The sequence below is a fragment of the Chelon labrosus genome (assembly GCF_963514085.1).
Source record: "Chelon labrosus genome assembly, chromosome: 3".
In the NCBI taxonomy this organism is placed as follows: Eukaryota; Metazoa; Chordata; class Actinopteri; order Mugiliformes; family Mugilidae; genus Chelon; species Chelon labrosus.
Window position 1 is genome coordinate 19,097,412 of NC_140339.1, and position 107,747 is coordinate 19,205,158.

At 41.6% G+C, this 107,747-nt stretch overlaps 4 protein-coding genes across 9 annotated transcripts in view; 3 read left to right on the forward strand and 1 right to left on the reverse strand.

Moving 5' to 3' along the window:
* Window positions 1-17,662, forward strand: part of LOC311485525 (ras-specific guanine nucleotide-releasing factor 1-like) — a 25,427-nt gene extending 7,765 nt beyond the window's left edge. Inside the window, exons 3-27 of one of the 3 annotated variants that reach the window (XM_084541000.1) lie at window positions 4-151; window positions 898-990; window positions 2,772-3,025; window positions 3,144-3,223; window positions 3,702-3,895; window positions 4,806-4,915; window positions 5,172-5,290; window positions 5,613-5,791; window positions 5,987-6,050; window positions 6,829-6,971; window positions 7,227-7,309; window positions 7,889-8,137; window positions 10,361-10,734; window positions 11,140-11,261; window positions 12,986-13,154; window positions 13,714-13,820; window positions 13,938-14,050; window positions 14,537-14,597; window positions 14,683-14,789; window positions 14,929-15,013; window positions 15,105-15,302; window positions 15,922-16,001; window positions 16,122-16,239; window positions 16,385-16,453; window positions 17,043-17,662. In XM_084541000.1, the coding sequence (XP_084397126.1) occupies window positions 4-151; window positions 898-990; window positions 2,772-3,025; window positions 3,144-3,223; window positions 3,702-3,895; window positions 4,806-4,915; window positions 5,172-5,290; window positions 5,613-5,791; window positions 5,987-6,050; window positions 6,829-6,971; window positions 7,227-7,309; window positions 7,889-8,137; window positions 10,361-10,734; window positions 11,140-11,261; window positions 12,986-13,154; window positions 13,714-13,820; window positions 13,938-14,050; window positions 14,537-14,597; window positions 14,683-14,789; window positions 14,929-15,013; window positions 15,105-15,302; window positions 15,922-16,001; window positions 16,122-16,239; window positions 16,385-16,453; window positions 17,043-17,135 (3,412 nt within the window). In that variant the 3' untranslated portion in view covers window positions 17,136-17,662. Of the gene's footprint in view, window positions 1-3; window positions 152-897; window positions 991-2,771; window positions 3,026-3,143; window positions 3,224-3,701; window positions 3,896-4,805; window positions 4,916-5,171; window positions 5,291-5,612; window positions 5,792-5,986; window positions 6,051-6,828; window positions 6,972-7,226; window positions 7,310-7,888; window positions 8,138-10,360; window positions 10,735-11,139; window positions 11,262-12,983; window positions 13,155-13,713; window positions 13,821-13,937; window positions 14,051-14,536; window positions 14,598-14,682; window positions 14,790-14,928; window positions 15,014-15,104; window positions 15,303-15,921; window positions 16,002-16,121; window positions 16,240-16,384; window positions 16,454-17,042 lie in introns of all 3 variants that reach the window. The other 2 variants (XM_084540999.1, XM_084541001.1) reach the window with 2 other exon arrangements.
* Window positions 17,663-19,614: 1,952 nt separating this feature from the next.
* LOC311486135 (WD repeat-containing protein 76-like) lies at window positions 19,615-32,596 on the forward strand (the record flags this gene model as incomplete). Its single annotated transcript, XM_084541897.1, has 26 exons — window positions 19,615-19,623; window positions 19,733-19,859; window positions 19,961-20,031; window positions 20,119-20,223; window positions 20,971-21,057; window positions 23,511-23,566; window positions 23,690-23,771; window positions 23,866-23,934; window positions 24,121-24,227; window positions 25,211-25,339; window positions 25,428-25,497; window positions 26,797-26,835; window positions 27,113-27,223; window positions 27,311-27,400; window positions 27,491-27,583; window positions 27,814-27,872; window positions 28,286-28,403; window positions 28,522-28,623; window positions 28,965-29,005; window positions 29,098-29,251; window positions 29,543-29,701; window positions 29,838-29,953; window positions 30,078-30,176; window positions 30,255-30,407; window positions 30,504-30,557; window positions 30,654-32,596. The coding sequence occupies 26 exons, from the start codon at window positions 19,615-19,617 to the stop codon at window positions 30,907-30,909; spliced, it is 2,556 nt and encodes an 851-aa protein (XP_084398023.1). The 3' UTR covers window positions 30,910-32,596.
* Window positions 32,597-35,063: 2,467 nt separating this feature from the next.
* Window positions 35,064-97,413, reverse strand: LOC311485555 (FERM domain-containing protein 5-like; the record flags this gene model as incomplete). 4 transcript variants are annotated; one of them, XM_084541045.1, is made up of 14 exons in its annotated part: window positions 35,064-35,650; window positions 39,332-39,438; window positions 39,564-39,632; window positions 39,757-39,831; window positions 39,927-40,018; window positions 40,425-40,488; window positions 41,342-41,430; window positions 41,591-41,678; window positions 42,621-42,744; window positions 44,324-44,421; window positions 47,939-48,017; window positions 48,193-48,235; window positions 49,495-49,599; window positions 97,312-97,413. In XM_084541045.1, 14 exons carry the CDS (start codon window positions 97,411-97,413, stop codon window positions 35,064-35,066), a joined length of 1,722 nt encoding a protein of 573 aa, XP_084397171.1. The 4 variants fall into 4 exon arrangements, with proteins under 4 accessions (XP_084397171.1, XP_084397170.1, XP_084397172.1 ...); XM_084541044.1 differs by having other exon boundaries at window positions 41,588-41,678; XM_084541046.1 differs by lacking the exon at window positions 49,495-49,599.
* Window positions 97,414-99,423: 2,010 nt separating this feature from the next.
* On the forward strand, window positions 99,424-103,968 carry cry5 (cryptochrome circadian regulator 5). The gene is made up of 11 exons (XM_084541173.1): window positions 99,424-99,621; window positions 100,250-100,474; window positions 100,584-100,778; window positions 100,872-100,990; window positions 101,099-101,253; window positions 101,485-101,625; window positions 101,793-101,960; window positions 102,101-102,241; window positions 102,707-102,858; window positions 102,943-103,163; window positions 103,248-103,968. Exons 1-11 carry the CDS (start codon window positions 99,548-99,550, stop codon window positions 103,307-103,309), a joined length of 1,653 nt encoding a protein of 550 aa, XP_084397299.1. The 5' UTR covers window positions 99,424-99,547; the 3' UTR covers window positions 103,310-103,968.
* Window positions 103,969-107,747: the final 3,779 nt, after the last annotated feature.

Consider the following 107,747-nt stretch of genomic DNA (forward strand, 5'->3'; position numbering starts at 1 on the left):
TAGTTACAGGAACCTGGCTACAGAGCATGAGAGCCTCATGCAGAAGTATCTTCATCTACTCCAAATAGTGGAGACGGAGAAAACGGTTGCCAAGCAACTTCGACAACAGATAGAGGATGGGGAAATCGAGATAGAGCGACTAAAATCAGAGGTAACTTGCCTTGTAATTTCATGCTAGTAATACCTGTGTCAATCTGAATGCTGGTTTTGTCTTACTGTATGGTACACGGTGGAGACAAAGCAATGAAAGTAAAAGAAGACAGACAGAGATGATAATAACAGTGAGTGGTCACAGGACAAAGGTCACGACCCAGACCCACAATGCTGTGAGTGCATGGTGAGCTTCGCAGCTCACAGTGCCCCTGGGGTGTACTTGTTAGAGGCTCTGCAATACTGTTGAGTATTTTGTACCCTAATTATTCAGTCTAAACCAGATCAAATGCGTCTCCCTTTAATGTGCTAATGGCTACCTTCAATTGAATTGAATGTTTTCAATATGCATGAATCAGCTTTTGTTGTGCATGATACCGCAGTCTGCACCAGAAAATGGTAATCTACTGTCTCACTTTTCATGGGTAAAGTGTGCACTGGTAATGGACTTTGGGCTGTTTTGTTTAATTTCAGTTCTTTATTAAAAGTTTTGTTATTCACATGCTGCATATAAAGGGAGTAAATGTAACAGGTATTTTGAATCTTTGAAGCGGCTAAGGGACGGTAACAAATCTGAACAAAAAGCAATTTAAAAACGTTGAATAAGACATTAATAATCCTAATAAAACATGCAGTGCAGGTGGAGAACATGAAGTGACCCAGATCGTGAGTAGGCTTGTAGCTGTACACAGCATAACACGTTTTAGCCCGACCGAATCAGTCCTATACCGTTGTGCTGAATTTCAGATTGCTGGACTGCTGAAGGACAATGAGAAGATCCAGTCAAATCCAGAGGTGCCACCCAGCGAAGATGACACGGAGATCAAGAAGATCAAAAAGGTGAAATCCTACTGCCTGGGTGATGTGTACTGTTTAAATCAAGTAAAGACATAAGAGCTGGGAGAGTTTAGTGATTAGGCAAAAATCTTTTACAGCACGAATATTAGTGGTTTATTTTGCTTGAACCTGCATTTGCAGCAAGGAACTCCTTGTTCATTACAACCATCCTAAATAAATCTATGGAAGTTTTGAAACGATGAAAAAGAATGCAAAAATTTGAAATTGTAAAAGCTAGGATAAAACGATCGATAATTCCTTCAGCTCCGCTCAGCGAATTAGTGTCTTTCAGCTCGGTATTTTGGTCATTCATCCCTCAGCTTTACTCTCAACACTGGGCAACACTGGTTTACAGTCACAATAGCTAGGTGGTTAACAAAGTGGAAACTTGGAAAGTGGAAAAGATATTTCTTTAAAAAGTTGACTGAGTGAGAGCCTTCAGAAAAATATGGCCTACTCTCAAATACTGTAAGAGGAAACATAACTCCAATGTGACTCCAAATAACTGGACGTCTTAAACCGAGATGTTAGCTAGCCTGTGCCACTTTGTCAGCACAGTGTTTCCCCAACTTTTCCCAAATGACAAAGAAAAAGAAAACAACAAAAACAACAAATGTTGACAGCTAACTTAAGCTCCATTTATTGTGGAGTTGGTCAGAACATCCAGAAGGCATGGAGCAACATTACCCTTCTACCAGTCCAGTATTTATTTTGTATTTAGCTACCAGTTTTGGACTTTTTTCTTTTTGGACTACCATCTAAAGTTAGCCATCTGACACTTCAGCTGTCTGTCTAGCCTGTCAATAACTTGACTTGTATAAGTTGTTGGAGGCCGTGGCTCATGTAGAATGGGATGTCCACTGATTGCGGGGTTGGCGATTCACTTCAGTTTTCCCACCAGGACTATGTACGTTACACCTTGTCACACTTTTTTGACAAATGCATCATTATCTTCAGCTTGCACACATGTTGTACCAAACTTAATGTTGTTCCAGTCTAATGGTATATCCATATAAAGTATCTTCCACTAACTGTGACATAGTGTTGATCCGTGGTGAGGAGGTAGGTCTCAAATGCAGACATAAGGGCAGGCAGGAGCATAAAAACAAAAGCACTTTTATAAAACTTTAATCAAAATGGAAAACTGCTGAGTGTGAGGCAGGATATCCAAAAACACAAATCTAAAAAAAGATGAAATCCAAGAACGAGGAACTGAACCAAAATACTGTGAAACAAAGGTAACTCCACAGGCAACTTGACAAAGGCAGGGTTATATATATAACACACACACACACACACACACACACACACACACACATGCACACACACCCACACACACACGGGCTGATGTAATAACAAGACACAGGTGAAACCGATGAGGGGAGGAGCATGAAGACAAAAGACACAAGGGAAGACAGGTGAGTGTTATCACGGGGCGGAAAAAGACAAAGCCAGGAAGTAAAACTTAAATGCAACAGATTGCAAAATAAAGCAGGAAACCTAACTGGATAACAAAAAGATCACAACACATAGGGTGTGAGTATAACTACTTGCCATGACACAGATGGCATATGTAACTATTTGGAATCCAATTTTCCAGACCCCAAATGTTTAAATGTCACATGATAACATCAGCATATTAACATATTCCACTACAGTATAATAACAGGCGTCAGGCATCTCAAATATACAGTATAATACTGTATAATACTCCTTTTTGCATCAGGAAGTCACTTGCTAAACACATCAGCTCAACCTTTCTGTGCCAAACATTCCCATCACAGGTCCAGAGTTTCCTGCGAGGTTGGATTTGCCGCAGGAAGTGGAAAACCATCATTCAGGACTACATACGTTCACCTCACGCTGAAAGCATGAGGAAGAGGAACCAGGTGGTGTTCAGCATGTTGGAGGCCGAGGCCGAATACGTCCAGCAGCTCCACATCCTGGTCAACAACTTCCTGCGGCCGCTCCGCATGGCCGCCAGCTCCAAGAAGCCCCCGATCACCCACGACGATGTCAGCAGCATCTTCCTTAACAGGTGTCTGGTGCTCAGACTTGTTGTGACACAGTAGTTGGGACAGTGGTATCTGCCATGGTTGTGTACAGGAGAAGGAGAAACAGTAGCTCATGACCGCTGTTTCTCTTTGTGTTATTAGTGAGACCATCATGTTCCTCCACCAGATCTTCTACCAGGGCCTGAAGGCCAGGATAGCCAGCTGGCCGACACTGGTGCTGGGTAAGAGACGCTCAGACTGTCAGTCGCCCACACAATTCAGGATAAATATTCTTTTCAGTTGGATTTGTTAAAGTATCAGTTCAGCCAAATCACACACTAATAACGGTATTTCAAGTAAATCATGGGAATATCTTTGATAGCTCTGCCACTGAGATTTTTGGCACCAACTCAGTACATTGGAGGTTGGATTGTGGCTCTCACAACATATTTTCTTTTTTAAAAAAAGCATTTCATCCTTCAGAGACTCCTTTCTCCTTGTCCTTTTTACCCACATACTGTAATTCAAACTGTAGTTGAAACACAGATCTAGTGATTTAACACAAATTGGTACAAAATCAATTCACACTTTTTAAACTGCAGAGAGTTTTGACTTTCAGTGGTTGTTGGTGTCTTTACAGATTATTTTTGTTAATTCTGTTTGGTCAGTACATAGAGAATATCCTAATATGCACTAAGACTGCTGCCTCTCTTGTTCCAGCTGACCTGTTTGACATCTTACTGCCCATGCTGAATATCTACCAAGAGTTTGTGAGGAACCACCAGTACAGCCTGCAGATCCTGGCCCACTGCAAACAGAACAGAGACTTCGACAAGCTGCTGAAACAGTACGAGGCCAAGCCCGACTGTGAGGAGAGGACGCTGGAGACCTTCCTCACTTACCCCATGTTTCAGGTAAGATTCCACGTTCATTAAAATGCACTTTAGCAACACAAAATATATTATTATGAAATAATACTGGTGCTAGTGGTTAGCACTGTCGCCCTCAAAGTAAGAAACATGTTGGGTTCAAACCTGCCGGCCAGCTGAGGCTGTGTGGAGTTAGTTTGTTCTCCCCCAATCCAAAGACATGCACGTTAGGTTAATTGATGAATCTAAATTGTCCATATGTGTGCACTAGAGTGTGAATGGTTGTCTCTTTGTGTCTGTCCTGTGATAGACTGGCAGCCTTTCTAGGGTGTACCCTGCCTCAGACCCAATCACAGCTGGGATAAGCTCCAGCTGCCCCCTTGAGGATAAGTGGGTATATAGTAGATAATTGATGGAATAATGCATCAGCTATTCCGAAGCACTGAATTACAAACCGGACATTCATGTTGACGTCCAAAAGCATCTGAGACAACAAGTGAAGCATTTTACATTTTCCCATTTTTGAGAAAGCAAGAGTAATGCTTTCTTAATCTTGCACAGTACCAAAAATGAATGAATCTAAATGTAAATAGTTAAGAATAATCATTAATATATGATTATATCTGCTCTTTTTCTCATGACGAGATGACATTTTTCTCCAATTAGTGGCAACAGCAGTACTACTGAAGTAAAAAGCCACATCACAAACAGGACAACGATGCTGAGACTTGCTGACACGGATAAAATCAATGCACTTTCACAGATTTTCTCTTTCAAATGGAAGTGAATTCTATTTAAAGAGTGAATGAGAGTCATAATTAAAGTAACATGTGATAAACTTCAAAAATAATCTTTCGGACTCTTTATTTTAACTGCATTTTAACAAAAAATTCATTTCAGTTACTGATAAAAGCAAATCTCTCTCTCTCTCTCGCTCTCTGTCTCTCTTTCTTAGATCCCTCGTTACATCCTGACGTTGCATGAGCTGCTGGCTCACACTCCTCACGAGCATGTGGAGAGAAACAGTTTGGACTACGCCAAGTCAAAACTGGAGGAACTTTCCAGGTAGATTGTGTTGACCTACAGTACCTTTATGTGGCTCCACCACACAAGTAATCTCAGAACACTTAGATACACAAAACAGTATCGCCTGTATTCAATGCATGAGTATTTATGTTGCACAGATTTTGTGGTCAGTTCACATGAAGCCACGATGAACCAAAGTCACAAACAGTTAGTGAAGTTCATTAAGGCAATACAAAAGGACACACAACGTGAACTGAGTAGAACCTGAATTCATGGCTGTTTGTTGTCCTTTCAGAATCATGCACGACGAGGTGAGTGAGACCGAGAACATCAGGAAGAACCTCGCCATTGAGCGGATGATCGTTGAGGGTTGTGAAGTGCTGCTTGACACCAGCCAGACGTTTGTTAGACAAGGCAAGTACTAGACATTGAAAAAAATGGCCCTTCAGTCATTGGTTTATTTGCTAACGTAAAAGTAAATGACAGTTGAGGGTAAATACTGTAGGAAAGTAACTCTGACATCTAAAACATATGAATCTATTAAAGTCAGTGTTGCATTTATGTAATGAAATCAAATGAAGGCAAACCACAGAAGTTTGGATGTTCACACATAAATTCTTGTGTCACTTAATTACACTTTTCAAATGCTGTTGAATGTCAGACCAGTTGTCATATTAAGGAATGAAAAGAGGTCTCATTACATGCCTTTCTCATGTGTGTGTGTGTGATGCCACAGGTTCTCTGATCCAGGTGCCAATGAGCGAGAAAGGGAAGATCACGAGAGGCCGACTGGGCTCTCTGTCTCTGAAGAAGGAGGGCGAGAGACAGTGTTTCCTCTTCTCCAAACACCTCATCATCTGTACCAGAGGCTCTGGAGGAAAACTTCACATCACTAAGGTACAGTACAGCGGGACTGTAATTCAGACGGATCCATAGCAGAAAAACGCTAACGTCAGGTCTTCTCATAGTATTATTGCTTGTTAATTTTGAATTATTGTTCATTTACTTTGTACTTATTAACAATTGTCACGATTGTTACGCACAGACATCAGTTTGGCTGATGAACAAAAGCTCTGTCACGTATTTGCTGTATTTTCAACCTTGTCACAGAATGGAGTGGTGTCCCTCATAGACTGCACTCTGATGGAGGAGCCAGAGGGGACAGATGATGAGTGTAAGTTAATATATTCACATGTTTTCATAAATTGTACATGAGAATGTTGCAGTGTGTGTACTGTAGGCAGTGATAGTAATATCTAGATAGCAGAGAGCCCCTAGTGATGGGTTCTGGAGTATTGATGATGCACTGTACGGCCTTCATAAGTATAAGGGGGTTCAACAATGTGCAGAATATGCCAAAGGGTGGTCATCTGGGGGCCCCTTTCTCATTTCTTTTTTTCACGGAGCCCCAAACAATAGCTTGGCTGTATGTGGTAGTCAAAACAAGAAGCAACAGCACGTCATGCCCTTAAAGAAGACAAACCTGCAGCAACCTGCTTGCTGATAGCTCTTACAGCCGGTGAATTATCAGAACTGAACAAAGTGTGTTTCCCACTTTACCGGCATAATTTAGCAGATATAGATGAGAAAACTGTGTCTGAATTTAAACACCAATACCCCTGTGTAATTTATGAAGAAACAGTAGTATTTTGTGCAGAGCTTTTCCTTACTGTTTTCCAGACTCGCAGTTGCATCATTTCCAACTTTTCCTCTTCCACCCCCACATTCACTGTTGTGTCAATGTGTCAAAACATGAGTGATTATCTGAATTTATGTTTACACGGCCATCGGGAAACTGGATTCACCTCCATTTAATTTGACCAAAACGATCGCAATCGTCTTAGTTGGTTCACTGATACATATGCATGTGATTTAATCAAGTACTGGACAATAAACAATTTTAGCATTTTTCAGTCTTTTCAAATAAAGCTTGTTGACTTTGGGTCTTGCAGCCAAAGGAGAGCGCAGTGGCCAGGACACGGAGCACCTGGACTTCAAAGTGATGGTTGAGCCTAAAGATGTCCAGCCTTACACCGTCATCCTGGTTGCTTCGTCCCGACAGGAGAAGTCAGCATGGACAAGCGATATAAGCCAGGTAGTTCTCTCGACCAGTATTCAGTCACTGAACTGAAAACAGAAAGGTGTAGATCTGAGAGTCCAAGTTATGACAACACTCATGGAAAAAGAGCATACGTCTTTTATACGCACATGCTATCAATGCAGTGATTAAGAGGATCTGAAATTAAAAGCCTGGTGGTCATTGTAGCCACTGATTTACGGTAGAAACGTGTGGATTTCAATCACCTTTTCTCTGAAAGTCCTTTTCTTTGTCTGCCTCTCTGCCTTACAGTGCATTGACAACATCCGCTGCAATGGTCTGATGATGAACGCCTTCGAGGAGAACAGCAAAGTCACCGTTCCACAGATGATTAAGTGAGACTCTCCGACTCGGACACCACACAGAAAAGCACACACATTATACATGCACACACAGAGACTGGCATTGGCATTACACAAGTGTATGACAAATACATGAAAGATTCATGAGTGAAGGTTACACAAACTCACACACATATACTGTAGATATATTCGACAGCCTCCAATCTCAGCCATCACAACTACATGCCATACCACGTTATTTAACCCTTCCATTAATGGAAACCTAATGCTAATGTTAGCCCTGAAACAGAGTCTTACCTCTCTTTGTGAAAATCAGGGATCAATAGCGTAACATCTTTGACACAGTACTTACTTACAGTCCATTCCATGTGTCCAGAATGATTCTGTGGCCTCTCTCTAGTCTAGACTAGAAAGGCCAGTGGTGAAGTGTCTTCAGTGAAGCTTGACAAGTCCAGTTACCTTTGTTTTAGCTTTGTTATTTGGATAAAACATGTTAATCTTCAAATTTCTCTGAAACTGCTTCTTAACAATGTAAAGTTTCTGACCACTGACCCTCACATGAGCAGTTAAGTAAACTAACTAAAGGTGGGCTGCAATCTCACTCCGACGCAGGTCAGACACCAGCCTGTACTGCGACGACGTCGACATTCGCTTCAGCAAGATGATGAACTCCTGCAAGGTGCTGCAGATCCGCTATGCCAGCGTGGAGCGCTTGTTGGAGAGGCTGACCGACCTGCGCTTCCTCTCCATTGACTTCCTGAACACCTTCCTGCACTCTTACCGTGTCTTCACCAGCGCTGACGTGGTGCTGGACAAGCTCATCACCATCTACAAGAAGCCCATCAGCGCGATCCCTGCACGGTGAGTGAGGGAGTTCATTTCAAGAGGGTATGAACTTGTTCACACTACCCATGTTTCGGTAGCAGGCTAGCATTAAAAAAAAATCTATGACCGGTCTTGCATTAACTGGATGTGTGCGAATGTAGGAACATTGGCAACCTTGAAAAATATCTTTAAACATAACTTGGATAAGAGTTTTGTATCTGTTTGTTGAATATGGAGTTATGACCAGGAGACTGTTAGCTTAACTAGGGTTAGAGTTACAAGGATGACAAGGGAAATCTGAAGGAAACTAAATGTATTCACCAAAAAACACCTCTGATGCCTTCTCTCTTAAAAGCAAGTTAAATCTTGTTTGTTTGATCCATAGAAAATAAGAAGCCTTTGCTGGCTGCCTCACAAGATGATAACAAGGCTTCAGATAGAGCCAGGCAAACTGTTTCCTGTTACAGGTCTTTAATGCTAAGCTAAGCTAATTTGCCCCCGCCTGAATTTCAAGGCCTATAGGACTGAATAAAACCTGAGCTGTGAAAGTGAATATGTAATTTATTTAATATGTTAAAGAGATGTGTCTTAAAATTCATCAGCCACTCACTCCAAACTCACGTTTCAAGCTAATATAGCAGGCAAGGTTAAGTTCAAACTTGTTCTGTGTCATTTTGTACTATTTTGACTTTTGTGTAGAAGCGCCTAAAGAAATCCTTTTCATGTGTCATGTCCTGCACATCCCCTGTTAGATTTTCTGTAAGTGGACAGCAGCTTAGACAGCAGCGCCACGATGGTTTGTTCCATTAAACTCCTACAAGTACCTCACTGCCAGGTCCAATGCAGCAGCTTGTGACAACTGAAAAGGGAACAAAGTTTGAGATTTCCACATATTTTCTCCAGAGGATGCAGCAACAGTGCTGTAATGGTGCAGTGAAGAGGTGGGACTTCCCCGGTGTCTGAATTAGTCTTTGCTCTCACGTGGACTGTCTGTAAGCAGCCCATCATGCTATCATATCCTGTCCAGGTGAGAAGGGACCGGAGTGGAGGCAGGGAGAGGTCACACCGACACATCTTCTGTCCGCCATCACAGTTAATTGGGTCCTGTGTCCGCCCACCTCCTCCGAACCCCTCCTCTTCTTTCTCCTTCTTCTCTTTACCCTTTTCCATTCTCTCGCTTTTATTTTTCTTTCCACAAGTCTGACCATCCCTCTCTCCGCTGCGCTGTCACCATGGCAACCCTTTACTCTGCTGCAGGACCCCACCCTCTCCTTCTCTCTCCTCGTCTTCTCCCTCCCTTTCTCTCTCACCCTTTCTCCCATCATCTGCAGCGGCTCTACGGTATTAAATATTGATGGTGGTGTTTTGCACCCAGACCCCGCTCTCCTCTCGTCTTCTCTGCTTCTCCTTTTTGTCATACTCCTCTGTCGTCTCCTGCTTAATTATCTCCTCGAGTCTTTCCTCTTTCCTGCTATACTTGTGTCCCCTCTTGCCTCTCCACTTTGCTTTTTGTCATTTTTCCTTCTCATTTTATTTTCGCCTCCTCCCCCCCTTCTCTCCTTTCCTCTATCACACCAGCCTCCCTCGTTCCAATCTTTGCTCCTGTCATCTACATTCTTCACTGTTTTAGGCGAGGAGACACAACATGGCTGCAGCTAACACCATACAGGGCTCGAGGCTTCCCAATCGCCCACTCCCAGCCAGCAGCCTTTGCTGTGGTGGAATCCATATCCACTATGTTGCTCCTCTCTCGCCCCCTCCCTCTCTGTATCACTGTTTTCGCCCCTGCTTTTTTTTTTTTTTTTTGCATTGCACCTCTGTCTCCTTCTCCCACTTTCCCTCTCTGTCTCTATGTGGCTCCCCGTTTCTCTGTGTTTCTCTCTACCCATGTCTCTGTGGGCCTCCCCTGGGCTGGTTGCTGTTGGCAGCACCCGTGCCTCCCACACTGTCACTTGACATGCTATTTATAGGCCTTCAGAGGGGGTGGCTCTCAGTGCAAGGAGGATGCTGTCTTAAACAATGTAGCTTAAATAAAAGAGGCAGGAGCTCCCGAAGAGCCCTGTGGTTAATGTGTTCCCTCTCTGCCTCTGTGTACAGACAGCAAGTGCCCATTATCACCATTTCTCCCCTTTCCACTCTCTCCTATTCAGGTCACAAGTATTTTTATTTTTTTTTACCTAAAATTCAAAAAGAGCTGCTTTGCTCTTTTACAGTTCATCCTCATTTCCCTCCTCTCTTTTACTCTCTTCTTTCCTGCAGCTCTTTGGAGCTATTCTTTGCCAGCAGCCAGAACAACAAACTCCTCTACGGCGAGCCACCCACGTCGCCACGTGCCAGCCGCAAGTTCTCCTCCCCTCCTCCTCTCTCCATCACCAAGACGTCTTCTCCCAACCGGCGTCGCAAACTTTCGCTCAACATTCCCATCATCACAGGGGGCAAAGCCCTGGACCTGGCCGCACTCAGCTGCTCCCCCAATGGCTATGCAAGCATGCACTCCACCATGTCGCCCTTCAGTAAGACCACCCTCGACATCAACAAGCTCTATGTGTCTAGCACCATGGCCAGCAAAATCCCCGATGAGGGGGAGCCCAAGGCCGAAGGCAAGGCCGAAGAGGCTGCCACCAACAAGCAAGGTGGGAGTCACTGTCTGAGAGAGTTTGTGATTTTGCACAGTTTCAATTAACCTTTCATAACTGTGGCAGTAGTTTTACAAGTTTTATTGATATGCACATATGTTGTATTTATGTTAAGCTTTTTAAAGTGTTACTGATATATATTTTTGGTTAGTAAGTGGTGTAAAGGGAAAACTAATTAACTCTTTAAACAGAATCCCTTGGGACTGAACAGTAAAAGAGCAGTCATAGAGTCTCAAGTGGATATAGAGATGACATGAAAATAAAAAAAGGTTATGTTATTATCATATTATTGCATTCACACCTTTTCTTCCCCGACCATTTCATTACCACAACGCCCATCTCATTATATCTTCTTCTTTGTAGCCTTTTCTCTTGACTGTCAAACATACGCTCTCTGTCCAGATCTGTCTGTAAGAGAGGAATGTGATGAAGAGCCAAGTCAGAGCGATGAGACGGAAGCAGAAATGTCTCCTCCCAAGTCGCCATCAACACCCAAGAACGTCAAGTCAAAAAACTCCGGTACAGTATGATTCTGTCTCCCCGCTAATGTGCTGAGATCCTGTTTAAGCTGTTCGGTGTCTGTGTCAGAATGTCTTGTGATCTACTTTTAAATCCCAGCTCACCAGTTAAAAGACAAATGAGTTGGCAAGAATGTGAGAGCTGGCAAATTACAGTAGCTTAGTGGTTCGTGCTGCTGACTTACGGTACTTTGCCAAGGGGAATGTCTTGGCAAAAAATATGACAATAATAAAATAAGACCAATACATCCTATCAATAACAAAAAAAATAATCAGCAGGCCCACTGCTCATATGGTACATCCTCTATGACCGTTTGAACAAACGATTCCAATTGGCAGATTACTTATCTTTGCATGTCAGAAAACCTACTAAAATTAAACGAGCAGTTAAACTGAAGTGAAAACACAAAAGCAGTTGTCCTGTAACACCAGCTAGCATTCAGATTACGTTTCCTGACTGGTTCAGGTGTCATAAGACGCTACAGAGAATTATTTCCCTTGACCTACTGGTGCAGCATTTTGGGAAATCTTTTCTTTGGTGCGCAGATCTTTACCACTCCTGTGTTCTCATGCGGAGGAAAATAAAACTACAGCCAGCAGCAGTCTAGCTTAGCTGAGAATAGAGAGTGGAAACTTGTTTGTTTAGTCTGGATAAAAACTGAGGGGAAAAATATCAGCGCGGTACATAAGGGCTTATGTGCCAAGTAGTTGTCAGACACATACACCTCTTAGACTGTGTTACTTTTCGACACAACCAGTCAAGCTGTTTCCTCCTGTTGTCAGTCTTTATTCTGTTACAAGCTAACAGTCTGTGGCTATTCATAGTTATTTCACAGATATGAGAGGGACAAAAAACAATTTAAACATTTAACTTTGTCCATTTCTTGACACAGACCCCTTATGCCTCTGTTAAGAAAAGCTATCGCTGGAGCTTGATCCTGCAGATCCACACCGTCTTTTCTCTGGTCTAAAAATGATCACCACTGCAGATGAAGTGTTAAAAGGTTTTGATGAGAAGAGCAACTCGTAGAGTTAAATAAATATAGCCACAGCAGACTTAAAGCAAACTTTCTTTTTTCTTTTTTTGAAACGACAAACGACGTAGCTAAAGCCAAATAAGGTCTTGATGAAAACCACCCACAGCCTCGTGGCCCTCCCCGCACCGCACAGAGAGGGAGCATCCACCCCGTAGGTAGTCAGGCACAATTCATCCCCAGTGTGTTCTCTTCCCACGGTGCTGGATACAAGGGAAGCCAGTGCCTTGTGTGAGTAGGTGGAAGGAAACCTTGTACCTTAGCAACGATGTGCGTGTTCTTCCATACCGCCCCCGGCTGAACGGAGGAAGGCAGGGAGGAAGGGAGGGAGGCAGAGAGGCGGACACGGTGGAGTGTACACCGTCACTGCCACGAGCTGCAGGACACACTGTACTGCTGGGTCTGCTTCAGCTCTCTGTTGCCCTCCACTGGCCAACAACTTTGATTATACACATGTGGTAGGCTACTGTATACCCACAGCACGCTTCACAGAAGGAGTCAAATCACCTATAAACACCTAACCAGTTTTCCCGTAACCCTGATAGAGAGAGACAAACTAAAAATGCCACAATACTGATGTCTGTTAAACGTATGAAATGTTCTGAACTTAGAGGTAGTGTCCTTAGATAGTTTAACAGTTTCCTGCAATGATTATGTAATTATGACTTTCAATCTCTGTATTCCGTGCCTGTAGAGTTTTCCTTGTTTTCCTTCAACAACGGCATGGTGGTGTCATCTTGCCGGGAGCTGGACAATAACCGCAGTGCCCTCTCTGCCGCCTCGGCCTTCGCCATTGCCACCGCTGGTGCAAATGAAGGAACACCGACTAAGGAGAAGTACCGCCGCATGTCCCTCGCCAGCACAGGTCAGTCACATGAGGGGACAGAAAAGCTGTTTACCACTGAACCAGCTTACTTAATGTGATCTTGTTTACAGAAACAGTATCTAAAATCTCATGGCTGCAACAAATCTCAGTGATCAAAGAAGAGATGACTTTGCAATAAGTTCAGTTCTGGTTGGATTACATTGCCACATTTCTCAGAAAATGTGAGAAATGTGTGAGAGATCCTCTGACATTAGTGGTCCAGATAATAAGCAGGTTTGTGTCGTATGACCACTAGAGGGCTCCAGACCACATTCTTAATGCCATTTGCTTCATTGTCTTGATTATGTGCCGTTAAAGAAAGAATAGTGTACAACAAGAGTAAAAGTAGGCGAAATGAGGAGCTGCACATGTAATTCTGATCAGGCCCCCCAAAACGTTCAAATTAAAAGTACATTTATACTTCTTGAGCAATATTTTGACCTGTGCTGAGTCTAAACATATAACATATAGGATTTTTCCACAAGTTGAAATAATAAAATGCACTGTAAAGGAACGATTTAAAACAGTGGTTCTAACTTACTGTTAAACCTGATTCCAGGTTTTCCTACAGACCAGAGGAATGGGGACAAAGAGTTCGTTATCAGAAGAGCCGCCACGAACAGGGTCCTGAATGTGCTGCGTCACTGGGTCTCCAAGCACTCGCAGGTACAGTTCACCTTCCTCCTTTCGTCTTTTGCTTGTTTCTATCTCTCCCGTGTCTTTGCAGGGGAAAAAGCAACACCTCTGTAATGACTCTGTTGTTGTTCCTGTGTGGGTCTTCAGGACTTTGAGCTGAACACAGAGCTGAAGATGCGGGTAATTGGCTTCCTGGAGGAGGTGATGCATGACCCAGAGCTCCTGACACAGGAAAGGAAGGCAGCTGCCAACATTATCAGGTTGGTTTCCCGTTATCATTGCTTGATCACACATCCAGTCATATATGACACATTTGTTTGTGGAAAAAAAAAATAAAAGTTTTAGTAAGAAAATCTCCTCTGACAGAAATATCACTGAGGTAGTAAAAAAACCCAAAAGGAACTGGTCTAAATCTAACTCTTGGTTCACCTACACAAAATGTACCTGCACTCGGCCAGTAATGCTACAGAGAGCAGAACATTTTAACCTTTCTGCAGAGCTGCAGTCTCTGAAGTGCCCTCTGTTTCTCTGGGGAACACAAACCAAACTTTTAAATGGGTACACTATGGCAAAACTGTAAGGAAAAGCAAAGTATTGTGTGTGATTTAACAAATCTGTCACCGCAAACTAACCTAAGACTTAGAGAAACTGATAAACATGCAGTGGATGAGGTTGAGCCTTTTCTGTGTATCAAAGCCATTTTGAATAAAACTGAAAAATAATGGCGCTTACGTCTTCGCCTTCAGGACTCTAACTCAGGAGGACCCCGGAGACAACCAGGTCACCATTGAAGAGATCATGCAGATGGTGAGGGAGTGATTACAGAATAAAAACACGCGTTTCTTTTGCTTCAGTTGCATCAATGCTTATTGCCTCGTGTCTGTGTGTTCAGGCCACGGAAGACTGTAAGACCGAGCCGTTTGAGAGCCATTCTGCTTTGGAGATAGCCGAGCAGCTCACACTGCTGGACCACCTGGTCTTCAAGGTCATCCCATACGAGTGAGTACGCGCACATACTGTATGTGTACGCACAAACTGTGCAGGTTGAGTGGGAGGGTAGGGTGAAGGGCGGTACACACGCAGCGAATGTTGACATGTTTGTTGATCACTTGGAAACGTTTTTTTTTTGTGTGTACAGGGAGTTCTTTGGTCAAGGCTGGATGAAGAACGACAAGAACGAGAGAACCCCGTATATAATGAAAACAACCAAACACTTCAACGATGTATGTGTTTACTCTGGTATTCTAAATGATAGATAGATAGATAGATAGATAGATAGATCTTATGTATTTGTCTGTTTTTTTCTTTTGTCAGATCAGCAACAGGATTGCCACAGAGATCCTGCAGTGGGACGATGTCAACATGCGCGTGGCGGTGATTGAGAAATGGGTGGCAGTGGCTGACATCTGCCGCTGCCTCCACAACTACAACGCCGTGCTGGAGATCACGTCCTCTCTCAACCGCAGCTCAGTTTTCCGCCTCAAGAAGACCTGGCTCAAAGTCTCCAAGCAGGTATCAAATTAGACTAACTTTATTGGTCCTTGACTATATGTTGCTGCAAATTTCCCCACTGTGGGATAAATCAGAGGATTATCTTAACCTGTTTTATGTTATCTTATGTTAGCTTAGCTTAGCTTAGCTTAGCTTATACGTACACATTTTTCCTCTGTATTTAACCCATCCAGTCGGCCATACAAGGCCAACTGGGGTGTAGTTTAGTATTCACTAGGTCTCACAGTGTCAGTCTTTTCAGACGTTTTCTTTCAGATGTTGTTAGACATGAGAGATATTTTTTAGACATTTTTTTATTTTTTCTTTGGGACAAAGCCAGACTAGGTTACATCAGTACCTCTACTTGCTTTTGCTTTCGTACTTACTGGTACAGATATGAGAATGGTAATGATCTTCTCATCTCAACACTAGACAAGAAATATTACTTGAGATTTTTTTTTCTTCATTTCTTGTATTCGAAATGACTGAGGACATTTTGCGAGGGAACAAAAGGGAGACCATGACATGCTCTTAGAGTGGCAGAGAATGGTCATTTTGAATAAGACTGTCCGTCCTCTATTCAGAAGGTTGTGGTGTCCAGTTTCTGGCTGTAACAGTTTTGACCTGATCTGATTTCTAGACGAAGACTGTGATAGACAAGTTACAGAAGCTGGTGTCATCGGAGGGCCGGTTCAAAAACCTGAGAGAGGCTCTGAAGAAGTAAGTAATCATGTTTGCTGCTGTAGAATATTCCCTTTTGTGTTTAATGTCCTTTATGTTAGTTTCTGTGCGTGTACCCATATATTTGCTGTCTGTCTCTGACCTGCCTGCTGTCCTCAGCTGTGACCCTCCGTGTGTCCCCTACCTGGGAATGTACCTGACTGACCTGGCCTTCATCGAGGAGGGAACTCCCAACTACACAGAAGACAACCTGGTCAACTTCTCCAAGATGAGAATGGTAAAGAACATCAGCATGTACATGCAGTACCATAAACTGTGTACTTTCTGCTTTATCTCTTTTAAATGTAGGCATGCGGTGGAAATAAATTAGAAAAGTATCTGCCTTTTTTTTTTTTTAATTATTCTCTGCTATTTTCCTCCAGATATCCCACATCATCAGAGAGATACGGCAATTTCAGCAAACAGCTTACAAGATTGATTATCAACCAAAGGTGAGGTTACTTATTGTATTATCTGTATTGCCTTTTTAAAAAAAAAACTTATTTCATAATTTCCAGGAGCCTGTAGTTTTGATGTCTGGATTTTATTAGCATTGCTATGAAACATATCAGTAGGTCTGCTCTGTATTTGTCTGGTTAGCTTACTTAGCTTATATAGTTCTGTATTAGTGAAAACAGATGAAAGAGGTCAATAACCTCTTGAATGAATTGCGCTTCTGGGTATTATGTGTAGCTCTGATTGTTGGTCAGAGTTTGACAATGGACAATATACCGTACAGTCAATATTTCTATTTTTTCTGCATTAACAGTTATGGATTACAAGTTATGTGTCCTTTAATTGGACTGTTGTATTTTTATGTGCAGTCAATCAAAAAAAAAATCAAAAATCCTTTGTAAATCCTGCATTCAAAACTTACATAACACGCAAACTTCATCTATGTAAAAGAACTGAAACTTTAAATAAAGGATAGTTTATTATAACTCACTGATTTGTGCCACCATGGGCTAAATGTTCCACGTTTACATTAATAGAAGAAGAAATCTTGAGGAATCTTCATGTCTGTGCTCTTTATTGCTTCAGGCGGGAAGGTACCTGCTCGACAGCAGCACGGTGCTGGATGAGGAGAGCCTGTACGAAGCGTCTCTGAGAATCGAGCCCAAAACGTCGTCATGAAGAGGATCTCCCTCACTCTGCCCTCACAAGGAGTGTACAGCAACAGTATATCAAAATGTACATTTACTATTATTTGTATTAGACACAGTAGGCTGTGCCCTTCTAGTATATGCTCCCCAATGGACTTGTTGTGTATAATCGTTATTAGAGACTGAGTAGAAGCCCAGAGAGGTTTTATTTCTATAGTTATAGAGTATTATAGAGTATTTATATGTTATTTATCGTCTTAAAAAGTTATTTTAAACCACAGAATAAACAGACAGGAGAGTATAAAGACTTGACAGCCCGGCGGGAACGTGCAGTAAAAGAAAAGGCTCTCGTTCATGAGACAGAAACTTTTATGCTCAGATGTCAAAGTGAAGAGCGGACGACACGTAGCTGCAGTAATCTTTAAACAACTTCCAATATTCATAAAACCCTCATGTTAAAAATGGTTAAAAATATTTGCAGATCCACTGAAGTTTTAATTGTTAAGATTTCCGTCATGATTTATATTTGAATTCAGCCTCCATACTCAACACAATACTAACACCACTAACAATAAAATTAACTATATTAATGTATATACTGCAACAATATATAAGTATCGACTATTAACGGCACCAAAATCTTGAGGATTAAAACTTTTAAAAGGAGTAGAGGAGGTGAAAATTGGGACTGCTGCAGCGGCTTACGTTGAATCGTGTGCTCTGATGTTTTATGTAGCCACTGAATGACTTTGGCACAGGTTTCTGACTGAGCGGGGACCCAGTGTGTTTGCTTTAGAGAGATGGCCTTTAATGCTTTGCTTACTATCACCTTATTCCCCTGGAGGGCAACATGATGTATATACAGCATAAGCACCGGGCAATGTATGTAGCAGATGTAACCAATATTGAGCCACTTCAGGACGTTAAATTCCCAGCTTCTGCACTCAGACAGTGAGAGCATAGTTTTTATGGTTAATCCTCTTTGGCCAGTGCATTATGGTTTTGCCTTAATCATGAAATGGATTATATACCACAAAAGTATGTAAACTATTTTGTTCTACGATTTGCCAATGAAGCAGAAATCTTTGCTGTGTACAATATTGTGTACAGGCAGTCTGATGCATTTCCTAACGTGCAATGTGTTTAAAACATATCCCTTGAAATGTGTTATCCTTATGATCGTTCAACTCTGTAATAACTTTTTCTGTGTATGATACTTTAAAACAAACGTTGAAAACAACTTATAAGTGTAACACATTCTGTATCCTGTCTATTCCGACGTGTTAGCAGGAACTATACAGTAGTAATATTGTGCTTCTTCTTCTTCTTCTTCTTATTCTTGGAATATTTATATGTATTTTTTACAGGCTTTGTATAGAAAAACACCTAAAGCTTAAGTGGCAGGCATGTACCACTTTCACGTGTTCAAATCCAATCTATATCTAGGGCAGTATGTGTACTGTATTTAAACCCCACCCTTGCACATGAATCTTTACCCTCTAACAGGCACATCAGATGTTTGCAGTGAGCAATACCCAGTGGTATGAGAATTATCTTTCAGTCTATTTCAACAGCTTGAGTAGTATTTCCAGTTTTGTATAAAAGTGTATTCTTTCCTGATTACCTCTTGTTAATAAATCTATTCTTTCTCAGGGGGAGAAGTGTTTTTGAGGCTGCTGTGTTTGTTTTACTCTGTTAACTGAACTACTGGACCATAGAAAAAAAAAGGCAGGCACAGCTTTGCTTGGGGAAAAACCAAAGGAGGTGCCCCGAGGGGACTGGGGTGCTAAGTAGTCATTATGAAAAGAAGACGAATCATGTGACTTCATCAGAGCAGAGTCGGCAGGGTGAAGTATGGCGCTCAGAGCTGTGTACTTCATCACCGCTGCTTTTAGTTTTGTCCATTTGACACCTTTTCTTGAGGGTAAGTGATCATCTATCCAGCTTTCACATTAGTCTTTTGTTCATTTTAAAATGTTTCCAGCAGAAGAAGCTGTTAGAATTTTAACACAATAAATTTGTCAGTAAGCTGGGATAGAGTCCAGCCCCCCCACGACCCCTCCAGAGGACAAACGATTAAAGGAACTGAATGAATGAATGAATGAAAATTTTCATTAATAATCAGTCATTAAGCAAGTTTTCAGAAATCTATACTATATCCACTATTAATTGTAGGCTAAGTATCATTTCTCTATGTAGACGGGAAGAAAAAAGTATTTTACATATTGTTGGGAAGTCTGATCAAAGAATGCATTATATTTTATAAGCTTTCCAAATGCTTTATCTGTAAAATCATAGTCTGAAACTGTGGCTCTTAGATAAGTGCAGTTGAGTGAACATCAGAATTCCTCTTGGATGTAGCGTTAGAAACTACTCAAGTCAAGCAAGTGTTTCAAATGTGTACTCAGGAAGAGAATCACAAATGGCTTCACAGCGTAACTTGAAGGTTGTGTTATTTACTAATGACTCCGTTCTATGTTCTATCAGAGGAATATCATTTCAAAAAGTGGATGTCACAGGTAAGTACAGAGTACTATAATAAAATCATCCAAATGATACTCTCCATATTCTTGTATGCTTACATCAACAAGAGGTATTGAAACCTCTTCTCTTTTCATGCTCTGTTAGATTTCTAATTTTAATGTGCAGCATGACAAAGCTTATGACGCTGAGGAATATCACTACCGGCTCCATGTGTTCACTCAGAATAAGAGGATGATTGATCATCATAATGCTGGGAACCACTCCTTTACAAGTACAGTACACTCCTGCACAGACTACCCCCTCCCCCCGCACAAGTTATCATGTTATAAGGTCATGAATTCTTCTCACACAGTTGTTCATCTTCAAATCTAGTGGGCCTCAACCAGTTCTCAGACATGACATTTGAGGAGTTCAGGAAGTTCTACCTTTTCGCACAACCTCAGGTATAAAACTTTTAATAAAACAGCTTTTTACTTACTTTTTTTTTTCGCCCTTCCCATTAACCAACTACTGATTCTTGTGTTATGTAGAACTGCTCGGCCACTGAAACAAGTCATGTGAGCAGTACTGGTCCTTACCCCAAGTCTGTAGACTGGAGGATGAAGGGAAACTTTGTGACCCCTGTGAAAAACCAGGTACCCTCAAACTAAACAGTCAAATCAGCACAAATTTCCATATTTTTCTTTGTTACTGGAAGAATATTAAAAACATTACTTCATCAGTTGAAGCTCATATTTTGCAGTGCTTATATTTCTTGTTGGTAAGCCAAGAGCTTACCTTACTAATCTACATACTGTTAATGAATTTGCTGCTGATGCTTAACAGCTAGTTATATCATTTTAAACATGTTGATAGAACATTGTCACTTCTTTTTAATATTACAACACGCTGTAAAAAAAAAAAAAAAGAAAAAAAGAAAAGTGAATATTAGTAAAAAAGAAAATGTAGCAGAAGCCACAACGTATTTTTTACTGTGGCTACTTCAGTTCATGCAACAAAATCAATGAAACCCATAGACTGTATATAAAAGTGCAATAAAACTGATGGTGCCAGTAAAGGCTCCAAATCAGAACCACCCCTCCCTCCACCCCAGCTCCTCCCGCCGGTCCAAATATGGTCACTTCTGCCTCCAAAAAAGAAAGAAGATGACAAGGGCCAAATGCCAAGCTAAATGATTCAAAATAGCAGCCACAGTGGCCCTGTCCATCTTTTATATCAAACCTGAAATTACCCTAATGTCACATAATTTTCTTTAAAAAAAAAGAAGTCTCACCGGAAAAAAACAGAACAAAGCTGTTTCCATAAGCAATAGACCTTCATGTGTAAAATTAGCGTGACACTTTTAATTATTATTAATTATTATGTGGCTTTTATGTCTTTAGGGTTACTGTGGCAGCTGCTGGACTTTCTCCACCACCGGCTGTCTGGAGTCAGTGAATGCTATCGCTACCGGGAAGCTAATACCCCTGGTGAGATATTACAGTAATACATGTGAGCAGCGGCGGAAGAACTATTTAGAGTCTTTACTTAAGAAAAAGTACCAATATAACAATGTAAAAACACAAGTGAAAGTCCTGTATGAAGAATCATGTTTAAGCAAAGGTACATACGTATGTAAATATTATTTGGAGAATGAGGTTAAAGTATTAAGTGCTGGCTGATTTATTAATATTTATGACATCTCAGATTAGATGAAGCATCAGTGTGTAAGCAACGGGTTACAGTTATAGCTGCTGCAGGTGGAGAAAGTCTAAACTTCTTTATACACTGTTGTATACCCAGGGGCAGCAGATAATAACAGAGAATACTAAACAAAGTTTTCCTTTTCTGGACTTATCCCCTCATGTTTAATTGTTGTAGTTTTGATTTTTGGAGATTTTGGATTGTTTGAACATTTGTTGAAATGAAATTAAGTTTAGGTGGAAAACTATCACTAGTTGGTGGCGTTGAAATCACAGACATGTGAAATGTGACCCAGACTATACATTCTGCGTTCTGTAAGATGTCAGAAGACAAAAAGGTTGGAAACCACTGATTTGACCCAGACCCATTTTTCTTTAAGGGAAAATTATGCTGGATATAAAACAGACAGGTGGATCACGGAACATATTCCCGATGCTATTTTGGAAAAACACCACCTAGTGTCCAAGATCTGTAAAGTGACATGAATAACTGAACAATAAAACAATAAAACAGCCTCATTAGACGTCTTTTCAATAATATGCTATTGCTAGAAAACTGAGCAACACATATATGCAGTAAACTTAAGACATAGCAAGCCTCTGGGGGTTTCCGGGCCAGGTTTTGTGTCTTGAGACAATTTGTATTGTTATTGACGCTATATAAATAAAATTGAATTGAACTGAATTGTCTCAGAGGCTGGTGGTTGCATTGACTTTGCAGGAGTTGCAGTGGCCACGTTTGTCACGGTAGCTAGATCGGCGGTAGATCAGCCATGCATTGACAAGGCCTAGCATGATGGTTTGCCAGAAGAGGTAGAGATACCACCTCCATGACCTGGTACTTGTACCTTGCGACGCATGCATCATGGAGGGCTCCTCCACCCATGAATGTGTTGTACTCCTTCACAATGTGTGTCCTCCACAAATACCTTGTCTGATTTGCTCCAGTGTCAAGCTTTGTCTTGGGGCTCAGTTCCACAGTATGATGAGATCAGGGTGACAGATTTGTTGTCGTACCACTTGACAATGACAGTGGGTTCCTCTTTCTCCACCCTGGCATCAAAGGATCCTCTGCCTCTCTTGCCAAGACTTTTCTCATCTTCAAGCTCACAACCAGCCGAGTGACCGCTACGGAGAGTTCCTACAAAGCAGATCTGTCGCTGAAGAAGCTTGTGTGCCAGTTGTGCTGAAAAAAAAAATCTGTCAGCAAATACTTTGTAGTTCTGATTTGATGGGAACGTTTCACACAGTTTGACCACAACATCACCTTCCATGCCAAGTGAGTTTTTTTTTTCCCCAGTACCACCTTCAAGGACCATAAAATCACAGAGGATTCCAGAGGAAGAGCAGTGAGCCCAAAATTTCAAGAGTGGGGGTTGCCTTTCACTCTTATTGGGCTGTATGTCCCTGTGAAGGACACAATTTGCTCATCAATGGAGTTGTTCTCCTCTGGTGTGATTTGCAGGCATTATTTGCAAAACATATCAAGCCATGGGTGGATCTTCCAACACTTGTCCATGGATAAAATAGTTGTGACTCATCAGAGATCATGGGCCTTCTGAGGGTGTCCTGTGGTGTCTGGCATCAGAATGTTGTTAGTGGGGGCCTTTGGGTCCTATGGGATGAGGGGAGGGGCCTCTGTGGATCATCCTACGTGGGTCTTTGCTGTCAAAAATTAGCTATTTTTCTCCCATGTGCTCACCAGGCACACCACCATTTTGGAAGTGATGTCATGGGGACAACAATTCACATACTTTGCCAGTATGTTAAGTGGATGTCACTCTGGGATTTCATGGTTAAATTCAAGATTAAAACTCTATTAGGAACTTTCCAGAGTATTTAAAGGGCGTGCGACAACTGTGTCACTGTGGGTCCTTATGCACTGTGCTGGAATTTTAAAAAGCCCCCGTGAAAAATCTTAATCTTAAAAATAGCTAGCAACATGAGGAGCAATGTGGAGGAGTAGGAAGTACAATATTTCCCTCTGAAATTGAAATGTAGAGGATTGGACGAATAAATTAAAGTAGCATAAAATAGAAATACTCTCTCTCTATATATAAGTTCAGCTGTCAAGTACAATACTTGAGTAGATGTACTTAGTTCATGTGGTGCCTCTACTTTCTCACAAGGATATTGTGAGCTGGACTTGTAGTTTTGTAACTTTGATCTTGGTTTGTCTGGATCTGGATCACAACTAACACTATAAAAGCATCATCCAGTTTTTTAAATGCCTGTTTCAGTCTGAGCAGCAGCTGATAGACTGTTCCAAACACTTCCACAACTATGGATGCTTGGGGTAAGAGTCATATATTTGCTAAATGTTTTTTAGGCTATTGCTGTAACACCTTTAAAACCTTTAAGCTAGAATAGCTGCAATACTTGTGTATTGAACTTCAACCACTGTCCTGGTTTGTTTCAGTGGGCTGCCCAGCCAGGCCTTTGAGTACATCAAATACAACAAAGGCCTTATGACAGAGGAGGATTATCCCTACAAAGCCCATGTATGATCTTTCTAAAGGTTTCCTTATGTGTTTTTATATTGACGGCCATTTCAAAAGGAAAGCACAATAAATACGTTTTTCCTTCCTGTTTTAGGATGACACTTGCAATTTCAAGCCTAAACTTGCAGCGGCTTTTATCCAAGATGTTGTCAACATAACAAGGGTGAGTGTTACTTTGAACACAGTTGGTAATCTTATAAGCTAAAGAGCAGATACTTTGTGAATTTGTATTAGTACATTGTGGAAGGACTGTGAACTCAAGTGTATATGACTAACACCTCATTGTGACCTGATCGTAGACTTTGATTCTTCTCCTTTATTTATTAAACCTCTGTTTGTCCATCCACAGTATGATGAGAAGGCCATGGTGGACGCTGTGGCCCGCCTCAACCCCATCACCTTCAGCTTCGACGTCACAGCTGAGTTTATGCACTACAAAGAGGGAATTTTCTCCAGGTGAGATGAGAACTTTCATTACTCAACAGCTGCTTGCGTATTTACTAGACATATTCAAAACATTTTCAGTTTCTTGCACTGGGGAAGTGGAGCAAAATTTTACATGATGGTTATTTGTAAGATGTGACAGAATCTGCTTCTCTTTGTTACAACTTCAGATTGTCTTCTTGTTTTATTTTGTAATCTCTTGTCTTCTTGCCTTTTAGTTTCCGTGCCTTTGTGTTATTCCTGCTCTTGTGATTGTTTGATAGTTTTCACCAGCTCTTTTCATCACCCTTTTTCTTTTGTTGGACTGTATTTGGAATTTTGTTACTCACGCCCCTTGACTTTTTGTTTGCTTGTCTCTTTTAAACTTGACAAGATTATAGTCAGTTATTTCTGGTTTGCTTCCAAATTGGTGTCATACAAGTACTGCCTGCTGACTTGGAATAAGTACATCACAAATAGGAGCTATTTATAAAGGACTGATGGTTATAAGTGCATTTCCATCAGGCATAACATTATGACTGACAGGAGAAGTAAATAACACTGACCATCTTGTGACAGTTCAATGTTCAGCTGGGAAACTTTTGGACCTGGCATTCATGTGGATGTTACTTAGACATGTACCACCCACCTAGACCAGACCAGGCACCCCCACCCTATAGCAATGACACTCCTTGATGGCAGCAGCCATCCCCAGCAGGATGCAGCCTGACACAGGCACACACACAAAAACGGTTTAGGAACAACTAAAAAAACATGAAAAACCGCACAAGGTGTTGGCCTGCCCTCCAAATTCACTAGATCCTAGACTGATCAAGTATCTGTGAAATGCACTGGAACAAGCCTGCAGATATCATAGATCTTGGACTGTCATACAAAATATCCACAAAACAAACACACAATCCATTGTAGATGTGTAGGATCCTATACAATACTGGCACTATCTCACTCACCCTGCAAAAGACGTATGCTTTATTGATCTAATGTCGTCTGTTTAGCACCCAGTGTAAGAACACACCAGACAGGGTGAATCATGCAGTCCTGGCTGTGGGTTACGGCACCGATGAGAACGGCACACCATATTGGATTGTGAAGAACTCATGGGGCACAGGCTGGGGAAAGGACGGGTAAATATAAGTCTGTATCTGTGCTTCAGTGTGATGATGTGTTACTGCTTTCAGGCATCACTGACTTCTGCTCCCCCCCCCCCATCAGATATTTTTTGATCGAACGTGGAACAAACATGTGTGGACTGGCTGCATGCTCTTCATACCCTGTACCTTTAGTTTGAGGAAGTGACTTCACGACAAAGGGGTGAAGCTTGCAAGATTTTGTATCAATGGAGTGAACGTCCTGGGAAATGTTTCCTGATGTATCTGTACGGTCTTAACTAAGAGCTCCTGACACTTTTTATTTTTTTTTTCTGGAAGTTAATTTCTCAGTAACATAATTTTTCTTAAACTGAATTGTGGACATTTTGAACTGATTAAGGAATGCATGCTCGACAGAAAACAGCTTTCTGTGAACACTATTTAAGTACTTTGCTGCATTGCTTGTGGGCAAATTCATTTCCTGCAAAACACGTTGAAGCACACGTGCCAAAGACAGCAGGCAAAACCCGCTTGCTTTCATGCTGACTGAGTTTCCTGTATTTAAGTTTTATTAGAACAAAACACTGTTTCTCCCATATGATTAGTCTGTAGGAGAGTTTTTGTTAAACTGTTTGACGATGGAGGCTATTTCTGCAACTTGCTCTGATTCAACAAATTTAGTAGATGACCACACACAAAGGGTCCATTGAGGAGTCAGCTCACATATCAGTCAAATGTGTTTTATTATTTTGCTGTTTTTTGATAATAAATAATGTTCACTTGTGCAATCTTCAAACACTTTCTTTTATTAGCAAAAAGTTCTTCTTTATTTGTCTGTCCTCTTATTATTATTCTATTTGACTGGGGATGTAAACATTTTGGCACTGAGTCTTAACATTTTAACTATTTTAAACAATATTTTCATGCATAGAAAAAGACAGATTAATCAATACGAGCACATTGCATGACCCAAGTTATTTCACCGCTATTCCTTGATTCTGCCATATGGTGGCGACATGATCCCATCAGAGACATCTGAAACGAGACTTCCTTGACACTGACTGGCGCTCGGATAATCCAAATATGGGCATGTGGGTGGAGGTTGGAGCAGGCCGAAGACGTATGGCTGTTAAACACACCGCCAACAGCTAGCTATGGCCACCAAGCTAGGCTAAATGCTAATCTCTGTTGCTAGCAGCACTGCATCGCTCCCGTTTGGCAACTAGCGGTGTTTCTAGCATTACTAGGGGTACACGGAAGAGACAGGAAGTCAACCAAAATGTAAGGCATTCATTGGCTGCAGACAGCAGAGGACCGCCCCTTTAAATTTCTGACCAATGAGCTGCCAGCATTCTGTTTCACAACACAGAGGGGAGGGGCTAGTTACAAAACATTTCATGTGGCGGCAACCTCCTGCTTGAATAATGTTTACAGATAAAAGTGAAGGCTTGCTAGTGTCGTCTTGACTTTCCTCGAATAAATATCTGTACAAGTGCGCTGACATGTCGACAAAACGCGAAGCTGTTGAAAAGGTAAAGTTAATACTTTAATACGGTTTTGTTATGTTGTAATGTTATCTATTTTGAGTTATTTAGGTGCTGAGCTGCGTTAACATTAGCTAAGTTTCATAGCTGAGTTAACTTGAGACGATTTAACATTAAGCTAACATTAAGATAAGGTAGTCAGAAAGCACAGTTTAAAAAACAGTGTCGAGAGTTTCGCTTAAACTTTAACTTGCACGTCAGTTTTTGTTTTTGTTAATTTCTGTTTTTGACGACGCGTTAATTGTTAATAATTCTCACTTGGTAGGAAATGACTCCTGTATCTGTGGAGCCCACAACCAGACGGTCATCTAGAAAAGTCCTGGCAGTGAAACGCCTCCAGTACTCCCCTGACCCTGAAATGCAAAATAAGAAAAGAGTAAGAGACTTCAGTAACTCATACTAGTTAGTAATGGTGAAGAAGAAGTCGTTTCGTGTTGCTGATATACTCACATTTACTTGATAGAAAACAAAATCCCAGGACGAACTAAGCACCCAGAAAAATGTGGTAAAAGAAGAGGAGGACCTTGAAAACAGTGATGTGGAGCATGCAGCTGTAAGTCCTAAAACACAACTTATCATGGAGTCTGTGATAATAAAATTATAAGTTTGTGCAAAACCTAAGAGCTCTGTGTTTGTCTAACAGGATGGACATGGAGGACTTTCTGCCTATGAACTGGAGCGCCTGGAGAACATCCGACAGAACCAGGCATTTCTGTCATCTATCAACTTATACCAGGTAGGCTGACATGTGATGTGTGTTGACACTGGACGGACCTGCACGGTGAATCACACACCCAGCAAAGTTAAATCTTTTTTTTTTTTTTTATTGAATTGTGACATGTAGACAAACCAGAAGTACTGAAAGGGAAATGTGTGAGTGTGTGTGTGTGTGTGTGTGTGTGATGCTCTCATTTCACCATGACAATGTTGTGGATGGGTTTCAATTGTTGTTTTCTTTGTCAAAAGGCAACTGAGGACATTAAGCAGCTGACACGACCAAAGCCATCACAGAGGGGTCTCATGAGGTACGTTCAGCCTATAACCTCTTAGTGTCTCAGTGAATAAATTAATTTACGGGGCGATTTGATAAATGTCTGGTCAGCTGCACCAACTTGTGCAAGAGAAGCTAAACTCTAAGTAGTTTGGGTGAGCACTTCAGTTACATTTCTTCTTATATAAGAGCGCTGGCGCTTTTGGTTTGAACTAAATGGAAGTTTAGGAAAGAGTAGTAAGTAATGCTTAATCGATTAACTGATTAATTGACTGGGTTAAAGTAAACTGACATTTTGATATAAAGTAGTTTTTTAAAATTTTATGTCATAAATTTCCCACTAAGTTTTATTGAGTGGTGCATTACTGCTGATTGCTTTTTCTGTGCTGATTTCAGTGATAAAAAGTGTCTTGATGTCACGGTAGTGTTTCTTTTCTGTGGTCACAGGTCTCAGGCTGCTGTTAAAGAAATTCTGCCTCCTCGTAAATCCCTACGTCTCCAGAGTAAGGAGGCAGAGATCTTGACGTTACCCCCTGAACCCAGGGGCACGCTGATCACTACACAGGTACCAGTGTATAAATAACCTCATGATATATGTGTATTGCCCCTCTTTAGCGTTCCTTCATCTTGGTGTTCTTTCGTTTTTGTTTGTTACTTATTTTGGTTATGTGCTTGCTTTAAAGTATATATCAGTCAAGAAGCCCCCTGGACCTCTGCCCATGAATCCAGTCAACATGGAAGAGGGAAGCAAACTGCCTGAACAACTTGTTGAGCTCTGCTCCGAGGTACACGTCACCTTTCTAGACAAGTACAATGTGTCATGTTCTAACTACGCCTCAGATTTCACACCTTCTATCTTCTTTTGATCATCACATTTTAAGCTAAAAGCAGAAATAGATTTTTTTTATTCTTATTTGATCCATTAAATAGTAAAGGTCTGTAGTTGTGTTTAGCTGTTGATGGTTGTGCCACCAGCATAAAAACTTAAAGGACAGCTAGAAAAATAAATGGAAACATTTTGGAGATGCCGAGCCTTAAGATATGTGGACTTGGCATCTCTGTTGTATTTATTTTTGTGCAGTAATTATTGGGAATCAATTGGATTAAAACTGACCTTTTTCCCCAGCACTCAAAAGAAGAAAGGAAGATGGAGCGTGGCTTAAAAGAGTAAGAGTTTTTTTCTGGGCCCATTTTTTTGCTTCAACAACTGAGAATAATTATCCAGGTTAACAAAAATCTGCACTGATGTCTAAACACAGGTACTGCTCTGCACTTAAGAGCATAAAGATATCTGAGGACAGAGTGGCCAAAGTGGTAAAGGATCGCATCTTCTCTGCAACCTTCCACCCTTGCACCAGCAGCCTGTTGATGGCTGCAGGAGACAAGTATGGAAAAGTGGGACTCTGGAAGTTGGTGAGTTTTCTTTGCTTCAATTAGAAATTGGTGTTTGACCATAAGAGGGCAGGAAGTGTGCCCAAAACAAGTTAACTGCCTCTGAAAGTTTAGAGTTGGAGCTAGTTAACAACAGAGCTAGAACCTTTTCTCTCTTCGTGTAGAAGTAATCGTGCTACATGTTTGACTTCACCGTCCACTCATTATTCTGGTCTGTCTCTCATCGTTGCCAGTCACTGAATGCACATTAATACAGTTTTAAATATACTTGTGTAATTGTATTTATTTAATTGCATGTGTCTGTTATTTTAGGGTGGTGACTGGGGTGATGATGGTGTGCTGCTCTTTGCGCCCCACTCTCGTCCAGTGGGCTGCATGGCATTCTCCAGGGCCCACCCCTCCCAGCTGCTGAGCCTCAGCTATGATGGCTCTCTGCGCTGCATGGATGTAGAGAAGGCAACCTTTGACGATGTAAGACACCTTTTGCTCCATAAAAAATGACCATATCACCTTTCAAGCAGACTGGCTTCAGATTTCCTCCCGATCTAGTCGAGACCGTCGGTTTGCACCGTTGACCATATATAAACTGGCTTGTATATTCCTCCAGGTGTATGATATTGAAGATGGCCTGAAAACCTTTGACTTCTTGTCATCTGACTGTTCAACACTCGTGGTTGGGAACTGGTATGGAGAAGTTTCCATCGTTGATAGACGCACACCTGGGTAAGATGTGTTTTGTTTTTTTTTGTTTTTTTTCTGATGGTGTAGAAGAATTTACAGCATTACAGAAAATACCACAATTTATAGTTATTGACTGACACATTCTTATAAAAACAACATTATGCAGAAACTCCCATGAGTCCCTCCACTCAATGGACCCCAAGACTTTGCGTTGTGTTAGTGTCCACCCTTTGCAAAGGCAGTACTTTGCGGTGGCAGAAAGCAGGTATGGGCACCTTTATATATTCTATAAATGTATATTTCTGTCTATTTGATATTATTAAACCGATGTTTTAATCTTCAGGGTTGTGAGTATTTATGACAGCCGGTGCCTGAGGAAGACCAACAGCCCAGCGGTCTCCCAGCTGCATGGCCACAGTTTAAGCGTATCCAGTGCATATTTCTCCCCTTGCACTGGGAACAGAGTTCTCACCTCATGCATGGATAACCACATAAGGTAAAGCCAGAAACATGTCTTGAATATTGTCTTGTACTTACTATGTTTCTTTTTATTCAGTCCCAGCTCAATGCGTGTCTGTTTCTTGTTTTACAGGATATATGACACATCTGCAATGACCACCAAATCTCCCTTACTGACATCCATCAGGTAAATCCCCATAATTGAAATTAAACTTGTAATAAACTGACAAACCTTTGTAAACTGAACTTGATCATACGGTGTCTTTTCAATCTGCCGTTGCAGACATGACATGCAAACAGGCCGCTGGCTGTCCAAATTATCAGCAGTGTGGGACCCTAAACAAGAAGACTGCTTTGTGGTGGGAAGCATGATGAGGCCTCGGAGGGTGCAAGTGTTCCACGAAAGTGGGCAGCCCCAGCACACCTTCATGGACAGTGAGAACCTTAGCACAGTGCTGTCTGTCACTGCTTTCCACCCCACAAAGAATGCCTTGCTGGGCGGCAATGCGTCGGGACGTCTGCATGTCTTCTCCAGCTAAAATAAAGACCAAACCGTTTGTGAGCAGCAAGTAATGGTTTGGTGATCTACGGGGTTTCACACCCTGTTTAGAGGGATGTCTGACAATATAACCTCTTGCTTATTTCTCCTCTGTTTTTCCATAGAGCTTCTCTACAATATTTTCTCACTTTATCAAAGTAACTATGTATTGAAATAATATCAAGTTGTTTTCATAGACTTTTTACATTTCATATGCTTCATTCATTCGTACACTTAACAGGGTTAACAGGGTATTAACTGTCAAGTGTTGGGGTTTGTTAGGTGGTGTCTGAGCATTGATGTAGGCTGGGGTACCTTCTGGTCTTGTTAGATGCTACAATACATTTGCTCTCAGAACTGAAGCTTGTTTAAAAGAAAAGTCTGTACTTTGATGTTCTGTGTGTATTCACAATGTTTCTCCGTTAGATACTTTTTCATGACTCGATACACAGTTACTTTCTTCCCTGGTAGTAGTGGTGTCAAATTTAAGCACAAATAAGTATATTTAGACTGCTGTGTGCATCTGTATTAGCCATACACACGAGGACACTGCATGTTGATTCATTCCTTGCAAAGCAGCTCTGTCTTGGTATTGAATGAATGGCAATATTCTGTGAGTAGATTCACGATTGAACTGAGGTCTGGACCACAGGATGATCTGGTGTCTTGCAGGAAATTGACTTTCTTTGCAGATTGTAGCTGATCTTCTGTATTTTAACCCATATACCATATGCCCATTTTTGCTGCATTCATTTTACAAGCTGTTGGGCTTGCAAAGAAGCAAGTAAACAGCATGAAGCTGCCATCTATCATGGTGGTGTGTTTCCTCATGTGCAGTGCTTATACAGTGGCCGAAAAAGCTAAACTTTGATCCAGATATGACAGATTTGTAGCTGCGCTCTATGAGTCCTTACTTTTACTCTACGGGGTATTTTCTGTCTTGTAAATGAACTTGACTTTCCCTGTTGGGAATGTTTCAGTTACCACATGTTAGGTTTTGTTATGTTTGTCATCTGACTGTTTTTGAGTTACGATAACTGTTATTTGTTTTATACATGGCGCAGAGAAAGGACAAGAGTCTTTAGTCTGAGAAAAGTGCCCGTTGTAAAGTTGTTTATTTCCTGTATTTTTTTTTTTTTATTTGTTGCTACTGAAGCAAACAGAATAAATAGACATTTTAATACTAAACATTTTGTGTGAATGCAGTTATCTCAGCAGTGTCTGTATCAATTTGCACCTCATGATGGCAGTAATGTAACATAAAATAATAATGTTAGCATTAACTACACTCCAGCTGGGACTCATAAACCTCCATGTTACACTGTTAGTTGAGCTGTTTGCTCCTTCTGTGAATTCGAAATTGAACTTGTAGCCAGACTAGCTGCCACATGTCAAGAATAGATAATATTTATTCATAAATCGATGACACCAGTCTTCAGTGAGTGTTTGGAAATAAGCAGTCTTCTTTGGAGGTAATAAATGCAGGACACATGCTTACAGAGACATTTCCATGTGCTGGGCCACGGTACAGGAAGGAAGCTTACAGTAAGACCATGTCTGAGGCCTTGATCCTGTTTACATGATTCAATAAAACAAGAGTCAGTGGAACTGTCACCCCCCTTTGTCGCCAGTTCAAGTGATTTGAAACAGATTTCGGCAATTTAGGATAAGGTATACTTTGAAATGCATCACACAAATAAATGTTCAGGTAGTTGAAGATGCTACTTCTGGCTAAAAATGTATCTGTTCCACTTTGTCTGTCAGAGGTGTTCAGTTTCCATAAATTCAGTCAAGGAAGAGCAGTCAAAGGTCAGACAATCAAACCGGGTTCACATGAACACATTTTTCATCTTTCTATTTGCGGTCCACTGCAGTCAGGAACAGTGGCCACTATTCCATAAACACATGCATCAATAGGGTTTTTAACTCTCTGAGAGCATTTTAAAAACATTTTGTGTGTCTCAAGGACGGAGACAAACATAAGTTCTCGGTTAATGTTAATATTAAATACATAATCTAATATTTATTGCTCAGATTATGTAGTAATTCTTCCATACACATAAATATAACGGTGGCTAAAAAGCAAAATTTCTGCCTTGACCGACATCAGTAATTCATCATGTCTGAAAACCAATCCCAAAACATTATTGAAATATAATTTTATAAGTCAATATTCCACTACTCATCCAACTTTAAACTAAAGGGGGAAGAGACTTCTTCAAACTTCTGGTTTACAAAATAAAATCGGCATTTAAAGCTGTGTAACTACAGGGACTCAAAGTAATGCTTTATGTGTTGACTTGAATACTAAAACTTTCCAAACTACCAATAGGTACTCGCACAACCTAAATCCCTCAGCCAATAACAATCCTAAACCATCCCTATTGTTGCATAAACACTATCTTTTTTTTTTTAGGTAGACTGTTGTGTACCTGCTGACGAGCCACTGGTGCACAGCCGATACATAATAATAATAGTACATCCTAAGCAACCATGCGCAGTCTTGATAAAAAGGACCAATACTTAACTGTCACACTTGAACTTCATGTCACAAATTGATTGTGTTGGTCTGGGCTGTAAAGACACACTGTGAGCTAACCTGTGAACTACCCTACGTTATAAGGCTGGAGGAGGAAAGCAGACTATTACAGTTTCCATCTGTTGACAGATACCTGCGGGAGTATGAGACAACAGAGGCTTCTTTGGTAGGCGTGACGATGAAGGTTGCAGCGGGACGTAAACATGACGAATCTCAAGCTCTGTTGCGGCTGAGTGCGGGGAAAACCACGTGTCCACTGTAAAAAAATAGATAACGCTTCAAGTACATCAAGAGTCACTGTGAGGAAATCTGTTAACGAGACGGAGGTTTGTGGAAACATGATTTAAATATACTCAGCCTTTACGGATACATTTTAACACAGCAGATCTAAACAAAGTTAACAACCGTCTCTCAACATGGGTTTTGAACTTAAACCAAACTTTCTTAACTATATACTGTGGGGAAAATAGCACTAATCCTTGCACTTCACAAAGGTAAAACAGATTTCCCTTAATGGAAAAGATCTCTGGGTTTTTAATACTAACAGTATTGCACATCAAGATGGACTCCTTCTACGGATTTACGGGAGTCAAAGAACTAACCAAACACTTGACTATCACTACAGCGCTAGGTCACACACTCCCATCACCTTTACAACTACTGTAAAAGTAACTACAGCAAAGTGACAACTGTTCCTCACACACAGATTGTAGTTATTATTTGGCTGCTATTTAATGAACAGTAAACCTAGAACCCTCATTACTTACTTACCTATAGCCTTACAAAAGCTTAACTTGTTGATAAAACTTCATTAGTCCTCTAGTGTCTGGACAAAAAATGGTAATGTGAGCACACTCAACAGACGTCTGACCACAAACGAAGCTCACTACAAGCATCATCGCTCGAGCCTTCTTACAGGGCCGAGTCACGCATGTACCTGTGTATCTGCCTAAGAACTATCTAAAGCAAACATCATCAGATTCAGGACTCGACTACATTCAATAGATGCTGCCTGTCGTTCCATTTAACACTTTCTCTATCAGATACTGGTCTACCTCAAAGTGGCGGCCATGATGATTTATTTATTCAATCGTCATGAATCTTGTTGTTAGTTTTCTCATGAGCTAGACCCCCATCTTGTCTTCTCTTAAAACTTCACTCAGACTTTCAGGTCACATAACACACACCCCGACACTTCGGTTCATTCTTCCTTTACAGTAATGTCACAACATGTAAATCAATACAAAAATAAAGGCAACTGTTATCTGTGGTTGAGCAACTGAGTGTCTGTCAGACTTGTTTCGGTGTTTAAATTAAACCCTGTTACAGTGACTCTGTGCATAAAACAAAATACCTCAAGATGACCTGAATTCATAAAGTAAAATGTGGTTTCCTTTTCTGGTAGTGAGGGTCAAACATGATAAACAAGGCTCTTCAGGGGACAGTTCGTGGCTTTTGACAGGAACTCTTTCCTGGGAGAAGCTGAGCTGATATTAAGAACAGGGCTGCCATCTTTTTTAGTTTTCTCTCCTCTCCCCCATGTCCTGACCTCTTTTGTCCAGTCTCCATTAGTGGAGGGTTGTTTTGAGTCATTCACTGTCTGTATCTTTCAGTCCTCACTTGCTGACAAGGAAGCCTCCCATCCATCGTAACTTACAGGCGAACCAGCGCCGCAGAGGGCAGAAGTATTCAAAGTGGAACTGCTGGAATTCAGGTGTCTTGCGGATGTCTCTCAGAAAAGCAATGTCCAGGTCTGACTCTGTCAGCATGATGAGGAGCAGCAGCAGGGCGAAGAGTAGTCCGATGGTAACAAGGAACAGACGCAGCACGCTCAGGATGAACTTGTTAAGCTCCTCAGCATCGCTAGGTGGTGATGGCCTACTCTTGACCATACGCATTGCTCTCCTGCCGGGCCTGGCAGGGGCCTGCCCCTCTTTCGATGTACCTGCCTCCGACTCCTTCTCCTCATCGATGCTGCAGGGAGCACCGTTGAGGTGGCGAGCCAAAGGCATCTCCATCCCATGTTCTGCCACTGGAGTGGGCAGCACGCTGTCGGAGGGGCTATAGGCCTCGTCAGAGATGACTGCTGATGTGCTAGCCTCGCTGCCATCCACCATCTGGCCCCTGGAAGACATGAAGGAGCCACCATGGGAGACGGAGCGCACAGGTGTGGAGTGGGCGCTGTCTCGAAGGGACTCCAAACCTGAAGACACAGCGAAGGACAGCAGTTCATGAGTGAGACGCAATATTAGAATGCTGCCTGACATTACTTGTTATAGCTTAGACGATGTTATAAGACCGATTACAAACCCAGTATCCAAGAATGTTGTTAGATTTTATCTCTGAAGGCAAACTACAAAATAAGTCTGGTACCGTATCACAATGTTAAAACCACTGACAGGGGAAGGAAATAACATTGACCATCTTGTGACAATTCAGTGTTCTGCTGGGAAACTTTTGAACCTGTCATTCATGTGGATGTTACTTAGACATGTACCACCCACTCAGACCAGACCAGACCAGACACCCCCACCCCATAGCAATGACACTCCTTGAAGGCAGCAGCCATCCCCAGCAGGATGCAACCTGACACAGGCACACACAAGAAAACAGCACAAGGTGTTGACTTGGCCTCCAAATTCACTAGATCCCAAACTGATCAAGTATCTGAGGGATGCTCTGGAACAAGCCTGATCCACAGAGGCCCCTCCCCTCAACCCATAGGATCCAAAGGCCCCCACTAACAACATTCTGTTTCCAGACACCACAGGACACCCTCAGAAGGCCCATGTCCATTCTCTAATGAGTCACAACTGTTTTGGAGGAACAAGGGAGACCTACACAATATACCGGTCATAATGTTATGCATGATCAGTGCATGTTTCTGTGAGGTGGCCCGATTTGGAATAAATTAACCTTCTTTCCACCCTCACACGTATACACCAGGTATAAACCACACCAAACTGACTATGCCACTACAGATGATTTCAAAAGTAATCCCACAACTAGTTTTTTATAAATCCATTAACTTCATACAACAAGCCATAAACAGCCTGTTAATGAAGTTTACTGTGTGCACAGCTGAACGTGCAACAACATAAGGTTTAAAAGACCCCCCTTTGAGGCTCTGGGTTCTGTGGAGCGTCTTGACACAATTTGTATTGTTATTGACATTATATGAATTAAATTGGAACTGAAGAAAATTTTGATGGCCTGCAAGCCACATTAGCAGTGACAGCAGTAAGAGGAGAATTAAGAATTAAGATATGCAAATTGTGTACACAAGTCACTGATGCAATCGTGAGTACCGTATATAGAACTTGTCCCATGAAGCAATCAAAAGTGGAGGTCTAAAGGGAAATCATGTTCATCATTAATTAGTCCTGTAGCAAAGATTCCCTCAGCCTCTTTTGAGGCCGGCTTGCTGGCCTGCCAGAACACAGGTACCATGTGCTCTGTTGAAAGCTGCGCTGACATTTCTGATTCTAATATAGCCCGGAGCGAAGGGTGATTTGTATTTAATGGCAAGCTTGTCACAGCCTATGCTCGGGAAATGGATCCTCAACTCTCAACATGTTAACTATGTCTAAATGAAATACAAGTGGTAACCTTTACCCTGAATGTAAACATGAAACTAAAGAACACTGTCCTCAAGGAACTTACTCAGCTCTCACGTCATCCTCATTACCTTCACAGCTGCTCTCTATAAGTTAGAGCATCACAATGTGAACTTTCTTAATCAATGCATTAGACTCCAGCATTGTATAAGGTAAACCTATGCACATTTGTATTCTGGCATCATAGAAACATACATATTTTATGTATTCAAACACTAATAAGACAAGGTCGTTTGATTAAAATGCCAGCTTTCCTTATCTCGTACAAAACAGTCTTAGTTTATACCTGCAGAGTTGGCTGGTGGGCCGCAGCCATAGAACTGGGGTGGGACAGCTAGCCTCGAAGGGGTCCTGGAGTTCTGTCCCGACCCAGAACCAGAACCGGGGGTGGAAGATCCCTCAGGTAGGGCGGGGAAGAGAGGAAGGACCCCCAGAGCTTTCCCCAACAGCCTGGGTCCCAGAGACAGCACACGCACCTTCACATCCCGGTAACAGTGGTTGATCATACGCAAGTGAACGTTCACCTTGGTCTTGATCCGGATCAGACACTTCACCATGATTCAGCCGTCTAACCTTGACCCTACGCACTTGTGCTGCTGTCCTTTAAAATTTGCCTTTCCTTAAAATGGCTCTTCGTTGTCTGTCGTCTGTCTTTCCGTGTCGAGCTAAGCAGCACCGCCTTCTCTGCAGTGAGCTCTCGTAAGCCCGGCGGGCAGGCTGACAGCGGCAGACAAATGGAAAGACAGTCAGAGAGTGAAAGACAAGGCCCAGGAATGTGGACCACTTGTGCCACAGTTCACCTCTCCCCCCCTGCTGCCGGCTGTGTCAGTCACAGCATGGCCCCTGACAGCAGGAGCTATTTCCAGGCTGAGATATTAATACCAATGGAAATACCAGAGCAGACAGAGCAACAGGACAAAACACAGGGGGTTTGTTTCCACTGTTGCAACATTGGGGTGCAATGTCAGAGCATGTTCTCTATGCGTGACAAGATAGAGGCTCGTGTGGCTTTTTCTTTGTTCTGAACAGACTGTTCTGCAGGTTTATTAGTTTGATCCAGACTGATCCACTAAGAGCAAACTTACTCTCAATGGCAGCATTGGCAAAAGGTTAATGGACGGTTGGAGGAACGAGTGGACAGTCAGTGCCCTTTATAAACTGACAGGATGACTTTCTCTTGTCAAAATAAAGCCCGAGGCCAGTCGCTGATGGGCACTCTGGCTTGTGTTTGTGTCTCTCTCAGAAAAAACGCCCATCCAGGAGAGAAAGAGAGCGAGATAATACGCTAAATATGAAGAGAGTGACGGGCACTCGCAAGTAGGGAAGCTGTTGACATGGAACTGCACTTACTGTGTGACAGTGTTAACAAGACCCATGAAGTTTTGTGTGCCGTGGGTGTGTGATTCACAGCAGGTGAGATCACGCGGAGCAAAGGCAGTGATTCCCGGCTTCAGGGCGGACTCGGAACGTGCTTCTACATTTGCCAGAAGGTAACTCACATTATTATTTTATCACTACATTACATTGTAATTATTTTAGTTCGACTCATTAAGATTGTGAAATGGCTCAACTAGTATAATAAACACACAAATAAACTGAAGAAAACGCTGCAATTACAATTGTATTTAAAGCAACAACTATAAACACTAGGTGCTGTGAGTGCATGGAAAGCAGTTGGAAAGCTAAACCGTTAGCTAAGGATAAAAGATAACACTTCAAGTGCATGTACTTTAAAAAATATATGTAAATATATAAAGTAAGAAATAATGTGAGCTAAAAATGCAGCCATGCTTATTAAACTACTACTACTACTACTAAATACTTAAATACTGATAATAGATGAAGGCCATAAAATGGTTGAAATAATTGGCTAAATTGATAAACATGGTGGATAAAACGTTATCATAGCCAAAAGAAATGGAGTAATTTAAAAAAAACAATAAGAGAAATGTAATTAATAAAGTATAGTTAGATAGAAGTTCATGCTTAGCTGAGCTGACACTTCGCTGAACGTACTGAATGAGTTAACTAATTAACAAGATGGACACATGGTTTAAATGTAAGGGCTGAAAGAGTTACACTGAGCGCAAACCTGTAACTTAACTATTTATTTTCATGAAATAATAATGTACCTCGGTTCATCTGGGTGGACAGTGGATAAACACATGTGTTGTCTTAAGGACAAACATCTACTTCACACTAAGGCTGGCGGCCTCTTCCTCCCTTTCTGAGTTCAGTTTTCTCCTCCTGTCCTCTGTGTACTCTACCTTCCATGATGGAGATGTGCACTGCTCTTCTTCGGGTCCTCGGCACGCTGGTCAGACGAGGGCCGTGGGTGATGGACGGACAACTCCTACTTGGCACCATGCCGGCCCTGCGGGAAAAAACAATAAATCAAAAAGTCACACGCATTTACATAAACTAACACACAAACACATTAAGGGCTAAAAGAATTCAGCTAATGCATCGCACAGTTTAATAAATAAAGTGTAATGTGACCTGTGGATCTCAGGGGGGTCTCTCTTGATCTTGGCACTTTGTTCCATTACTTCTTTTGCAACCTTTCCACTGAGAAAACAGAGAAAGAGAAAAATCTGTGATCAACACAAAACGAGGCCAACAAAACAAGCAGCGCAACACCAGCTACTGTTCGGCAAAAAGCCACAGAATGTGCGCTGTGTGGTTTAGATACCTGTATCTAAAGCGACTTCCCTTGAAGAAGAGATTACTACTGGACACAGTGCGGACTTGACTCGACTTCTCCAACCTGTGAGTGAATGGAGAGAAAAATCGTAAACACAGGCATGAACTCAAATCAAATGTCAGGTCAAAAAGTCAACTTTTATTTCTGCTGTGACTCACTTATAGAAAGCCTGATTCTCGACTCCACACTTCCACAGGTGCTTACAGGCTTCTGGTGTAGGTGCAAAGTAAGTCAGTATGATCTTCTTATCCTGCAACAAGTCCAGTATACACGTATATTTTTATTACATACAAAATACTGACACCGATGCACACCAGCATATGTATTATCTAAAGGCTTATATCTTCCTTCAAACTCATGAGAAGAAGGCGTGAGAACATGTCTTTCTAGCTCTCAATTGATCTCCAAACACCAATCACCTTCTCATATTTCCTCTATACCTGTAGAACATTAAACACATCTCAGACCGTTTTAACTTCACTCTAAAACCCACAAATAACACATGTCTTTGGCCAATCATTCCCCGTTTACTTCAGTAATAGTACACTGGCTCCCCAGTGGCTGTGTCCCCATGCATAAAACAAGGAGCGGGCTCGTTTAACTCCCAGAGCTCCACGGGCTACAAAAGGCAGCGTTTTAATAATGGATGCACATACCTCCTTCTGATTTGCATATATATGGAATGTCTTTGCTTCAAACTTGAGTTTGGTCACCTCCTCCCTGAGGTCGAGATGCCGATTCAGATAAACCAAACGAGGGAAGGGGGAAAACAAAGAGGAAATAAAGCCGAGGGATGGAAAGAGAAACAACAGAGAGACAGAAAGGTTTTACAATATTAATTGAGCCTCAGATAAATTAATTAGACCAACATTTCTGTGCCGAAAAGTCTAGACACATTGATTCCAGACAGAGAAAATGACGAGGATAAGCTGCAAGAGAGGAAATAGTTGATTTAACAACACAACTCAGACTCTGAGAAAACTTCTGAGCGTGCTTCTGAGCGTGCTGCTTCACAGCCGACTGGGTCAGCTATCTTGAAAAGGTCACTAATATCCTCTTGTATGGATCACTGTTTCTTTTAGACTAAATTTGTAAATGAGTGAGCTGTACTGCATGCAGATGTTTTAAACAATTGTTGTGTCCCGACACGGAGGAAAAATCTTTTCAAAACATCTTATACCGGTACACTGTACTGGTAATTTTACGACAAATGTACACAGCTTGAACAGCTGCATCAAAATTCAAAGCAGTGAACTTTTAATTATGTGGACTGTATTATAGGAATATTAGTCGTTATCTGGCACATGAAATGGCTTGCCTGTTGTTTTCAAGAAGACTGCGGCTAACCTTTTCTAAATCACTCGTTCTGCGTTATGAGGACATAAAAGGTTTTGAATAACGAGCAGTTTGCTGGCACCGTACCTTTGCATGGAGTATATCCATATTTCTGCTTATGTATTTGTTGTCATTTTACCTCTGACATGCACAGGGCAAAGTCTTGCTCACTAATGTGCGTTCTTCATTGAAATAATAAATCACAGTGCCACGTTTTAACTTGACCCTCCGTACTCACCATTTGAGGAGATGGACCCTCCTGTTCCCTTGCAGCACAGTGAATCCAAAAGGAGTGAAAGCCAGAAAAGCCGGGTTGCCAGACACATCCTGACAAATCCATATATATTTTTATTTTTTTTTTTGTAGAAGGAGAAGAAAAAGAAGCAGAATCTGTGTTTTAAAGACAACACTATATATTTTCTCATAAATTTCAAGCACTGATAAGGGGCGCTGGTTTACTTTACACTTAATCATTTGTGGTGACCACCTTGCATGGGTGAGGGTCCACTCCGTACGTCTCCAGCATCTGAGCTTTCTGAAGGAAATTGAGCTCTGATGTTTCAGGAGTCTGGCCGCTGAAAAAAAAAAAAATATATATACAGTTTGAAACTAAAGCATTGACATTACAATCATAAGGCTTGCAGACTAAAATGCTCAAAGGATTTGGTACGTCTGATGCTCATATAACCCACTGATCTTAATCAAGAGTTTGTCAAAAAATGATTTGGGAGTTACTGGGAGGGATCACGAATGAGTACATACTGAAAAGTTTAGAAACCTCAATCAAAACTGAGCAGATCATCTTGGTAAAGGTTAAAGTCAAATGTTCACTCCCGCTAAAGACTAAAACTGAAGCTGACTCATTTTTGTTTAATCCCAGGTCAAATGTTAAAGCAGTGACTAATGCTGTATCTGTACCAGAGGAAATAAGGACAACTTCTGTATGAGTCACATCAGCTCAAGTGGATAATGTATAGCAGCTCTTTGCTTCCCCTCATCGTATAAGACCCTGATTTATTCCACCGTCCCTTTGACACGCTTTCCTGTATCCTGGCATATTACAACACAAGAAAATGTTTACACAGAGGAGTAAATTATTTAACTGTAGGAAGTGAGCAATAGAGGGCAGTGTAGGATCAGATCTATAACCACCAGGCGTGTGTAAATGTATACATGTGTATGTATATAGAGTGCTATGCAAAAGCTTGAGGCACTTTAAATGCATCTTGAATGATGATGACAAGAGTTATAGCAAACTAGTCTTATCTTAAGTAGAACAAGCAGTCCTCCACAAAAGACAGAGGACACTGAGTACAACTTCACAGGTGTTATTGCTTCACTATCATAAACCAGAATGTCACTGTGGCTGCTGTGCAGAGAGCAGAGAGCTAAGAACACCCACAGCCGCTGTCTATAGATGAAGTGCATCATGAGTTCAGTGTGCTCCTGAGTTGCCTGCACTGTGGCAACTGGAGGAGTACGCAGGTACACAGGGACCTGGGCAGGTGTCACCTTACATCAGCTCAGTCTTGTGGATCTCAGCGATCCGCCGCTCCAATTTCTCTGAGTGCTTGGGGAAGAACTGGAACTTGGAGCTGTAGCCTTCTGGGTGCTTCCCGGGGTCATAGTCACCGATTTCAGCTGCCAAAAGCAAGAGGCAACAAAGGAAAGGTCAAGGATTAAACACGATAATAAATGACTGCACTCATATTGTTTTTTTGTTTTTTTTAAACAGACTGATGGCTGTATGGGTTCTGTAATTATGTACATTAGGTGTTAATAGTTCAACTGTGTGCACAGATGCTGAAAGATACAGCTACATTTTTGTATTGTGTAAAGATTAAATAAATAAATTCGTTAAAACAAGTGTTTGATGGTTGGCAAATGGTTGAGAGTGAGTCAGATTTTGACATAAAATATTTTTGCTATTAAAAACTACTTAAGCAAATTGTCATCGAACATTAAAACATTTGCTTACTGTTTCCAATTACTGTATCAAGGACATATTTCACTTGAATCCTGCTCAAAATAGAATTCAAGTGATAACATAGAGTTTATTGTAAGCTTCACTTCACTGACAATACCTGAGCATAAAAACTCGAAAAGATAAAGGCTCGCAGCACAAATACGCACAAAACACAAGGCCAAGACCAAAAAGTTTAGCTTTTTAATGCACTAGTTTGTATAACGTTAACTAATGTGCACACTGAATAGTCCAAAACAGTTTGGGAGGATCTCCATCCTCTAGAAATCCACATAATTTACATATTAAACCTTTATTATTATTATTATTTTTTATTATTGTTTGAGTCACAAGGATTGATGTGAGGTGACAGCTTTGGTGACGTACACGTGACGTCGATGTTCTCTGCTGTTGCCTCAGACGAGATTATATTTTGGTTACTTGACCGCTCTCTGTGCAGCATGATACTGCTCAAACAAACAGCCTTTGTTGATGAAAACTGCCTTTTGGACAAGAAAATGTCACTGTTCAAATGTACAGCAAATATTATTGATTCCCATGTTCTGACAATGGAAAGCCACCATCCCCAGGACTTTTTCACACAATCACCTTATGTTTTCCTCCCTCCTTTCTTATTCAAACACTTCCTCTCTCTCTCTCAGCATAAGTGATTTAATTCAACTATTTATCTCCCTTCTTTAACTTGTATAATGTGTACAATTTGCACACACAGCATATTGTATCGTTAGCAGTCCTGTGGGTGGACGCAGATAATCTGAAGTTGTAAAGAACTAAATTCAACAGATTAGTTATTAGTCAAAGCTTTCTAATACACTGACATTGTCTCATAGTACTGTAGGTACATAAAACAGAGAATGGAAAGCAGACAAATTGATAAAAGGATTACTGGCTGGGGCAGTGTGTGACACCTCTCTGCATGCTGATGAGCCACAGGAGACAAAAACTTTTTACTACAAACTGTTAGATTTTGTTTAGGGAGGCATATAGATTTTTAAAGGAATCCTATTTTTAAAAAAGTAATACATTTGTATTTTTTAAATCCGTTAAACACGCTCTGCTCACACGTTTTCACACACACACACAATAATGCACATAGTGGGGGACACACATTTGCGCTGTACGTTTGCATGTATGCACCAAAAATGTATGCATCTGTGTACATGTAATTTGGTAACAGACATTCAGGTAACAGTAAAGTAGCCTGGTCTGATGACAAAGGTATTTATTTCACAATACCTTGTAAAATGTAGGCAGCCAACAGAGCTGCGTCCGATGTCTTACACAGAAGGCGACCATGGTAGAGATCTCTCTTAACCTGCAGGAAGACGAGATATCTGTGGAGCAGAACACAGAGGAACCGAATTGGGTCACAGATTTATGTAGGACCTATCGACAGCACAGGCAGGGGATGTTTACAGTCTGACAGTAAGGTGTCCCCTGAGGCTGCATGTGCAGCCGGTGAAGAGATCTTGTGGATACTACAGTAAGTTAAGACCTGAGGCTGGCTACTGTAAACTGCTTCCTGTGAAAGACCTGATGATAGTTTAAGAGGCTGCTTTACGTCTCTGTGGTTGATACAAACAAGCTACCTCATAGCTTTACACACTGAAATTGAAATAAATGTAGCCACAGACAATTCCATTAATGTGGCAATGTCACATTTACAATTCATTCATTCATTCATTTTCTGTAACCGTGTGAACCGTGTCTGTAATCCTGTGAAGGGTCGCGGGGGGCTGGGGCCTATCCCAGCTGTCATTGGACGAGAGGCGGGGTACACCCTGGACAGGTCTCCAGTCTATCGCAGGGCTAACGTAGAAAGACAGACAACCATTCACACTCACATTCACACCTATGGCCAAATTAGAATCATCAATTAACCTAACAAGCATGTCTTTGGACGGTGGGAGGAAGCCAGAGTACCCGGAGAGAACCCACGCAGACACAGGGAGATGCAAACTCCACACATTTAGAAAAACAACTGAATAAGTGGGTTTTGGAACATTAGACGTGGGACATGAAGTCTAACTTGAGGCCGAACACGAGCTAGTGCATTATTATTCTGAGAATGATTTAAAATGCGACTGCGGGTGTGCTCTGAAGTCCACTGGGTACAACTCAATCTTCTGGTCTCGTCTGCAACATCCAAAGATCCTCATATGTCATTTCTCCACCCATACTGTGACCCTGCTTCTCTCTGAGCAACAAAGCAATAAATAGAATTGAAATATGAAGCAATGCTGTGAGAAATGTCAATGTAGAGTCGGACAGGAGAATTTTACATTACAGAACACTCGGTGTATTGTAGGTTAAAGCATATGAAAGTTAAACACTGGCTTCCTTTGTGTGTAACTGTCTACGTGCTTCATTTATTTCCTCACCTCATCTTTAATGTGCACAGATTTAAAATATATATTAATATATTATCAGATTACATTTAAAACTAAATAAAAACAGTGTTGCTGTAAAATAATTGATGGTGATGTATTTTTTTGCTCATCTACAGCATATATTTTTGTGTCTGTGAAAGCCTCCAGTCTGAACAGATGGATGGAGGATGGATGGTCCCGCTCTATCAAGAAGAGCTGGATGGCGAAAAGAGATTTTCATTGCATGGCAACCGGTCGAGGGATGTGATTTACAGGGATCTGTGCGCTCGGTAGGTCTCCGGCTCACTCCTCGCAGCAGTTTGTTCAGCTGTCAAGGATGCCACACACAGTACAGTAGGGCCGGGGAGCGCCATGACATTGCAGCTTATAAAAATAATGAAGGGGAAATATTCAAACCCCGGCGGCACGCAGGCTCGCTGTGTTGAGCTCTGGATGCTCTCGGAAAATGAAATGTGTCTGCACTTTCATTATGGCATGCCTTTGTAACATTTAAAGATAATACTTTACTTCAAATTACTTATTAAGTGATAATTTTTAGTAAATAATGAAGAATATGGTAATAAAAACTTAAGATGTAGTTCAAAAACTGGTTGCCAAAGAATAAAATAATAATAGTAATACTGTATAAGAACTTAGGAAGGTCCAACGATGGAGAAATATTTCCTGCTCCCTTTGGTTCAGTAAAATTAGTCTGTTCCTGCTGTAGACACTGATTTTATTTTATTTCTACCATTTAGGTTTGCTCAGTGTCAGCGGTTTTAGATTGTGGTCTCTCAACGTAAGAACTTTTTTAAATGTAAGAACTTTAAGCACTTTATTAATAACATTAATATCTATCTTGATCCTCTGCTTTACGTTTATAGGCTTTTCACTTAACATGGTAACAAAACTCACTCTCACCCTCTTTAAACTTAAACTTTAATCTATAATTACTGCTTCTCAGCCACTGACAGCCAGCCAGCTTTTTAAAATATGCAGCGAGGACTTAATTAAGTAAGGCCGAAATTAAGTAAGATGAAGAATTTAATGGCTTCTGTTTGGATTTTGAAGTTGTAACAATAGTTGACTGTGAATGATTTATAGTAAGAAACATTTAGCAAGACTTAGAGGATTAAAGATGCAACGACAATCACCTGAACCTTAATATTTGCAAAACCAATGAATTTTTCATGGGTTACATGAGGAACACGAAGCCCCTTGTTCCTTTGGGAGGAATTTTGTCTAAAATAGCATATGCTATATTTTGTTATCACAAAAAAAAATTTTTTGCGACCTTCGACCAGCCAAATCTCATCACTCCATTCTTGCGACCAAGGAAATTACTGTACAAAGAGACAATCCTCTGAAGAGAAGAGAGAATATTCCTGAAATACTGCATTTATGAGAATGGGATGGACAGATGGACAAGCCCAGAGGTTTGTGTCTTCTGTTTGTGACGCCGCAAATTTCCTTTTCCATTGTCATATCATGATCTCTTGCTAAAATGGCAATGAACCTGTGCACCCGTGGTTTTGCCTGTCCTGCTATGTCCACTCTGAGCAAATGGCATCACTTTTACAGATAATTTTTGATATCATCTTGTGGTATTTTGATAGTTACTGGTCAAACAAAGCAACCGGCAGCTGGTGAACCAACAGGTGAACAAACAGAACCGTAAGAAAAACAATATCACAATGATGGTTATGTGCTAGAGGGTTTGTAAAATCATATTTTGATATTACATGTTTGATTTTCAACCTTTGAGCTTGTTAATCTTACAAAATGCAGGTACCAGTTTCATGAAGGTTGCAATGCAGAATTTGCAACATGAGAGCATGTTAGCAATGTTTCACTATCCAAAACAAATACTATTCCTTTGACCCAAACATTGAAAGTTTTGCAGTTTAGTCATTGAAACGAGGTTCCAGATTGACACTTCTTCTCTTCTCTACGTCTACACAGCATGTCTGATTTTCTTCCACACCAGTGTGCACAGCTGATCTCACAACCGCTCGTGATTTGACAGCTTTTACAGTTTTCCACATTTTCTTTTAAGACAGGGTCGCAGTTGCTGGATGTAGCGGGAATTCACACCAATAACACGATTTGCTTGTAGTAAACACAGTTTCACTCAGCTGGAGGGGGTAATTAAGGCACAAGAAGAAGTGAATGAATGTCACCACCATCTGTTTCAGGACTTAATCAGTGACAGGAAGTTGCAACGTGCAGAGTGTGCCAGACTCTATCCCTCAGTAACTGCAGACTCTGTGTTTTATTGCTGTGTGTGATGCACATGATGCACTCTTGTGCTATGCCTTTTCTTGTTTCGCTGTGAGAATGCATCAGTTGAGCTGCAGATATAAGCTAACCCAGGTACAACACATAAAAAGGTAACATTTATAATTTATAATATCACAAATGGTCCCTTAAAACTAAAATAAACTGCAGAGGGTGAGCTCACTAAGCGGTCTTTAAATCTTACCTGGTGATTTCCTCTCTCAGGGCAGCAGGGTCAGGTGGGTAAAACTTGACACGCAGACACATGGTGAATGGAGGCTGGGCTGCGAATGGAAAAAACACACATTTGAAATCTTTCATATTTCATGAGTGAGTACGAAATAGATTTTTTTTGTTGTTGCATACTATCTTTTCTTTAAGGTTTATTATTCCGATCAAATTTGATCAAAGCAAAACAGTAGGCACAAACCGCTCAGGCGTGGTAAGCGAAACACTTACATTTCATTTGTTTGGCAATTGACTTTGTAAACTCCAACCAGTGCTGTGAGGGAGAGAAAGAGAAGTAAAGGCCTGCACTTTGAACACAGGAATCTTTAGCTGCTTTACTGACAGTCTGGGGTCTGATTGCTCAGCAGCTGAGCACGAGAACTTGTAATCTACAGCTGGAAGACACAGCAGAATCACTCCCATCTCCTCGCCTTCTGTTTATTTAGACTCCCTCCAACGTAGTCGCCATGCCGGGGAGGAGAGGAGACGACAGGAAGAAAGCTGCGTGGAGAATAATTAGAAGAGTGCTGTTTTCTGAAAGAGTGCTAAACACCAAGGGTTGATACCGGCTCTAATCAGTGAGACAATGGCACGCTGACATTAATGGGGCAGCGGAGCAACCCTAAAACACACACTTTCTTAACCTGTTATTGGTTAATTGTGTTTCTCTGTTAACATTTTCTTGAAATGTCTCCCTGGCGGCTGGTGTCTAGAGTGCAAAGTGAATGCAACATTTTCAAGCCTTTGCGATCCACAGTTCAATAGTGCATCATTAATAAATACTCAGTTCAAGCCCTGCTAATTCAAGCAAGGGCTGTATTAATTTATTTGACTGATATTCATATTAATCAAAGAAAGGGGTTGGCCTTTTGCCAGCTTGCATGATTAATCGGCATGCCTACCTACCCGTCCTGAATATTTATGTGGAAAAAAAAGAGACTCGTGAGAACACTGAGAGACGGTATTTATACCAACATTAGATAAATCACTGCCTGTGATCTATGGCTTACAGTGTCTGACTCTGTGACTGACACAATGAATAGATGCATATATATATATATATATATATGTATAGAAGTGGACACAGATGCTCTCTTATGCTTGCGTCAGTTCCTCATTATTTCTTTAGACATTAAAGGATCCACATTTGATTAGTGCTATAATTGGATGGAGTCTGTTAAACACAACGCTGACAACATAAAATAGATTTCCCAGGATAGGAGAGCTGCTCCGTTACCTTAGGTGCACAAGTTGTGGAGAAGCACATTTTGTAGATGATATGACCTAGTTTTTTTGTGATTGTTGTTGTTCACACGTAACTCCTTTAATAGATTTAACAGCATGTAACAGTTAAAAAATAAAATTTATAATGGTGAATGGTTGAGGCTGAATGACAAACAAGGGGTTGGGAATGAAAGAGAAACAACAGAGGGGAGGAAGACACTGTATGCCAAACCGTGACTCATGATGATGCAGGAGATACATTCAGATGAATATGAAAAAAAAAATCGTTATTAAAAATTAAATACTTACTCTCTGCTTGTCTGGGTCAACATATCTGATGCCAAAGTAGTCTTTCTCCAGGAGGTTGAGATGGTGGCAGATGAGGTCAAACAGGTACTGTCCTTTGGCATCCCGCTGAAAGACAGATAATATGAGAACATTTATTCAATGTATTTGCTATTGTGGGAGAGTATTGTAAGAAGGAGAGAAACAGAAAACAAGAAAAATAATAATTTCATAAGATTCCCCAGCCCCCATCTTCCCACCCAATATTTCCATCCTCACAGACACTGTTAATGACACAGCAGATCAATGGTGCATACTCTTCATACGAACACTCAAAATCTAACCTCTGCCCAGGTACAGAAAAATCAAATACTATAAAATTATATTCTGAAAATAAATTGACAATGTCACAGCAGAATGATTACTTGTGTCTCATCAGGAAATCTCTCTTTTTTTTTTTTTTTGCAGCCTCTGAGAAGTCAAAACGGCCACCAGAAAGTGTTTTAATATTTCACCACCCTCAAGGGAGATATATGAGGGCTATCAAATATTCATATCAAGGCAGCAGCCATCTGTGAAAGCTCTGAGAAATGTCTGGTGCAGAAAAAGGACCTGGAAAAGCTACGAGACAAGGTGAAAGCAAAGAAAAAAGGCTAGCTGTCATGCAAGACAGTATAAAAAGCTCTCCGTTGCAAATACTGTATATGAACATGTTTTGTGTCAGTAAAGAACCTGGGAATACAATGTTTACACGACAGAAAAGGAGGCTCTGAATTGGTTAAATATGGGGAAGCAAGTGAGGAGGAAAGACTTTAACTTTAACTAAGCGAGGACGTCCTTACTAAATCTGCCTCTGCCCCAAAGTCCTCATTACAACCTATTTTTAATGGGGTCTTTATTTAGATTTAACTGCAACAAAAAGGTAGATTCAACAAAGCCGCCACTGAATGTGTAACTAACTATGAACCGGTAATTGGGAGCTCTGCAGCAGAGCTAGCAAAATTCAGCTCTAAACTGAGACATTGAGATGTCCCCTTAAGGCTTTTAGTGAGGAGGAGGCACGCATACCGGTACACAACAGCTTGTTCAAATGAAAAGGCAGGAATGGTCACCTTGAGAGGATAACACTGGCATCACATCGGATCTGTAGTTAGATTCATGCATTAGATGTTTGCATTAGTTCAGTTTGTGCCAGACAACCCATTTTCACTCTTTGTGCCAAACTAGGGTGGAAATCAGGGTTATCTCTGATAACTGACTATACCCAATCTGGTCAGTCATGTAAAATGAATGTATTGACACATGCTAATCTTAAAGGATTTTATTTTTTGGCTTATTTATTACTGGCCTTCAGAATGATGTCTGTGCTAAGTAGGAAAAAAAAAATAAACTGGACTAAAACATGGACAACATCACAATGGGTTAGGAAGCCAAATGTAGGGCTACTGTGAAACTTACACATTTGTGTTGTTGAAACTGGAAACCTCCAGTGCATATACACCAGTCTGGCATAACATTATAATCTGTGACAGGTGAAGTAAATAACATTGACCATCTTGTGACAATACAATGTTCTGCTGGGAAATGTTTAAACTTGGCATTCATGCGGATGTTACTTGTAGCACCCACCTAGACCAGACCAGACAACCCCACCCCATAGCAATGACACTCCTTGATGGCAGCAGTCATCCCCAGCAGGATGCAGCCTGACACAGACACACACACAAAAACATGAAAAACTTATTTGGCCTCCAAATTCACTAGATCTCAAACTGATCAAGTATCTGTGGGATGATCCACAGAGGCCCCTCCCCTCAACCCATAGGACCCAAAGTTCCCCACTAACAACATTCTGTTGCCAGACACCACAGGACACCCTCAGAAAAGCCCATGTCCATTCTCTGATGAGTCACAACTGTTTTAGAGGCACAAGGGAGACCTACATAATATTATGCCTAATCGGTTTACACCACAAATTTACTCTAAGTGAACTCCTGTGTCCAAAGTATTTATTTATTTTTTAAAGATGCAGTGCTGCGTGTACGTTGCGTGATTTTTTTTCCCTCACATAGTTATAATTTCATCCATTCTTTCTTACAGTAAATGTTTTAAAACATCACAGAGATGCATGCATGATTGCATGAGTGCGTGTACATCCGGTGGGAATCTATCTGCACTGTGTAAACTGCGTACATAGGCTGTAGCTTCTCATTCTTCACTGCTAAAGGACACTATAAAATATCCGACTCTGCCCTTTGGAAGAGACATTATGTTCATATAAGTGACACAAAAGTGCATAGTCAGAGAAAGTCAAACGCAGAAATGTGAGAACAGGAGGGAAAAAGAGAAGAGGAAGGCAAAACTGTGAGAGAGATACCAAACAAAGGGGAAGGAGAGAGAGAGAGAGAGAGAGAGAGAGAGAGAGAGAGAGAGAGAGAGAGAGAGAGAACAAGCAAGGCCAGAATACAGCATGCCACATTGCTAAAAAGACAGGACAGGAGAACAACTGCACCAAAGTCAACATGTAAATCAGTGTTGAGGCCTATCAAGATGCATCGTTTAAGACAATATGAGAATCCAGAATGAAGCCTAGTCACACTTTTGTTTCACTTAATATCTGATCAGAAGTCCATGTGCTACTGTCAAAGTCAAACTGCCCTATTGGTAAAGAAGCACATGGTGATCTCTTTCATAATTAAATCAATCCAAAGTGCACTTCCATGACAATCAGCTATGTGTAGTTTCTGAGCCTCTAGCAACGGATGCTCCATCCCACATGTCAGGTTTTTCCGCTCAGCCTCTCAATCCACATCTTTCTGCTGTTTATCTCCAGTTTCCCTCCTTATTTTCCTTTTCACTATATTTTTATGAGGCACACTCACATATTCCCGGGATACACATGAAATTTGCAGTCAAGTTGAACCATTTTCAACATGTAGTGTCTCCTTGCCAATTCATGCTGCCCCAGTAAATTCACGTTTAATCACGTCTCTCCATGAACTCCGTATCATATGGTATTCACTCCTCTGAAATCTGCTTTTTTTTCCCCTTGATCCAGCCTAAACTACACATATCAGACTCACTTGTGTCAAGCTGTGCACTGACCAGACCTTTCCCAGAATGCACTAGGCTGACCCTCTATCTCCTCTGTCAGTGTGTCTGTATGTCACTGTCCCGACATATACCCTGACTCACCAGGACATGTCTGCTGACTAGCCCAGCAGCAAAAATAGAAACACACCCATCCATTTTGCGGTCTCTCTCTCTCTGACCCCCGGCCCTCTCTCTCTCTCTCTCTCCCTCCCTCCCTCTCTCTCTCTCTCTCACACACACACACATAAAAGGAGTCTCAATTCTTCTTGCTCTGTTAGGAACGCCGGTGGTACACCTGTAAAACCCCTTGATCCACAACATTTTCAGAGCCTGTACCTCCCACTCCATCCATCTGTTATACTCTGTAAAATAAAGCAATGTCCCTGCAAAAGCATTCCCAATTAATCATGCTGTTAATGCATGTTTCCTTGCCATGCCTGAACGTGTGTGTGTGTTTGTCTGCCTGTGTTTCTCTGTGCATGCGTGAATGAGAAGTTACTGGTGATCAATGTCCACGCTAGTAATTTAGAAACAACGGCAAAGGCGCGGGGTGGTTTGCTTCAGGAAATAAATGAAGAAGAATGGGATGCAGTTGTAAAGGAACTTCATAAAGACTGCTGAACTCCTCACTCACAAAACCTAGCTGATTTTTATAGTAACAGCTCAAAAAAAGAACACTTTCAACAGAGAAGTGAACGGCTACGACAACAGATTTTTATAAGGTATGACTTAATGAAGACCTTCTGCTCTTGAGTCTTTCTTGTGCTTCACAGTGGGCGTAGGTAATCCTATTGTTCAAGGTAATTTACCTGACTGTGCACTCTGATGCAGTTTGTAGCAGCGAGATCGAAGCACACTCCAACTTTGCTCTGTGCTCACTGTTTGACTGATTAAAAGCAATAGGATAAAGCAACAAAGGCAGCTGACCACACACTTGTAACGCAAATGTGGTGTTGTGTTGCATGCTAATGAGACACACTTGAACTTCAGCGAGCTGACCGGGGCTCCACTGGGAAACAACGGCAGGCTCAGAGGCAGAAACACTATTGATCTCAAGTTAAGTGTTCTTCAACGTCCTTATGAGATTTAAACTCAGAGCCAAGCTGCAACACACTGCTGGCTACGGTGAGGAAATACTATACGCTGCCAGTTGAAGCAATGTGTTATTGTTTTTGAGTAGATAAAGTGCAGATCTATGATGTGGTTTATGCTCATGTGACTTTAGTGATGGAATTGGTTCTCTCACCGTTTTCTTTCCCTATGGTTTTATTGCTTCGAGGAAAATAATTAGATCTATGCTATCTTTGGATTAAAACCCTTCTATTGCACAGACTTCATGGAATTGAGAAATAGAATAACCTGCTACTGAGATAAATGGCTCTCTGATCTCTCTGATCTTTGTTTTATATTCCACATAAGGACTTTACATTAACATTAAAATGTACTGCATTTATAATTAAGTCTTTCTGGTGCACCCATTTTGCAAAGTTTAAAGTAAAAAATGTCAGTGACTCCATAGTAAAAAGGCTGAAAACAGAATAGCTGACTTTTAATCAGACAGTAGGGCTACATCACATTTCAGAGAAAACAAGGCTTGGCCTATATATTGCCTACTGTACTCACCACATTGCGTTGTGTTAAATGGGAACTTTTAATGAGCCTGATGTCAGCTTATTTGGGCTAATTTGTAATCAGTCTTTTCTAAAAAAACAAAGCTGAATAGATGGATACATGGATATGTGCACAAATAATATGCAAAGCATGCTGTTGTTCTGCTTTGCTGCAAGTTGAGCAGACACACAACATTTAAATCAGCTGAAGTCACTAAACTACCGTCCTGTTTTCACGAGGTACTGATTCAGCAGCACATATAAATCATCTGTTCTATTATGGACCAGCTGATGTGTCTCAATATACTTTAGGTTAAATGTTGTGCTGTCTCACCTAGAGCGCAGCACCTCTTCCAGATAGGTGCTAATTCCATTAGTGCGTCAACGGCAAAATTGTTGAGATGTATTATGTGTTAGCATTATGCCAACACATAATGCATTAATGCATTAATACGCATTGTGCTGAACATGTCTGCAATACTTTCCAGACCAACTTTAAAGAACATCATTATACTCCAGTTATCACAGTGAACGGTAGTGACAACAATATAAAGTGGGGGCACAGTGTATCCTGGTACCTTTGACCATTATTACCTCGTCAGCTTCTATTAAATTCAAGGGGGAAATCAATAAACTTTGGTATTTGATTTATCTGGTCTTCCCTAATCACAACAAAATGGCTGGCCTGGAGGCAAGGTTATCTACTTGTTGTAGAGATGTATGTTTGTGCTAGTGTACATGAGATTGCTTGCATTCTTGAGTACAACTGAAGTTAGGAGATGAAACAATATTTATCTTATGAATATAGATGCTACTAGATTATAGTAGCATGGGAATCAAGGACAAGGCAGAGCAGAAGGACTGTGCTTTTGAGACCACAGAAGGATTTTCGGCTTCCCTCAAAGTGGTTCTGCATGACTTCAGTTTGAGTCAGAAACATGTGACAGTGCTTCATGCAGGCTGCCATGGCAGGTAGAGACTGAGGGTCCCACCTTTCTGTGAAAGATGTCTCGTGAGGATGCTCCATTTCTCAGCCTACCCAAAGAAGTCTTTGGCAAAGCTGACTGTAGCACACAGTCAAACATGAGATTCAAGAAGAACAATGTCTTCTGCAACAATGGATCTGCTTGCAAAGACACTACGTTAAGGGGAGTTTACTTATCCAGTCTGCACACCCTTTGTGTGCTCAAGGCTTATGAGCATATCCAATGGGGTGTGTAGTTGAAGAGTAGTTGCAGGTATACACACAGATCAGCCACAACATTAAAACCACTAACAGGAGAAGTAAATAATATTGACCATCTTGTGACAATACAATGTTCTACTGGGAAAAATTTGGACCTGGCATTCATGTAGATGCTACTTAGACATGTTCCAACTATCTAGACCAGACCAGGCACCCTCACCCTATAGCAATCACACCCCTTGATGGCAGCAGCCATCCCCAGCAGGATACAGACTGACACAGGCACACGCACAAAAATGGTTTAGGAACAACTCAAAAAACATGAAAAACAGCACAAGGTGTTGACATGGCCTTGCAAGCACTAGAACAAGCCTGATCCACAGAGGCCCCTCCCCTCAACCCATAGGACACAAAGGCTCCTACTAACAACGTGTTGCCAGACACCACAGGACACCCTCAGAATGCCCATGTCCATTCTCTAATGAGTCATAACTGTTTTAGAGGCACAAGGGAGACCTACACAATATTAGGAAAGTGGTCATAATGTTATGCCTGATTGGTGTACAATGCCAAGGCCACTGCAATGAGCCATTTAGTCTCTCAAGATTCTTTGGACGAAATTAGAGTGCCAAGTTTGGCAAACTCACCATCTCTACTTTATGTTTGATGATACAGAGTCGTTCAGCTGGCTTCAACATGCTGCAACATAAAACATGCATTTGGTAGATTGTCATATTGTATAACAACTTAAAAAAGTCATATTCTAAAAGTCAAGAGGCTGTGATCCACAGGAAGCCGTGGAATACTGTTGCACAACAGGGTTAAAGAACATCATTATAAACACTGAGTACAGGATGCAAAACTGACTTGGAAGATATATTTCCCAAGTGAAGGTGTTCAAGTATTTCCACGCCCTCTTCATGGTTGGGGGTTAGATAAAGGATAAGACTGCAGCTAATTTGTCAGTGTGCCTTGCTGTGAATATCCTGGGTGAAGCAGCAGCTTCACAATGGTCGTGGTTTTATAATCTCAGGGACATGTAAGGAACTCAGACGCCAGGAAGAAGCTTGGAGCAACACTTTCACATAGCAAGAACAAGTCATTTGGGCATGTGATCAAAATGGCTCTGGTTGCCTCACCTGTCAAATTAGGATGAGACCCTGGGACTGACCCAAAATGGCACAGAGATGATACATATTCTGGTTTTTGCATTGACTTGAGGACATAACTGAAGAAATATGGCTGAGGTACTTCACTAAACTATTGAAATGTCAAACCTTGGCAAGCTGCAGAAAATGGATTGTTGCATCAAAGGCTATAATGAATGTTCTTCTAAAGTTTGGTATTACTCTAAAAAAGCAGTAGTGCGATCTTTTGTCTCTTCACATGTAGACATGCACTGCATGTAATATGTTTCTTATATATGTTAATATATGTAGTGAGGGCTGTAATTGCACTGGGGTATGAGCGGCGGGCGGCCGTGATATTAGCCACAGTGACTCATGGGAAAATGAGATTAGAGCGGGCCTGTCAGTGAAAGAGGAATGTATTAAACAAGCAAAGGCCCGTAAGTGCTTTATTGAAGCACGCGCAGTGTTTCATCGCAGCTATAATAAAAGTGATAAACGGGGAGATGGAAATAACCCAGACTGGGGCCAAATGATCACTGTGGTCCTTAGCGGAGCACCAATAGCAGCAGCACGCCGCTCTCTCAGCCTGGTCAGGTCTTGCATTAGATTAATTATTGAGAGGGGTTCCATATCAGCTTGGGAAACACCACATCAATAAATGATGGTGTCATTTTAAGCTAGAGGATGGAAATTGCAACAACAGAGCAAATGGTCCTAAAAGGTTAGTGCGTCTGGTAACAGCGGCGTTCAGCAATGTTTTGTTTTTTCGTCTGTAATTCCACACAGCTCTAAGTTCCTGGGTAGCAGGTGATCGAGTGGAAGTGGAATGGTTCATAGTGATGTTAAACATAGCCTGGTTCTCCAGGGCTCAAACTCGCAGTATTCAACTGCTTCATCTTTATGTTGATTTTTACTGTAAAGCTGCTGCCTCCAAGGCTGCAAGTACTGACGCATGTAAATGGCTTATTATAATCTTATGATATGGTAATGGGAACTTTCCATACTCTGGAGAGCAGACGTGGACGTGAAAGACTGCAGTGGATGTTCTTGTCAGTCAGAAGCTGTATGGTATTAGAAGATTTACGCTCAACGTGAATTCCCCTTTCAATCTAAAGGAAGGAATATATTGGTATTTCAATACCATCGAGTCAGTCAGCTTTGTTTTGAACATATTTTGTCGTACTTCAAAGTAATAAATGGCAATCCAACAGTGATGTAGTAATACCACCATACAGTTTTGTTCAATGGTATACATTTTTTATAATCTTAGAGAAATGGCCTCTTGACCCCAGCGACCCAAAAAGAGGACCAGAGGTTTTTATTTTATTTTTCAGTACCATAATTAAGAAGGACATGGAGTTAATCTTTGAATGATCAACGCCACCTCACTGTAACTCTTCTAAATATATATGGCTGTATGAATAAAACCATACTCAGAGAGGTAAGTCTACTGAATGGTAATGACTCACACTACTGCTTGCGACTCACTCCTTTCCAAGTATTTCACCCAAACTGCATGAGACTGTGTCGTTGTTTATCTGTGCAGCCATTACTTTACATTTGGCTGTAAACTGGTGATTCATTTTTGCTGCGCCGCACAGTGACGGTTATTTAAAGAAACAAACAGTGTGTGTGAAATAATGTGTTTGAGCTCCCACAGTGTTACTGCTTAACGTTTTATGCTTTTACGTTTTACTATAATGTGACGTATTCTTACAAGACCTGCTTTTACATTTCAGTAAAGCATTTTCTATGTTTGTGATTCTAGTAATTTACAGCCTGAAATAAGATTTGACCATGCGCACCAGGCTTGTTGACAGTTTATCAATGGAATATTTTAACAGGAGCACAATAGCCTTGAGTATGAAGTTCAACAAGAAGTGTTAGCTTAGCTTAGCATAAAGACCTGGCTCTCTTTAAAGTTCAACAACAAAGCAGAAATGGTTACAAAACAATTGCATTTCCATATGAAAGCACGAAAGCTGCATTTTATGCAGCTTCATCTCTTAGTAAGTGTGGAGTCGTGCCATGAGGTGTCAGTGTAGATTTATGGAGAGTGGTGACAGATTTCCACTTTACATTCTGACTGTGTGCATGCCCATAAACATAAAATAATAAAATAAATAAAATATGTGTGGGCGGAGGTGGTTAGCACTGATGCCTCAGAGCGAGAATGTCACCGGTTCAAATCCATGGGCCGGCTGGGCCTATCTGTATGGAGTTTGCATGTTCTCCCTGTGTCTGCGTGGGTTCTCCCCAGGTACTCTGGCTTCCTCCCACTGTCCAAAGACATGCTCATTAGGTTGATTGGTGATTCTAAATTGGCCGTAGGTGTGCATATGAGTGTGAATGGTTGTCTGTCTCTCAGTGTTAGCCCTGCGATAGACTGGAGACCTGTCCTGGGTGTACCCCGCCTCTCGCCCGACGACAGCTGGGATAGGCTACAGCAGATCCCGCGACCCTTCACAGGACTAAGCGGTTACAGAAGATGAATGAATGAATGAATGAATGAATAAAATATGTGTTTATAACATTGACTGTATTATAAACATGGACCAACCTTCCATGATGTCACCTACAGGATTCCTACAGGTTTGGAGCTCAATGTTGGTGGCTCTGACTGTGGCCATCTTGGCAGTGCATAACTCAACCTAACTCTAGGAAAAGTCAAAAATGGTCAAAGAGGTACAGCACGAGTGAAGCCGAGGCAGGCAGATTATGTCATCTTGAGTACCTGACTCTAATTCAAAAATGGTTTAACAGTTACAGAGTGAATGGAGCTGAGACAGACATCTGACAGCTAGCAGTCTGCCTCGGAACCCACCTGTCACTCAAAGCAGCCACGTCCTTAAGTTGTGGTCAGTGGGTTTGATTATTTTACTTTTGGAGCCAGCCTCAATCGGACATTTTGTACTTCTGTGTTAGTTTTGTTTTTCGGTCCCAAGGTTGCCACTAAGTCCATAAGAGCTATTTCTGGAGTCCTGGTTCTGGAAATAAAAATTCAGATTGATTTCCCCCATACAAATACGCTTTATGAATCACAACCTGAAACTCTCCTGGTTAACAACTGTATACAAATACCTGGTTCTCTGATAAAACTCTGACCTGTAAGGTGCATTTTGGCAAAAAAAACAGTCAGTAATAAAGCTTAAAATTATCTCAGTGGTTGGAAGGAACGCAATCTTAAACACTTGCTTTTAAATTTGGTGTCAATCGTGGCTGAATTCAGCAACTATGTTGTTTTTGTCAACTTTGTTTCCACTACAATTGCTGATTCACACCTATTACTAGTCTCGTCTGCATTGTAGATTACAGCTGACTCTCATAGGTGTCTTTTAGAGTGCACTGTACCAAGATAAAGCAACATGATTTTTATTTAAGACACACCGTTAACTTTCCTGTAAGCTTAGAAATATGCTTGAGCAGAACACCACTGAGGAACTGAAATGTATGCATGCAGCTAAAATAAAACTCCATTCTTTTTGTTGATAACAACGGTGGTGAGGTACAACCAATAATAATAATGACCCAGGTGTCACATTATGCTGCGGATTGTATTTTTCCACACAATATCACAGAGACATTGTTGTTTTAACAAAGTAGATTCTCTGTGTACTGTGTGTTATCAATCTGTGAGACAACGAGATGCATTCATCAAGTAGAGCATGTGTTGACTGGATATTCACTGTAATACATTTCTTTTATGTTCACTCTTGTGTCCCTAGTACACCCCTTAGCTGCATAAAGAAAAGACAACAATCTTCTTAAAAAGATGTTCACTGTCAGCAGGCTGTCATCTTATTGCCCCTGAAGTGGCCCAGTGGGACTCAGTGATGTTGGGACAGCGTTCACAATCACTGCTCAGTCGTGTAAATCCTTTCTAGTTTAGATAGAGGCTCAGGCTCCTGCAGGCTCCATTACAGAGATACCTCAGTGAAGAAGTGGCCCTTAGAGCAGGAAACCCAGAAGATGTACAGGGGAAACCAAAATCACCACTGCTTAAAAACACTTAGAGAAGCAATAAAAGGCTACATGGAAAAGTAAAGTTAGGATTTAAAGAAAGCACTGATAAAGGACAGGGAAAAAAATAGAAAAAGAAGCCAGCCCACTGAGCACCTGTTCTCTCCGCCCCTCGTTTAAGCATTTAGTACATCATGAACAATGTCTACTACCCTCTACACCACACCCTAGTCAGGTAGAGAAGCTCGTTCAGTGACAGGCTACTATCTATCTATCTATCTATCTATCTATCTATCTATCTATCTATCTATCTATCTATGATCATACTGATCAGATCATGTGATGTTTAAAGCACACTAACAAAAAAACTAGGTCACCTGGATCGCTGCTGACAACTTCCCTCAAAGGTGCAGTTTGAAATTCTCTCCCAGTTAAAGTCTGACATTAACAGGCAATGTAAAACTGGATATATGACAGTTTCAATGTATTAGCACAGAAAAATGTATCCAGGCGTAAAAGTTTTTGTGTAAAAGTGGGATTGGATGGACAGGCATTGCATTTCTTTTGATAAATTCGCAAATATTTGTCATATTACAAAATAGGAAAAAGTGGTCGAATCAGCTGAGACACCTCTACGTGATGAAGATACCACAGAGAAGTGGATCGGGGGGAGGGGCTAAAGTGAAAAAAAATAATTATCAGATCATATATGTGAAGTTGTGCGGATACCAACATGGGTATGGTAAACGTTTTTTAAGGGGTACATAAAGGCAAAATCAAAAGTATTCAAAAGTGGACAAAATAGACTAAGATCCCTAAAGCTTACCCCCCCCCCCCCCCCCCCCCACACACACACACACACACAGCCCAAAGCACTGAGCACTACACTTACAATGATTCTTGCAGAAGATTTAGTTCTAAACAGGATCCCATATTTTTAAAACCAGATTATTTTTTTTCTCTCATCAGAGTGGAGGTTGTTTTGTGTAGAGTACATCCTTTCTTTGCTTATGTGATTGAGTATCCTGAGTATTGATCCTATGGTAGTCTGCTGGCAAACAAAAACCTCTGACTTACTTACCGTATGGTTGCAGGTCTGCCTTTCTTGGGCAGCAAAGTAAAAATTATAGCCATGTTTATTTCTGACCCACTTACATATAGTTTTTTTTTTTTTAAATACATGCTACCGTAATTTTGGAGCTAATTTGTCATATTTTGAGTTTCTGAGTCTGTATGCTACTGACGTTGTCTTTAATTTTTTAATAATCCATCCAAACCCTTTGACACAATGGTAAATGTGTCAACGTCTAAACACACATTCAAACCTGCATGGAATCTAGACTTTTTTCATGTACTCTATCCAAAGTTATCCTTGTTGAGTTTACTCTGTATACACATCTTATCATGTCATGGATTTCTGTTTAGTACTTGCGTTATCATTTCCTGTTTTATTTTGAACCATGTTGTCTCCAGTCTTTTCAGTTAGTCTTACTTTTTGTTTTTAATTTCACCCCTGTTATTAGCACCAACTGTGTCCTGTCACCCTATTACTCACCCCAGGTTTTGTTTCTTCATTTTTCCTGTTTCTACTTTCCTTTCCTTTCATTTTATTGTGTTTCATGGACTGTAGTGGGCTCCTTGTGAATGACTTTTTGCGTGCTCCTTGTGATTTGTTGATTGCCTAGACTTTTAAACAAGAAATAAGCATGTAAGTAAAGCTCTCTTTTTGTTTTGTCCTTCAGTTTTGGTGTTCCAATGAAGTCCTATGCCCTTAGTCCGTCGCATATCATAAGTATTTGCTATACAATCAGAGGAGTGCAAGAGTCTTTCACTGCTATATAAATGGACTGCAGGCGCGAATTATAAAACAGACTGTTATTGTGATAAATGAAATATCAGACCATTAAAGCATTTTAAAGTCAAGTGGGAGTGCGGCTGATAACTGTGGAGAAAGGAAAGAGCTGCTGCCATGCGTGACATTTAACAAGCTCTGCAGCAATGTATGCCCTATTAACATTTTTACTGTAGGTTAGTAGTCAAACCTTTAAAGAAAGCCACAGAGCAAAAGATGAAAATCTTAAGTATTTATAAAATGTGTGACATTTTGACTTAGAGGCAGACTTACATTTTGTAAGGCGGTCCAAAACACTAACTTTTTCTATATTTCTAAAACGAGATGGTGGATTACAGGGCATCTGTCCCGCACAAACACTGTACAGGTCATGATCTTGATATTGAAGATCACAAAGGGCAAATATAAAGCTGGATAAATTATGTGGATCACATTCCCAGTATTGGTTTCTGTGACGGATGCACCGTCAGCTGTATTTGAGAGAGTGCTATTTTCGCATCCTCTTTTGTTATTTAGTAGAACAAGAGATGAATTTAAAGCAAAGCTTTACAACTTTACAATCAAAATAACTGCTTCATCTCTCTCTTTCTTTTCCCCCCCACATCAAAAGCTTGTTCTCACATTATGTAACATGGGTTTTCTCTGCATAACTTTCTAAAGTACCAAATTATACACCACCAATTATAGGTTATCGGCTAGCCATATAAAAAAACCTGTGGCTTGGTATTCTTGGAATGGACATCACCTTGAAGCTCATTGCTGCCTGCCATAAAAACAGAGAAAATATTTGTTCTTGACCTGCTGAAGGTCACTAACTTCTGATTAGTACACACCAACTACTGGGTCCAGTCTACCTAATAGGTTGTTTTCCACTGTGCTGAACAGCGCCTCAATTCAGTAATAATCTGCTTCAATACTGTGAAAAGAAAAAAGTCAAATAATATAACAAAGTTAATACTTTACATCTACAGGTGGAAAAGAAGAAGGAAGACATTGCTAACTGCTAAGCTAGCGGACCTAATAATATCATGTTCAGTATTAAATTGGGAAGGAACTTTGCAAAACAGATGTTAGAGTACAGTAAGGATATGGTGTAAATCTAAGTAAGATGCTGTGCAAAGAAACAAGGAACACTTATGACAAGCTAAAATGGAAGTGACACAACATGCTAACTGAAATGTCACATCTTCATCACTATTAAAACCTGTTGCTTTAGACTATAAAATTCCTCTGCTCAAACTGAAAAGCCCAGCAGAATTCAATAGAAGCAGAAATTAACATGCGTGTTTATATATACGCGGCAGTATATATATATACACACACATCATACTTCTTTTCAGTTGTTTCTGTGCCAGTCTTAACCATGATGTCATTTTGAGCTCTAACAAGCACTGGAGATGAGTCTGGCCTCAAGATATTACCATCACGCAATTTGTCACACATGCAACTATTAGTGTCGCTCTGAACTGAGCCTTTTAAAAAATGAAGGGATGCTCTAAATTGGACTCACTAAAGTGTGCCAGCAATCTGGAACATTGTTCCTGATCACAAGAGAATTCCTGCAAATGGTAGTAATGTCTTTCACACTTTCATTTATTAGACTGAGGTCTTTTGTATGAGACTTTGGTCTTGGAGTTTAATAGTTATGCAAGCGTGTTCCTCTATACCTCCCGGAGAAATAAATGCTTGCATTTCTCTGAGAAAAGAACCCTATGAAATGGATAGGTCATTTTAAAAAGCAGCAGCAAAATTGAACCTATGACATTATAGCTCCAAATGTTGGACTGGAGGGAACAAAACAAGCTTCAAACATAATCTACATATAAATTGGCATTTATAGAAATAAAATCTTACTTTTCGAAGATTCAGTGTTGCAGTCAGATAAAAACTGCAGTGCTTTCAGCTAAAATGCTTACTTGATCATAGATGTAATGTTTCCTACATTCATGATCTCAGTTGGGGACATCCACATTAAACGCTGAAGATGAGCACGATTGGGAAATTCATGGCTAGACATTAAGTCATTTGCAAAAATATTACAGAGTAACAAACACTGTCATAAGGTTTTGAACATGTTAGTAACACAGTGCCAGACTAGTGACCTGATCTCAAAGAACATACACTGAGCAGAAAGGTCTGGCTGTTATTAAGGACAACAACAGCTTGTGTTTGGCTAGGTCAAGAGTAGACAGAGGAGAAGAAGGAAAGCAGGCAAAATAGATAATGTCTGTGAAGGTTCTCAGTCATCCACGTCATGGTATATCTCAAAACGTTAAGGAAAGGCAACAGGACTTGTAGAGTTTCTTGAAGATGTTTTACCACTCATTCAAGTAGCTTCTTGAGTTCTAAAGGACTGGTGGGGATTTGGGGTTTAAATAGAAACATCAGAAACTCGCTTAATTTGTGTTTGTGTCTGTGTCTGACCAGAAATACAATCATTTCCATTAAGACACACTTTCACACATTGTTCAAATAAACTTAATCAAGCTAAACAAACTTGACCCAGACCAAGAGGATCAGTGAAAAATCTTTACACTGTAGCTGCTTTGAGCTCAGCAAATGTCAAGCAGAACTCCTAGAAATCTCTAACCAAGAGGAAGGAGCGCCAATTAAAAGCCACTTTCTACAACTGAAGCAAAACTATAGCTGCTATGTAAGAAAAAGATAAGACAATTTCCTGTATGTGCTGCTGAGGATTCCGTTGAAGCATATATTAAGGTGAATGTATGCGCGTTTTAACATTTTACCTCTATGGTTAATAAATTACCGTATGCTGAGACAGCTTTGTGGCATAAAAGGGATTTTGACAAATGTTCTTTAAGACAGCCTTTCAAAAACAATCAGCCATTGCCTCTCTTTTCTAAAATACATTTTAAGTGACAAAAGATCCACCAGCGCCATGGCTTGTGGAGTGTGAGGCTTGTCGGAATTCAAACTGGATTTGCATCTAGCAGTGCTTACCTTCTGTGACACTTGTTATGTAATGACGGTGTAAAACATAAATCTCCATCTTTCAGAAGCCATTTGCTGCAGCACAAATGCTCTATCTCTGATGACTTATTCATTGTGGCATGTTTGTGGGAGGCTGATGAATTCCTGTACAAAATACAATATAGGCAAACTAATAAATAAATAAATAAAGTACCATATGTTCAGTTCTTCCCTCCCTTCTCAACTCTCTGGGGGCATTTTGAGTTAGACTTTGTTGTGGTGATGGCTTCCATGTTGTTCAGCTGGTTGCAGTAAATGCCCAGAAGTTATTTTATCCAACAACCACTCCACTTCGTAGGCCCTATAATGAGCAGTTTGTTTAAGAGAATAACTCAAGTGGCGTTGCTAATATTAAGATGTTATTACGTGGCTGAGTGGCCACTTGGCTGCGAAAGGGTAAGCACTAAGATTCGCAGCACAAGACTGTGGTTGAGTTAGTGAAAGAAGAAGCCAGCGATACATGATTCAAAAGACGTGCAAAGACTTCTCAACCACCAATTAGATGTGGGGAGAAAAATAAAGAATATATGGCGCAAAGTTTTAATGAGACCTCAAGACAAAGCTTTAAATGTTGTGAAATCGCATATCTCTTCTCCATGGGAAGACCTTGGTTTCACTATATGGAGTTTCTAAGGGCAAGGCTGTAACAAAAGGCTTTGAGCACTGACACCATAGACAGTGGTTCGTTCTGTAAAAAGTGCTAACAGCCGATACTCTTGCCCTGACTGAGCAGTCAGCAGGTCAAACGTGTTAGTGATCACGGCCCATGATAGAAGGAGGCGCCCTGCATCTGCTGTGCTTGCATCCAGACAAGGATTCAGAAGGACACTGGGTGTGCCAGAGCGCACACACGCCAGGCACTTATCACCTATACTAAAACCATGTTCACACATGCATGCACATGGTTTATCATTACCTTCTTTTATCAAAAGTACCACATGGTGCATGCACACACACACACACACACACACACACATTCCCCCAGTAAAAGTAGTTTCATCGTATCCACCACACAAAAGGTTTTTCCATTATCCCCCAGAATGCACCATAAGCACACTTGTCCGCTGAATGAATTGGTTTATTTCCTTTGGGACAATGTTACCGTCAGCGCGCTGTCATAACACTCAGGATGCTGCCAGAATGGTTTTGTGAATGTAAACCTGAGCCAGAGCTGCAATAAAGCAGATTCCGTCTAGTGGCGATCTGTTGATAAAGGCAGCTCAACACACCAAGGAAACCAATGTAAGGGAAGGAAGGAGGACGTCAGTAAACCACTGCTGAGCTTAACATCCGGGATCCAATGACTAACAATCATCTTACACGAAGAGAGGATACAATCTGTTCAGGCAATTCAGAATAAAACTTCACACAAGGAAAGCAGCCAAATGCCTCACGGAAAACAATCTGTATCGCACTCTGAATTCTTTGGTGCATCTTGTCCATCTTGTTCTTTGGTTAGATTAATTTACTGCCTTCTTCTCCTGTTCAATGTAGTTTATGTTTGACTGTTTTTTTATTTTATTTAGCCTTTATTTAACCAGGAAGATCCAATTGAGATTAAGTATCTAGACATCATTGATATAAATAATGAATCAGAGGGGACCTAATACTGAACCCTGTGACACGCCCTTGTGAACAGTAACAAATCCGCAACACAGACCATCATATTTAATGCACTCAGTCATATGACTGAGGTAATTTGTGAACTAAGCGACTGAAGGAGTCTAAGCTTTAAAATACCGTGGTCAACAGTGTCAAACGCCTTTCGACAAATCAATAAAAATTGACGTACAATGTTGTTTATTGTCCAGTGCAACAATATCGTTAATAACAGTGGTGGGCCGTGTATTTTCCACCTACGCCTTCAATGCACTGCAACCTTATTCAAAACACCTCTTAATCGTTATGACGCCGCTGCTATAAGAACCATCAGCAACATACGGATACTCAATAAAACAAGACACGAACCGTTAGCTTGGCTTAAACGGACTGGCTCTCTGACCTTCCAATCAGAGGACGTGAAAACACTGACGCTACCGTGGGCCACAGAGAAGCCCTACGAATACGAACTTGAAATGTGATTGGTTAAAGGAACAGCATAATTTCAAGCTTCAGCCGCCTGCAGTTTTAATTGTGAAGGCCCAGGCAGATTTCTTTGACTGCGGCAACACATGATGGCTGAAATATGATTGAATAAAAGCTCTAATGCAAAGTTACACTGCAGGAATCACCGCAGCTGAGAGACAGACTAGGCATGAGACGAAAATAATAGGCTGTTGGAGATAATTTAATAATATTAAGGGGTAAAAAAATAAAATTTTGACCAACTTTTGGCCAGTAGAGAAGACTTTGCTTTGCCCGCCACTGGTTAATAATAACATTATTTACCACCTTCACTGTAGCCGTGATGGTACTATGTTTTTTTTAAGGGATTAAAGATAAACAAACATACAAAATAACACTTTTTCTGCTCTTTTGAATTCGTATCTCACTACATAGCTATATAGATTATTCCCATAGATCCTCAAAGATAAGCAGATTATTATTATTATTTTTTTTTTTTAAACAATCTCCATCCCTGCTGATAGTAATATTCTTTTAGGCACAATTGTTCACACACCATTGATTTAGCCACAGAGAAAACAGCCACCTTGGTGACAATCCATCTCCTATTGGAATACAGTTGTTTACATTAGCAATCACAGAAACAGATGGTGTGTTCATAAGCAATAATATCCTTTCATACAAATTAAAATCCTGCTTGTCCGAAACCTTACACTACACATTTGTATATGAATGCTTCTAGAAACTCGTCCCTATGATCTCGTCCTTTTTAAAAAAAATATCAGATGAAAACTTTACTACGCTGTTGTGTTTTCCAGTGTCTTAACCCGCAGGCATGCACAGCCCTTTGTTGTATTTATCTCATCTATATAACCTCAGCACATGAGCAGCGATTAGCCGCCCACACGGGACCTTTCACACTGCATATACACAAATCTGAAAACACAGCTCGGCAGTGCATCGTTCAGTGCCAGATTCTGAACCTCGTGGAGGGTTTGTGCCGAAATGAGAATGTAGAGGGAGGGAGTAGAGAAAAGCAAGTTTTTACAGCAAATAATCCATGAAACCTCTCTGGTGTAATAGTGAAGAAATAAGCAGTTTTTGATCATGTGACCCCACCTTTTTTGCTTGAGCTAATCAACAAAATGATTCTGTAATTTACAGTATTTGCTAGGCAGGTAAAGAGACAGGCTAAACTTACACAGTCAAAACAGACAGAGCTTATCAGAAGGAATTTTCAGTCATACGGAGAGATGTGGCCTGCTGCACGTGTCAGATGAAGAGTTTGCGGAAGGGACAATAATATGGTCGTAGCAAAACAACAAATGCTGAATGGAGTAAACGTGGGCAGGTCGGCAGGTAATGTGAGTCTGTCTTGGTGATCTTTTTCTATTTATTAATGAAGTCAGCATTTTTCCACATTCGGATGTTCTGGGGCATGCAAATGTATGTATCTTATTATTTTATTTAGCACCCATTTCAGTAAGTGGGTTGAAGAAACACTGTCAATTTACACAATTTACAAGAGTAAGACAATAAGTTAGCAAGTCCATCTCAGGTAAAACAAAGAAAATAAATAAAAGACTGTTGCAGGATGGATTGATAATTGACTTTCTATATACAGAGAGGAATATACTGTATGTCCAGTGTCACTGAACAGCTTAAGGAAGACGAGCAAAGAGGCGTTTTTAATTCTAAATACAGCATGGTAATCGGAACATGGCGTGAATGGAGGAATCCACGTGGAAATTCTCTTTTCAACTTCACAGCGACTGTATTTAAGAAATCTTGTCTTCTAGATTAAAATCTGATTACTGGAACAGTTTATATTACTGTGCAGTTGGAAAAGGGAAGACGTTTCCTGGCTAAATGCTTCAAAGCTCAAAGCCAGCACAGATAAAAAGAAAGATGAGGTCTTGAAAAAAGAAAGCTCTCCAGTCCAGGTAGGCCCCTGCCGGATAAAGAAACACTATCAAAGACGCTCTTTCCTGTTCTTGAGCTGCTACACCCATCTCCAACCTTTTGTTTCTGAAGTCTGCTTTGTCTGCTGAAGGGCAGCTCTCTGCTGTATAACCTTTTCCACCTGGCTTTTAGACTTTGTCAAATGATCTATTTTAAGATCAAACACATACCTTATCCGTCTAAAGTACCTGAGCAAAGACGTTTTATTCCTTTCATTGTCTGTTTATATAACACGCAAAAGGACACTGTCGTGCTCAAGACTCTTTTCTTTGGTGTCTCTGAAGCACTTTACGATGAAACGATGAGGAGCACACAAACCACTGAGAGAGAAGAGGGAAGTGTCTCGGGATCAAAGTAACGACGGACCAGGACATGAACAAAGATGGCAGGGTCAGTGTGCAAAGAACCCTAGAGGATGGAGAAGCATTTTGCTGTTCTACTGAGGGATGGAGAAAAAAATAGACTTTTATTTACTTTGGAGAGAGTGAGGCATGATTTTTATGTTGTTCCTACTAAATCAACCCTCCTCCGTCCCGCAACAGAAACAGCAGCTGTCTTTTATCCAGCATCTGATGGTACGAATACGTCTTCCAGGCTAGTTATGTGGAACCTGCCACACTGAAGCCCGGTGCATCTAAGTGTGAGCAGGTGTGGACATAAACGCAGCTAGTTGTTTGGCGTACAACATCAGCATTCACTCAGATTAACTGCGAGCACATTCAGTTCCCAGATTTGCACCAGTGCCCTGAGATCGGTTCAGCAGTCTTATATTGCCTTTCTTTGCCTCTCTGGTCATCCTCCAGCTGTGTCACATTAAATCTCCAGCGTCAGAATCAAATATCTCTGATGACAAGCGCTGGCGCAAACCGACTCGTATAGCCACATGAAAGTCTAGTCACATCATGTCAATATTTTCAGACCGCTGGATTCCATTAGTGGAAGAGCTTTTGAGGAGCACTCTGTCTTGCAGAAGTGGCAAATTGGCACAAGTTTAAAAACTGACTAAGTTTATTTTCTCACATGTGAACAACAGTGATTTAAATCTGATATTGAAATGTAATAATATTCCCCAATTGGATTATAATAGTCTAAAAGACAGAATGGGGGGAAAACATTCATTAAAAAATCCATTCATCCAGGAATGAGACAGATATCAACATACTACCAGACTGGAGTTACAATCTGCATAAAAAGCTCCATCAATGCTACAGGTTGTTATTAATAGTCTGCTCTCTATACTAAGATAAACTAGCAATTCATGACTCAAGAATCATATTTACATACAGACATGAAAGTAGTACCTAAATGGTATACCAATACATGTATTTCTCAAAATTAAATACTTCTCTGTCATGACATTTCTGATGTCATTTTAGTAAAATTACTTTTGGTCATCCTTTGCCAAAACTATTGACTAGTCACCCTCAGTTACACCGATGTCTTACGACCAAAGACAGGTGAAGTAAGTAACATTGACCATTTTGTGACAATACAATGTTCTGCTGGAAACTTTTGGACCTGGCATTCATGTGGATGTTACTTAGACATGCAGCACCTAGACCAGGCCAGACACCCCCACCCCATAGCAATGACACTCCTTGATGGCAGCAGCCATCCCCAGCAGGATGCAGACAAACTACGGTTTAGGAACAACTCAAAAATCATGAAAAACAGCACAAGGTGTTGACCTGGCCTCCAAATTCACTGGATCCCAAACTGATCAAGTATCTGTGGGATGCACTGGGACAAGCCTGATCCACAGAGGCCCCTCCCCTCAACTCATAGGACCCAAAGGCCCCCACTAACAACAGTCTGTTGCCAGACACCACAGGACACCCTCAGAAGGCCCATGTCCATTCTCTGATGAGTTACAACTGTTTTGGAGGCACAAGGGAGACAATATTAGGAAGGTGGTCATAATGTTATGCCTGATCGGTGTAAATCGACCATGCGTACACTGCCTCTGACAGCACAATGGGAAACACACCGCCGGAGTCCTTGTAAACAACAACTTCAAAGCTACCATGTTTGCTGGCAGCGTACACTGTCACAGTGGCCTGCAAATATCAAGAGGTTTGCATAAGGAAGAAAATGAAATGTGCCGAGTCATTAAAATGCAACTCAGCTGCAACATAGCAAGCTGTGTGCCAGCCCGAAATAAACGCATTCAGTGGTGTTCAGCTGACTCAAGGCAATGCACGGACAAATTACAAAAAGCCAGCCGGTACAGTATTACGCCTGTCAGTTACACCAAGTATGACTGCATTTACTGTAATCTCTAAAGTGGAAGGACTGAAAACAATCCTTCTAATAAAAAGGTGCATGTTTTGAACGTACAGCACTTCAGTCAAGCACAGTCAAGAATACATAGACAAAGACACATAGGGGCAAATGATCAGTGTATGACTGGATTTTGTCATTTTAATGACAGTGGCCACCTCCATATGTGCAAATGTCCCACCAGAACTAGTTCCCCTGACATCCAATATGACAGAGTTTGGTTTAAAAAATTACAAACAAGCCGGAATAGTTTTTTTTTCTCATGTTAGAAAGATAATGAATGCAGTCGCACCTTTTTCCAGTTGTAGCAAAGAACTGTGGAAACAGGTTTGTTTACTACCTGACTCTTTACAGTTGTGGTCTTTGGAAATCATTGGAGAGTAGCGGTTTCATTTTATAAAAATAATGAAAAACACTGGAGGAAAGTCTATTCTTAAAAGTAATTATTTTCATATTACCTGCTGTTCATATCCTCACAGGTGAGGCAGCCCCAGCTTCATTACTGCCAGAGGCAAACAGCAGCCTGTGACAGGAACAGCACTGCTGCAGCATTCAGAATGCCGACGCACAGCGGCAGAGACAATTAGCTGCAGAGCTGCAGAGATTCACTGAGCCCCTAAGAGGACAACCAGGAGTCGTTCTTATTCCTGTCACACAGCCCTGAGCTCAGCGACACACTCCTCACACACAAACCAGACTGCCGGAGCCGTGATTCAGATTGTTTGTGTCTGCGCCTGACAAAACGCCCAACAAGACAGCCAGGTCAAGGAGGTGATGCTTTAACAACAGCTGTATATTACTAAAAGGTTTTCTGCATGTTTGACAGTTTATGTCGTTTCTTGTCTTTCCGTGGCTGCACCCTATTCTCATGAAGTTTTTATTTGTTGTTCAGCTGACACTGACTATTTTTCAAAGATGCCAAAGCAGGTCTTAAGCCTAAAGTGTGGCTTGAGACAGGAGGCCGTTGTGGTTGCTGGTCATTTAAAGACACAATTATGTACAAGGCCAAACTGGCTCATTACACAGCACAATGCACACTGTGTGAGCTAAACGTCTTCTGAAGGCACATGCCCTGGTAGACTTAGCAGCCAATGCCAGCTTCCCCTTGTAAGCCATTGTTAATGGTGCTAACATGGGCAAACTGGACAGCACAGGCAACCTCTGCCAAACCAATACGTCAGGAGGATGAATGGTCCATTGGCCTGAGGATTTGTCTTCAGGGGGAATAAAAGAGCAAAGGAAATGTACAGCGAAGTATTATGAGAGTTCAACCAATGCAGAGGAAACATACTTGTGTGAAGTCCTTAACCAAGCTAGACGCCCCTGGGTGACCATGAAATAGGTTGATCGAAGGCTTCGCTTGAATTGCCTTGTCAAATTGTTTCTGCAACAAAAGCAACATGAAAAGGCCAACAAATTGACAAGACTTGTCTTGGTTTGGAATTCGGAGTGTTTTCTGTTACCCCGTGTGGTTTCTCCTTGTGTGCTCCGCCCTCATTCGTTTCACCTGTGTCTTGTCACCCCTCTGCCCATGTATATATATAGCCCTGCCTTTCCCGTTGTTCTCTGTAAAGTCGTCTGTTCTGTTCTATTCTGTTCTGTTCTGTGATGCTAACCTTGTTTAGGTGTCTTGCGATGTTACCCCTCTTAGTTGTTTGTGCTCCCAAGTTCTCGTTTTGGTTTTGGTCCTCATCTGTTTTTTTGGATTTGTGTGTTTGGATTATCCTGGACTTTGTTCTTGTTTCGTAAGTTTTCATTAAATTAGCTTCGTGTCCGACTCCTGCCTCCCCTCCGTGTCTTGCATTTGGGTCCTTCTGCTTCAAAACCCTAACAAGAGCTACATTTTTGGCCTATAGGTTTCCTGAAGAATGATTTTGAAGCTCAGTGTCGGTGGCCCTGGCTGTGGCCATCTTGACATTGCCTGGCTCTGTCTAGCTCTCGGCAAACATTGAAATAGTCAAAAGCACAGGGCATGAGTTGAGCTATGATGAATGTGGAAACTGGCTATAGAGGCTGTAAACAGTATGTACAGTTGAGCATTTTAAACATGAACGTCTATAGGGACTGGAACCAGCCTCAAGCAGCTGCTTAGAGAACTGCAGAGCTAAAGTTGAATACTGGACTTATACATATTAGCGTGGTAGACAGAATGCTAATGTTGTTCTGCATCAGCTGGATATCAAAATAGACTCTCTAAGAAGTTCATCATATAAGCTTCATTAGGATAAAATACCAGTGTTGTGTTTACAGCTTCTTCCCGCTGCTATTTGGCAGCCAAAAATAGACAGCTCATGATAGCTGTGTACATAGTGTAGCATTAATGTTTGCCCCTAAGCATCTAATTTAATGTCTCATCATAATTCCACATTGAGCAAATGCAGCAGAGGTCTCAAAGGTCTAACTGCGTTCTCTTCCGGAGAATCAGAGAATCGCAATGAATGGTAATGGACCCTATATACAGTATATTTATCCTTACAGCTGCCCTCCTCACTAATCATTCACAGTGAACAAATGAATCTCTACATTAAGAACCTGTCTATCCTACACACACAATTTAACAAAAATGTGAATCTCTTAAACTGATTTCCTTCCCTGTATCCCAGAGTTATACTCTGCGAGCCTGGCTAAGGTGTAAGAGTGAAAATCCCACTGAGATGACATTTCATTTAGGAAAGATACTTCCAGTACAAACCTTTCAATTAAAAGCTCCAGTACCTCAGACAATTGTGCCACGCTAGTGGTGCACTGAGGAGCAGAAGGAGATTTAAATGGCAGCTGACTGCAGAGCTCTCTGCGATCACGTGTCGCAGACCCTCTAATGCATGCACTGCATTAGGGAGGATGATTGACACATAGAGAAGCCCTACTTAAGCCATGTGTCAATAGCATCCACGTCTGTGTGAGCATTACCTCTGAAGGAGAACAGTTAATGTGGAGAAATTAGTTGCTCAGCACATGCATCCTCAAAAGTGAGCGTAATCAAATATTGTGCGAGGCTATTAAGGCAGAGACGCTGTGTTTCTTAGTAATACTAAGGGTTGCTAAACATTCATCACCACCCCACTGCTGTAATATTGAAAAGACGTCAAATGAACAAATGATGCAGTGTTTGGGGTGAAATAACCCACCAGACTGGGAGTTCGTCTGTTCAACCAAACATAGATTAATTGTGAGAAAATTGGGTTTTGAGGCCTTGGTATCATTATTGTACTCTCTGTGAAGGCCAACACAATTATTGATCCTCTGAGTCGGTAACTGACTTTCAGATGCCTTCTAAATGACGTCAGCCTGGCAAGAGATGGCATGACTGACACAGACTGTCTAAATACACAGGGAATATATTAACTAGTAATTTGGTAATGCTTAAACTGCATTTCTGGCCTCCAATAATATCTGACTGTTGGCTCAAGTGGCATATCAGAAACAATTGAGAGTGCTATCAAACTCCCTGCCAAACTGCCACTGCATTTGGCAGGGATTCAATTGTGAAACATTTAAATCCCTCATACAATGCAGCGTAAACTACATCAGCAGATTAGTCATTTTATATATTGTTAGCTGTTCATCACTGAGTGTAAGAGTGAAATCCTGAAAGCACTTTAATTATTCACTGCTCTCTAATATTTTAATAGCAACACTCAACAAGAAAATGTCAAGGTGAAAAAGCTTTCCTCTCGGTTGTATCAGCAGGTAAGCAAGCCAGCACTGTTTATGTGTGTACAAGTTAACGGAGCAAAATTTGTAGTGCCTTACAGGCTGTGAACTAGTCTACACTTCTATAGATCAGCCGTAAGGGCGTAGTGTGAAGCTTTTTTTTTGGCTTGACAAATCTTCACAGTCCTGTTGCACACTGTGAAAGCATCATTTAGAAATTTCTACAGCCAACTAATCTATAAATGTAAGTGATCACATGGCTCCTTGTGTTGCAGGGGCATGACACCTCCACAAAACTGCAAGCCATAATAAATGTTATCACGTTATTCCTTGTTATTGATGTTGTGTTTACATAAAGTGCCTTCTCTGGGACATTTATTTCAGATTTTCTTCCCGCCATAGCCACCACCGCGGGCCGCACCCCTGGTACCTCAAGCTCAGCATCTCGTGCCCTTGGTAGTCCAGGCTCAGAGTCTCGATCCCTTGGTAACCGTGGCACTGTGGCACTTCGTGGCCCGAGCTCAGAGCCTCCTGCCCCTCATACCGTCTGAATATCTTTCTCATAGGGTACGTAGAGCCAACACAACCTCTTCTGTTAGGTCAATTAGTGTAGCCTGTCTCTATCCTGACATCTGAAATCCTGGGCCTAATTATACCAATGGCACTCGCACTGCTGCACATTAGGCTTCTTACTGCGAGCACCGAGTAAAAACCGAGGCAACCTGCATGACAGATTAAATACGGCTTTATCAAGCCAGAGCTGCTCTCGTTATGATTTGGGTGGACGGACGGTGAAAAGATGCTGTTTGTTTTAAATTAGTAAATTAAACCAAGGCTGTACATACGCGGGAGCCAAAATTAGCATTTTGAAAACTGAGCGGGACATGCCTTCCGGCCCATCCCCTGTGGAAATTACACCCTTGGATGAGAGTATTGTTGCTGATTAATCACGTACTTAATAACCCGACAGTCTTCTGCAACATGAGCGGGGATTCACAATGAGCACTTTCATGTTGGTTTATTCCCACGAGAGCAAATTAACGATCCATCCAAGTATTCAGGTAGGACTGTAGCAAATAGGCAGGCAGGCTTTTCTGCACAGTCAGAACTGCCTAATTAATGAGTGACAACCGCTTAGTCATACTTATAAAGTACTATAGAGAGTTCAGGGAAGATGAACAAAATGTGCCAAGCAAGACCTCATGGCATTTTTTTTTATGGTCCTCCAGTGGAGCTTAAGTAACAAATCTGCAGACATAAAAGTCTATGCAGTAGTATACAACGGTTGGATGCAACTTTAATTGTGTCCATTCATTCATGATTCAGATGTGACATATCATTTTGACTGGGTTTTCCCCCAAAAACACACCTGTCCTGTTCACTCGAGTCATATGTTTTCAAGTGTGTGCACGTTCAAATGAGCAGTCACACAGCTTTATATGCTTTATTTGACTTGTGTTTTACACAATTACACTGCAGTTTTCTGATCTTCTCTGGTTTGCCCAAAATAGCCACTCCAGTGTAAATATTAATGAATACAACACATTCATTTAGAGACCCAAACTCTGGGCATGAGTGGATTTATGGATTCATTGTGGATTCTGACACCGCTGCTCATTTATCCATTCTGAGATGAATGTCTTTGTAAATTAACGTCAAATCAGTGACATTTCATTAACTTAATAATAGCCATATTTTTCTATAGTTAACACCTCTTCAGCGTCCCCTGCAGCGCTGGGTAGGCGTGACGAGTTTTGCAGGGTGAAACTAAGGCCAAAGATGTGAAAATTGGATGTGCGATGTCTTATAGATTTTCTCAACCCCTTCCTGCTACCACTAGTGTTATACCGACTGCAACAATGAATGTGTGTGAATGTTTAGTATAATCACCGTAATTGTAATGTAAATCACCTGAACAGAGTAATATGATTCATGTTTTTACTGCAGTTTTGAATCTTATATGTATTTTTTTCAAGATTGCTCCTTTATGCTCCAAAAATGCAAAATCCATAAAAGAATAAATCAATAGTTAAGTCAGAAAAATAAAGAAATGTCAGTGATTCAACAGCCTAAGAAAAGAAGCTGCTCAGAATTACTGTATGTTGGTATGGCAGGACATCATGGGACCTTATTAAAGATACACGGTATGTGCAATACTCAATGATGTGAGACATTTTTTTTTTTTTACCCATTTGAATTGTGCCACGAATTATACGAGGATAATTTCGCAGGTCAAGAAAGTCACAGTTTGTTATAAAGACAGCGAAGCACCATTTTCTGCTCTGTAAACTTTAGCAATCTCACACAATAGACATCAGCAACGGCAACATAGTCAGCAAAATAGCAAAAAAGAATCAAAACATGTGACAAACACTCACATCTATCCACATGTATTAATCTTTCTAATAGTTTTACAACAAACTGTGACTTTTTTAGTCTTGCAACATTTTCTTTTAAACTGACAGACATTGTATGTGTGAACTAGATCACAAATGTATTCGTCTCACACCATTCACTACCTACACATTGTTGGGAGTCCACTGATAGGGGAGATTTGTAAGAGCTTACATCCCTTTTGCCACTTTTGGACACAGTCTGACCAAGAAATACATTCTTTTGGAAAAAAAAAATGTGCTCTCCAAGTCCATGATTATGATATGATCAAATGATTGTGCTCAAGAGCAGCCTTGACATAATGTAAGTAACTTGTTTACAATATTTCTAATTAAAGCGTAAGTAGTTGTGGTTTTGGTGGAAGATAATGTAACAGGATCAGAAAGACTATCCTCTCTCTTGTGGCCCATTCTGTATGAGCTGTAAGTTTGAGGTATTCGATCACATGACTGATCCCGTGTGCTGACGTTGAAGACCCATTATGTTATAATATATGTTATGTTTGAGGTAAAGCCGAGGAGATAAAAAGTTAATCAGAGTGTAAATCCTGCTCACCACTGCCTGCCAAGGTTTTGTATCTTCTTTCTTTTCTTCCCTGTTTATCTCTTCCCCTAGGCACATCTGCCTGAACCTCACCTCTCATTCTGCTGCATTACACCCCACCTCCTAACAATTTATACATTTTTAATTCCCACCGCCCATGACCGCTGTGCTGACATCAGAATTCTTATTTTAGAGTTGCTTTAAAATGTACCTGAATTACATAAGAACTGGATGTGCGCAGGCAAGGAGATGATGTTCTTGAACTGACTGTGACTATGTTGATCCGGTGACGTTACGGCCATGTCAGGGAGGCCGCATCGCAGACAACAAGGTGACGCACCCGGACTTTCCTCTCACACTTCGATTCTCCCTTCGTCCGTCTTCTCTCCTCCCACTCTAGTCGCCAGACATTCATCTCATCCATCCAAAACTCTGTCCACTTAGTGAGGCCCCTGGGCCTGTGGCAAGCTGCACACACATAAATGTTTAGTGGGCGAGGGACCAAAGTCAGAGACCACACAGAGAAGCAAGGTCACTTTGACCTCTGCTGGGGCAGGAAGTACATAAGGCCTGCTGGGACGCACTGTCCTGTCTGCGGCAGTAATAGCAACTTGATGAATGATGTAGCTGAGGGACACAGCAGATATTTCCACACTCTTGCACAAGAAAAAAAAAAAACTGTCTGGCAGGTACAGAGATTAAGAAAAGAGAGAAAGCCACGTAGAAGCAACTGAAGTTCAACTCTGTGAACCTTTGCTTGTACCGATCGCAACCTCATAATATGCATGTGGACATCCCAGCCGCCTGTAGGAACATTGCTTTCATGTCGCCATCTATCACAGAGATCCACGGGGAGTAAGCCCGCTGAAACTGGGCTAACGGAGACTGTTAACCCCATTTAAATAGTGCCAAACATTTTAGGAACTAACCTTCCCCAAGGCGAAAGACAAACTGGGGTAAAGACAGCTATAAGTCTCAGAAGCACTGAGCAATAAGATTTCCAATTTGCACTCATATGGAAGTGTTGGTATCACTAATAACATCCTTGAAAATGGAAAATGGACAAATATATACATGTGTTTTTGCATTTAAGTTCATTATTATTGTCAGGTTCTTGTTCTTCTTTCTTCTATGTGTCTTCATGATAGGCTATTTTCAGGAAAGGGCTGCAACTAATATTTATTTTCATGATAATTTCTCATCATTGATGCATAGAGAAATAAATGAATCACAATTTCCTAGAAGCAGATGTGACATCCTCAGAGAAAGTCTCAGCTTTAATAAAAAGCCTGAGCTACCATTTGTTTGACATTGCTTTTTCTAGAATACTCCTAGAAATGTGAGACGAGATAAGGCAACATGTTTAAGGGATTTGCCTCTCTGCCTTTTGCTAGTCGTAGCCTTCCAAAACGAATGAAACAAACAGATTCCACACGGTAGTACTCCTGAACGGTACTACCGCATGCGCTCTCGCCACTATCTGGGCGCGTATGAACATATGGCCAGGCTCTGGTAGTTGGGAGAGTTCAGAGTGAGGGGGATTTGGCATGCGCAGCAGTCAGTGCGATGGGTGTGTGGAGTCACTGTTGGGCTGCCGCAGAGCCTGGCCAAACACCAGCTTGACGACAGCAGCTGGAGAGTAGTGATGTAATAATCTTGTTGCCATGGAGACCCATGGTTCCCTAGCATCTCCAAAAATTCAAGGGCGGTGGAAAGTCACTAGGCTGGCAGTCTGGGACGCAGCGCTGGCGTGACGAGATGGTGCTCAGTCGCTAGTACGGAGACGTCTGAACTGACTTCATCATCAAGCCGCTGTGTTCAGTATGAAGTTAATGGCGGCTTGTTGTGATGCACAAAACCTGATTTAGTGGAAGTATGATAAAATACATCAGAAAGCTTCATGAGAAAGAGGTCTTAGCCCTTCAAGCTAAGTCACCACGACACTGTTACATGTTGCTTCACTGTCACAACAGCTGTGCTGGGATTGCCCAAATCCTCAGGCAGAGTAAGTAGTCTGTAACTAAATGTTCCAACAGCTGCCTGCAATTGGGTTAGGTGAGAGTGCTCGGGGAAAAAAATAGAATATCTACATTTCAAATGAGCCTCCGCTGTCATTCATCACACTGGCCGTGTAGAGCGAATGCAAACGGCGGAAAGTTTGGCCAAGTTATGTGCGCCACTGACTCAGTATTTATCCCCAATTGAAAGCACAGAGGCTCTTCAATCTTTTTTTAAATGGCTTGAGATCCAGATGAGGCTCTGGAGAGAAATGGAGAAATAAAGGGCTGAAAATTTGTCTGAGACAGTAATAGAAATACAACAAGGGGAAACAAAGAGGGAAAAGGGGGAGCTTTATAGTCTGCATCTCATCACGAGTTAAAGCCTGGGGGTTGATTCAAAACATGCAAATGAAGTGCTGCCTTTACCTTGATGTCTGAGTCCCACAACCAAGCTCAGGAATTTAATAAGATGTCTGTTTGTACCAGAAGTATAAGTAGCATGTAAAGGGAGTCATTAACAAAATAAATAAAAGTGTGATATATGATACAGAGAAGACACCTTCACACAATAATCCAGGTGTGTCCAAGTGAAAATGAATGAATCACTGTGATGCAGCAAGTGAGCAAAGCAAACTGAGCGAATAATGTGCTACGGCTGAACTGCTGCCCTGGATTCAAGAGCTTCTAGGTCTCATTTCACTTGACTCTTCACCTGAGTTCATCCCTGCAGCTTTAATTTGCGGGAGTTCAGTCTAGTGTGTCTGAACTGTGGGAAATGGAAGTCTGAGTATTTTTATTGCAACAGTGAAAAAAAATTACAGAGGAGGTGTTATCATATAAGAAGAGAAGACAAAGTTATTACATACACTTGCAATACAGACGCAATATTAAAGTCGCACTAAAATTATTACATTTTTTAGAGTAGGCACTGAACACAGCTCTGACAGTGTCACAAAAAAGGGCTAAATGGCTTTTAAAGGTGTTTAACTTAGTGAAAAAGTTAAACACCTTTTGTTGGATACAGAAAAATCTGTGAAACCATCGGCTTGCGTCTCATGACTTAACCTCTGGGGGCTAATGTCTTATGTTTTGGGGCTTGTGATGCAGCCAGGGGATATTCGGGTAACTGACATCTGGCCCAAGACTGTCTGCCCCATGTGCTAGTCACAGTTAACAGTCTGACTACCAACTTGAGAGGCAAGTTGCAGGTGAGGGACGTTTATGACTGAGTTCAGCCTCTTTTGCTTTTTTCTTTAGATGCATGGAAAACATCCAAATGAATGCTTCCAGTGCCAAAATCTGGTCCCTTGCCTACACATTCTGTAAATTCATGTGCAGAAACTATTTAAGTTTAAAACTATTATACAACTAGTTTAAAGAATGAAACTTCAATTGAATACTCCACTTTTCCTACCACATGAAAAACTCAAATGTAGTTCACAGCCGGCTTTTTCAGAAGCAGATATAATAATCTCGCCGTGAAAGGTCCTTTTAGTCACTTCGAAATCCTCAAAAGACTTTAAAATGAGCCAAGGAACGGGCTTCACAGAAATATAACTTTCGAACAGTAAGTATACGCCTCCCTGTGTCTGTCCTTTTTCTTTCTTTTTCTTTTTTTTTTTTTTGATAAGCACCTCAAAGGTCCGACTTTTACAAAAGACACAGAGATCTCATCACAGCTGAGAGCCAGTCTAGCCAATTACAATTCCTGTGGACGTCCAGATCCATATTTCATACTGTGACCGTCGGAGCCGCAGTGATTGATGAGCGATGGCTCTGGAATAGATTCCTTGCCCGCAGTGGTGCTGATGACAGTGTGGCATGTGTGTGTTGGGGCTGTGTCCTGCAAATATGCGTGCATGTGTGTTTTATTGCACACGTAAACGAAACACAAAAAAGAAAAGTAAGTGGAGTCTGTGTGGCACTGATGAATAAAGCAAGTAACAAATTCTCTTGTCACCAGGAGTCACAAAAAGTTATATTTGGTAAGAAGTTCAGTACTTTTTATGTCATACGTTGGGATTTGATAAGCATATATCTAAACAAGAAGGCTCACTGTTCTCCACATGCATAAAGGATGGCCACATGAATATTAAAACAAACCCTTCAAGCACAAACAAAATCCACTGTAGTGCAGAAGAAGTGCTCGGGCCATAAATATCCAAAATAACAACGTAGTCTCTACATAGAGCGTAAGACAAAAATGCCAGCAGCTACATGTAGGGTAGATCGATCGCTCTCCGTGAATCATCATTCTCATGCAATCCACCTCTCTGGGAGCCACGAACAAAGGAAAAAAGAAGAAGGAAGAGCTTCCCCAGCACAGGACGACCCGTGCTGCCTATTCCCTCTTCTAGTTTTTAAGCAACACATACACACTAAGTGAGAAGGAATGCTGATCAGCCCTGCGTATCGGAACGGTAGCTCTCCTTGAGACGTCATGGGATTACAAAGTAGTCTGTTACCCAGTCTGCTCACTGATCACGCTGCTTACCATGCCAGATGATGTTAAAGAAACTAAGCTCGCCAAAGAGACAGAGACAACATTAGAGCGGTGATGAAAGGCGGACGAAACAACTAGGGAGATATAGGGAGGAAAAACAGCAGACGGATTGTGTGTTTGTGTGTGCACGGACGTGTGAGAGCCAAAGCGACGCAGCCAGGAAGGAAAAGTGAGAGCACTTTGGCAGGCACTTGACCGAAGTGTGCACTGTTCTTCCTATGGAAGTGAGCTGATGATGACTACGGTTACCCACAGTTAGAGAGGGGATGAGCGGGAGGTGGTTAGAGGAAGGAGGAGCGCTTAGTATTCCACGCACACAGAGTTGCTCCACTATAGCGAGTTTAAAAATAGACCGCAGCAGACTGGTGGACTGAGGAGTTGAGCTAAAACGAGAGGCGCAGTCGCATACGAAGAGGGGGATCCAGACTGGTCTGGACGGTGTGGAGGGGAGGAAAATAAATGGCTTAGCCCTCAGCAATGATTCACCTTTCTGGTAAAACACAAAGAACAAAGACCTGCTCACATTTACCAGCACTGCCTCCGATGTGATCTGCATACTATTTAGAAGGAAAATGAATGCAAGGGTGGAAATTTCTTTAGCCCACTAATAAGCTGAAAAATACATTAATTCCTGTCTTTAAAAACAATTAGCAGCTAAGGAGTCTGTGCTCCTCACATCTCTGCCACTACGATGACAAGATAAGGCTTCAAATGGGGCCGTGAACGGACCACTCTTGCGCTATTCTCAACCTCATAAGCGGAGATTTTGATAAGGTCAAATTTCACAAGTTGACAAGATGAGTTTGCTGATATATTTTCAGAAATTGTTTTGCCTTTGCATGTCCTACATTCGTTTCCCTTCTTGTTTTCTTGCCAAACTGTGGCTTCAGTGTGCCAACAGTGGCCTACCAGCAGTGGTCCGACCGCTTACGGCTGATATTACCACGTGAACGCCGAGCATTTTGTGTGCACAACGTCCCATGTCATAATCATGGGTTCACAAGTTCCATTTGGAGGCATCACAGTTAAAGATTACAGCCAGTGGAAGGTTAATTCACCTTAGCATACAGACTGGAAACAGAGGGAAATGGCTTGGCATTTCCCTCTCAACCAATTCTTTACAAGAACGCAAATGTTATTTTTTAAAATAATATTCAGTATAACGTGCAGTATATCTGGTTAATGATGACAAAATATTGGTGAAATATTGGCTGGCAGGTGAGTTTCGCGGCAGATAATGCGTTCTTTGGAGCGTTTTGGTGCCCCAGTCACTCCCACTATATGGATATACGCAGATCTAAGTATTTCCCGAATGACTGCAAATTACACAAAGGTTATACGGGTGAGTAAACGTTCATATTTTATGCCAGAAATAAGGTCCAGGTTGTTAAAAAACAGTAGTTCCCCTTTAAGATATTTCCACGGCCATGACGGGTTGTGATCATCAAGGGCATTTAAAGGCAAAGGCACTACTGACGTCAGAAGAATTTCCTCATGAGAAACAAAAGCATCCTATAATTTTAACTCAAACAAGAATAAGACATTTTGAAGTGGTTCAAACAGAAGAAATATCTAAATGCAGAGTAAATCTCATGGGACCAACCAAGGATACATATCAACAGTGTCTCTCTTTCAAGCCCGTGTAAAAAATTCATGAGGCCTAATACAATTTATATAAGTGCAAACTGGAGTCTGAGTTTCGCTCTTTTCCCAGAAGGACTCTTGAAGTAAAATCTCCATCCAGCCGTCTGGGTGACTGGTTTGTTTTACATCTGCTTTTATATTTTCGCGGAAGAGGATTTCACTGACATTCACGGAACATAAACTGAGATTTAGCAGCCAAATAAGCTAATGTGTGCTGGCAGATGGGGTGAAATCTGAAAAAAAAAAAAAAAGAAAAAGCCTCGATAAAAGCCTCCAGGTGTTTTTCAGAGATATTGTTACGGGCAGATGCAGTAGGAAATGTGCATGAGTATATGGTGAATCGAGTGTGTTACATCAAAGTAATAACAGCGCTGTGGCAGGGGAAGAAGTCGCGCTACCTTGTTGTTGATGAGGGAAACTGGCCAGACTTGTGCCTCTATGGTAAGATAAACATACCATATTTGTGTCTTTCAATATAAACTGAGAGAGGTTATACTGAAATAGACCTGAATTCGCAATAAATAAAAGAAAGTAAATCAGCATTTTATCATTTTTTTTAGAAAATCTGTGTGTGAGTGTGTGTAGTTGTGGGGACATTTGTTTTGATTTGATCTGGTTTAAAGTCAGGTTTACGGTAAGACTCCAGAAAAGTCAATGTAATGTCTGGAAGAGAGAGAAGAGAAGAAAAGAGAGCGAGAGAGAGAGAGTTAGGAAAAATAAAAGGATACTGACTACAACTCAGCCGAGCGTGGAGAGGACGAGACGTCACCGATTCTTAATGGTTTTCTCGCTAATCATTGTTGGACTGCGATCAAAATGTTTTTTAATGATAGTCCACACAGAAGAGCAAAGCTGCATGTAAGGGCAGTTTATAAAATTTACTGGATAAGTGCCCCAATCTGCTGAATTACTGCTGAGCCTTTTTAAGGTTTTCCTACCTTGAAGCACTCAGCCATTAATTGCGCTGTCAAAGGGACGAGCAGGGCAGTGGGACTCTGAGCAACAGATGTAGTCTAACGACGTAGTCATCCTTCACGCCTTATGTGTTGTATGACTTAACCAGACAATTAGTGAGCACCTGAGCTCTTAAAAAGATAACGCAGCTCTCCAAGATAAAGCACGGACATGGAGCAGTACTCTGTCTGTCTGTCCTGCTGTGCACACATGATGACGTCCGAGAGATGAAGCAAGTCATGCTGATAAACTGGTGACACTGATGCATGTCAGGCTCTGGGACATGAGATAGTAAGTGAACAGTTGATCCCAGAAGCAGGAGAGGTAGGCGGGCGGCAGACCCAAATGACAACTGGGTCTATGTATCATCTGAATATACAGCTGCATGAGCTCAGCTGCTTGTTACGTACATTTAGCTCAAACTGATGAGGTCTCATACAACCTGTAAGCGCTACAATAAATTCCTTTTTCGAAAAGGTTAATTTTATTACAAACTGAATTCAAATTGATTACATAAATACTTCTTGCACGTTAAGCAACATATTAAGGATACATGCATTTCATTGGCTCACGGCATTGTGTTCCTTTACACTTGAGATACTTGAGATACTATGGTGTTAACGTGATTTGAGTCAAGTGCGGGCCGCACGTCTGCTCTTAAGCTGGCTCTCTGGATCCAGCAGGAGGAGGACACCTTCATCTCACATTAAAGCGCAGACAGCTGAGCACTCTCGAGAGACAACAAACAGGTAAAGCACAACACACACACACACACACACACACCACAGACCGCAGCACATGGCTGAAACTGACCACACAGACGGAGGCATTCTACTTAACTGTACTGTAATCCAGCTTTGCAAACAACACATCCACATGCACTCACTAGACAGTTCATTAGGTAGACTAGTGAAAACAAATGCATTCTAATGCACAATACACAGATCAGCCATAACATTATGACCACCTTCCCAATATTGTGTAGGTCTCTCTTGTGCCTCCTCAAACAGTTGTGACTCACCAGAGAATGGGCATGGGCCTTCTGAGGGTGTCCTGTGGAGTCTGGAAACAGAATGCTGTTAGTGGGGGCCTTTGGGTCCTATGGGTTGAGGGGAGGGGCCTCTGTGGATCAGGCTTGTTCCAGTGCATCCCACAAAATACTTGGATCAGTTTGGGATCTAGTGAGTGTACACAATACAGTCTTTAACAGTCCATTGAATTCTCTGGTGTGGCTTTGTCAGGCAAAATGCACAGTGCTCAGGTATTTGGTTCTGATTGTATAATGCATAAAACATACATAATCGACGCAATGCTGGAATGCAGCATGAATAAGAGTCAATACACGAATATAAAGTAGTTTCATTGACAGTTGTTATATCTGTACCACATTAGGAGGTCTCTGCTGATTCTTTCCTCTAAACATTTTGCATTTTGTCTCTGCAGCAGAGTAATTACGCAGTGTATTACCCGTGTGAGAGTCCTGGAGTCATTACAGTCATCTTCGTGGCGTAAAGTCCCCATTTCCTTTTTCAGATGTACACCATCTCTCCTGGAGCACTTGCACAAACACGCACAAACACAAACTGAAGTGCAGACACACGCGAAGGATACTGTTGTCTGTAATGTGCACAGCCAGCAGTCAGCCAAACAGGACGTCAGCATTTGTGTGTAATTAAAGCTTTTTGCCTTTTGTTTACAAAGCGCCCCACTCATAGCCCAGTGGACACAAGACAGCAGCAAAAGATTTTCTGGCGCCTTATTAAGGCAGGAATTCACACTGTAAAGAATCAGATATGCAAGTGATCTTTAGTAGCAGACACACACAAACAGCAGACACACACTGATAATTAAGAGCACCTTGGTGGCAGCAGCAGCATCATCATCAGCGTGGTGATTACATATCAACTGTTGGAGCCAGAGGGAACAGGATCATGAATAAAACATATGAGCCACGGTCTGAGCAGAAATCACAACAGAATGATTTCCAATTACAGTGAGGCCGACATCAGTCTACTCAGAATCACCGCTGTGCCTCAACTCGTCCTTTTCCAGCGGCATCCTCAACTCCACAGTAAGCCTCCGCCTTCCCCAAACAAGCTCCGTCTCCCCTTTCAAGTCCGACATTAAAGAAAAAGAGAAAAAAAAGAAAAGGAAGAGGAGCGCCAGAGAAGACCCCAGTGAGAACAAGAGATCGCTCTCTCATTTCTGTAAAGCCTGAAAGATTTCCCCGCTGTAAAGCCTGCGCTGGGGTGAGAAGGATTTCTCTGCCTGTCTGATATCAACCACTATGGAGAGACTAATTCACATCTGTTCTGCTATTCTTCGGGGCTTCACCGCTCCTGCTCCACGAAGGCATGGCGTACAGCACCTCTAACACCTCACTGCAGCTGAGCCAAATGCTGCAGATGGAGTAGTGACAGAATGCACTAATTGAGAGATGTGTGAAAAGATTTTACAAAGAGATGAGACGGACAAACAAAGGAACACCCATTCAAAGGCCGTCTCCTTTTTGGGCTTTTCACTCCCATGCCAGTCGTGCTACATAATCCCTGAACTGAAACCGCTCCCATGCAAACAGTCTATCTGGTTACAGTTTGGCTGCTGTTCAGTTCCCCACATTAAACCGTAATCTTCTTGATGGCTCCCAAATACGACAGAAAATTTGCTTAATTACTTTTCAATTACAAAATTAAAACAAATCATGGAAGGGACTTATATTCACACTACACTCAAAAAAAAAGAAACTGCTGATCGTAAATCTTTATAATTAAACTGATGAGGCTCACTTTGACTCAGTGTGCCCTGCGACCTACTCTTCTGCAAACACATCTTCATTTCCTTGTGTGTTTGTTTAGATTTGAGCCCCCTGGTGTGTCAGCGAGCAGCAGACATACTCCGCATCAGTTTTCTACACTTCTTTCCCCATTGTTTCTATTCCTAAAATCTTCAGAAGCATCAACAAAGACCTCCCTGAGAGACGAGAGTCGTCTCTGAGAAACTAAAGCAGGGAAGAAGGAATAGTGCGTACATCATATGCTGGGTTATATTTATTTGCTCAGACTGAAACTTTTGTAATGATGGAAAAATACGTTCTTGGCCTTGTTAAAGAAAATAAATGACATCTCGGGGAACACAGACTGTAATATACCTGTACATGGAAAACTAACAGCAGTCTGTTATTACAAGGACAAATACTCGATGTAAAAACAAGACTAAATGCCCCAAGCTATGTTACTGGTACATAGACACAGTGCTTTGAGCTAATATCATGGACTGTACACTGATCAGGCATAACATTATGACCACCTTCCTAGTATTGTGTAGGTCTCCCTTGTGCCTACATGGGCCTTCTGAGGATGTCCTGTGGTGTCTGGCAACAGAATGATGTTAGTGGGGACCTTTGGGTCCTATGGGTTGAGGGGAGGGGCCTCTGTGGATCAGGCTTGTTCCAGTGCATCCCACAGATACTTGATCAGTTTGAGATCTAGTGAATTTGGAGGCCAGGTCAACACTTTGTGCTGTCGTTCATGTTTTTTGAGTTGTTCCTAAACCGCTTTTGTGTGTGTGTGTGTCTGTGTCAGGCTGCATCCTGCTGGGGATGGCTGCTGCCATCAAGGAGTGTCATTGCTATGGGGTGGGGGGGCCTAGTCTGGTCTAGGTGGGTGGTACATGTCTAAGTAACATCCATATGAATGCCAGATCCGAAGGTTTCCCAGCAGAACATTGTATTGTCACAAAATGGTTAATATTATTTACTTCCCTGTCAGTGGAGTGGTTTTAATGTTGTGGCTGATCTGTGTATATTAAGATGGACCTACTGACAACATCCAGCAGTTTCCTGATGAGTGGTTTTGAAGCTCAGCGTTGCAGCTCTTGCCGTTGCCATCATGGCAGTACCTGACTCCACCTAACTCCCTGGTAATCCAAAAATGGCCAGAGAGGTGAGCTGAGGTGTGTAGGTGATGCTCAGGCAGACAGCTAGTAACCTGAGACAGCACCTACCTGTCACCTGTTTTAGTTCTCAGGTGAAAGTGTTGGCATGCTAAAATTGGTTAAAACAGGAATGTCATTTGCAAGTATCTACTTATGAAACCAAAATATTGGACAACCATTATGGCAATTCATCAAAATGCCCTGTTAGAAACATTATTCTCTAACTATGAACATTGTGGTGATGCTAGAGAAACTGCCAGGTAATCAATTCTCCTCACTAGGATTCATCCTCTGTGAACCATGAATGTCTGCACATCCACATTAAAGTTGAGATATTTCATTCTGGTGGACTGACTGACCAACACATATTCCTTGAGCCACGGTGCTTGAATAAAAACAAAGAACCACCATATGCATGCATCTTCAACATACTGACTCAGCTGTATACCTACAGCCTTTGAAATGCATAGCAATGACAGTAATGTCAAGCCTCCTGCGAAATGTCTCCAGTACCCTTACTGCTGTGTCACGTATAGTATGTCTTTGCTGTTTTGTCTACCGGTGTCAGGTTCAGTCAGGGCAAGCTCATTAATCTACTCAGCTGCTGTCCCGCTCGCTTTGAGAGGACAGAAAGACAAAAAGGAGAAATGAAAGTGAAAAGGAACAAAGAGGGGATTTTGCCGAATTTAGGGATGGGAGACAATGCACAAAGGAAAGGAAGGAGGATGAAAGGGACATCAGACGGGAGTGAAAGGCAGGGACAGATACGAAGATAGTGGAAAAAGAAAAAGAGTATTTAGAATACACTTTGTTTTACAATAAAGAGTCCTGTACAGCAGATCCAAGAAATGCCATCCAGCATATTCCTCTGTCTCTGCTACTTATGCATTACATTCAGTAGGATGACCTCATCGAACACCTCCAGAAACTTGTGCATCAGAGATAACAAGCATTAAATATTTACACACACGCACACACACACACACACATTGCAACTTTAAATACACAATCTGTGTCAGAAATACCAGCATGAGGGAGCCAGTGGGGGGTGAGCTACCTTCAAAGAGACTCTACAAAAGGCAACAAAGAATTGAGTTTAAAAGAGTCTGAATTCTAAATGTGTCCTTTTTTACTTTTGGAACAACTTTCACGTTCTCGCGCAAAAGTACTTTCCCCAGCCTTCAGTTGTCTCAGAATTGAACCACCAACCCTCCTAATAGTGACACCCTTTACCACCTCAGCCACACCTGCCTATAGTAAAGCACTGGTTAAAAATGTGCTAGTTATTTTGAAAATGATACATTATTATTAGCTGCACTAACTTAGCATTAAATGGAAGTGGAAGTAATCCTCGCTGATGGCTCTTTGCCGTAAAGTAGCTCATTCTCCGTAATGTCCTGGTTTTTATGAACCTACCACATGAACCTGAGTCTTTGGAGGCAGAACAGCTGTGAGGTACAGTACATAAATCAGCTGGTTACAACCTCAGAATAATTACCGCAGCGTGTGTGATGACTGAGACAGCGGGGTGAGTTGAACTGCCCTGACTTCACTGGAGTCGTACATATTACTGTCATGGCCAACAGCTAAATGTCCCAGTCTGAAAGCAAACCAAAGCCTCGAGGGCTGATCCCACCATTTCCACACATTATGGATTAACATGCTATTTAGCGGGGCGCCTTCACATCAGAAAGCCATGTCTCTCTGAGGTTTCAGCAGGGCGGCACGTAACTGGCAGCGAGGCAGATAAGCAAGAGCTCTGTCTAAAGCACATCCTACTTTTCTTCTGTGTTAAGCCTTTACCGGTAAGAAATAAATCTGCTTAGGGGGCCAGCATTCCCAGTCTTTGGATTATTATGGGCCTAACTGCCATGCGTGTGACCCACAGGGGACTGTTGGGAGGCCAAGAGAAATATATATATGTCTATTCAGTGACTATTAGTCAAATACTGTATGCTAAACCTTCAGAAAGGACGGCTGACATGCTCTTTTCCAGCATCACTCTAGGTGCTACGTGTAGCACCATGAACTGTGATGTGAGAGCAAAGCTATCAGCAGACTCTCATTTTTGAGATTTCTGAAGACATTTTAAAATATCACCCATTAGCTCCTTTGCTCTACACCTTTGAGCTTTGCAATCTAAGCAGAATCCTGTTATCTGCTGCTGAGCAGATCCACGGGAGCTTGGAGTGAACGAAAGGTCTGATCAAAGACATTTTGACGGCAGTGAAAGCATCGACGCATGTCCCAGCTGATCCAAGGGTCAAACGTGAGGGCAGAACTCACAGACCAAAACACACATTGTCCATTGACTGAATGAGGCCTCAGCTTTTATTTCCAGTTCTGTGACAAACCTACTGAATTTTTTTATTTGTTTGACTGAGTACACTTATTCTATATATACTGGCAAATGCCCATCTGACATTCCCGGAGCTCAACATGTCATCACTTTAGCCACTAACAAACAAAACAACAACAGATCCGAAATTATCCAATATGCAAGAACCTGAAGTATACTAAATGACCACACCTTTGATCAGCTATGCCAGTGGCAAAGCACTGCGGTGCGCATTTTCACGTCCAAAGTTTTGTCCCTCAGCAAATTATTTCAGCGATCACTGGATGGATTTCATTACATTATATAAAGACATTCAAGTTTTGGTGATCCCCTGACTTTTCCTGTAGTGCCACCAAGAGGGTGATATCTGTGATTTTGAGTGGAACAAACAAATGGATTGCTGTGAAAGTTGGTCAGCACATCCTCCCCATGATGGACTGTAATACATTTGGTAATCCTTTGACTTTTTATTGTCATCAGCCTCAGATGTACTCTGTGTCCTAGCTCTAATTATCAAATGCTAACATGCTAACATGCTAAACTAAGAATGAAAACATCATATATACCACTATGCCTTACCATAAGCAGACGCACCTGCTACAATGCCTATAGATTTACAGAGATATTCCTGAAAGATTATGATTATTAATATTATCCTCATTAAAAAAAAAATAATAATTGTGACTACAGGTTGTCAAACGGTATACATGAGATTTATTGTCTTATCAAAACTATCTGCTCAAATCCTCTCTGACAATCAAAGTACACATACATACATCAATAATGAATCAATGAATGCTGTAGATCAGCGTGTGAGGATCATTTATTAACTTTTCTTCCCCTGTAAACATGAGTAATTGAACACTTACTGTAACTTGTGTTCTGAATTCTGAACAGGATAAGCCCATCTCATTATTTTAATGTGTCACGTTTGATTCGAAGATAACTTGAGCGTCACCCCCCCCTCCAGACTGGTCGCCTTGGGGGGCCTTGAATCTCGAACGTAAGCAGAACGTCAGACCTCTGTGTGAAAACAAAATATGTTTCAACCTCTGTTCCAATTTTAGCAGTGCACACCAAAAGGAAAAAACAATATGAGCGGAGAGAGACCACTTCGGAGACGAGAGCAACCTATTTCAATAATGCATTGACAAGGCAAGCGAGACAAGCTCCTTCCAAGTTCTGCATTTGGCTTGAAAAGAACGCTCCTAATTTCATTAGTGAGCTATACAGGAACTGAGCCGGTGCCAGGTGCCTGAACCGCTCATAGTGCTGAGCTACGTTTCTCTGCATCACTGCTATTCTGTCGTTCAGCTCACTTTCAATCGCTGATCTACGTGTTTTGGTTCATCATAAGAATATTAATGTAGACTAAATGGCCCACAGTATTTACCTCTAAAAATTAACTGGCTGACTGATATTTGACGAGCTGTATACGTATGTTGAACCTTGAGTGATAAATTTGACAATGATTTAATAATGATTAGATTATATAGCTTGTATTTTCTAACAATAATCCCACGAGGTGGATCTCAGTGGCATATGAAACGGTGTAGGGTTTATGCTGTTCTTACTGAGACCCCGGATGATTAACAGCTACGATCAATGACTGCATGATTCAAAGGCATCCAGGATGTCACTGCCAAACTAAATGTGGATATAGATCAGCCGTGTTTAGTAAAGCGTAGCCCGCACAAACCAAAAAGAAACTATTTCACTGACATTGCCATTTGTTTTGTAAAGACACACATGGAAAAACCACTCAGGCACTATACACAAGAGAAAACACAAAACAAGAAGAGGTCATATTTAATCTAAAACCTTTTCTCACAGAAACACCACCACCGGTATTGTCTCTCTATCTCTACTTAATCATAGATGCAACAGATACATGGTTACATAGGTTGGACAGCAACAGTTAAAGTAAGTGATGTGGATAAAATCTTAAATTGTACACAGCATATATAGTATAAACGGATATAATTATTAATTATTTGAAATACTGAATGAAGAAACTACTGTATTTATCCCATTATTGATGAGCTTGCTGTGGCTCAGCAGGTAGATGAAGGCAGACGCTAATTGCTTAAATGGCAATTAGATCTCTACTGTGCCATTTCTCTTCACGAGTGGCAATACCCCGCTTTGCTCTCTCTGGTTAGGCCACTGCCTTCTTTGGTAACGCGTCACCACAAGTGTATCATGTTGAGTCTGTGAATGGCTGAATGAGAGACGAGCTGTAAAAGCATGAATCCAGCCCTTTTACGACTGATGCTCAACATTGTCCACAATGGTCGAATACAATCAGAGATACAGGGATTGATACCTCAGCGTAAATGTACGTAGTATAACAGGTACAGCTGGTTCAGCCTTGCCTATACCTGTTATATTCTGACCTCGGCCTTGCCTGACCTTATCTGCTCCCTGCAGACCACTCAGAGCTCTGCTTAGCTCAGCTCAGTGGTGCGGAGAAAAGCAAGTCCCAGACCAACCGTGTTCTCTAGGAAGAGTCGTACTTCAACTGCCAGGATGTTTTCCATTTAGCATCTCTGCTGTGGACTTTCTCTCCACTGCTTAAAAACTTGAAAATGTTCTTACACTACTGCTGATCATTTCCTTTAACATATTTGGGCGAAATGCATCTTATCTCACCTCTCCTGAGCCTAGTGTTCCTTAATGCCTGGGGCCTTCAAGTACTCATCCATCCTCTCAGTGCTTCTATACTGCGTTAAGCACCCTTCTCAGGACCTCCCACCTTTTCTCCACAGTGGCAGTACAGCACTGCTGCATGCAACAGCCCTCGGCTTGATTCCACACCAATTAACCTTCTTCCCAATTTTACACCTTCAGAGACAGCTCTCTGTATTAATGGGCTTAAAGGAGATTGTATCACCACCCATTGCTTTGTAGCTGGCAGTTGGTCAGTAGTGGACCAGTCTCTGGTTGCCTGGGTCCACAGCCCAAATGTTTTTGAGTGAAAGAAGCAGAACATAAAAGTATTGCTGGTGTATGGATGAAGCTAACTCTTACCAACGTCAATCTCTAAATCTAAATCTAAAATACTGTTACATGTTATTGCTACAACTAGCTGACTTTTGTTGACATTATACGGTCTCTTGTAGCTGCATCGCCACATCTTGAAAGGCAAAAAGCACAGGATGGATCATGCTATGTACGTCAAACCACAAGGGGTAACCTGACAGGCAAAGTGAGTGGTTTGCCTGCATGCCTTAACATTCCTCTCCGTAGTGCCTTCACTTTGAGATGTTTCTCCGTTTATGAAGGTCATATCATCATATGATGGGTTTTTAGTGTTAACATCAGCAGTTTAAGGCGTGGGCTAATTGAGCTAAATGGAGAGCGTGACTGTGGCCTACTCCCGTGAGGGCCATTTATTCTGGGCCACATCTCTAAGGTGTCCAGGAAAGGACAAGAACCATCCGCTCTCATTTTCAAGGAGGCCACAGTGCTGTCATTCTGCACTAAGGTCACAGTAGTGTCCTTAATGCAGATGAAAAATGAAGTGATCGTCCGTGTTTATATAGCTTAACAGAGGCTTCGTGTAAAACATAATTAATGTAGCTCCTCCAACGCTGTGTTCACACCTCCTGATACCGGCAAACAAATGGCAGTGTTGTAGTTGTAAACAATAGACGACTGATTAAGCTGATGATCCTATTTATGTTTCCGTTTAGACCAGTTGTGCTTTGTGAAGGGCCCCATAGAGTAAAATAATGGCATATTTCACTATTTCCCATGCTGGAAATAATGAAATATGCCAATAGAGAGCTAATCCTTCAATAGACGCTCCAAAACAAATTAGGCATTCTGTCCCTGCTGTGTGCTTTCAGTTGCTAAAAGAGTTGGATCAGCATATCTGACATAGCCCAACACTCGGGTGAAGGAGCTGCTCAGAAGTCAAGGGGGAACAAGTTCAGGCTGCACTTTAGTAAACACGACTGGTCAAAAAACACGAGACACACCATGTGTTCCCCAGATCAGATCAAAGGTAAAACCATATAGGCTTATTTGTTTGTGAAAAAGTAATAAAACAGGTTTGGAGTAATTTCTTTCTGATTGCTTATACTCCCACACTGTGAAACCGCATAAAAAACAAAAATGTTACGGCACTTGTTGGCAATGCTTATTTTTTTTATTTTTTTTTACAGGCAGGTGGAGCAGAATCTCAATACCTGAGATTGACATAAAATTACCACATCATCTGTCCCCCGAGCACTGCTACTTTTGATGTTGAAAGGCTTGCTTTGCCTTTGCTGCCACATCCTAGAAACGAGAACGTGTTGATGGCCTTTGTGCGGCGTCTTCTCTAACTGAGCAGCGCTGGAATCCCCTGAACATCAAACGCAGATCCAGAAACTCAAACGACCAGGTTAGATGATCCACTTAATGATGCAGCGACATGAAAGACGCACACACGCCCACGCCCACACTTGATTTACAAAGGAGGTTATATAGGCATTAATCACCTAGTCTTACTCTTGAACTCTCTCGCTTAATACACCGCTGTGTTTACTGACTCTAGTCATGCCTCGCCTTCACTCATGTCAATACTATTGATTTTTCAGACATCTCAAACTACAAGGAATAAAGAGAAATTATCCAAACGAGTCTGCAAGGGACTCACTCAGGGAGAGAGGGACAGGCCGAATGACTAATCATGTGCTGCATTAGTCACTTTCACAAAAACACATGGGAGTCTCGGAATTAACCTGTAAGATGTACACCAGATGTACACCGGGCAATCAGAAAATGGAAACATCTTTACAGCACAATACGTTGTACCTTTATCCATGCTTGAATCAGTGCTTTTCAGCTGCTTGGGCTCGTATAGCAGAAACAGCCTGAGCCACAAAGTGGAAATAAGAGAAATAGGACTTGATAGAGCCCTACAAGTGGAGACCCAACATAAAATGCTGTCTTGTATATGTGTTACGTTGTGTTTTGAGCAGTTATTTATTCATGCCAAAGTAACTCTCGCTGTAAGACCCCGAGGATGCCAGGATCAATGAGATCTTGCTGCAGCACCCAAATTTATTCATGCTGTGAATCCTGTTAGGTTCTGAGAAAAATGCCTCCCCATTAAGGCTCATCTGGGTCAGTCTGAAGGGCAAACTGATGACCCCTGTACTGACAGCATTGAAATCTTTCAAGATTTTAAACATGGTCTAACTTTTCATCGATGTACACCAAAACCTGTCTGGATCATGTAGCCACAGGATTCAGAAATCCGCACTGAGCCCTTCACTGAAATCGTTCAAGATCAGATTATCCAGCTTAGTTTCCTAATGCATTCAAATCAGTGCATGCATAAAGCTGCTGGCTTGACAGCAGCTTATACAGAGATGTTTTTATATATGTATCTAGTATGCTATCTCTTGGCACACAGTGTTATCCGAGAATCCTTGAAATGTGCTACGCAGTGGACACATCCCATCCGACCACCATGTCCACGCAGGTAATTCTCTCTGAGCAAAGTAACATGACAGACCATAAACACACAACCAGATGTGTTGTGAAGCTGGCTGGAGCTTTAGATGATAGCTCATTGAATCTGAATGAATCTGTCATGCAGCAGATTCAGACACAGAGAGAGGCAGAGAGCGAGAGAGAGAGGGAGAGATGAGAGGGGAAAACGTCATTTTTACCTGATCGCCACCCCGTTACGTGCCAGTAGCACGTCCTCCACAACAAGGTGATCTGACTCACAGGGAACGTTGGCCCCCACTGACCTGAATCGTGCAGGTGTACTCCGAGTCGTCCAGCAGCCTCACAGTGCAGTTGCATTCCCTGTCCAGACTCCTGATGCTGCTGCTCATCAGTCGGCTCAGCATCTTCTCGACGGGTCTGTGAACGGGACCAGAGAGAGGTGCACACAGCACATAGGCTGCGTCCAAGTTTATCTTCTGTCACGTTAGCGGCGTCCCCGTTCTTTGCTCCAACACCTGGTCAGCGGCGGAGACTGTGCGGAGAGGCGGCGGTGGTGCATCGTCTCATCAGAGTGTGTGAGCGCTGACTGGCCGAGGCGCTGCGTTTCTTCGGGCAGACAGCAGTGGAAATAGTGCTGCTGCTGCTGCTCTCCTCTCCTCTCCTCTCCTCCTCTCCTCCTCTCCTCTCTCTGGTCCGGCTAAACTATCACCCCCTCACCACACCTTCTCCCCCCCTGTCTCCTCTCCGTTGCCATGCCGCTCTCAATGCTGCTGGGCGGGCTGGTTGTTGAATGGCGAGTGTGTCAGCCAACGGAGCAGTGACTGAGACGCTGCCTTTGGAGAGTAAACGGCAGGAGAGGAAATTCCGATAGGCTGCTGGATGTCGTGACTGTACACACATGGTCAGGAATGATAACACGGCGGGGCCTGTGCGTACACGAGTCAAACAATATAAAGGTGATCAAAGCTGCTACACATGTTGATCAACCTACTATCACTGGAATGGCCTATATGATTGGCCAAATAACTAAAACTATAGAATGCATTACCTTAATATTAATGAAACAGCCTTAGAAAACAATTATAAGTCAGATACTCCAACTTTATTAATGCACTTTAATGAATTGCTCTCATTTTTCAGCCTCAGTTACATAATATTTTAGCATTCTTTCATGCAAATACATTTTATTCCTTCCAAATGATAACTGCAAGTTTCTTTAATGAATAAATATACCGTGCAGTCACCCATGTATCATCATTATGCATAAACACATATTTAAGTTTTTATGTTGTGCCACTGTCTTGTAGGACCTGTTTGGAGCCTGCTGTATGTTTGAGTACGTGCGTACATAACAGTTGAGTTTATCTTTATTCTTATCTTCAGTTGTTGAACTTTATTGTCCATTATGTTATTGTTGCATTTTCTTAACCCCTTGACTGTGGCCATGGTGATTGCATACACGTGCTTGGACAATAAAGCTAGTTTTGACATAAATGGAAAGATGACATCCTGCACAAGTTGTTCAAACCAATCTCACAGCTACGGGATGTGTCTTGTTTGTAATGTGGTTTGCAGTTACAATATCTATTCATCTTAGGATTGAGGCCCATGAGCTAATATAGGGCCTATTACTACCTTCCTCAAAGGCAACCGAGCAGCTATAGCCTATACAACATTTCCCCATTTCTGATTACTGCACAGAGAAAGATCTCTGCAGGATGAGTTTGTGACAACCTGTACATAAGGCTATAGTGTTGCTGTTTGCTCGACTGTGTCTCCCTCTGGTGGCGAGTTATGGCAATGAAATCGAATTGAGGGTTAAAAATAAATCTTCCGTTTGAATTAAAGCTTTTATAGTACTCGTTGTATTTTTGGCCGGAATGAGATACTAAATACACCAGTTACTTCCAGTGATTATCCAAACTATTTCGACCATCACAATCATATGCGTTCCTTACCTTGCTAATGTGGGAGCAAAGATTTTCAACTAGACAGTATACAGTACAACCGCGTTTAAATACATTATATTGTAAAAGTTAGAAGAACACTTGTCTAAGATATGTTTTTTTGTCAAAAGAGCTCATCTGCCGTGACATTGTACCACAATGCCGTGACCCGGATTCGAACCGGGGTTGCTGCGGCCACAACGCAGAGTACTAACCACTATACGATCACGGCGAGCTACGATGAGCCGACGAACAGAGAGCAGAAAGGTGGTGTCATTAGTGTGCCCACTTCTTACTGATCTTTGTGTGCATTTGATTGGGGTGATTTGCAGCTGAGCAAATGAAACACAGAGTCTTGTCACTGCAGAGGAAACAGATGTTAGATAACATATGAAAGCAACACAAAGGTTTATTGTGTTTTCTAATGTTACAGCTTTTTAACGTCCACCATTGTCTGCCCGACGCTGACATCTGGTGGACAGACTGACAAAGCGCAGGGAGCTGTGCGCGTGGTTTCGCCAGCTCTCCAATGATTGGCTGATTTTGCGGCACACGTAACAGAGCTTCTTGTTTTGTAACGCATTCAACGTGAATGTTACCAAACACTGAAATTTCTTCCGTAGCAGAGCAGAAAGTGAATGAAACGAACTCTAACACCCTGCCAAGGTAACGTTTCATTTCTGTATCATTTTGGTTCATTTTCAGTCTGTTGCTCATTGAAACCGTAGTGTTTTGTTGGTTGATTGTATTGTATTTCCACGTCGACCGTGGTTTACACATGGTCCTGAGTCGAAAAATGCATCCCTTTCAAGCAGCTGTGCATGAAGCATTTATTGTTGAAAGCTTTTGTTTGCAGAGTTAAGAGAAAGTCTTGTGTGCATAAAACAAAATTATATCGTGAATGTTTTTAGTGGGGGGATGAATGTTTGTCCCAGTCTCTTGAATTCAGTTTTGGCAGGAAAAGTCAATTTGTTTATCAAGTAAATGTAAAATAATAATATTCATGACAGTAAAGTAGTAATGTACCAAAGTTCTGTACAATCAGAGTAGCAAAAAAAAAAAAAAAAACATTGAAGCACACCGTAAACACAAAGAGTCAAAGGAGGAAGAACTTAGAAATACTGATTTAACCACTGCATCAAACGCAAAGGAATAAGAGCATGTCTTATTCTTTTGCAGAATCTTCGGACAGAATTTATAAACGCTTTATGTGTGGCTTTGACATTTAAATTCCCTGGTTTCCTTACACCCCATCTTGAACTGTTTGCATATAATGTGGTGCATGTGTTAACAGGCTCAGAGGGATGGCTCACACTTGTATTCACTGGTTCCGCAAGGGGCTCAGGTTGCACGACAACCCGGCCCTAATGGCCGCCCTGAGGGACTGTAAAGAGCTCTATCCTGTCTTCATCCTGGACCCTCATCCCGACTACAACAGCAATGTGGGCATCAACCGCTGGAGGTTTCTCCTTGGAGCGCTCAAAGACCTGGACTGCAGCCTCAAGAAACTCAACTCCAGGTAGAAACACTCAGAAATGTTATGCATTAAGAAAGCTGTAGGCTGTGGTATTTAGCTTAGACTTGTGCTGTCAAACACACATTGCCTTACTGAGATTTGTCTCCCTCAGACTGTTTGTTGTGAGGGGCAAACCAGAAGATGTGTTCCCCAAGTTGTTCAGCAAGTGGAAGGTAAACAAGCTGACCTATGAGTACGACACAGAGCCCTACAGCCGGAGCCGCGACGAAAAAGTGACCAAGCTGGCCAAGGAGCACGGAGTCGAAGTCATCTACAAAGTCTCACACACACTTTATGATATAGAGAGGTATTTCTCCTGCTGAGCATGTGGATTTTTACTCTTCTGAAGTTCATTATTTTAACGCAAAGTCATTTTTGTTTATCTGTTATGTGTCTTCAGGATAATTGAGGAAAACAACGGGAAACCTCCTCTTACATATAACCGTATGCAAGCAATAGTAAAGGATCTCGGCTCCCCTAAGAGGCCGATCCCTGCTCCAACCATGGAAGACATGAAAGGTATCTGACTACCAGAGACACTGCATAACGCCAGTGAATCATTTGGAACAGTTTGCATTGATATAAGCACACAGATGTGAACTTTGACGCAAATCTCCTCTGTCAAAGATGTTAAGACGCCTTGTTTGGAAAAGGATGAGGAGAAATACGAGCTTCCTACCCTGGAGGAGCTTGGCCTGGACACCACGTCTCTTGGAGAGGAGCTCTTCCCAGGAGGAGAACAGGAGGCTCTCAGGAGACTAGATGAACATATGAAAAAAACGGTAGATATGTGCTTCACCGCCCACCACTTCTCTTCATCTGCAGACAGGCTTTTTCTTTGACACTGAAAATCCTTGTACAGACACAAAGAAGTAAGGTTATTTAAGGCGGAACCTAACTCACCTCAGAATGGAGGGATGAGGATTATTAAATTATGTTGTACTGAATCGTTTTCTTGTGACTGATGACATTTTCTGTTTGACTGATATGACTCACCTGTCTCTTTAATTCAGGCCTGGGTGTGCAACTTTAAGAAGCCTGAGACTTCTCCGAACTCTCTGAGCCCCAGCACCACAGTTCTCAGTCCATATGTCACCCTTGGCTGCCTGTCAGCAAGAACCTTCTGGTGGAGACTCACAGACGTCTACAAGGGGGTGAGTGACAGTTCACAGTGCACCTTTTGCAGGTAGTAATAACGTGAACATGGTTTCGATTGTATCTGTCATAATGGTTAACCGCCATTTGTCATCTCCAGTGATAGTGGTGAGTGAGTGCAGTCACGGACTGTCTTGTGTGTTCCTGACTGGTGTGATCTTTACAGAAAAAGCACTCAGATCCTCCGGTTTCCCTGCACGGCCAGTTACTTTGGAGGGAGTTCTTCTACACTGCGAGCGTGGGAATCCCTATGTTTAACAAGATGGAGGGCAACCACGTGTGTACTCAAGTGGACTGGGACACAAACCCTGAATATCTGGCTGCATGGAAACAGGTACTGAGATTGAGTCTGAATGAAAAGTGACTCTCAGAAGAAAGGTTTTTACGATTATGCAACGATGGAATCACTGTTAAATTACGGATAAGTCTTATTTCCTATTTTGTTAATAATGCACGTCATCTTAACGCTGCAAGGCTCGGACTGGTTTCCCCTTCATTGATGCCATCATGACTCAGCTGAGACAGGAGGGCTGGATCCACCACCTGGCCCGACACGCTGTCGCTTGTTTCCTCACCAGGGGAGACCTTTGGATCAGCTGGGAAGAAGGGCAGAAGGTGGGTACATTAACTTGTATCTTCAACATATGCATGTTTAATTTCACCAACATGTCCGAGGAAAAGTTTAGAGAACTCAGAAGGAAGAACTTACTGTGATATCTTGATGAAATGGTTTTGCGAGAAGTGTTTTCTACTTTAGATTTGGTATGTAGCCGTTTGGCACTGCGACCACAAATACTACAAAGTACTGTTGACTTTTAAAAGAGCAGCTACATGATACTCTAAGTGGCCACACCCATATGTTTTCATAACCAGTTTTCATTAAATCAGGTATTTGCTTCAAGCACTTTTTGTTGCAGTTTCTAACACTTCCTAACACTTGGTTTGTCAGCCCTGGAGAGTATAGTATGGTTGTATTGTGAGAATGTACGCATTGTATTAGAATAAATCCTGGTTACGCTGCATTAATGTTATAGAAGTGCACTGCAAGTATTCGTAACGTTTTGTCCCCTGCTCCTGCAGGTGTTTGAGGAGCTTTTATTGGACGGAGACTGGGCTCTGAATGCAGGAAACTGGCAGTGGCTTTCAGCGAGCACCTTCTTCCACCAGTTTTTCAGGGTTTACTCTCCTGTTGCCTTTGGAAAGAAGACAGACAAAAATGGAGACTACATCAAGTAAGATTGTGAACATATTAAACTTAAAATCTGAATGTGTAATACTGTATATGAGGTCATTTTTGTCTCTGCTGTGTTTTCCAGAAAGTACCTTCCTCTTCTGAAGAAGTTTCCAGCGCAGTACATCTATGAGCCTTGGAAAGCTCCGCGCAGCATCCAGCAGGCAGCAGGGTGCATTGTGGGTAAAGACTACCCACATCCGATAGTAGAGCACGAAGTGATCAGCAAGAAAAACATTCAGAGGATGAAGATGGCTTATGCCAAGAGATCCTCAGATGCCTCAGAGTCACCAAGCAAAAAGCAAGGTAGTTCAAGAAACAACAAATGAGCTTTATCTCATTTGACGTTAAAATTTAAACGTGTTTGTCTTTGTGTTTTCCCTCTCCAAGGTGTGAAGCGCAAGTCATCATCTGTCATTGACATGCTGAAGAAGAAAAGTAGAACAACATAATGGGATGCACATTGATGCTATTGTAAGTGAGAGATTTATTGTGGAATCAGGGATGGTCCATTATAAATCACTGCTTTCTTCCAATAGTGAAGTCCTCTTCAAGCAGTTTACTATATCTTTTTATTACACCTTTCATTTGTTACCATATTTCTGAGAGGTTGCTTGCACCTGGGTGAAAATAGTCACACAGCAGCTTTTCAACTGTTTACACATAGGGCTGAGGCAACATAAAGAGAGACGAGGCCCACAGTGAAGTCGGTATACTTAATAAATACTGTTACATTTGAACGTGCTTTTAATGCGAAGAAATAAAAGAGCGATAAGCAAAGTTTGGAAAGTTTTTACATACGTTGGTTCTTTACTATGTTTTCATATTTTTACACAATCACACACAAGCCATACTGTATAGGTTCATTATTGAGTGTAAGGAAATCTTTGCTTTATTATTGTAACTGTCAGTTATGAATAAAAAATGATACAAAATATGAACCAGATTTCTATGCGTGAGATGATCTTTTCACTAACCCTTAATCAACAGAAATGAGAAAATTTAAGGTCTCATATCCATTTATTAGTCATGGAAACTGACTTCCATATGAAATATGATCGAGAACCACATGGACTGATAAAATTGTAGCGCTCTAGCTGTTACCACTAGGGGACACTACAGTTCCACTTGGGGAAAAATCTATGTGTTGGGAATTATTTGTTTAGTAAGTGAGTGAAGTCAGTAGGAATATGTTGAGGGATTTAAGTTGCTGTACATATTTATGGATATTAATAAGGAAATATACTTGTTTGTGGAAATTATGTGCAGCCTTTATACATTGATTGATTTCGGGGGAAAAAAGGATGAACATTTGCATTTTAAGCCCTGCGATGGACTGGCAACCTGTCCAGGGTGTACCCCTGCCTCTCGCCCGATGACGGCTGGGATAGGCTCCAGCAGACCCCCGCGACCCTTAACAGGACTAAGCGGGTATAGAAGATGAATGAATGAATGAATGAATTTGCATTTTAAGAATCTCCGTAGCAGTGGCTGTCAGCACCCGAAGAGCTGACAAAGGAACAAAAAATGGAAGTGATACCTAAATATGTTAAAATTCAGTACTTTAATGCCCCACACATAAAGTTCAATTTCTGTTCTGTGTCATATACATTTTTCCATCTTCCTCGCTCCTAAAACTTAATCCCATGCCAAATAATGGCCATCAATATCCGTCTAATCGCAACTGTGTGCTCCCTTTGCAGTATAGGGGCCCACTAGTTAATGTATGACAAAGTGTGTATGTTTGCTATCTGTGTTCGTTATTGGCCGAAGCCAGCGTCGGCGGCACAGCGCCACATAAAGGCAAGATGTGAGAGTGTGTGTGGGGCACACAGCTGTTCTTGGAGGTCAAGTCTTCTCCTGTTTCTTCCTCCTTGGAGTTGACACTGGTGTGAATATCCAGAGGGTGATGTCACAGCCTCAGCAGCAGCGGGCCAGACGGCCGTACAAAGCCAAGCTCAGTTTCCACAGAGACCTGTCAAACATCAAAACAATCTGCTGTCCAACTGTGAATGCATGTAGGAGGGTGTTTCGGGGGGTCCACTTGGCTTCGAGCCACTCCACCAGTAAGCTCTCACGGCGGAGCGTAGCTGGTCCGGCAAAACTAAAAAAAAAAAATTATTTATTTTTTTGTGCAGTGACAGACAACCGCATACCTGGATGTCTTTTTGATCCCATAAATGCGTTAAGTTGACCCCAGCCAACCCTTCTGTGATCAAAATCCCAATAATAACCACCTCCTCCTCTGTTTGTCTAGTGATGTAGCCCTCTCCCCGTGTGCCTATGTCGACACCTCGCCGCTCAAAACATCTTGGATCTGGAAACTGTAATATCCCAGTCGAATTAGAACAGCATGTTCCCAAGCAACTGGTGTTTCATGTAGCTTTAATGGTAGCGCCATATCTCCTGAGTTTAGTTGCTCCACAGGCAGCAACATCAAAGAATGAATTCCGCTTTCTACATTTCCTGTTTGAAGAATAAGAATTATTGTTTTTTTTTTGTTTTTTTTTTCAAATTTCCGACCATAATATTAGGGCAAAGGCTCTTGAAAAGTAATTACGAGCACCAGCGGTAAGAAATGTTTTTCATCAGTTGATGTTGCAAAATAATATGACTGCATTTGAGTAGGGGGAAACTCTCAAAGTTAGCGTGCTCGTGCTCGTGCTCGCTTAAAGTAGACTCTGGCGTCACTGGCTTCAAGTGGGTCAGTTCAAATTTACATCACCATGTTCCGAAGATTACTGCAACACCAGCAAACATACCCATTTTAATCTCACACATCAAAGCGGAGAAACTGCAGAGCCTCTCTGTCATTCGGCACTGAAGTACCTGCTGTAAGGCCTCCCTCTGTAACAAAACATGTTGTAACGGCTTAATTGCACAGAAAAATGAAACGATATTGGCTTTCGTTTTGGCTGACATTGTGCACGAAAGGGGAAAATTGTTTGCTGAACGCTGACGGCAGGTGTTCTCTACTAAACCTAACAAAAACTCTCTTTTTGTCCGCGTTGAGTTGTAGTTTAAATGTCATAACAATATTGTAAGAAGTGCAGTGAAGGACAAGAGGAAGTTTGGGAGTAAAAGGTTCATGACCACATGCTGAAAAGGTCACTATTTATTGGATGTCCATGAAGGTTGGTAAATAAATGCCACAGTGAAACTGAAGAGCCGACAGTTGTCCAACCTGCCTCATACCTTATAGTCTATCCCTGTTTCCATCAGATGCACGCACGCACATGCACCTAATCACACATCACGAAAGGTATTCCTGTGGACCTGGGCCTGTCCATTACCAGTCATGTTATAATGACTGATTATAACAATTTACATTTGTCCCTCGGGACTCTCCGACTGTTTCTGATTGTCCGCAATTATGTTTGCAAAAGACAGATAATGGTGTAAACAAAGCCAGAGGTAGTGATCATCAGAACACCCTCTATAAATCTGCCACACTAAGCTGCCACGGGATTTGGTGAAGTGCTATACATAGCAAAACATGAGGCAATGGACATGCAATACTGCAATCATGACCCCCCCTCCTCCAAGGGGCCCTATGTGAATTCAGGTTTGGAGAGGGATTGTTAAACACTGACAACTTAAGATTTGTGTGGAGTGAAAAAATACACAAGGGGGAAAAAGAAAAAGGGAAAATCTTCGCTCAATGTATATCAAAGTAGTAGCAAATACTTCTTTTTATATATATATGTTTTTGCAAGCGGATAGGAGGATCAAGGAACATGCACTATAGTTCTTTGAAATCCCTCTTCAGCCATCACCAGGTCAGCCAGGTCATGCATGCTTACTGTGAAGAGTCCGTCAAATTCAGTCACCTGACAGTCTCTCAGCTTCCTCAGTGTTTCCACACCCTGTTGTCCTTCGATCTGTCTGCACACAACCCATCCAGAGTATCCAGACCATGCTGAGGCAACCTAGCCCCTCCGCAGGGGACTGACAGTAAAACACAAGGCTCTGCAGCCTATACATGTCTATCCTAAGCCTGTATGTGTGACATTAAAGAAATCTAATTCTTCCTTTAATCTGGGTCTTTAACTTACGTCGTGGAAAATGTGACGGCTACAAAAGAAAGTGTGATTAATGAACGGAACAAAAAACTCAAAATAGCTAAAAGGAAGGCATGTGTAATATGATAAGCATATGCGGTAACATGAGAGAATATTCGGACTGATATCCTTGAACTTGATTCGGGGAGAACACACGCGCAGGAAGCTGTAATTCACAGCGGCAACCAGTGCCAGTCAGTTCAAAGGCAAGTTAGAGGGACTGGAGTTTGTTTACCATCAAGAGGGATACGAAGGAGGTGTAGACGTGTGGCTCTCCACCCCACAGGTTAACTTGATTTCGTCACCAATATCAACCGGGTTATTTAACAGAGAGCAGTGCACTGTGTAAAACATCCTACAGATCTACCAATATCTAATTCAAATGCGGATCCATCGTGAACGTGTGTGCAGGAGAGAGTATGCGTACGTGTGTGTGTGCATGCTTGTGTAAAGATAAGAACCCACAGCTCTTTGGCCGTCAGTGGGATCAGTCTATATAAGGCTGTTCTATTCCTACTGCTTTTCCTCTGGGGGTTCAATGCAATTGTCAGCCGCTGGACAATGCATGCCAGAGAACTTAGTCAGCATCACTATGCTATATACCAGAAACGTACACTGTTAGCTTTTTTTTTTTTTTTTTTAAGTAAATGTGCCACTTTGTGCTGTGTTTGGCTTTTATGCTGTAAACAAGCCCCTGATATCACATGTGGGATGTGAAAGTCACCACGTGTGACCGGATGACTGGAAGTTATGAGCTGCTCGTATTAATGGACTTCAGACTAAACACATCACCCTCCTGACTGACAGGCTCATATGATTCTTTACTACT

Bases quoted from the DNA above. Each gene is read 5' to 3' on its own strand.
- cry5 (XM_084541173.1), top strand. From the start codon at position 99,548: ATGTTACCAAACACTGAAATTTCTTCCGTAGCAGAGCAGAAAGTGAAT. The intron at 101,254-101,484 runs GTAGATATGTGC...TCTTTAATTCAG, and splicing joins ATGAACATATGAAAAAAACG to GCCTGGGTGTGCAACTTTAA. The intron at 102,859-102,942 runs GTAAGATTGTGA...TGTGTTTTCCAG, and splicing joins AAAAATGGAGACTACATCAA to AAAGTACCTTCCTCTTCTGA.